Source organism: Asterias amurensis, chromosome 14 (assembly GCF_032118995.1).
Source record: "Asterias amurensis chromosome 14, ASM3211899v1".
Classification (NCBI taxonomy): domain Eukaryota; kingdom Metazoa; phylum Echinodermata; class Asteroidea; order Forcipulatida; family Asteriidae; genus Asterias; species Asterias amurensis.
Window position 1 is genome coordinate 3213659 of NC_092661.1, and position 144179 is coordinate 3357837.

The window sequence follows — 144179 nt, forward strand, 5'->3', positions numbered from 1 at the left end:
GGATCGAATGGCGGGTGGGCGGGCAAGGGGCAATGAATGAACCAATCCGGAGCACCATCTGCGAAACACTGTCCAATGAGTCGCCTGTCAGAAAGATTTCTAGGAAGTCTGGTAACAACATCGACCAGTGGTTGACGCACGGTCGCCGCCCAAACTTCCTCCAATCACATGACTTGTAAGTGCGAGTTTGGATCCGGGTTTTGCAGACTTGCAACCCGACGTCTGAAACCACACAAACGTATTGAATTCCACACAAACAACCGTGTTGGATTCCACAAGGATGCCATACCACTGGACCTTCTAATTTTCAATCCAAGATGGCGCAGGTTACGCTTTTAATAGTATAGATTACTTTTGCAAAAATCGGACCATGTTGTTAAGTCACAGAGGAAGTCTGAAATATTAATCAAATATAAATATTATTAAATGCATCTTCCCGCTATGTGATAACGATCTTTGCAACTTTGGCCAATGTTTATAGCTAACAAAGTTATTTGCTACACAAATTTGACTGGGACACCGGTCAAAACAGTGTAAACTTCAATTGAAGTGTGGCTGGTAACCCGATCTTCAGCAATTCATTTCCGTGCTCTGCGGATTGTTGTACTTACACCAGGCTGTACGAAGTTTGGCCCATCAGAACACTTTGGATTTCATGGTGAGCGGACCTCGTTGGCATAAGGAAGAACATTGTAGCTTTTATTCCAACTTCTGTCCAGCATTTACATCTAGATTTTTTTCACTGCGCACTGTTTTCATTCAGCGTGGAAAGATGTATCCCGTTGTTGTTGTGGTTGTTTTTGTTTTGTCTTATGGATGCAGAGCGTGTGTCATCAAGGGACATCCGGAGTATACCGTAGCCAAGGTAGGAGAGAATGCCACGCTGACGTGTAGTACTGACTTTACCGACTGTTCACATACTTTGCCTTACAGGTGCCAAATTCACTGGGAGCGTGAGACAAATAACGTATTTGAATCAATAACTCTCTGTACAACTGTGTATCGTGATAATAAAACTGTTTATTCAGTGTCTTCTGGTCCTGACTGGTCTTTGACTATTAGAGAAGTCCAGCCAAGTGATATGAGGCGATACCAATGCAGTATTTACTCAGAAGGGAAAAGTAACCCCATGGCTTATTCTTCCCCTGCAACCCTCATCATACCATCACTAATCAACATCCGTGTCCAGCCTCCTCCTCCTCCAATAACAAAGGGAGACAATGCTATATTTCACTGTAACATTCAGTCACAGCGTGGAGCTCTACCAAGCCTCAACGTGAAATGGATTGTGAATGGAACCGACGTCAGAACATTTCATGATCAATCAGTTTACCATTTGGATAACGACGGATACACCTTAACATTTCTCGAGATAAGTGTTAACTACACCGACGTGTATTGTATGGCATTCAGTGGAACTAACTTTGTAAAAAGCAGCTATTTCTATCTGATCATCATTCATCCTCAGAAGAAACCGAAACAAATCACTACTCAAGTACCTGAGACTAAAGAGTCTCTCACCGTCAACCCTACTGAGTTTCCCCCTGACACTGATAAGCCATCTGCTACTCAAATACCCGAGTCTGAAGAGTCTCTCACCGTCAACCCTACTGATTTCCCCCCCGACACTGATGAGCCTTCCGCTACTCAAGTACCTGAGATTGAAGAGTCTCTCACCGTCAACCCTGCTGAGTTTCCCCCCGACACTGATGAACCTTCCGCTACTCAAATACCTGAGACTGAAGAGTCTCGGCCCAACTCCGGCAGCACAAATTCCCACAACATGGTGCCTTCACACTCAACAACAGCAACAGAGAGAAACAGACCAAGTGTGACCGTAGAGGGAGCACATCAGTCCCCACCCATTCATCCTTCTACTAAGAATCCTGATCTTAAACTCCAAGACTCATCCTCGGTTGATAATAATACATTCATCGTAGTAGGAGGAGTTATCACTGCTGTCTTATTGATACTGGTCATCTCATTTCGTATCTATTGTATCGTCTTCAAAAGGCAATCCAAAGCGACACACAACACACGTTCTGCATCTACACCTCAAGATGATGGAGGAGAAAGTGATGCAGACGGGATATCAGAAACCCAACTGCACGGAGACACTCCGAGTTGTGATCAAGAAAATGAGCACACTACCTCTGCAGGCGAGACGTCAGTTGAGTCCCCGAGAGAAACAGTTACTGTAGAGGTGACACCGGACTTTAACCAGCAGGCAGACACAAAACATGATCAGGACAATGTAGACAAACCTCTGTCCACTGAAACTGGTGAATCGGTCAAGGATGGGGAGAAACGTAACGACAGAAAGATTCATCTTGAGTCCATGTATGCTGTAGTGGATAAAAGTGGCGCCAAAAGTAAGACACTTGGCGCCATTTCCACTGAGGATGCATCTCAGAAAAACTCAAGAGGTGGGAAGGATGGATCGAATCTGAAACTTGGAACAAACACAGCTCAGACCGTCAGAAGTAATTCCAAAGATGAAAGTCCGTCTGAGCGTCAAAAACCAACCGTCGCTGTTAAGGATTTGCCGGTACCGGGACGCGTCGCGTCTGAGCGTCAGAAACCAACCGTCACTGTGAAGGATTTGCCGGTACCAGGACGCGTCGTGTCCGGTCAGAAACCAACCGTCGCTGTAAAGGATTTGCCGGTACCAGGACGCGTCGCGTCTGAGCATCAGAAACCAACCGTCGCTGTGAAGGATTTGCCGGTACCAGGACGCGTTGCGTCCGGTCAGAAACCTCCTCGCGTCATTCCATACCATCTCTTCAAACACCGAGCCAGCACCATGACCCACCAAGCCCAGGCCGGGCCAGAGCAGACGGCAGACCGTGGTGAGGACGGTCTCGTCAAGGATGACCCAAGACAGAGGAATGTGGAAGGTCTGATCTACGCTGACTTGAATCTATCGCGAGGATCAGCAAGAATCATCAACACGGAGGAGGAGACGGTTTATGCTGACATTGGAAACAACAATTAGACTGTGAGTAGGATGAGGGGGGGGGGGTGGGGGTAAACGCACTTAAAAAGGATGATAAAGTGAAATGAAATCAGAGAAAGAAATGGTAGAAAAGCAGTTATCACACGTTCTTTTTTAGTCTCTCTCTAAAACAACATGAAGTTTACTTATTGTAATTTAAAGTCTACTATTTTACTGATGTTGTTTGTTGCCTTCGATGACAATGAATAGGCATAGGGGCCTACTCAAAACATGCTTTGTAAAGACTAGTCTTTGACAACTCAACACATGCTTTGTCTCCTAATTCTTCATTTGCGTGTACAAGATCCAACGCTATCAACCCCTGAGCTCCCTTTCCATGTAGTAAACTCTATAAAGATTTCTGACAGTAAGCCTCTATAATTATATAATATAGAGACTTGTGGACAAGTCGTTAAAATGTCTGTCGCGGTGATATCGAAACGGCTCTCTCGCATTATCTCGCGAGACTGCTGCCCTTAAAACTACTGCTCTTTATTAAAATAAATGAGAGCTTAGTCGTGAGCGCAGCCGTCTCGCGCAGAGCTAGCAGCCGTCTCGCAAGATAGTTGCGACATAGCCGTCTCACTATCACCTCGACAGGCATGTAACGACTTAACCACAAAATCTACTTATGTTGTTTATCATCGTTGCTCATTGGCCTTTTAGATGGGCGTGTTCTTTTCGGTTATAAAAAGGAAGTCAGAGTCGAACATTAGGAGGAACTAACACAGTTAAATTTTTACTCAGAAAACTCATTATAGAAATAAAATTGTATTATTTCATTAATTTACTCAAAAAAAAAATACTCAAGATGAGGAGGAACTAACACAGTTAAATATCTACTCAGGAAACTCATTTTAGAAATTAAATTTCATTAATTTTCTCATAAAAAGCACTCAAGATGAGCACTATAGCTAAAATTTTATATAACTGCTTTAAAAAATCTTTTTTTATTTTTATAAATTGCATTTGTATATATCAGATATCAAAGTTGTCTGCTTGAAGGCACTGTACACTAGTGGTAATTACTCAAAATAATTGTGAGCATAAAAACTTACTTAGTAACAAGCACTAGAGAGCTGTTGATAGTATAACACATTGTGAGAAACGGCTCCCTCTGAAGTAAAGTTGTTTTAGAGAAAGAAGCAGTCTTCATTAAAATATTTGAATTGAATTCGAGACCTCACCTGAGGTCTCGAATTCAAGCATCTGAAAGCACACAACATGTGCGACAGGAGTGTTTTTTCTTCCAATATTCTCTCGCAACTTCGACGACTTAGAGTTCAAATTTTTACAGGATTATTATTTTATGCATTATGTTGAGATACACCAAGTGAGAAGACTGGTATTTGACTATTACTAAAGGTGCAGCAAAGTTGTCTGCTTAAAGGAAGGTTACATAATTGGTAAGAAACAAAAATCGTGATGATCATAGATTTACATTAAAACTTACACAGTCTAATGATGATGATAGTAGAAAACACCCCTTGAAATATTTCCGTCTGAAATGTCATATTTGATGAGAAATATCTAGTTTCGCTCAGTCTAACTCGCTCAGTGAGCGTTTTATTCATTTTTGTTTTGGCATCGATGCAATGCAAAACTTGTAATCGGTTTTCACTATTGTCTCGTGACCCAGATGTCCGATCGATATCAGACTTCTACAGGTTTGTCAGTATATGTATATGATGGAATACATAAAGTGCTTACACCGCCAGCAACTGTGTTGTTAGCAAAAACAAATTCTGTAATCTTCCTTTAAAACACTCTATATCAATTGTGCCCCGGTGGTCATTGCTAGAGTATGCAATAACTTGTCATCAATTTGTAGCAATGATAACTGTGTGGAGTATTTGACGAACCAGATAAGCCAGTACATCACAGGATAGATTACTTTAAAACTCAATTTAAAAATGTAAGAATTGATATCCTTCTTGTCACTGTTTGACCTAAAAAGAGTCTTATTGTTTTGAGAAACCGTTTTTGACTGAGAAATGCGCAATAATTTTCCAGGAAAAAGAGCTACTTCTAACATTAATGTATAATACATTGCACTTTACCAAAACCACTCATACTGGCGAGTGCCTAATGGACGTTCATTCAAGTTACAGCGTACAGAAACTATTTATTCATAACCCATTTCTATAATTTATAGGGACAGGCCTTTAGTGTTGGTGTTTTAGTGCATAACATCTCAAACAAGGAGCAATTTCATATCGCAACATTTTGAGAGATATGTAATTACCCATAGTGTCCACTGCCTTTAAAGGAACACGTTGCCTTGAATCGGTCGAGTTGGTCTTTGGAAAGCTCTTGTATTCATTTGTTATTAAATCCATATGATTAGAAAGGTATTTTAAAAGTAGAATAAAATGATCCACACAAGTATCACTCGAAACTGCGTGGTTTTCCTTTTACCTCGTCGACAAACACGGTCGGCCATTTATGGGAGTCAATTTATTAATAATTGTATTAGTCCCATAAATGGCTGAACGTGTTAGTTCGCAAAGTAAAAGGAAAACCACGCAATTTCGAGGCCTATTAATTGTGTGGATCATTATATTCTACCTTCAAAACATCTTTCTAACCATATGTATATTCATAACAAACGGTTTCAAACGCTTTTTATAGACCAACTCGTCCGATCCAAGGCAACGTGTTCCTCTAAATATACGGTAATACAATGGGTCAAAATCAGAAACTTATACTGTCAAAACATCAATTGTCATAAGGAGCTCATCGCAAAAATTGTTACCAGTCAACCTACAAAACGCCACACGAACATTTTAATGGTATTCTGCTCATTTTTTAACGTGATAATTATCGGTAAACTGTGAAACTCTACGACGATAAGCCAGAGTGAGACAATGGCCGTCTTGAGTGGTTTGATTTTCCTCTTGCTTGAGATGTGTCTTGAGGTTTCAGCGTCTTATAGTGTGAGTGGTCTTTACCGAGGGGTGCCACCCGGTAGAGCACCACGCCCTACAAGGCCAGTCCTTCATGAATATCTCGAGCATCTCTGCCGTCAGATGTTCAGTTCGGTGTCTCAGTCATCATGGATGTTTCTCTTTCAACTACGATCACATCAGTCAAGTATGTCAGATGAACAACGCCAATGCTGAGCATGTCTGTGACAACCTTCAAGGAGTGCTGCATCATTCGTTTAACGACGCAACTGCCAAACCAGTAAGTTATCACTACAGGCATTTGCTTAATTCATTTGCACTAATTATTCGTATTTTGTCTACATTTTGTACAAAGCCAAAAACTGAGGGAATTGTTTATATTTTTTGTTGCATAAAATAATGTACAAAATGTCTTGAATTCTAGATTGCTCTACAGAACAGTCAAGTGTATGTCTGCGGAATTTGCACTCCCGACTCCAAAGACCGTTTGAGCCTAAATGTTCACAGGTTTGTTATTTTGTATATAAGTTGTGATACACGAAGTGTGTGCCTTTGGACAATACTGTTTACCGAAAGTATCCAATGGTTTTAAAGCCGTTGGACCCTTTCTGTAAACAGTGTTGTCCAAGGCCCACACTTTGTGTACCACAACTTCTATATCAAATAACAAAACCTGTGAAAATTTGGGCTCAATCGGTCATCGGAGTCGGGAGAAAACAACAGAAAAACCCACCCTTGTTTCCGCGCGTTTCGCCGTGTCATGACATGTGTTTAAAATAAATCCGTAATTCTCGTTAACGAGAATTTATATTGTTTTGCTGTTTTCTCAAAAAGTAAAGCATTTCATGGACTAATATTTCAAGAGAAGTCTTTCACCATTGCCTTCTGTAAACCCTGTAAGTTATTTGTAAACCTGTGAACCTTTATTTTTTTTTCTGAACCGAAAGGGTCCAATGGCTTTCAAAAAGAGGTAACTCTGTTTCAGCCCCAGAAGTAGGTGACGACAGTCTCTGGAACAATAGCTGATTGTAGTCTACAAAGTGTGTCTGGCGACTTGCATGACAACACATTATAATTATAAATAAATTAATAATAAAAGAAATGTGGGCCCTGGCCTTAATTATTTAAAGGTGATGAGAGAAACAGGTGTTGATTATTAACTATGGCAACGAATATTGCGTTAATTTTTAATCGCGCAAAACTTCTCGAGCTTGATACGTGAGAATAACTGAATTATTTTGTTAGTTTATCGGTTAACGGTGAAACTGTATGACAAAGCCGGAGTATAAAAATGGCCGTTCGCAGCAGTTGGATGTTTTTCTTGTTTGAGATGTTTCTTGAGGTTTCAGCGTCTTATAGTGTGAGTGGTCTTTACCGAGGGGTCTGGTACCAGCCGGTAGAGCACCACGCCCTACTAGGCCAGTCCTTCATGAATATCTCAGGTATCTCTGCCGTCAGATGTTCAGTTCGGTGTCTCAGCCATCATGGATGTTTTTCTTTCAACTACGATAACATCAATCAACTCTGTCAGATGAACAACGCCATCGGAGAGCAAACCTGCGACAACTTTCAAGGAATGCAGTATGTTTCGTATTACGACGCAACTGCAGAACCAAGGACTTGTCAGGTATTTGCTAATTTCATTTACACCTGTACTTATTTATCGTGTTTTTTATATTATACATCATATTTTTCTCCAAATTTTGACAATGACTGTAGAGGTATTTTTGAAATAATACAAATTACAATTGTGTTTGATATCCAGCTTGCTCTACAGAACAGTCATGTGTCAGACAATGGGAAATGCACTTCTTCGAATGCCAGTTTTGGTGAGTAAATTGTTACAGGAGGCATAATATTTTCTAATGCATTAAAGAAGTTTGTATTCTGTGGATTTTTTTTCTGTATTATTGCGGGTGTCGTGGCCCAGCGGGTCAGAGCATCTGGCTCAAGTTTTTAGGGTTAACCTGTGTGTCCTTGATCAAGACACTTTACAATAATGATTGCTTCTCTCCACCCAGGGGTAAAAATATGGGTACCTGTGAGGGCAGAGATGGATTATGTGAATGATTAGCTTAGAGCTTGGTAACTCGCAGCACTGGCTGTATACTCTCAAGGGAGCTGAGATGGTATAAGGAATGAAATAAGACCTAGTGACAAGGTTAAATGATGTGTAGCGCTTTGAGACGCCCTTCGGGTTGTGATAAAGAGTTATATAAAAATCGATTATTATAAGTATTATTATTGAAGGCATTATAGTCACTGTAGGATTTGAAACTTTGCATGGTGGAATTACGATATGAAAAGGCTTGCGCTAACACCATGTAACGACTATCTCTAATGAGTTTGGGGGGGGGGGTTCTGAAAAGAACCGTTGGTTTAACGCGACGTTTCGATCAGTATGCTCTGATCGTCATTCTCCAGAAGACGATCAGAGCATACTGATCGAAACGTCGAGTTAAACCAACGGTTCTTTTCAGAACCACCCCAACTCATTAGAGATAGTCGTAACATGGTGTTATCGCAAACCTTTCCTTATCATTATAGTCACAATATTTAATGTATCTTTCTGTTCCCGATCCAGAGAAGCTCGGTCTTGAAGATGGTTCAATCTCCGATGAGAGCCTCTCTGCATCAAGTAACTACAACGGACGTCGAAAGTCAACAGCGGCTGGTGGCCGTCTCAACAAGCTACCGCCTGATGATAATACCATAGGAGCATGGCATGCTGAGGTTGAGGATACCAACCCGTGGATACAGGTGGATTTAGGCAACCCGACCTACGTCACTGGGGTACTCATACAGGGGCGTAACGGTGGAAACGCCCAGTGGGTGACAAAGTACAAAGTGCAGTTCGAACCGCCCTCACCGGCAGGCCTTGTTGATGTGAATGACCAACTTGGCCAAACTCAGGTATGCTGATATAGCTTCCCTTGGTTTACAATTTTTTGAAATATAAAAATCTCTCATTACGAAAATAAAAATTTATTTACGTTATTTATCCACTTTTTAGATATTCAATGGCAACACCGATGGAGACAGCATCGTGGAGAGGCGCTTCTTCAAGCCCGTCTTGGCGGTCAAGATTCGCATCGTGCCCGTTGAGTGGTATGGTGCCATCGCGCTGCGTTTTGAACTGCTTGCCAGTGGCTGTAAATAAAGTTGCCTCAATTACATGCAGTAAAAGCCCAACGTTACTTTTGTAAAGCGAAATAATATAAAACAAATCTGACACATACAATAATAACCATTTTGTGATCTTGTGACGTCACCGTCTTTGCTTAGCAATTTAAATATCACCTTTTGTTACCCTCTTTTGCAAAGTAATACTTCGGCTATAATTTTATTAAAAAGAAAATTTATGTGGCTTTAATGACAGATTGATTTTATGACCATAAGATAAGAATGATATCAAATTCCTTTTAACTGATAGTCCAGTCAATCTATCAGAAATACTGGCTTGACCTGGAAAAAATTGCAACAGAATTGATTTCAACGGTTATGGGTTCCATAAACACCCAAATTTAAAGGAACACGTTGCCTTGGATCGGTCGAGTTGGTCTTTTAAAAGCGTTTGTAACCGTTTTTTATAAAATGCATATGGGTAGAAAGATGTTGTAAAAGTAGAATACAATGATCCACACAAACATGCCTCGAAATTGCGTGGTTTTCCTTTCACCTCGTCGACTAACACGTCGGCCATTTATGGGGGTCAAAATTTTGACCCCCATAAATGGCCGACCATGTTAGTTCGCACAGTAGAAGGAAAACCACGCAATTTCGAGGCAAACTTGTGTGGATCATTGTATTCTACTTTTAAAACATCTTTCCAACCATATGCATTTTATAAAAAACGGTTACAAACGCTTTTGTTTTGACCAACTCGTCCGATCCAAGGCAACGTGTTCCTTTAACATATCAAAAGTCCTCCAAAATCCAAGTGGCGGAAAGCCGTCAAATTTGCATAATTATGTTAATTTAGTTTCCACCATTAGCTGAAAATGAAAAAAAACAAGCATATCTTGACAACAAAGAGGGCTAGCATGCTCAAAATGGTGTCTATACCTATGTTTTCATGGTCAAGGAGTCAATGAAGAAAGGAATAACCTTTAAAAAGTGACGAAAAGTCTTCAAATTTGCATAATTGTGTTAATTAGTTTCCGCCTTTAGCTGAAAATGAAAAACCATGCATATCTTGACAACAAAGAGGGCTAGCATGCTCAAAATGGTGTCTATACCCATGTTTTCATGGTCAAGGAGTCAAGTGAAGAAATAAATAACCTTTCAAAAGTGTAGAAAAGCCTTCAAATTTGCATAATTATGTTAATTAGTTTCTGTCATTAGTGGCAAAACATGCATATCTCGGTAACAAAGAGGGCTAGCATGCTCAAAATGGTGTATATACCCGTGTTTTCATGGTCAAGGAGTCCAGTGAAGAAAGGAATAACCTGCAAAAGTGTCGAAAAGCCTTCAAATTTGCTAATTTTTATGTTAATGAATTTCCGTCATTAGCTGAAAGTGAAAAACATATTTTTAAAACAAAGAGGGAGGACTAGCATGTTCAAAATGGTGTTTATACCCGTGTATAGAAGTTCTTGAATCAGAGTTTGTTAAGACCAGTTTCTTGATCTCACTTAAGAGGAATGCAAGGGTCTTTTCACAAGCATGGATGATGTCCTCTTTCTTTGTTCTTTCAATCATGAAAGTATCAGCCACTTTTGACAATTCATTGGTACGGATCGTGGGGACTGGCCTACTTGGTTTCCAATGCCATACAGCCTTGGTGTCGTGTCACACCCCAAAGTACAAAAAGTAGCCTTGAGCACACAGAAGGGCCAAGCTCCTCCTTCCGGATGTTCCACATGCGATTTTTATTTTGTTTCGGCTTTGGCATGACGAATAAGGATCTGCCTTATAGTATATGCATGGTGAGAAGTAGCACTAACAGGTCGGTGTCATCCCAACAAGTACAGTGTCATTGGACAAGGGATGCTGCAATGGCTTTTTGGACATTTTGTAGAAGCACCCATATATCATCAAATACTTCCTGGAAGGGTGTCGTTCGTCGCATGGATCGCTGTTGGGCATGACTGTCAAAAGTGGCTGATACTTTCATGGTGGAAAGCCCAAAGGAAGATCATCCATGTTGATGAAAAGGCACTGCATTTCTCTACAGCGGGGATCAAAACACCGTTCTTAATAAACTGCGATTGAAGAACTTCAGTAGACTTTAACAGACTGACAGAGCTCGAAATATGTTGAGGCTAGCAATTTGGCACCTACTGAGGCATCTGCAAAGTTCCACAGTATGCGAAGTTACTACCAAATTCAAGAATGAGGGGGGGGGGGAACGATGACTTAAATCGACTGGATTGTGGTTGGGCACACGAGCTACTCATGATGTCCCACTGGAACAAAGCCAACAAGTTGGGAGATCTACCCACGATGAGTTGGTTTTAACTCTTAACATCATACCACTACCCAAATCGGGCCACCTCTCTACACCAGATAACTATACCGGGGATCATTCTGTCTTATCTTGTCATGAAGACATACAACTTTCTGATTCTGACTCATGGTTTCCGTCCAAAGAGAACCACAACTGGGCAGATCCTTGCCCTGAGGCAAATACTGGTCGGAGTCAGTGACAAGAACATGTCATGTGTCATATACCTTCATCGACTTCTAGAAAGCCAATGGCACTGTACACCGATGCAAGCTCATTGAGATCCTTCGAGCATGGAGTCCAGAAAAGTCAATCACTGCAAGCTACAACAATTTGTGGGCTAAGGTGGTCACCCCAGATGGTACCACATACCTCTTTGAAATCACGGCTGGAGCTCTACAGGGGGACACACTAGCATTATTCGTGTTCGTGCTCGTCATGGATTGCTTTGAGGTCTGATATCAAAAGCAGGGAGGAAGAGCTAGGCTCTACGCTTGCCGAGCGCCGGAGAAGGAGAGTGCCAGCTGTAGTGATTACAGGCCTTGACTATGCTGACGACATCTCTCCTCTCAGACACAGTGGATGAGGCACACAAACTGCTTGCAGCTGGTTAGCTCTAGTGCAGCCGAGTTGGCCTGCAGCTCAACTCGAAGAAGACAACGATATTGACGGTCTGCCCACTGAGTTGATAAATCAACTCTGTGGGCAGACCCTAGAGCTCCCCTAGAGGTCATTGAAGAGCTTAAATACCTTGGCGTCCTCATATGATCAACTGAGAGTGAGAAAGAGTGAGGAGAGCTTTGGCACGGAAGGCCCTTCCTGGCAAGAGCATCTGTGGAGAGCTGGTCTCAACGATATCATCAAGAGTCGCTGTTCGTTGCTACAGTTGAGTCTGTACTTCTGTATCGAGTCAAGACATGGACTCTGATAGCCAATCAAGAAAGAGCACTAGACGGCGTCTAAACAAGAATGGTATACACGGATGTCCTTTGATGTGCACTATATTTAAGAGGACCGTATGCCCAACTCCAAGCCCTACGATGCCCTACCAAGGGCATCGTCAATCATCTGTCAATCAAGGAACGAAGGATGAGGCTGACTGGCCACTCTGTCCGCCATCCAGAGCTAGCTGTGGGCACCCTTATTCTTTGTGAACCCATGGATGGAAACAACAGCAAGGGCAGGAGGAGACTAACATTCGTAAATCAGCTGACGAATGATTCAACACGATCATCAGAGTTTCCCGAGAATGCGTCGGCTGAAGACAACCTCTCGCTCAACTGAATTGGCAATGGTCAAACAGAACCTGTTGCCAGTGAAAACTGACTTGCCACCTGCACCTAATGAAAGATATGCATGTTTTTCCACCAATGGAAGAAACTAATTAACATAACTTTGCAAATTTGAAGGCTTTCCAACACTTTTGAAAGGATATTCATTTTTTCATTGAACTCCTCGACCATGAAAACATGGGTATAGACACCATTTTAAGCTCGTAGCCTTCTTTGTTTTAAAGATTTGCCTTTTTTTTTCATTTTCCGCTAATTAATAGCGGAAACTAATTAACATAATTTTGGAAATTTGAGAGCTTTCCAACACTTTTAAAAGGTTATTCCTTTCTTCATTGGACTTCTTGACCATGAAAACATGGGTGTAGAAACCATTTTGAGCATGCTAGCCTTCTTTGTTGTCAAGATATGCATGTTTTTTCATTTTCAGCTAATGGCGGAAACTAATTAACACAATTATGCAAATTTTAAGACTTTTCGGCACATTATGAAGGTTATTCCTTTCATCATTGGACTCCTTGACCATGAAAACATGGGTATAGACACCATTTTGAGCATGCTAGCCCTCTTTGTTGTCAAGATATGCATGGTTTTTCATTTTCAGCTAATGGCGGAAACTAATTAACACAATTATGCAAACTTGAAGACTTTTCGTCACTTTTTAAAGGTTATTCCTTTCTTCATTGGACTCCTTGACCATGAAAACATGGGTGTAGAAACCATTTTGAGCATGCTAGCCTTCTTTGTTGTCAAGATATGCATGTTTTTTCATTTTCAGCTAATGGCGGAAACTAATTAACATACTTATGCAAATTTGACGGCTTTCCGCCACTTGGATTTTGGAGGACTTTTGATATGTTAAACTTGGGTGTCTATAGACCCCATAACAGTTGAAATAAATTCTGTTGCAATTTTTCCAGGTCCAGCTGCAGTTTGACTGGACTATGAGGACTATGCCTAATGTTATAGTCCTAAGTCAGGAATATCTCTGTGAAATCGACCACATGTCTTTTCCATACGACACACAATAGTATGATCCTTTGCATACCTTGCCCATGTGGGTTGGCCCATCCTTCTTCCCAACATAAAATGATACATCGTTGATTAATATTAATATCTTTTCCAAAAAAAGGGCAGCTAAAGTCTATGTAGGTTGGCTCTTTTTACAGCCCTACGTTTAAAAACATAAATTGCTGACGATTCAAAATGACAGGTCTGAAGAGAATATTAAACACAGAAACGTAGGAACTTAGTGTTATCATTATTAATATTACTGGCTTTTTAAACACATTGTAAACTAATTTAGTGACTTCTTGTCTGATTGGTCAAAATAAATATGAGAATAAGAATAACTCAATACTGGTCTAGCCACGGACTACGCAGCCTGGCTGATCATCTGCCTTCAAGTTTTCAGCCTTTACATCGTAGAGCCTGCACTGACCAGAAGTCATGACGTAGTCGAAAGACAAGCAGCTTTTATCCATCTTACACCTCTTAAAGCATTGCATGATTGACTTTACTTCGGCCAACAGAGGGCGTGAATCGTCGACACATTCAACTTGTCCGTTGAACATCATTGTGGACATGCGAGGCATGGAGAACGATGGGTCTTCTACGACCGTAGCAGTTGTAGGCTCAGCAATGGCTGTCAGCAAAAAAATATATACTGTCATTAGTAACATATCACTGGCTGGCACAGTTTTGTTTTGAAGGTTTTAAAAATCTCAATTGTTGGTGTTTTTGCTTTTGTTTTGTGTTTGGTCTTTTTAAATAGTTTCATTGTGTATGTATATAATTTAAAGATTTTATTTTGTAATAGATGTTCAATTTGCATCGGGGATAAAGAATAATAATTTTGGTTTTTGCTCATACACCGATGTGTGTTAGCGCTGTATTTGTTTTTCTTTTTTTTTACTTGCAAAATGGTTAAACTCTGTATATGCATCCGCAATTCGGATTTCTGGTCGCAATGTTTGCATTTTTAATAAGCCAATAATAATAACAATAATAATACCCAGCTTAATAATATTTAGTGGCGTGTTAATGCAGAGCGGTTACGGCCATCGAGCTCAAGCTCTCGTGTTTCTGATCAGCAGACGGTAAGGGTTCATGATTCAACTGCCGCTCGTCGAACTAATTAATTTTGTCCTTGATCAAGATCGTTACTCTGAGGCAAGTAAATTTAGATGAAAACCGATCTCCTGTTTTAATACATTAATTTCTTTCTTCATTTTTAAACCTAAAAGCGTTATCGCTTAGAGGCAAATACATTTTTTTGGAACCGTTATTGTTTTAGTCCTATATAAAAAATGTAGATGTAAACATTAAAACCAACACCTGAAATAATTATTTTCAAAAGCCGGTCACAATTTTTTTTTTTTAGAGATAATATTGCCGAAAATCCGGAGTGGATTCCATGCAGAAAGAATACTTCCCACATAAAAAAAAAAAAATAGAAACAATTGTAGTTTCTTACTTGTTGTTTGAGGGCATTCGTCCATGCTGTACTCTTCAATCTTCACTTCACACAGTGTCAGTGAGCTGGCATACTCGTCGGTTTGAAACGTCTTATCATCGTCCACACTGACGTGCCGAGCAATCACGGGAGGGTCACATAAAAACTGTATGTGTGCCACAAGGATCGATGCTTGGTCTGATGTCATTGGTAACCCACACGCGGCGTTTTGAAAAATGTCGCTCTCTATGCCGGCCCTAACGATGGCGCCAAACAAACGATCGCCTGTAAAGTTGAACAGTTTTGAAATACTAAGTAAAACATGTAACAAATATTAATGAGTTATTACAATACATAAGAATTGACAACGTTAATTATGTCAAAGCATGGGCGTTCTTCGTTCGTTGTTTTAAGGGTATGATATAAACAGCGCTCTCGCCTGCCCAATCTGCATTACAAGGACCACGCCCATCTGAACATCTGCCATCACACTAAGGCTCGTGAATTTATGCCAGAAATGGTTAATTCTCGGGATTAGGTACATTTTTATGGCGGATATTCTTTTAGGGACCTCTTGCATGAGGACGGGACTTCCTTCAAATATTACAAGCAGACTGCGTTTACTTCAGTAAGCCATGTCCTTAAAAGAACACCTTTGAGAAAATAAAAATGTGAACTTACTACAGCACTCTCCTCTGTTGACAAGGGTGATACGACCGAGGCAGTGGTTGGTCACCAAGTCCACCTTCCACCAGGGATGAACAGTGACCTCTATAAGAGCAATAAATTATTGTGTACTTTGAATGTGAGACTTTGGAACGCTAGGTGGCAGCAGACTTACTAGGTATTACCTAGGTCTGCTGCCACCTAACGTATATTATACCTTTTCGCAAATACTGGAGCGCGCGCGTAAAGCTTGGGATTAGGTGCATTGTGGTGTAGCTGGTGATCAAATTTGATCCATACCTATCCCACAATGCACCCCATTCAACAGTCTGCGCGTGCGTAATGGTATTTGCGAAAATGTCTATTGAAGTGCGTTTTGGCGACCCCAACCAAAAACTGATTCGGTTGTTGGTCGTTGGTTCTGCTGTTCAGACTGAACGATAACCGAGTTGTGAGCTCGGTTACCGTATTGGTTTTGACGTCAGAAACAGTTTTTGGTTGGGGTCGCTAAAACGCACTCCATATCATACGTAGTTTTGAGCATGCGCAATTACCGAGAACAATGTATTTACCAGGGCACATGTTCATGGCGCTGCTTAATGGCCGATGTTGTGCTTACTGTGCGATTTCCATTTCATAGCGCTGCAAACCGTAATATTAAACACACACAATGGGAGACTTTGGGACGCTAGGTGGCAGCAGACTTACCAGGTAAATTTAAATTGTTATACGTAGTTCTGAGCGTGCGCTCATAGACCTTTTCGCAAATACTGGGGCGCGCGCGTAAAGCTTGGAATTAGGTGCATTGTGGTCTAGCTGATTACAAATTTGATTCATATATATCCCACAATGCACCTCATTCAACAGTTTGCGCTTGCGCATTGGTATTTGCGATAAGGTCTATGACCGAGAACAATGGATTTTACCTGGTAAGTCTGCTGCCACCAAGCATCCCAAAAGTCTCCCATTAAAGTTTTGCTAACCTTCCGGTGCTTACTCTTTGAAAAGTGTGCAAGATGACGCATATTTTTCGTGCTAACCTGTGAGTTCAAATGTTCACAGGCTTGTTATTTTACGCATAATGTTGAGACAAGTGAGACCAAGTCAGAAGACTGGTCTTTGACAAATTACAAAAGGTGTCCAGTGCCAAAACAAAACAACCCTGTTATGTTCCTTTATCCATTTAGCCACCGGACCGCCCAGCCGCCTATCGATATATTGTATGTGGTAGGAGGAAACCTTGCTAGCTTGTGTTTGTAGAAAAAAGGGAACATCAAAAGAATCCTCGATAGTCATTATTAAGCTAATGAAGCTAATCATGGTGAAATAATTTAGCTCTTACCCCAACAAAACGCTCATTAGTAAACACAAAGGAAACTGTATTTATTCATCATTCATGATAATATTGTCGAAAACTCACGCCTTCGCATTTAATCAGTATAATCATTGAGTCAGATAAAAGCCTTGAAAAGCTATTGTGTCCATTTTATCATTACAAACAATCAATTCGCCATAAAAATTACCGTAGCCGTTTAACGAGAGACATTTATTGTTCTCATGCGAACTTGTACTTTTATACAAATATCAAGGTTCAAATTGTGCATAAAAATTAAGCTGTGGCTATCTTTTAAAATTTGAACTACGATTCCAGTAATTAACTGCAAGAATCTTTAAGTATTAGTTTTCAGAAAACTCGGGCGGTGCAGGGACTAGAGGGTTAAAACCAATGAGCCACTGGACCGCCAGCCACCTAAAGCGGTACACTGTATTAAGCGGTAGGAGGAAACCTCGCTATAGCTTTTGTTTGTAGAATAAAAAGAAGCATCAAAATAAAACTAGATAGTCAATGGTAGGCCTACGCATTGGTGAATCCATCTACTTATTAATTTGTAGATCATTATTAATTTTCCCCTTCACAGTTGACTTGTCGAAGCTAATGATGATGAAACCCAACCAAACGCTTATTAGTAAACACAAAGGAAACTGATACATGGTAAGACAACTTCAACATAAACATATTTCAACATAAACATAGCGAGGGGCAATTTTCCAGCATTATCAAGGTGAAACAAAATCATATAATAATATTATTTCGTGTTTTTTTTTTGCATCTTTGTGAGTGACAACTTTTGTAACGGTTCTATAATGATTATTAGTAGTATTTGGAAGGGATTTCTCGTGGTGTGGTTCGTATTTGGGGATGTTGTTTGCTTAATTTCATTTTTTTATCCTGTTGCGCTTGGTGTTTTCATAGAGTGGTATTTTTTAACCAGAATTAATCAAAATCATCCAGCAAGTGCATCAATTAACCATCTAATGCAGGCCCATTAACTTTACGCGGGAGACTCTACAATCCGCCGACAGAGGGCGCGATTCCTATTTAAATACTTAGTCAGATACCCTAAACCAAATTCAACGCTGAACGTATAGATGAAGTCGAGCTTGATAAATCACGTGTGTCCCATTCAGAAACGCATGCGGTATCAGAATTTCTCAAAAACATGGACGGAGAGGAGTGACTTGCTTCTTCGAGAGAATTTTGCCCGCATTTGGCTCCATTTTACCGTTTCCTGAAAAAGAAACGGTAGTTATGAAGTGCAAGACATGTGTTCACAAAGTAAATGCAAAAAGTAAGTTTGGAATATATATATTTATTGTGGAAACCGGAGCTTGTAAAGTTGTGTGTGATAACCCCCTTGACTTGTGCGTTATTTATAAAAGGGGTAGGCGGGGTCCGGACGTGGTCAAGGAGGCGGTGGGGGAGGAGGCTGATGCATGATCGCAACACTCAGACTTTGAATATTAAATACATCAATGCAAATTCAGCTCAATGACTTTGACTCTGATGATGTAAATGACCTGTGACTGATAATTTGTAGTTGACAAAAAATATTTACTACTTTTTTTTTTTTTGATATAAAAATTACATTCCTTTCACAGATTTTCAACAAAATGTAACACTTGTGTAAAGTTGTTTTTATTAATATTATCAGTGATTTTTTTCTTCTTTGTATCACTCAGCGATGACCGCATATTATATATCACTACCAATAATAGCACAGACAGCATTTTTTGAATGAATGAAAAGTCACTTATTGTCTTCCTTCTCATTACAGCTGCATCACATGTTGTGGTCTATCATTCATACCTGCGTCTCAACTCTCACAAGAATGTTGAAGGTTGTCAGGAGGTCGTCGTTGCCAGAAAGACCTAGGACCACTGGTGAGTGAAACACTGGAGTTTTATCTTACATGTCTTAGGAATTGTCCAAATTGTTTAGGTTTATATCTTGATATTTACATACAGAAATGTTTGTTCATTATTGTTGTTTAGTTGCCCCTGCTGTAACCACCAAAACATTTTCTTTTTCTTTTTTCTTTCAGAGGTTTCAACATTTATATTACTCTGAATTTTTAAAATTGGTTTATGAAAAATAACATGCACAATAGATGAAACTCATTAGGTGATTTATTGCATAATGGTTTCTTTTGAAGAATATAACGCCCAAAATATTTAGCTTTACCATTTTGTTTTTCTTCAAGGAAGACACAAAAACGAATCAGTGTAAAGGGTTTGCCACCTGTAGGGGGACCTCAGGTCAATTATGAAATGGTTTGAAAGAAAAAGGCACAATTTCGTTTTGAATAAAAGGTGGTTTATCATTTTGTAAATTTTGAAGAAAAAAAAAGCAACCCAAAAGTTCTTTGTTGGTACTTTTTAATTTTATTTCAGAGGTTTTATATACCTTTGAAAACGGCAAAATTCAGTGATAAAGGTTCTATGCCAACTGTAGGGAAACCTCTGGCCATTTTTTTAACAGTGTTTAGTTGAAAAATGTATCACTTCATTTTAAAAGGCGATTTGTTTTAAAATTTGGTAGTTTTTGAAAATGACTCTCCCCCCCACCTCCCTCAAATATTTGGTTAGAAATAGTTTTGTTTTATTTCAGAGGTTATATATTCAACTCTTAAGAAGAGCAACATTCAGTGATAAATATGGGTTCGCCACCCGTGGGGAAACTTCTGGCCAATTTTTTTAACTGTGTTTTAGTACTACATTTTTAAAGGCGATTTTTTTTATGATTTGGTAATTTTTGAAAATTACCCTCTCCCCTCCCCAAATATTTGGTTAGAATTATTTGTCTTATTTCAGAGGGTTTATATTTAACTCTTGAGAAGAGCAACATTCAGTGATATGGGTTTGCCACCCGTAAGGAAACCCCTGGTCAATTTTTTAACTGTTTAGTATCACTTCCATTTTTACCCTCCCCTCCCCAAATATTTGGTTAGAAATAGTTTTGTTTTATTTCGGAGGTTTTATATTAAACTCTTAAAAAAGAGCAACATTCAGTGATAAATATGGGTTCGCCACCCGTAGGGAAACCTCTGGCCAATTTTTAAACTGTGTTTTAGTACTACTTCATTTTTAGAGGCAATTTTTTTTTTAAATTTGGTAATTTTTGAAAATTACCCCCTCCCCTCCCCAAATATTTGGTTAGAATTATTTGTCTTATTTCAGAGGGTTTATATTTAACTCTTAAGAAAAGCAACATTCAGTGGTATGGGTTCGCCATCCGTAGGGAAACCGCTGGCCAATTTTTTAACTGTGTTTAATTGAAAACTGTACCACTTCTTTTTAAAAGGCACTTTTTATTTTTTATTTGGTAACTTGAAATTTACCCTCCCCCCTTCCCCAAATATTTGGTTAGAAATAGTTTTGTTTCATTTCTGAGGTTTTATATTTAACTCTCAAGAAGAGCAAAATTCATTGATATGGGTTCGCCACCCGTAGGGAAACTTCTGGCCAATTTTTTAACTGTGTTTAGAACCACTTCATTTCTGAAAGGCGATTTTTAAATAATTAATTTATTTTTGAAAATAACCCTCTCCCCTCTCAAAATATTTGGTTAGAAACAGTATTATATCAGAGGTTTTGTATCTAAGCCTTAGAATAGCAATCTTCAGTGATAAGGGTTTGTCAAACCTCTGGCCAATTTTTTAACTGCTCTTTATTAATTGAAAAAATTGCCACTTCATATTAAATATTATAGTTTTTTATTTTACCTGTGAAAACAGAGAGCAAAAATCAGTGACAGTCTGTAAGAAAATCCCTGGCCAATTATTTTTAAATGTTTGGGCAAAAAAGCAAACATAATTTGTTGATGTGTCGAAATCTTTACCTTGGATGGATTCATCGCTACTGTGACAGGGTTTTGCTTCTTTCTGTTTTCTGAGCAAATAGAACCAAATAACCTATTTTGCTGAAACTTTCACTGTTTTTTCATCTTTCTAACCATTTGTGAAATCGACCCCAGGATGGTAAGGGTCAAAAGTTCATTTTTTATGTAAAAGTAATTTTTTTATTTACTTTTTTATATTTACAGGCATCAAGAGATTGAGTACTCCTGAAGAGAATCAATATCTTCGGATCTCTCTCAATTAGAGATCTCAAGACAAGAGCTCTCTGGAACAAGGAGATGAAATCACCACCAGCGACGGCGACGTCGGCAACGATGATGACCTGATGACACAGAGATGTCTTACTGATGAGGAGGCCGATTGTTTGACTGTGTTTGTCCATTGAAAAAAGCGCCACTTCATATAAGGTGATTTATTAGTTCTGAAAAACAAGCCCCCAACTATTTGGTTTTCTATTTAAACTTTGAAAACAGAAGAGCAAAAATTCAGTGACAAAGGGTTCGCCACCCGTAAGGAAACCCCTGGCCGATTTTTTACTTGTGTTTGATTAGAAATTGTGCCACTTCAAATTGAAAATTGACATTAACACTTTGAAAAATAACGTAAATCCCGCCAATATTTTGATATACAAATAGGTTCCTTTTGTTTTAGAGGTTTTATATTTTACCTGTGAAAACAGGAACAAAAATCAGTGACAAAGGGTTCGTGTCCATATGGAAACCCTTGGCCAATACTTTTTTTAATGTTTGGGAAAAAAAGCAAATTTGTTGATGTATAAAAATCGTTACCTCGGCTGGATTCATCGCTACTGTGACAGGGTTTGCTTCTTTCTGTTTTCTCAGCAAGTAGAACCAATTAACCTATTTTGCTGAAACTTTCACTGTTTTTTCATCTTTCTAACCATTGGCGAAATCGACCCCAGGATGGTTAGGGTCAAAGGTTCATTTTTTATGTAAAAGTAACCTTTTTATATATTTTTTTATATTTACAGGCATCAAGAGATTGAGTACTCCTGAAGAGAATCAACATCTTCGGATCAGTCTACACTTATAGATCTCAAGACAAGAGCTCATTGGAACAAGGAGATGAAATCACCACCGACAACGACTACAACGATGACGACCTGATGCCACAGAGATGTATTACTGATGAGGAGGCAAAATTTTCGACTGTGTCTATTCATTGAAAAAAGTGCCACTTCATATAAGGTGATTTATAAGTTTTGAAAACAAGCCCCCAACTATTTGGTTTTTTATTTAAACTCTGAAACAGAAGAGCAAAAATTCAGTGACAAAGGGTTCGCCACCCGTAAGGAAACCCCTGGCCGATTTTTTTACTTGTGTTTGATTGAAAATTGTGCAACTTCAAATTGAAAATTGACATTTAAACTTTGCAAAATGACGTAAACTCAGCCAAATATTTTGCTATACAAATAGGTTCCTTTTGTTTTAGAGGTTTTATATTTTACCTGTGAAAACAGGAACAAAAATCAGTGACAAAGGGTTCGTTTCCGTATGGAAACCCTTGGCCAACACTTTTTTAAATGTTTGGGAAAAAAAGCAAACATAATTTGTTGATGTGTCGAAATCTTCACCTAGGCTACTTTGACAGGGTTTGCTTCGTTCTGTTTTCTCAGCAAGTAGAATCAATTAACCTATTTTGCTGAAACTTTCACTGTTTTTTCATCTTTCTAACCATTGGCGAAATCGACCCCAGGATGGTTAGGGTCAAAGGTTCATTTTTTATGTAAAAGTAACCTTTTTAAATATTTTTTTATATTTACAGGCATCAAGAGATTGAGTACTCCTGAAGAGAATCAACATCTTCGGATCGGTCTACACTTATAGATCTCAAGGCAAGAGCTCATTGGAACAAGAATATGAAATCTCCACCGCCGACGACGACAACGATGACGACCTGATGCCACAGAGATGTCTTAATGATGAGGAGGCATAATTTTCGACTGTCTATTCATTGAAAAATGCGCCACTTCATATAAGGTGATTAATAAGTTTTGAAAAACAAGCCCCCAACTATTTGGTTTTTTATTTAAACTCTGAAACAGAAGAGCAAAAATTCAGTGACAAAGGGTTCGCCACCCGTAAGGAAACCCCTGGCCGATTTTTTTACTTGTGTTAGATTGAAAATTGTGCAACTTCAAATTGAAAATTGACATTTAAACTTTGTAAAATGACGTAAACCCCACCAAATATTTTGCTATACAAATAGGTTCCTTTTGTTTTAGAGGTTTTTATACTTTACCTGTGAAAACAAAGGAGCAAAAATCAGTGGCAAAGAGTTTGTGTCCGTATGGAAACCCTTGGCCAACACTTTTTTAAATGTTTGGGAAAAAAGGCAAACATAATTTGTTGATGTGTCGAAATCTTCACCTAGGCTACTTTGAAAGGTTTTGCTTCTTTCTCTTTTTTTTTAGCAAGTAGAATCAATTAACCTACTTTGCTGAAACTTTCACTGTTTTTTCATCTTTCTAACCATTGGCGAAATCGACCCCAGGATGGTTAGGGTCAAAGGTTCATTTTTTATGTAAAAGTAACCTTTTTAAATATTTTTTTATATTTACAGGCATCAAGAGATTGAGTACTCCTGAAGAGAATCAACATCTTCGGATCGGTCTACACTTAAAGATCTCAAGGCAAGAGCTCATTGGAACAAGAATATGAAATCACCACCGGCGACGACGACAACGATGACGACCTGATGCCACAGAGATGTCTTACTGATGAGGAGGCAAAATTTTCGACTGTGTCTATTCATTGAAAAATGCGCCACTTCATATAAGGTGATTAATAAGTTTTGAAAAACAAGCCCCCAACTATTTGGTTTTTTATTTAAACTCTGAAACAGAAGAGCAAAAATTCAGTGACAAAGGGTTCGCCACCCGTAAGGAAACCCCTGGCCGATTTTTTTACTTGTGTTAGATTGAAAATTGTGCAACTTCAAATTGAAAATTGACATTTAAACTTTGAAAAATGACCTAAACTCAGCCAAATATTTTGCTATACAAATAGGTTCCTTTTGTTTTAGAGGTTTTATACTTTACCTGTAAAAACAAAGGAGCAAAAATCAGTGACAAAGGGTTCGTGTCCGTATAGAAACCCTTGGCCAACACTTTTTTAAATGTTTGGGAAAAAAAGCAAACATAATTTGTTGATGTGTCAAAATCTTCACCTAGGCTACTTTGACAGGGTTTGCTTCTTTCTGTTTTCTCAGCAAGTAGAATCAATTAACCTATTTTGCTGAAACTTTCACTGTTTTTTCATCTTTCTAACCATTGGCGAAATCGACCCCAGGATGGTTAGGGTCAAAGGTTCATTTTTTATGTAAAAGTAACCTTTTTAAATATTTTTTTATATTTACAGGCATCAAGAGATTGAGTACTCCTGAAGAGAATCAACATCTTCGGATCGGTCTACACTTATAGATCTCAAGGCAAGAGCTCATTGGAACAAGAATATGAAATCACCACCGCCGACGACGACAACGATGACGACCTGATGCCACAGAGATGTCTTACTGATGAGGAGGCATAATTTTCGACTGTCTATTCATTGAAAAATGCGCCACTTCATATAAGGTGATTAATAAGTTTTGAAAAACAAGCCCCCAACTATTTGGTTTTTTATTTAAACTCTGAAACAGAAGAGCAAAAATTCAGTGACAAAGGGTTCGCCACCCGTAAGGAAACCCCTGGCCGATTTTTTTACTTGTGTTTGATTGAAAATTGTGCAACTTCAAATTGAAAATTGACATTTAAACTTTGAAATGTGACGTAAACCCCGCCAAATATTTTGCTGTACAAATAGGTTCCTTTTGTTTTAGAGGTTTTTATACTTTACCTGTGAAAACAAAGGAGCAAAAATCAGTGGCAAAGAGTTTGTGTCCGTATGGAAACCCTTGGCCAACACTTTTTTAAATGTTTGGGAAAAAAGGCAAACATAATTTGTTGATGTGTCGAAATCTTCACCTAGGCTACTTTGAAAGGTTTTGCTTCTTTCTCTTTTTTTTTAGCAAGTAGAATCAATTAACCTATTTTGCTGAAACTTTCACTGTTTTTTCATCTTTCTAACCATTGGCGAAATCGACCCCAGAATGGTTAGGGTCAAAGGTTCATTTTTTATGTAAAAGTAATTTTTGATTTTGTTTTGCTTTTTCTGATTTACAGGCATCAAGAGATTGAGTACTCCTGAAGAGAATCAACATCTTCGGTTTGGTCTACACTGAGAGGAACTCAAGGCAAGAGCTCATTGGAACAAGGAGATGAAATCACCACCGACAACGACGACCACCTGATGCCAGAGAGATGTCTTACTGATGAGGAGGCAGAGCATCCATCCCAGTATGGGTACTTAAATAAGATAAGGATCCTTTATCACTGACAGTGCCATCAGGATTGTCTCAAGCAACAAAATGAGGCTTGACAACAAAATTAAGTCTGGTTCCTTTTTGTTAAACTTTGAGCGGTTCGAGCAGGTTTTGATCGGTTCACGGGAACCAGACAAAATGGCCGAACTGTGGTAAAGGTGTTTTTAAACTGTCAGTGTTGCTTACATTAGTTTGCGATAACTCGTGCTTTATAGCTTGTTTCAAAAAATGAGTATCTGAAACTGAATTGTTTACCATCATCAATTGTTGTTTTGATCGATCCTCCCCTAACCCCTGGGGTGGGTTAATCGATTGAAAGAACGAACAAGAAACTGTTATGATCTGAAGCCTTATAGATCTGGATTATGGCATACTTAGTAACTTATGGGTCATGACAAGACTAAAACTCCCTTTCTCCTGAGAGTTGGTCATTGTACATATGTCATCCTCGATACTGTTACTATGGCACGCCTGATGCATTACGGAGGCAACATTGCCACTGGTCATTGCCTGGGTGCCCCTTGAAATGTTCTTGCAATTTTCTGCTAGGGGTTAGCTTCATAGCAAACTAAGAACCTATCAACATGTTCTCGAGCAGTGGCTTACTGTTGTACCACTAGTATGGTGCATGACTTTCATCCCTTTCTGCAAGGGGTTGTGTCACAGCAAACTTAGTAAAGTTTAAGTTAAGTGGCCTACTGTTGTACCACTACCATCACACATGACTTTCATCTCTTTCTGCTAGGGATTGGGTCACAGCAAACTTAGTAAAGTTTTAGTTTAGTGGCTTACTGTTGTACCACTACCATCACACATGACTTTCATCCCTTTCTGCTAGGGATTGGGTCACAGCAAACTTAGTAAAGTTTTACATTAGTGGCTTACTGTTGTACCACTACCATCACACATGACTTTCATCCCTTTCTGCTAGAGATTGGGTCTCAGCAAACTTAGTAAAGTTTTAGTTTAGTGGATTACTGTTGTACCACTACCATCACACATGACTTTCATCCCTTTCTGCCTGGGACTGGGTCACAGGAAACTTACTAAAGTTTTAGTTTCGTGGATTACTGTTGTACCTCTACCATTACACATGACTTTCATCCCTTTCTGCTAGGGATTGGGTCACAACAAACTTAGTAACATTTTACATTAGTGGCTTACTGTTGTACCACTACCATCACACATGACTTTCATCCCTTTCTGCTAGGGATTGGGTCACAGCAAACTTAGTAACATTTTACATTAGTGGCTTACTGTTGTACCACTACCATCACACATGACTTTCATCCCTTTCTGCTAGGGATTGGGTCACAGCAAACTTAGTAAAGTTTTAGTTTAGTGGCTTACTGTTGTACCACTACCATCACACATGACTTTCATTCCTTACATGAAGTATCAGGCCTGGATTTATTCATTATTGTGCATTTGACTGCATCTGTGATCCAACTTCACAAAAAGAAGACAAATCATTACGTGAAACATTTCGCTTATCATTCTTTTTGTTGGCCACACACGCAAAATAAATTACTGTCAAAGCTATTCTTAATTTTGGCTTTAAACTTATTTTGGAACAAAGAAATACGACAACGCGAAAAGATTTGTCCTTTTTGGTAATTTGGGTCACAAGTGCAAAATATTTGTGTATTTTACATAAATTTTCTTACTACTTTTTTGAGACATTCCCACGAAATGAGTTCATACAAAATGAGTACAGTTTTCATATAGAACGCTCGACTTTACTTCCCAAAATACAAAATTCTAAATTCTTATTTTTTGTTTTACTCTCTTTGCAAATTTTTTTCCCGCTACTACTTTTGAAACTTTGCTCACTTTAAAAACTCTTCTTTTCTAGATTTTTCCCAGAGTTGGAATATCCTAGCAAATTTTACAGAAATGTTTGTTTACAAAACTTTCTGTAAAATTTGCTTGTGACTCAAATTGTGGGAGTGTCTCTGGTTCTATATTGATACTTTTATGATTGTGAAGCCAAGTACAACTTGCACTCAATACAATTAATGCAAGCGGAACACATCCTAAAGTTGTATTCTTGGGACCAATCTTCATGACATACAAGTACGTCATGATTTTAACTAAATTTATTCCTTTTTGGCACGACATGTTTGGATAAGTGTGATGCACACCTGTCCAAACTCAAAATGAAATACGAGTACAGCATCAATTTAACCAAATTTATTCATTTTAGTCATGACATGTTTGGATGAGTGTGATGCACACCAAATTCAAAATTAAAAAGTTCAATATTTTTTACGAAGCAATCACAAACTTCTTTTGAAAATTTTGTTTTTCTTCTTTGCATTGCTGCGACAGTAATAGTTAACAGTTCTAAATTTTATTTAGGTTTTTTTTGCATCAGCTGATACAAAAAAAATTCTCATTTCAGAGATAACTTTATTTCAACTCAAGGATTGTAAGTGTTGTACTTGGCTGTTTTTATAATTTGAAAAATTATGTAGTAAATTAATTGGTTACCATTCATTAAATGCTGTAGAAAGCACCACTGAACTGTAGAAGCAGCAGAGTTGTGCAAACGTGTGTGCCGGTCGGTGTGGCTAACTACTATCTGGAAAGTGTGACGGCCTAATGATCCAAGAGTTAATGGTTGGGTAAGCATTTTATTGAGTGAAATCTTGTTAATGTGGCGCTGGTAGTCTGTCTTACCGGTGTCCTACCTTACATGATTGACAAACTATTTCAACTTTCTCGATCTCCGACAAAAAACAAAACCTAAGAAAGAAAGGATTTGGTTGCCTGTTGAAGTCTTTGGGGGCCTGTATCAAAAGTGTCAAGGACTGAGGACCATTGCACTTTTTTGCACATTTTTTACCTGATCATTTTGTTATCCTAAGTTGGTACCCGTCTCTCTATACTGTTCCTGTGTAAACGGGTCTACTTTTTGAGCAACTTCTCTACACTGGACATCCTCTTCTGATCTGAGGGAGCCTCTGAACTTGACGGATGACGGAGACTTCTACCCAGATGTTGGTGCGAGGGTCGGAGAAACGAGATTCTGAACATGGCTATTCACATTTCAATCAGGTACTCAGGCTTTTACATTGGTTTCACTTGTGTTAAGAAGTTTTGACTGTATCAAAAGGAGATATCAAAGATGACATTTGGATTGTGTAGGAAGTTAACAGGGTCCTTTATAGAAGAAACATCGTTGCTTAGATAGATGCGGTTAATTGTGACTGGTTCAATGCTCAGCCACAGTAGGTTGTATGTACACTCCTTCGTCAGTTAGAATAGTGTTTAGATTTTAGATTTAGTTAAAACCCCGCTTGAACTGGTTGACAACATTCAGTCTATGACGTTAACTATTGGTCTATTTCAGTGACCAATTAACTAGGTTGTTCATTGTAGGTTTTGAGTGGTCAGCTTTATGACAGATTCTACAGTAGGTATGTTAACGACAATCAGTTGAGGAAATGATTTACAAATGATGTTGACCAATAGACATTGCTTTTTCAACAAATACTGCCACTGTGGTGTGCATGATTTGTATACATTTTTCATAAACAGTAATTTAGCTGCAGGTGTAGGTGTTTTAAATCCTTCAGGGTAGTAATTATTGATAATTGTGAAAAGTTTTTACAACTGGTTAACCCTTTTCCAGCTGAACATGGTGACGACACTCAGGCGGTTTACAAACACTCACAAAATTTGTTCAGCCGCAATGTTTGAATCTTGTTTCTCTAGTTATTTAGGCTGTTAAAGTGACAAAGACACTTGGTCATTAAAATTTTGACAGGTTCTAAAAAGAGTTGGCAAGTTTAAGATATGTAACCTGTAGAGAACGTCTCAACATGTACAACAGCGTAGTGTACAATGGATCAAACTAGGTGCTTATTAGCAGATTAGCAGTATTAGTGTAGACTTATTCAGTTAAACCTCGGAACAAACATAGTAATTTGTCACATGGCTAGGTATTTATAGGAAGCATAAACACTAGTCCAGTATTAGTGTAGAATTATTTAACAAATAACTAAATTAGTTATTTCTCAATTTGCTTGTTAGATTGATTTTGTTATGAATATTATGCCAAAAAGACACAGCAGGAATAGGTTATCTAAATAAGCCATCACTTTGTTACTTTAGTCATGCACTGTTTGCAGAATCACAGGTGTCTTTCTACATGGAAAGTACACCAAGTTATCAGCGATCTTATCGTCACTGATAAAACCTTAATTTCCCGACATCGACGTCACACTCATTTTTATGCAAAAACATTGTAGTGTATAATTGTTACAAAATCATTAGTACGCAGTGGTTGGTTTGCAGATTTACATAAAGTTAAGCAGTAGGAGTAGTTGTTGATCCTAGATGTTCAATACTTTATTGGGACTTCATCAGCAATTTGTAGTTCCGTAGGATTTGAAACTTTGTTGTACTTAGTATCTTATCGTCACTGATAAAACCTTAATTTTCTGACATCGACGTCGGACTCATTTTTATGCAAAAACATTGTAGTTTATGATTAGTACTAAATCATTAGTATGCAGTGGTTGGTTTGCAGATTTACATGAAGTTAATTAGTAGTAGTTGTTGATCCTAGATGTTCAATACTTTATTGGGACCTCATCAGCAATTTGTAGTTCCGTAGGATTTGAAACTTTGTTGTACTTAGGATCTTATCGTCACTGATAAATCCTCAATTTGTTTAGGTTATTTTTTTATTTAGAGTTTTTTTTCTTAGTCTAGTTATCCTCCATAAACCCAATTTCATCTACAATATCTCCTGTAACGATACTCTGCAATGAAGATGCAAATCTGATGTTTGTGTTTAACCTAATTTTTGACTTTGAAATTTGACTTCATTTGAACATGTAATCACACACACTGTTAAAATGTTGCGATGTTTTAACAAATCCAAAACAAATTTTACTATGTCTAATGCAAGTGAAACCAATACATTCCTGAGTATGCTGTTCTGTTTTTTTGTGCTTGTCACAAAAATTCACAAAATTTGTAAGTTCAGCCGCCATGTTGGAATCTTGTTTCTCTGATCAGCGCATCATCATCTGGGTTGAAGTCTTCGTTATTCTGATGGTACAGGACTCAATCGGTGACGGAGTGGAAGTGTCCTTTTACACTTTAACCAAAATTCAAACTTGAAACTTTACTCCAAGAACTTAGCGACGTGTTTGCCCGAACAGGGGGAGACGTCCGATGGTACACTTGATACAGATTCATCAAACATTTTAACGGGCAACAGAATCCTTTCCAACTTTTGTTTTGGACTTTGAAAAAAAAATTCTTAAGTTTTGTTTTTGGCTTCAGACTTTTAAAAAACAATCTTTTTAGTTTGTCAATCATGTAAGGCAGGACATTGGTAAAACAGACTATCAATGAAACATTAACTTGATTTAACTTAATAAAATGCTTTCCTTCCATTAATACTTAGATCATTTAGTCGCTTCACTTTCTCGATAGTAGTTGGCCACACCGATTGGCACACACGTTTGCGCAACTCTGCTGCTTCTACAGTTCAGTGGTGCTTAAAAAAATCAAAAAAATCCCTAAAAAAACGCCTTTTTTATATAGACTAAGTCAGCCAAAAAAATTTCTCGTGCCGTTGTACGGTTCGAAATTAACTCCGTAAAAAGTTTGGCCCTACCCCCCCTATTATTAAAATATTGATCAACCAAGTGCACCCCCTATAGGGGTGCAGAAGAGACTGTATCCCAAAGCAATGTACACCAACAATATAATCAACTAGAAATTTGCACATGACTCTTATACAAGGCGTCAAATTCAAATTACCATTAGATTATATAGCTAGGTACATCAAAATGGAATACAGCCCCTTATTAAAGGTATCGTCTTATAGCTTGTTGTGACTTTATATAACAATAAAATGGAGTCCCATTGTGGACTTAGTCATTTTTTGACCAAAAAACTAGCCATTGTTTGTACTTAGTAATTTTTGAGCAGAAACTCATAGTCAATGTTTGTACTTAGTCAATGTTTGTACTTAGTCATTTTTTGACAAAAACACTTGGTAATTATTGACTTTCGGTGTTCTATTGTGGACTTAGTCATTTTTTCGACCAAAATACTAGCCATTGTTTGTACTTAGTAATTTTTTTTAGCAGAAACTCATAGTCAATGTTTGTACTTAGTCTTTTTTTGGACTTAGTCATTTTTTGACAAAAACACTCAAAAACTTTCCAAGATTGATATTATAAAGTCACAGAACAAGCTATAAGATGCGACCTTTACAGAAGATACAACATTGGTAGTTACGCTAAATAGCAATATTGTGAATTGAATTACATGTTTATTGCGGGAATTTATGCATTGCCTTCAATTTTGGTAAGCATGCAAGTAAACATTCATCTAAATGTCCACTTGAAGTAAAAACTGTATTGAGTTAAACAATAAATAAAGAAATGCGTTATGAAAACGCTGCAAGTTTGAGATAACGTTTTTTGTGTCAAAATTTGTGCACTCTATATGCAGTATATGAATACCAATGTTGTACTTTCTTTATAAGTAAGAAATGCAACCTGTGAACCATAAAGGAGTCAAATTTAATTAGATTTGTTTGAAAAGAAAAAAAAAACGCTTTGATTCTGTAAATATTCTGAGTTCTTGTAAGATGAAGAAAAAGCACAAAATTTTTTTTGGCAAGTTTGCAAAACACAAATAGTTAATTTATGAAACTAGTTTTTTTGTTAGCCATGTGGACTCCTTTTGGATAAAACAGGTTACATTTCTTCCTTGGTTGATCATTTATATTTCTTAGCTATGGTTTTTATTTGCCAGCTGATATTTCTTCGCGAATATTTTGGGGGTTTAAGTTCAATTTTGAAACTATACACATTTTCAATACTTTTTAATTACCACAAGTATGAATTGAAAGCTGTATTTGATTTTACAAATACAATTTTTGAATTGTGGCACTTGACAAGTGCATTAAAAAAAAAAACACATTTTGAAATAATTTCAATGAAGTTTTCAAAAAGTAATTGTACATCAACTGGCATATTTCCAACCATCAATTTAAGCAACTATCAAAATGAATAGTAAGGAAGCAATAGGAGTGCAAAAAGCACCCACAAAAACAAAATTTGTTTTAATTGAAACATTAAGGAAACATAACATACAGTATAGTCATAATCAAGTTCTTGAGGTTGGGGTGGGTGGGGGTAATGTCTAACAGTATGGATGCACTAAGTGAGTGTTATTGTTTTCTTTCTCTGGAAGACATTTAAAGTTTGTTCAAATAAATTTTTGAAAATTCAAATAAACAATCTAGTTTGGTTTGCTTATTATTTTCTGATGATTCCTAATATTTGGACAACTTGTAACTTTGATGCCTTCTTGGTGTTGATGAACTAATTAAAAATAAATTTTAGAAAATAATTAAGGTTTGGATACTTTTGGTAATTATCAAACAACAGTCTCCTCACTTGGTGTGCCTCAATAAATGCATAAATAACAAACCAATGGAAGGTTTGGCTCAAATGGTCATTAAAGTTTAAAACAAATTATGAAAGAAAACCCCATATTCCGTTTATAAAATTGTGTGCTCTCAGATGCATGAGAAAGGCTTCATGCCTGAAGCCTTTCTCAGAGTAAATGTTTTGGGGTGAAACTATTTTTACCACTTTCCCTAAAACTACATTTTACTTTAAAGGGTGTTTTTCCAACAATATTTTTGTAACATCAACATGACCAGTGCTCTAACGTTTTCATGGTAATTAATTTTTGGAGTAACTACCAAGTAACAGATAAACTGTACTGCTATTAAATAGAATGCGTTATTATAAAGCTAATTTTTTTTTCAAAATCCTTGGGGGCTGACCTTAATGAAAGTTTTTAATAGAAATTTAACTGATTCTTCGGAGGCCCCACAAAAAAAAAAGTCATAAATAATGTGGGTCTTAAGAGAAAAAAAGTATGAGAGAAATTTTGGCAAATGTGTTGGTATAAATTATTCTGGCCCTACAGCTAGTAATAGAATATGATTTACAGATTGCCTTACAGAATGGTTGAGGCTGTGTACCTCAGTGACTGCTGTTGTGGCTGGAAAGGCTTCTAAGATGCAGGGAGAGGCAGCATACACTTGATGAAAGGGAAACATCAGATTCCACGAACTCTGAAAAAGAACAAAATTATATTTTGAGTATAGATGTAAATTAGTGTTCATACAAATGAGGGGATATAGGAAGTAAAAGGCATTGGGAAAATTACTTCAGGGGCCTTTAAATTGTTCGGGGGCTTTTAATTTTTCTCCACATATACATGACATGTACATAGCCCAGGTTGGACTCCCCTGATGCAGGCAACGCAACAGAGTCCAGGGTATAAAGGTCTCGTACCATTGCGAAAATATTACACCTAACTCAGGAAGCTGAACTTTTACTAATTATGTTCCTTGTAGTCGGAACTCTAAGACATGATTATTTAAAATTGTTGAATTTTCTCATTTAGTGTTAATATTTTTGGCTCACACTATCAATTTGGTACATGACAATCACATCGCCAGTGCAGGACTCCGACATATTTTCAGAAATTATTTCATCCATGGATATTCCTCTTTTGCATCAACACATGAATCACTTACCTGATTATATGAACATCCGGCAGTTATCATGTGAAAGTTGTTGAATTTTGATGTCGGTTTGCGATGTAAAATGTTGCAGAAAATCTGCTTTTTCACCACACACGTGAAGCTTAACACACCATGCCCGCACTCAGAAAAGAAAATGGCCGCGGGGGAGCAAAGGGTAGTCTGGTCCCCTGACCAAAGATTCCTTGACGTCTCTTGTCGATAGAGCCTAGTCGAAGTTTTTTGGGTCTGGGAAACAGACAAAGTAAAGGGGTACACAAACCTCGTTCACAGGGGTGATCGATCGGCATCCTTTTATTGGCCGAAATTTGAAAGAATCATAGGGGGTGAGGCCAGCACTTTTCTCAACTTTTGCCTATTTTTGGGGGTAGGCTTTTCTGAAGCCTTTTTTATTGAACAGATGCCAAGAATAACAATATTTGAAGCAATAACTAGGAAGTTGTGATTTTTTTATTTTTACTTAAAAGTTGGGGCAAAACTTAAAAAAACTATAAAGGGTAAGGTCCAGCATTTTTATCAAGTATAGCCTTATGATTTATTTTTTTCAGAAGCGAAAAATTCATAAAGCTACTATAGCGTTGTGATTTTTTTCGAGCGCAAAGTTCACAAGGCCTTATGATTTTTTAAGAGCAAAAAGTTTACAAGGCCTTGTGATTTTTTAAGAGCAAAAAGTTTACAAGGCCTTGTGATTTTTATCGAGCGCAAAGTTCACAAGGCCTTGTGATTTTTTAAGAGCAAAAAGTTTACAAGGCCTTGTGATTTTTTTCGAGCGCAAAGTTCACAAGCCCTTGTGATTTTTTAAGAGCGTAAAGTTTACAAGGCTATAGCCTTGTGATTTTTTTCGAGCGCAAAGTTCAAAAGGCCTTATGATTTTTTAAGAGCAAAAAGTTTACAAGGCTATAGCCTTGTGATTTTTTTCGAGCGCAAAGTTCACAAGGCCTTATGAATTTAAGAGCAAAAAGTTCACAAGGCTATAGCCTTGTGATTTTTTTCGAGCGCAAAGTTCAAAAGGCCATATGATTTTTTAAGAGCAAAATGTTTACAAGGCTATAGCCTTATGATTTTTTTCGAGCGCAAAGTCCACAAGGCCTTATAATTTCTTAAGAGCGAAAAGTTTACAAGGCTATAGCCTTGTGATTTTTTTCGAGTGCAAAGTTCAAAAGGCCTTATGATTTTTTAAGAGCGAAAAGTTTACAAGGCTATAGCCTTGTGATTTTTTTCGAGCGCAAAGTTTACAAGGCCTTATTTTTTAAGAGCAAAAAGTTTACAAGGCTATAGCCTTGTGATTTATTTCGAGCGCAAAGTTCACAAGGCCTTATGATTTTTTAAGAGCGAAAAGTTTACAAGGCTATAGCTTTGTGATTTTTTTTTCGAGCGCAAAGTTCACAAGGCCTTATGATTTTTTAAGAGCAAAAAGTTTACAAGGCTTTATTTACCCCTTGTGATTTTTTTCGAGCGCAAAGTTCACAAGGCCTTATGATTTTTTAAGAGCAAAAAGTTTACAAGGCTATAGCCTTGTGATTTTTTTTTCGAGCGCAAAGTTCACAAGGTCTTATGATTTTTTAAGAGCAAAAAGTTTACAAGGCTATAGCCTTGTGTTTTTTTAAGAGCGCAAAGTTCACAAGACCTTATGATTTTTTAAGAGCAAAAAGTTTACAAGGCTATAGCCTTGTGATTTTTTTCGAGCGCAAAGTTTAAAAGGCCTTATGATTTTTTAAGAGCAAAAAGTTCACAAGGCCTTATGATTTTTTAAGAGCAAAAGGTTTACAAGGCTATAGCCTTGTGATTTTTTTCGAGCGCAAAGTTCAAAAGGCCTTATGATTTGTTAAGAGCAAAAGGTTTACAAGGCTATAGCCTTGTGATTTTTTTCGAGCGCAAAGTTCACAAGACCTTATGATTTTTTAAGAGCAAAAAGTTTACAAGGCTATAGCCTTGTGATTTTTTTCGAGCGCAAAGTTTAAAAGGCCTTATGATTTTTTAAGAGCAAAATGTTTACAAGGCTATAGCCTTGTGATTTTTTTTCGAGCGCAAAGTTCACAAGGCCTTATGATTTTTTAAGAGCAAAAGGTTTACAAGGCTATAGCCTTGTGATTTTTTTCGAGCGCAAAGTTCAAAAGGCCTTATGATTTTTTAAGAGCGAGAAGTTTACAAGGCTATAGCCTTGTGATTTTTTTCGAGCGCAAAGTTCACAAGGCCTTATGATTTTTTAAGAGCGAGAAGTTTACAAGGCTATAGCCTTGTGATTTTTTTCGAGCGCAAAGTTCACAAGGCCTTATGATTTTTTAAGAGCAAAAGGTTTACAAGGCTACAGCCTTGTGATTTTTTCGAGCGCAAAGTTCACAAGGCCTTATGATTTTTTAAGAGCAAATAATTTACAAGGCCTTATGATTTTTTTTCAAGCGCAAAGTTCACAAGGCCTTGTGATTTTTTTCGAGCGGAAATTTCACCTTGTGATTTTTTTGAGAGAGAAAAGTATAGCCCTGTGAACTTTTCGCTCACATGTGCATCATTACCGTCGAGTAGACTGTATCCATTCTAGTGTCATATATAAGACAAACAAAGCATGACAACCTCAAACTTTTGTAGTTTTTAAAGTATTTTATTTGCCAAATGCCACTTTTTATAATGGAACAAATTGATTATAATAACAAAATAAATCCAACGAAATTTTCTTATAGGGTGTCTTTGTTTAGCTTCCCTGGGTCGACCCTGGTCTGCCCCGATACATTTGAATAGCTTTGACGGGGCTCACCCGGGTCAGCCCCCAGTGCCCTGCTTCTGGAGTGGGTAACTTAGGGGTGACCTGAGGTGCATGCCGTCACCACGAGAGGGCGAGTGTGATCGTTCGAATAGCTCTTGTCATGGGCTCAACCCGGGTGAGCACCGCGGGGTAGACCCATGGAAGCTAAACCTATTGACCTATTGAGCTCGGTTGACCTGGGTCATCTGTCCATTGACCTCAGTGACCTCTGAAGCTCCTGCCAGGGAAATGACACATGTTGTTCCAACCACTTAGAGACTGTCAACAGCTGTTTCTCCTTGCACCCTTGGCCAACCAGCTGCAGTGCTATGGGCATGCTCTGTGGTGACAAGAAGGCGGGGACTGATATCGCTGGAATGCCTGCAAAAGGAATAATTTTGATTAAAGTTCATCTTGTTTTGCTATCGTTTAAAGGCAGTGGACACTATTGGTAATTACTCAAAATAATTATCAGCATAAAACCTCACATGGTAACAAGTAATGGGGAGAGGTTGACAATATGAAACATTGTGAGAACCGGCTCCCTCTGAAGTGACGTAGTTTTCGAGACAGAAGTAATTTTCAACGAATTTTATTTTGAGACCTCCAGTTTAGGATTTGAGGACTTGAAATCAAGCATCTTAAAGCACACAACTTCGTGTGACAAGGGTGTTTTTTATTCTATTAATATCTTGCAACTTCGACCACCAACTGCGCTCAAATTTCACAGGTTTATTTTATGCATATGTTTAGACACACCAAGTGAGAAGACTGGTCTTTGACAATTACCAATAGTGTCCACTGCCTTTAAAGGCACTGGACACTATCAGTAATTACTCAAAATAATTGTTAGCATAAAGACCTACTTGGTAGCGAGTAACGGAGAGCTGTTGCTTATATAAAACATTGTGAGAAACAGCTCCCTCTGAAGTGATGTAGTTTTCGAGTATTTTACCACTATTTTCCACAAGTTTTTACATCACAAATACGCAAAGATGATTCGCATCAGTTGAAATGTGCTTAACTCCTGCGAAAGATTCCATGTGAAAACAGCCTTGTGGCATCAAAATTTGTATCGCATTCCCAGGAAGTATACTGTGCTTAAAGGGGACTCACCTGCTAAATTGGCCGACATGAACATTACGTCTTCTACTTCCTGTTGCTGCCGATTGTCCCGGGCTACAAAGTCTTTATGCGTCCTAGCATCGTTGACTGAGGAAGGTGTTAGTAAGATGTCTACTCCACTATGAAACACTCTCTGGAAATCATTCGCGATCAGACGTCGGACTCTCTGAGCCTGAAGGAAGTACTTCTCATAATTGCTGTCCAGACAGAATAATAATAATATTAACATTTATAAAAATACAAACTTAAAGTCAGTGGACACTATTGGTAATTGTCAACGACTAGCCTTCACAGTTGGTGCATCTCAACATATACATAAAATAACAAACCTGTAAAAATTTGAGCCCAATCGGTCATCGAACTTGTGAGATAATAATGAAAGACAAAAACACCCTTGTTACAGAAAGTTGTGTGTGTTTAGATGGTTGATTTCGAGACTTCAAGTTCTAAACTTGAGGTCTCGAAATCAAATTCATGGAAAATTACTTCTTTCTCGAAATCTATGGCACTTCAAAGGAAGCCGTTTCTCACAGTGTTTTATACCATCAACCTCTCCCCATTGCTCGTAATCAAGAAAGGTGTTATGATAATAATTATTTTTAGTAATTACCAATAGCAGAATAGTGTCCACTGCCTTTAAAAAGCGCACTTTCTATTGACCAATTACTCAAGTACAGGAACACACAAATTATATTGCAATAAGACACAAAGGAAACATTGAATAATTTTTGGCTGAACAAAGACAAAGTATTGACCACTTTGTGAATTCAAATTTCTTACTTCACAAAATGGCTGACTGTGTTAGTTCGCAAAAAACAAGAAAAAAAACCAACATTTTCGAGGCACTATTTGTGCGGTATATTATATTCTACCTTGAAAACACCTTTCTAACCATATGCATTTTATAACAAACAGTTCCAAGCGCTTTTTATTGACCAACTCAACCGAACCAATGAAATGTGTCCTTTTAAATTTGATTTTAAGTTGCATCCCCTTAAGGTGATCCACTAGCTGCCACTTCCCAGGTTGTATCGTAATTTGGGTGTGATCCCTGGCTACACGGCAGTTAACGGTTGTATGGCTTCTGACTGGCACCCCCGAACAAAGATACTGACAAAATAGGGACCACGCCATTATAGGGCTAGATAGCTTAGTTGGTAGAGCGCCGGCACGTTAATCCGGAGGTCGTTGGTTCGAATCCCACTCTAGTTAATTCTTTGTTCAACCCCAAAAATCATTTGAGAATTTCAATAAAAATGTTCTCACGCTTTAAGCAGGAAGTAGTACCCGGCGAGAATCCGCCCTCTGACGACATCGTTGAAACCTTCGTGTCTAGTCGCTGCATACATTAACTCAGTTGAATCACTATGATCATGTCTATGACCTACGGGGACAATATAATGGGAAGGTACATTTGTAGATGTTTATAGGATTTAATAATAATAATAATAATAATAATGAACGGCACTTATATAGCGCTTCACACAACAGTCCCGAAGCGCTTTACAAAAATTAATGAGTAAACAGGTAAGTTTTCAGCAGATGTTTGAAAATGTTCTCGTTTGGAGCAGTTCTGATGTTGTGCGGTAAGTTGTTCCAGAGTGAGGGTGAAGAATATGAGAGCGAGCGGTGGCCATAAGACATCGTGCGAGTGATGTATGGGACTAGTTGAGAGGTAGAGCTGGAGCGGAGGGTACGATGAGGCACATATGGATGAAGGAGATCTTGAAGATAACGAGGTGCGGATTGGTGAAGAGATTTGGTTGTCAGCAGGAGAAGTTTGAATTCTATGCGTTAGGAGACGGGTAACCAATGAAGTGAGCGAAGTACTGGGGTGATATGTTGTTGAGGTGATTTGAGGCATTGCATGGTGAGGTATCTATATATATTTGGTTTGCAGAAAACCATGTGTGTATCTACTTGCCAGTTAGAGTTGTTCTTAGAGAACTGTCTTTCTTAATTCAACAACCACGGAGTAGATTGTTCGAATGATCGGGAGACTTCTCAGTTCTGAAAAGAAGTGTCCTGCTTATTAACTATTACCTGGGCGGATGGTATAGAAAACTGGCGGGACTACAACTTTAGCTTACAGGATCGTACAACTGCACTACCGCGGAGTCAGTTCTTGAATTGGTCACAACATTTCGACTAGCTTGCTCTAGTCATCGTCAGGAGACCATAGATGTGTGGAAACAACTCCCGACACTAATTGGCAAGAAAAACTTGCTCAGCTAGAAGTACAGCAGCTTTTGACCGTATAAAGCATGTTGTGAATCAATTCACCTTGAACAAACCCTAGACAGTTTTGCTTTTCTTATTAGTGGAGAGCACGCCATGGTCATGTGGGGGTGTTTAAACGAGTGTTATAAACACGGCTAGAAGTGTTCAAACATAGGCGAGTTTGCTTGGTGCTTGTTTAAGCACATTACAATAAATACACCAGCAATCAATGTACAACTACTTGAGTCAAATCATACATGTAAGATCGTGACAAGAACTGAAAAATTACAAAAAACGTTCAATACATTTCAAACATGTTTGCGCAAAAAAAAGAAAAAGTGTATATGAATGGGAATAAAAGAGTGGTGACTTAGCCTGGAAAGTTTGTTTAAAACCTTGCGGGGCCCAATTTCATGGCTCTGCTTACCAAATTTGGCACACTCACCAATCTCCACTGACCTGCAAACACCCAATTTCTGTGCTAGCTGTGTAAGCGTAGAATGCCTAGTAACCAGGAAAAACGCAAGCGCACGAGCCAAAATTCCCCGCTAACCCGTGAGATACGCAGGCCGTAAGCACAGAAGTCCCTTGCTTCCGCAAGCGCCGATTTTGTGCTTATGGTAAGCAGAGCCATGAAATTGGGCCCAGCCGTCGATTTCACAAAACTCTTTCTAACTTAAGACTAATCTTAGGACTTAGGACGAGTCCCAACCCTGCACTGTAGCATGCTGACCTTAAGATTAATCCTAAGTTAAGACGAGTTACTCGTCCTAACTCCAGATAAGACGAGTCCCAACTCTTTGTGAAATCGACGGCAGGTCCTTTATCTTTATCGCACCACCATGATCCTGCCAGTTTCAAACATTCAAGACCTCGAACCACTCTTGTATTCCCTAATTAAAAACTTAACAAAGGTTTACTCACCATACTCAATTCCATCATACAATGTATCTGGCCATGTTGGATGCCACTTCGAGAGGGCCTATCACTGAATAGCAAGCTGTTGAATACTGAACATTAGGCACAGAGACTTCAGACACCTTCCCTCCAGCCTTCTCAAATAGATCCACACCCCTGGACCAAGCTTGGAGAACGCAGTCATCAAGACCGGGGAAATGAAACTCCTGGAAAAAATAATAATGACAATAATAATAGTAAAGCCAGAGTAGATGTCAAATTTGCATCGGGGATAACATAAATTATCACACAAGCTCGAGTGGAATACAGAAACATACAGTGCTTTTGCGTCCCATATCCAACGAGGCCGCAGGCTTCATTGGTGATGGGGCAAAGACGAAGTACTCAAATGGTGCATTCGTTACACTTCCCTGGGTCTACCCCGCGATGCTCACTCGGGTGGGTCCCTGACAAGAGCTAAACAAACGATCACACTCTCGCCCTCTCGTGGTGACGGCATGCACCTCAGGTCACCCCCAAGTGACCCACTCCACAAGCAGGGCACTGGGGGAAGACCCGGGTGAGCCCCGTCAAAGCTATTCTAATGTACCGAGAAGACCGAGGTCGACCCAGGGAAGCTAAACGAACGCACCCAAAGTTTTAGAGTACATGTGTGCAAACCAAAGTTTTAGAGTACATGTATGCAAAATTTCAGCCTCTCAAAACACATGACCCAACTTTTAATCCTCTTATGTAATCAATGTTTAAACAGCCAATAAAGGATAATCTCAAATATACAGATACTACAGTTTTCTAACAGCTGCAGTCCATCCAGGAAACATAACAAATATAACGAGTCTCTTACCTCACGTTAAGGGAGCGTCTCAAAAGTCGGAACGGTAGGAACGTTCTTTTTTGGATCGCAAGAGTATCCCCGCCGCTTTTGTCCGTTCCACAGGACCGGTCTTTTGGAACGCTCCGCGTATACTTTGTCATGATGTTGCGATCCTGCGGGCATATGCCCGCAGGAACGTTCTTTTGCGCTAGGAACGTGCCCGACTTTTGAGACGCTCCCTAACCATGGTAAAAATGGGTTTTTCTCCAGAACACTACAAGCCAAATTTCTGAAAAACGTGGGGTCAAACAAGCCCGCGCGACAAAGGAATCGTGACGTCAGTGGCGGCTATTTTGTGTGGAAATGCAAAAGCTTGAGGGTCATTATACATGTAATTGATAAGCCATTTTTGACTTTCAGCTGACAAAGCCGAGTGGCCTGGTGCATTTTTGACTCGAGTTATTTATTACTAAATGCAAATTTTGAGAGTAAAATGGTTATTTACCAGTATCTGCGATGTCTATTTGGCCATAAAAAGGTAATAGTTAACAAATTGAGACCATCCTTTATTGGCTCTTTAATTTGCACCAGGGATAAAAAATACCAATGTTTGCTCTAGCTGCCTCTAGCTACCGGGCAATCTCGGTGGTCTAGTTAGTAAGACACTGCTCTAGGATTGCAAAGAATGTGGGTTTGAATCCAACCCGAGTAATAATGCCCGCGTGGTTTTTTTCACAGGACTTTGGCAAGTACTGATAGCTAACACACATCAGTGTATATGGGTACAAATCAAAATTCATAAATACATCAGACAGTTTCGTTATTCCTATTGGTGGAGAGCGCGTCACGTGGGTGTGTATAAACCTTTGTTTGTGATCAGTAAAGAGTGTTGAAACATGGGCGTGACACGCGAGCTTGAACCTACATGTATGCTTATAAGACAGTTTCTTCATTCCTATCGGTGGAGAGCATTGGCCGAGACAGTTATGCCACATCACGCGATACGCGCTACGTGCCTGCATTCCCTTATGAGGAGTTGTTTACCCAAGGGCCTTACCATTTCAAAGCTGGAAGGGTGTTGTGTTGAAAGAAATCATTGAACAATTCAAATTTTTGCATTTCTTTTACTTTTTGACGAAATAGTTTTGATGTTTTTTGACAATTGTATATGAATGGGAATCAATGTGTGGTGAAGTGGTTTTCAACACGTGGTTTAAACCTGCCGGGCCTGGTTCTTGATAATTTAGCTCGACTTTGTCTCGGTAAAATTATCAAGAACCAGGCCTCCTTGGGTTTAAACCACTAGTTGAAAACCTCTTCACCAATTGATTCCCTTATTAATACTAACCCTCTTGCTAAGATTTTGTTAAATAGAGAGACAGCTCAGTTGGTGAACACAGTTTTCTAGGGCTGAAGGATTTCTCAAAAATTAAATTACCTTAGGGATGCCGATGTGTAGTCCGTCCAGTGATATTTCTTCATCAAGTTCAAACGGCTCAAATGTGTCGGTGACTGTTGTCGAGTCTAGGGGATCATGGCCAGCAATAGCACCTGTTCAAACAGATTTAAAACAAAAGAGTTGAATGATCATCATTTTCCATTAAAGGTGGGGTCATGTTTTTGCCATGGTTTAAATTATAAAGAAAGACACATTGTGATTTGTGTTACAAAAATTACTCAACTCCTTAAATGGTAAAAGTACAAAAATATGTATTTTCATGTGATTGATTCCATACCTAATACTGTAGCCACATCATCAACAGACTTGCCAAATATTCCAGGTGCGTCCAGAGAATTGACTAGAGGGATTAGGCCATGCCTGGAGCAGAGTCAATAAGTAGGTTTAAAACCAAAGACTCCACTGTACGATGCTGGGTGGCGGACTGATCCCCCTGTATCAGAACCAAGAGCTCTGTGTGAAAGGAAAGAGAAAGTTTTTATGATTTTGGAAAAGCTTTTTGTGCTTCCATCAGTCAAGGATATAGTAGAAAAATAGCTGCCTTTTAGGAGCAAAACCTGTTAGAGGAGAGAAGGCTTTGTAATCATAATTAGTATAAAAATCACTATGGCAATACTGACAACCATAGAGTTATATATAAGAACTAGAGGGCGCACTGGCCTATATACGCGCAGGCAGCCATTTTCTAAGTTGACAAAACTGGCATCCCACAGCGTGTGTTTGTGCGGCCCTTTTGTAAGTTCAACAAAACAGCATCGCGTAGCGTTCAATAAACACAAACTCAAACGTGTGTTTCATATTCAATGCGCGTACATAATGGCGCGCGCGTGTCTCCTTGTGGTCCCGTCGCCTTTGTGCAAGAAGCATCACCCGTGCGCCCTCTAGTTCTTATATATAACTCTTCGACTGACAACCCATCTTTAAGATGAACCTTAGTGCTTTGTGAAATCAAGCCCAACACACTTATTCTGAAAGAGTAGGGGTTAACCTCCGTGTTTCTGGTTCACATATCAAGCACCTATGTTTACAGGTTTCCTCAGGCTTGCAAGCTACAGTGAAAGAGTAGGGGTTAACCCCAGTGTTTCTGGTTCACATATCAAGCACCTATGATAACAGGTTTCCTCAGGCTTCCATATCTGACTATGTCAGGTTATCCACTAAATGTTCCTGTACTCAAATATTGGTACCTCGTTCCTTTAACTAAAGTGCTCTGGTCTGCCGCTCTATTAACCTACCGCAACCACGCTGTAAAATGCTATGCAAACGCTGCAGAATATAAGTCTAGGTGGGAACGCACTGTAGAATTACTCAAAGGCCAGTCACAGTAAATTTCCACGTGACAGCTGAAGGAAAAGTCCAATGGGAACATGGCTTTAATGTACTGTGAGTCTAATACTTTGCTTGAGCTTTCCGCATCAAGAAAACGACACCAAACATCGAAAGAAGAAAAAGCAGATAAAAAAGAGTACCCTACCTTTTCTGATATCCCAAGTTCTCGCCGGCACCGTCTTGCTCAGCCTCTCCGCTAATCTCTTCTCATCCTCTTTCTTCTGTCTCCGTCTCGCTGACTCCGCCTCCTCCTTTATCCTCGCATCTTCCTCCTCCTCCTGATGGTCCTTATCGCCCTCCTCCTCAACTATCTCCCCCTTAGCTCTCTTACGCCGCTTCACTTTATCCAATCAGGCCTTCAGGGCCGCTTTGCATTTCGCTTTGAGCTGTTCACTCATGGTTCTCTGATCAAGTGTCTGAAAAAAGAATCGATCGCACAAACGATATACCAACTGTATTCTTGAAAAACATCTGTATCAATGTGCATTTGGAACTTTATAGCTTGATTAAAAAAAAAAAAGGCCAACTGGGTCAATTTCATAAAGGTTTAGGACTATTCCTAACTTAGGACTACATGTATAGTCCTAGAAGATATTACAAACTGACGAGTAACTCGTCCTAACTCGAGATAAGACAAGTCTCAACTCTTTGTGAAATCCACCCTTGGTCTTACGAACTTCATTAGAGCGTAGCTTGAGTTGTGGACATCCTATGACTAAAAATAAAACAGTTTTGAAACGAGCAGAGTGTCCTCTTGAAATTAACTCAGAAATGGATACTTTCATCACCGTGTGATGGGTTTTCCCCTGATTGCACCACATGATCGCATCACATTTATTCCATGAGGGGAGGCTTGTGTAAAACTCTCTGAGAGTTGTAGTTGTGAAAAGAACTGGGGTGCGTTCCACTCGTGCAAACGTTGCCAAGAGTTGCGCACGTTCACAAACAATTTCAAGTGGAACAAGTTGTGTGCTGCCACCGTTGGCGAACGTTGGCAACTTTAGGCGAACATACTTCTGAGGTGTTGGCGAGTGGTTTTAAAATGGCCGACAAGCATACAGTATTATTTCTTTGTCACAAACAAAATAACATTGTATTTTCGGTGATTTATAATGAAGATTTAAAGTAACAAAGTTAATTAGTTGAAGAAATGATGTAGAAAGGAGGACTACATACAGCAAAAACTAAGTTTAAAAAAATACTACGTACGGTGCGCGCCATCTTCATTTCAGGGCCCTGCCATATTGACATCGCGTAATGCGCACCAATCGTTCCAAAGATAAAAAACGTTTGTGCGAATAGTTGCGAGTCGTTTGCGCAAGTGTAACGCACCCCTGGTGGTTGACAAGTGTTGAGTTGATCACCATAGGTTCTTCTCAGATAGAAGAACCAACTCTTTACACAAAAAGAGATTTACACATGGTGCTACCGCAAAACTAACCTTGGTACTGGACACGATTGGTAATTGTCAAAGACCAGTCTTCTCACTTGATGTATCCCAATATATATGCATAAAATAACAAACCTGTAAACGTTTGGACTCAATTAGTCATCGAAGTTGCAAGAGAAGGGTCGTGGGTTCTGAGGTCTTGGTTGTGAGTTGTACTTTGGTATTTTGTTGCTGTAGGTTTTTGGTTGTCCAGGTGGGTTATGGGTTGTAATAAGGGTGTCGTGGCAAAGCGGATAAGAGCACCGAACTCAAGCTCTGATGCTTCTGTTCAGCAGAGTGTGGGTTCGAATCCCGGTCGTGACACTTGTGTCCCTGAGCAAGACACTTAACTAAAATTGCTTCTCTCCACCCAGGGGTAAATGGGTACCTGTGAGGGCAGAGATGGTTCATGAGATTGGTTTAGCCGAGTAGTGCATATTGTAGTTGCACCGGCATACTCCACCAGGGAGCTGAGATGATTTAAGGAATGAATTAAGGCCCAGTGACCATGGTAATAATGTGAAGCGCTTTGGGACACCCTCCAGGCTTGAGAAGCGATATATAAAACGGGTTATTATTATTATTATTATGTGGGTTGTGGGTTGAGGGCTGTGTGTTGTGATGCCTATCCTAAGACTGGGCCTCTGTCTTGATCACCAAGGATAAAGACAGGTCCCTGCCGCTAGACCCAGTGATTCCATTGGATACAATGATATTGGATAAACGTGCACCCATTACGCCCAAACAGTATACTACTGTCAAGTCCGCAATAGAATTTGACTGCGTAGCGCAAATTTTCACAGGTTTGTAATTGTATGCAAATGTTGGGATACACCAAGTGAGAACGCTGGTCTTTAATTGACACAAAAATCATGTTATCCCCAAGGATAAAGACAGGTCCCTGCCGCTAGACCCAGTGATTCCATTGGATACAAAAATGATATTGGATAAACTAGCACCCATTATGCCCAAACAGTACACTACTTTCAAGTCCGCAATAGAATTTGACTGAGTATCTCTATGTGAAATTAATGAGTACAAAAGTCAAAACACGCGCCAGTTTTTGATGCCGGCCTCTGGCGCTATTTGCGAGCCACGAAGCGTGGCCTCAGATGTTCAGGCTACGCTTAACCAAGCGCTAAACTACATGTACATGTACAAGGTACCGTACAAACCAGTAAGGTTGCAGAGAAAACATCTCCTCAACTGCTTTCCCATAATTTTCCTGTGATGTAACGTAGTTTTTGAGAAAGAGGTAATTTCCAACTCAAAAAATAAAAGGCTTCAGCTGAAGCCTTTTGTTATGCATCTGAAAGCACATAAAGTTGTGCAACAAGAGTGTTTTTTCTTTCATTATTTTCTTGTAACTTCGATGACCAACAGAGCCCAAATTTTCACAGGTTTGTTATTGTATGCAAATGTTGGGGTACACCAAGTGAGAATGCTGGTCTTTAATCGACACAAAAATCGGGGTTGTTCTAAAACCCCCCTCGACCCACGACCCACGACCCCCTCGACCATAGACTTTTGTGCGATCTTTTTTTCTGTACACCGAAATTGCCACAGTTCACAACCTCAGCCAATCACGCACACAACTTTGTATGCTGACATCGACTACCATGCCTCGCCAGATCACAACAACACAGCGTACGAAACACGTAGTATGCACGAAGCAAACTTCGCGTGATTGGCTGCCGAGATCGGGCCTGTAGCAATTACGATGTACAGATAAAAAACCGAGGCATTTCCACGTGTATCTCTTGGCCGATCCGAGATTATTATCCCAACTGGAAACCTGCGTTTATCGCCCCAGTACGATTACGACCAACTCATTACGTGATGATCAGGCGGACCCATTTCCGGCCGATGGCTCCCGTCCTGTGTACTATGGTACTACTAGTTGCTCTAAGCGGAGCTCAAGGTTGTAGACCCGACCGACCGAATGGCCACACGGACATGTTTGGGGTCCCAAATCGGTGTGCACTTGTCGTGCGGAAGCGGAGAGTAAATACTCCCAATTCTGTGTGGCTGATGCAGATAAATATAATCGCAGTCTCAGACTTGAAGTCAAGCCTAGTCGTGGAAGGAAGTTGCATCACGGATCACACACTGTGAATTCTAAATCGGGGACTTAATTCTTACTCGGCCGTAAAGCGTCATTTTATGAATTCGGAATTGGGACATTCTTCGAACACGGGGCAGACGTCGGAGGGTCGTGGGTCGTGGGTCGTGGGGGTTGCGGGGGACGAGGGGGTTTTAGAACAACCCCAAAAATCATGTTATCTTCTTACCTTGTCTCTAAGATGACTCAACATCTCCATCTGACTCTGTCTCTCTCCCTCATCCTTTGAGAAGTCAAAGTAGCCGACACCCATCTCTCTCACCTCTGAACAGAAACAAAACTGGCATTAAAGACTCTGGACACTTTTGGTATTTGTCAAAGAACAGTCTTCTCACTTGGTGTATCTCAACATATTCATGAAATAACAAACATGTTAAAATTTGAGCTCAATTGGTCATCGAAGTTGCGAGATAATAATGACAGAAAACACCCTTGTCATACAAAGTTGGGTGCTTTCAGATGCTTGATTTTGAGACCTCAAAATCGAATTATGAGGTCTCGAAATCAAATTCATGGAAAATCATTTTGTTTCTCGAAAACTACGTTACTTCAGAGGGAGCCGTTTCTCACAATGTTTTATATTATCAACAATTACAATAGTGTCCACTGCCTTTAACCACCTTTCAGTGATCACTTTGCAGAACAAGTTTGTATTTTTTAATTTGTTTTGTCATAATGAAACAATGACTTTTAACCCAGTAGAGAGATCGACTGAAGAAATGTACCTAGACTTATTTTTCTCGATTGAGAAAATGTGGCGTTTGTTTGACACTAGAGAGGTTTCGCAGAGTCGCGGATACAAATACGCATACAGATATCGAACAGTACGCGTTCGCGCCAAGTGAGCTGTGTAGTTTTGTTTTGCAAAATTCTAACGAATACCCTCAACTTGAGGCTCAAGAGGGCGCTATTAACCAAATGGCTGCACCCGTGGACAATAGCCATTTCTCTTTTTCTGAAGCATTGTGGTTAACAAATGTCCAACTACAGCCATGTATGATACCTCTAATAGACATGGTAAAAACCTTGTACATTAAAAAATAACAATTCGCTACAAAAACAAGAACAAAATATACTCGTTGTATGGCGACAGATTCGCGTTTTGAGCGACTATTCTAACTTGTGTACAACGGTTACACGTCACATGGACCTCAAAAAGTGATGACGTATTATGACGTATCCGTTCACATAAGAGTATCGGTGACTCTGCGAAACCTCTCTATTGTCTCAAAAATTGATTGAGCTTACCTATGGTAATATTTTTCAGAATTTGCAGAAACATTTTGTTTAAAATTATCTTGGGAAACCTAGGCAGTACAACAAATCACAGCAAATCTTGCTTGTTCCAAAATTACATTCCCCTTGGCACATGATCGCAACCCATTAAAGCCATTATACACTTTCGGAAAAGAAAACAAAATAAAAGTTCACAGATTTACAAATAACTTACAGGGCTTACAGAAGGTAGTGGTGAAAGACTTCTCTTGAAATATTATTCCATGAAATGCTTTACTTTTTGAGAAAACATTAAAACAATTATCAATTCTCGATAGCGAGAATTACGGATTTATTTTAAACACATGTCATGACACGGCGAAACGTGCGGAAACAAGGGTGGGTTTCCCCGCTATTTTCTCCCAACTCCGATGACCGATTGAGCCTTAATTTTTACAGGTTTTTATTTTATATATAAATTTACCGAAAGTGTCCAATGGCTTAAAACCACAAGAACGATCTACTATCTAGACTGAATCATCATGCTCAAGTAAGAAAGGAATCCTACATGAGTGAATACGGGAAGGCGCCCAATGGAGTGGTATTTGTAAAATTGGAATACATAAATTGCTACCGCTCCCAACCCTTGAGACTTAGCATACATGTAAATCCTTACTTGGTAAAGAGTAAAGGGTAGAGGTTGATAGTATAACACATTGTAGAGTGTCATGGCCGAGTGGTTAAGAGCATCGAATTCAAGTTCTGGTGCTAATTCACCGGAGTGTGGGTTCGAATCCCGGTCGTGACACTTGTGTCCTTGAGCAAGATACTTTACTATAATTGCTTCTCTTCACCCAGGGGTATAAATGGGTACCTGCGAGGGTAGAGGTTGATATTGTGAATGAAAAGCTTTCGGAGCGCCACGGCAGCTCGGGGCTGTATACTCCCTAATGGGAGCTGAGAAAGATTAAAGGGATGTTTATTGGCCCTATGACCAGGGGACTAATGTAAAGCGCATTGATACAGTTTATTGTGAAATGCGCTATATAAGAACTTGTTGTTATTATTGTGAGAAACAGCTTCCTCTGAAGTAACATAGTTTTCAAGAAAGAAGTAATTTTCCACGAAGTTGATTTCGAGACCTCAGATTTAGAATTTGAGGTCTCGAAATCAAGCATCTGAAAGCACACAACTTATGCGACAAAAGCGTTTTTTCTTTCAATATTATCTGGCAACTTCGACGACCTATTGAGCTAAAATTTACACAGGTTTGTTATTTTATGCATATGTTGAGATACACCATGTGAGAAGACTGGTCTTTGACAATTACCAACAGTGTCCAGTGTCTTTAAATTGAATAAAGAAAAAATACTGTCTGGTCTACTACATCGTACACCTTACCATCAAACTTGAGGTTCTGGTAGTGAAGAGGACCAGGACCTCGGCTCCTCATTTCTTCCTCCTCTGCCTTCCATTTCTTCCTCATCATCTCCCGATGCATGTCACTAGAGAAAAGATCTGGCAGTGACTCTTGCTTCATAGCTTTCTCTTTGTCGTCCTTCTCCCTAAGATATGCAAAACAAAAACAGGTATTAAAGTGAAGCTTATTATCTCATCCCCATCCGCCACCAGAGGGCAGTATTCTTCCCATCATGGCTGATTTAACAGTCTCCTCTTTCTCAATCTTTTAAGGCCACATGCCAACAAATATTATTACCACTAGAGAGAAAATCTGGAGGTGATTCTTGCTTCATAGCTTTCTATAAGTCTAGGTGGGAGTTTGAGCTCAATAGGTCGTCAAAGCTGCCAGATAAGAATGAAAGAAAAAATGCCTTTGTCGCATAAGTTGTGTGCTTTCAGATGCTTGATTTCGAGACCTCAAATTCTAAATCTGAGGTCTCGAAATCAAATTCGTGGAAAATTACTTCTTACTCGAAAACTACTCCACCTCAGAGGGAGCCGTTTCTCACAACGTTTTATACTATCAACCTCTCCCCATTACTCGTTACCAAGTAAGGTTTTATGCTAATAATTATTTTGAGTAATTACCAACAGTGTCCACTGCCTTTAACCTTAAAGGCAGTTTGATGTAGTTTTCGAGAAAGAAGCAATTTTCCACGAATTTGATTTTGAGACCTCAGATTTAGAATTTGACGTCTCAAAATCATGCATCTGAAAGCACACAACTTCGTGTGACCATGGTGCGACCATGGTGCGACAAGGGTTTATTTTCTTTCATTAATATCTCGCAACTTCAACGACCGATTGAGCTCAAATTTTCATAGGTTTATTTTATGCATAAATGTTTAGATACACCAAATGTGAAGACTAGTCTTTGACAATTACGGATAGTGTCCAGAGTCTTTAACACAGATGTGTGTTGGGCATTTTATACTTACTCACTGTTTATCAGAACTATCACAGGCAAATCACCCAGGTGGGATTTGAACCCATGACCTTTGCATTGCTAGAGCAGACACATGTATAACCCGGGCAAGTACTGAGTATACAGTGCTTTCATACACATCGGTGAAAGGGTAAACAAATTATATTATTTATCTCCGCTGCAAACTAACACCTGGAATATATTATAGTCAAAACAAACTTTTCTAAAAGTCACCTGGAAGTGGTATTTTTTCAAAATAAAGCTTGTGTTAACAATATCTGTGTTTTGATGAGTAGAATATGAATAAATAGTTAACTAAGGTTCCCAAAAAATTTGTTTTCTTTTTATTTACAAATTTAAGAGTTATAGGCCCGAACTGAGAGGGCGCTGTCTATGACGTCAATCGAGGCGCGACAGTTGAAGAGAAAATGTGTAGTCTGGCCCCGTACACTATGTCTGGGTACCTGATCGGTATGATGCATACGTACAGAACTATCATGACTATGGTCACGACCCCATGTCTGCACGCACTATGGCTGCTGTGCGGACGGCCCACTCGGATTACCCTGCACGGTGAATGGCATGCAGTGCTAACACAAGATCGCTTGGCGCTTGACGATTGGTGTAAGCTAAAAACATGCCCTCAAAGTTGAAACATTACCCGAATTGTTTTCTCGTCAGGCAAATGCTCCTTTAAGTTCATCACGTCTTTCAGGTACCTTCTTCGACGTCCCACAAGCTAGAAAAATTGTTGGGATGGTGTCATGTTTTAGAATACCTTTTCCCTTCATGTCAAATGTGTGGTGTATTGTATTGCGGATTCGAAGCACGATAGTTCGAAGTGTTCGCTGCACAGCGCTGAAAAAAGACAATTGACCGACCACTTTGCAAACTGACCCAATCTATAGTTGTTTTACTGCATCTAGCAGCAATACACCTGGTCGGCATTGCCGGAAAAATGCAAGAAAAAACTTTTTTTGAAATGCACAAAATCACGACTAGGACTTGCATGTACTTGCACATATGTTTGATGTTCAATCGAGGCAAAGTCTGCCTCGATTGATGTCACAAAAGGGGTAGGCGGAGTCACCCCCTAAACAACTTTATCTTTTTTTTTAACATATAAATCGTGACAAACAATTACTAAACAAAATATGTTATTGTTTATCAACATAAACTCTTATGTTTGGAGAAAACAAAATTATATTTCCAGGTGACTTTAAGTTTTAGCTGTTTTGAAACAGGAAACCCACTTCACAGTAAGCTTGGGCGATACCAATTTGGAAACGATTTTGATATCGGATCGATTTGGTTTTAATCGAAATATCGATATATCGGTAATACGCGATATCACTTAAGTATGGCAATATCGTGATGTATTTCCTTGCTGAGACATCTTGCACCCCATAGGTTTGGAGTAAAACCAGAAGTATAGGTCATTAGAACACCTCTCTTATACTATGACTGTCTCTTCTACAACTTTTACTCGGAGTTTGATGACTGATGATGTCAAATTTAACTAATCGCGATTATATCGAATATCGCGATATATTGTTGGCGATATATCGTGAATAAAATAAATCGATATCGCCCAAGCTTACTTCACTGTCCAGAAGGATGTAGGCATGGGTATCATCCACTAGGAGCCACCTACTCCTAGGGCTGAAACAGGGTTACCCCCTTCACAGTCCAAGGATGTAGGCATCATCCACTAGGAGCCACCTACTCCTGGGGCTGAAACAGGGTTACCCCCTTCACAGTCCCTAAGGATGTAAGCATGGGTATCATCCACTAGGAGCACCTACTCCTAGGGCTGAAACAGGGTTACCCCCTTCACAGTCCCTAAGGATGTAGGCATGGGTATCATCCACTAGGAGCCACCTACTCCTGTGGCTGTTACCCCCTTCACAGTCTGTAAGGATGTAGGCATGGGTATCATCCACTAAGAGCCACCTACTCCTAGGGCTGAAACAGGGTTACCCCCTTCTCAGCCCGTAAAGATGTAGGTATGGATATCATCCACTAGGAGCATGGCTGGTGGAGCAAAATGTACTACCTTCAAAACTTCTTAGGGAATGAACAATGCATCTTATATTATTTACCTTGATTTATCCAATGCATTTTCTTCTTCTGCTGTAAGAACTTTAACCTTCTCAGCTCGGGACTGAACTCCGGCATTCTTCTTGGTCCAGAAACTTGCTTTCTGTAAAAAAAATAAAAAGGAAAAAAGACCAATAACCACAAGAGTTTGATGGCTTAAAGGGTCTGGGTACTTTTTTGTAACACAAAACACGAAGTCCACAGATTTAGATTAAATTTACAATTTTACATACACCGTTTGAAGGTTATGATAGTAGAAAGATTTCCTTAAAATAATGATTTGCTGAGGTTCTGCAGTTTTAGAGAAATGAGTAAAACAATGCCACAAAAAAATAATTTTTGTCTCAGTTTTTCTGCCATAAAAAGTATTTTAATATTTTAATACTCTTTACAGCAAAATTGCATTTTTGTCATAACTGGTTAAAGGCAGTGGACACTATTGGTAATTACCAATAGTGTCCACTGCCTTTAATATGTTTTTACATGCTAAAATAATGTTTGTCTCACTGAGACGAAAATTATTTTTGTGACTCAGGTTTTACTCATATTATTTGCGATAAAAAAGTGTGATAAGTGCAATTGGTTCTTTAACATGCGTTACACAACACATGGGACCAACTGCTTTACGTCCCATCCGAAGGACGAAGCAATGGTGAAGTGTCTTGTTTAAAGGAACACGTTGCCTTGGATCGGTCGAGTTGGTCTTTGAAAAGCATTTGTAACCGTTTTTTATAAAATGCATATGGGTAGAAAGATGTTGTAAAAGTAGAATACAATGATCCACACAAACATGCCTCGAAATTGAGTGGTTTTCCTTTTACCTCGTCGACTAACACGTCGGCCATTTATGGGGGTCAAAATTTTGACTCCCATAAATGGCCAACCATGTTAGTTCGCACAGTAGAAGGAAAACCACACGTGTCACAGCTGGGGATTCGAACCCACACCCTGCTGATCAGAAAAAACAAAGTTTGAGTTCGGTGCTCTTTACCGCTTGGCCACGACACTTCCATGGGGGTGTCAAACATAAGTGAACATGGTGAATAACCACCTTTGCAGACAGAGCCTCAGTTCAGTTCATCCCAGGTCCAGCCTACCTTAGGAACAGGTTTAGCCTTGACTGTAGTAGAGTTCTGTTGAAGTCGTTCTTTCCTGAGTGCTTCGTGTTTCCAGGAATAACTCCGCCTTCAAACCAACAAGCTGCAAAAGAAGAAAGTGATCACATTGATTAAAGTCAAATTATTAACTCCTGACGATGACTAGAGCAAGGTAGTCGAAATGTTGAGACCAATTAAAGAACTCACTCCGCGGTAGCGCAGTTAATAGCGTTCCTGTAAGCTAAAGTAGTGCCAATTTCCTATCTTCCGCCCGGGTATAGTTAAAAAGCAGAGGACAGAGAAACGAGAAGTCTCCTGAACAATCCAATTTGGGTCACAGTGTTTTGTCTATCCTGGCTGGCTTAAGTTGGTTATGTTGTTTATTGGTTCCTTTGTTTTTTTCTGATTATGTTGTTTTGTCATATTTTTAGTTTTTTAATAATATGTCTGGAGATGTTCTTTGTTTTTTGTGTTGTTGTGTTGTTCTTCTTTGTTTTTTGTGTGTTGTTGTTGATTTGTTGTTGTTGTTGTGTTTTTGTTGTTTTGTTATTGTTGTTTCTTTAGGTTGTTGTTGTTTGGTTTGTTTTTGCTTTGTTGTTTCTTTGGATTGTTGTTATTGTTGTTGTTGTTGTCCCTGTTGCTGTTGTTGTCCCTGTTGCTGTTGTTGTCCCTCTTGTTGTTGTTGTCCCTATTGTTGTTGTCTCTGTTTTGTTTTTCTCCCCGTTGTCTTACTTGGTTGCCCAACCACCCCCTCTCTTCCCCACTCTTTTCTTCCAACTGCGTTTTGTATATAATAATTTCTTGTCAATATTTGTTTTATTTTAAAAATTTTGATTTATTCATGTTATTGTTTTTGCTATTTTTCCTGATTCTGTTTACTTGTTTTGTAGTATTATACTGTACTTTTGTGAACGTTATTGTCTTGTGGTCGAATAAATACTAATTATAATAATGATAATAATAATTCTACTCCGCGATAGTAGTATGTATACAGAAAGACAGTTCTCTAAGAACAAACTCTACCTGGCAAGTAGATACACACACATGGTGTTACAGCAAACCAAACATAAATTGATACCGCGGCTTGCCATGCAATACCTAGAATATATTCATTTCTGTTTTAGTGTGAACTTTTTTTTTTTTTTTTTTTGGGGGGGGGGGGGGTGTTTCAAAATAACTGGGGCAGCATCTCAGCATAAAAAGTTTGTTTTCCATTCAAAAATTATTTCACCTCTTGAAACTCAAAATGTTGAGCGATTGAGTCACTCTATCGTATTGGTAACTTTTTCGATGTTCCTTTTTTTTATATTCTTTATTAAAAACTTTAGGTTTTTTGTATCAATTTGATCAGTGAAAAACTTCATGATGGACATGATGGACCATGTTTTGAGTCTGTGTTCAGTAGAAAGGCTAGAAGAGTTGACTTGTAGGCCTAGACAATTGTATTGGGAAAAGTTTATGTATCACACCACCACTTTTTGCTTTTCATTCAATATGAAATAATATCAAGTTTTATTACCTCAATCAATGAGATATCCCTTTTTGTAAAATGAGTGAAAAGTGGCGGCAGGGATGCGGAAAGTTTACTCCTACCTACCTACATGTGGAACTATTTCGGTTTCATCCGGCTATCGACGGGAGACGATAGCCGGACGAAATCGAAATAGTTCTAGTAATTAGTATGGCGTACGGAAAATTATCCTTGTTCTTGTTGTTGTAGTTGTAATTGTATTGATTGATGACTTTAGTTTAGAAGAGAGTTCTAGTAATTAGTATGGAGTACGGAAAGTTATCCTTGTTGTTGTTGTTGTAGTTTGTAATTGTATTGATTGATGACTTTAGAAGAGAAATTCATTTAGGACGTTGGTAAAACGCGGAACGATTGCGGAACGACGGAATGGCGGAACGCTTTTATATACGATGTAACAGATTGTATTGCACGTATGTACATATGTACATACATACGTACGTGTATCCATGAAGCATGAAGGTAGAAATATGGAGGTAGCTAGATGGCAAGACGACTGTAGAATTTGCTGCATATATTCCAGTGTATAGAAAGTCTTTGGAATGATACTTTGTACTTACCAGTGCGTTCTTTCATTGGACAACTTGGCATTTCAAGATTATTTTTTAGAAAGGTTCTTCGTGCATGATGACATTATGCATTAACATGGAGCACTGCTGAAGTCCATGGCTGAACTACAACGAGTGTACAACTGTGTGTAATTTGTATGCATGACCCACACGCGCATACTGTGTATGTACATAGGCTTCATCCCCCTATTATGGCTGATGATGGTGCATTGCGCGAACGAAATATAAAGGGGGGGGGGGCATGATAAATGAGCAAAAACACCATCAAGGACGGGGTGCTCCACCAATTCCAATATACCAAAATATTCTTTAAGGACTCCTCTTTCATACTAGCTATCCAAAATAGTGGAGCACCCCGTCAATGAGGTCGAAAAAATTAGTTCTTTTGGCGGAACGTTTTTAAGCCACCATTAACACGTACAGTGCATTGCGCGAACTGAAACAAAAAAAGGGGGTACATCGACGGACAAAAACACCATCAAGGACGGGGTGCTCCACCAATTCCAATATACCAAAATATTCTTTAAGGACTCCTCTTTCATACTAGCTATCCAAAATAGTGGAGCACCCCGTCAATGAGGTCGAAAAATTGAGTTCTTTTGGCGGAACGTTTTAATGCCACCATTAACACGTACAGTGCATAGCGCGAACTGAAACAAAATAAGGGGGGTACATCGACGGGCAAAAACACCATCAAGGACGGGGTGCTCCACCAATTCCAATATACCAAAATACTCTTTGAGGACTCCTCTTTCATACTAGCTATCCAAAATAGTGGAGCACCCCGTCAATGAGGTCGAAAAAATTAGTTCTTTTGGCGGAACGTTTTTAATACACCATTAACACGTACAGTGCATAGCGCGAACTGAAACAAAATAAGGGGGGCACATGGATGAGCAAAAACACCATCAAGGACGGGGTGCTCCACCAATTCCAATATACCAAAATATTCTTTAAGGACTCCTCTTTCATACTAGCTATCCAAAATAGTGGAGCACCCCGTCAATGAGGTCGAAAAAATTAGTTCTTTTGGCGGAACGTTTTAATGCCACCATTAACCGTACAGTGCATAGCGCGAACTAAAAATAAGGGGGGTACATCGACGGGCAAAAACACCATCAAGGACGGGGTGCTCCACCAAGTCCAATATACCAAAATATTCTTTAAGGACTCCTCTTTCATACTAGCTATCCAAAATAGTGGAGCACCCCGTCAATGAGGTCGAAAAAATTAGTTCTTTTGGCGGAACGTTTTAATGCCACCATTAACACGTACAGTGCATAGCGCGAACTGAAACAAAATAAGGGGGGTACATCGACGGGCAAAAACACCATCAAGGACGGGGTGCTCCACCAATTCCAATATACCAAAATATTCTTTAAGGACTCCTCTTTCATACTAGCTATCCAAAATAGTGGAGCACCCCGTCAATGAGGTCGAAAAAATTAGTTCTTTTGGCGGACATTTTTAATGCCACCATTAACACGTACAGTGCATAGCGCGAACTGAAACAAAATAAGGGGGGTACATCGACGGGCAAAAACACCATCAAGGACGGGGTGCTCCACCAATTCCAATATACCAAAATATTCTTTGAGGACTCCTCTTTCATACTAGCTATCCAAAATAGTGGAGCACCCCGTCAATGAGGTCGAAAAAATTAGTTCTTTTGGCGGAACGTTTTTAATGCCACCATTAACACGTACAGTGCATAGCGCGAACTGAAACAAAATAAGGGGGGTACATGGATGAGCAAAAACACCATCAAGGACGGGGTGCTCCACCAATTCCAATATACCAAAATATTCTTTAAGGACTCCTCTTTCATACTAGCTATCCAAAATAGTGGAGCAACCCGTCAATGGGGTCGAAAGAAGTTTTTTCTGAACCCGTTAGTTGGGTAAAAATCACTCCCTGAGTTCGATCTATAAATCAAACTCTTTATCCGCAGTGCTATAGTATAGCCGTTGTTGCAACAAAGGAATGCTTACACCAGCGAGAAACATGTGCGTCTCCCGCATCCAGTAGGCGTTTTTTCTATTAAAATAAAAGTATAACATTGTATATAATTCTTTTCATGCCTTTCAATCTATAATTATTAAAAGATACACCATTGGCGAGCAACATTGGTGTAGCTAGCTTTCGTTGAGACCGCAGTGTTTAGTCGTTCAACACTCTTGCGTTGAGTTGGCTCTGTATTGCTGACGCCGGGTGGCAGTTAACACAATGTTTGGCACACTTTATGTAGATCCAAAGGTTTTTGTACTGACATAATCATTGGCTTTTGTTGTATACCACTATAGCATGACAGCAATAACAATCGTGTCTCAAGATAGGATTAACATACTTGTGTAAATGAGTACATGTCTGTCGCAGGTTTTTACCTAGGTTGTTGTAAACAAGTTTGCTATAAAATAAAACGCAATGGACAGCAATTAATTTTGAAACGCTTCTCTCAGTGATGGTTACTATTATTATAATATTTCAATATCACAACAGTTGGAATGAATTTAGGTACAAGGTTATCAAATATACACGTCAATGGGTTACTGTGAAAGAACAAGTGCAACAACTCACAAGAAGAGCAAAGTCACAAATCAGGTTTGTTCTGACTTTCTCCTTCAAAGAATAAAATCATACAGTACACTTTAAACCACTTATAAAGACACTGGACACTATTGGTTATTGTCAAAGACCAGTCTTCTCACTTGGTGTATCTCAGCATATCCATAAAATAATAAACCTGTGAAAATTTGAGCTCGATTGATCGTCGGAATTGCGAGATACTATGAAAGAGAAAAAACACCCTTGTCACACGAAGTTGTGTCCTTTCAGATGCTAACTTGATTTCGGGAGATTTTAAAAATTCTAAACTTGAGGTCCCGAAATCAAATTCGTGGAAAATTACTTCTTTCTCGAAAACTACTTCACTTCAGAGGGAGCCGTTTCTCCCAATGTTTGAAACTATCAACCTCTCCCCATTACTCGTTACCAAGTGAGGTTTCATGCTGATAATTATTTTGAGTAATTACTAATAGTGTCCACCCTTTAAATTTCAATAAACTGAAGTTGTACAGTACATTCAATTTAGCAAAATCAATAAAGGCAATAGTAAAATTCGTTCTAGCTACTTCAACAGTAATTACAACTCTGCAAAATGACACCTGGTCAACGGCAATTAACCACTGGAACAAAAAGTTCGTAGTGGAGCAACGGCCACGATAGTGTTTTTACAAGTGTTTTTTTTTTTTGCTCATCCATACCCCCTTATTTTGTTTAATTTCGCGCAATGCATTCCGTGCTAATAATGGTGGCTGAAAAACGTTCCACCAAAAAAACTTATTTTTTCAACCTCATTGACGGGGTGCTCCACTATTTTAGATAGCTAGTATGAGAAAGGAGTCCTCAAAGAATATTTTGGTATATTGGAATTGGTGGAGCACCCCGTCCTTGATGGTGTTTTTGCTCATCCATGTACCCCCCTTATTTTGTTTCAGTTCGCGCTATGCACTGTACGTGTTAATGGTGTATTAAAAACGTTCCGCCAAAAGAACTAATTTTTTCGACCTCATTGACGGGGTGCTCCACTATTTTGGATAGCTAGTATGAAAGAGGAGTCCTTAAAGAATATTTTGGTATATTGGAATTGGTGGAGCACCCCGTCCTTGATGGTGTTTTTGCCCGTCGATGTACCCCCCTTATTTTTAGTTCGCGCTATGCACTGTACGTGTTAATGGTGGCATTAAAAATGTCCGCCAAAAGAACTAATTTTTTCGACCTCATTGACGGGGTGCTCCACTATTTTGGATAGCTAGTATGAAAGAGGAGTCCTTAAAGAATATTTTGGTATATTGGAATTGGTGGAGCACCCCGTCCTTGATGGTGTTTTTGCCCGTCGATGTACCCCCCTTATTTTGTTTCAGTTCGCGCTATGCACTGTACGTGTTAATGGTGGCATTAAAACGTTCCGCCAAAAGAACTAATTTTTTCGACCTCATTGACGGGGTGCTCCACTATTTTGGATAGCTAGTATGAAAGAGGAGTCCTTAAAGAATATTTTGGTATATTGGACTTGGTGGAGCACCCCGTCCTTGATGGTGTTTTTGCCCGTCGATGTACCCCCCTTATTTTTAGTTCGCGCTATGCACTGTACGTGTTAATGGTGGCATTAAAACGTTCCGCCAAAAGAACTAATTTTTTCGACCTCATTGACGGGGTGCTCCACTATTTTGGATAGCTAGTATGAAAGAGGAGTCCTTAAAGAATATTTTGGTATATTGGAATTGGTGGAGCACCCCGTCCTTGATGGTGTTTTTGCTCATCCATGTGCCCCCCCTTATTTTGTTTCAGTTCGCGCTATGCACTGTACGTGTTAATGGTGTATTAAAAACGTTCCGCCAAAAGAACTAATTTTTTCGACCTCATTGACGGGGTGCTCCACTATTTTGGATAGCTAGTATGAAAGAGGAGTCCTCAAAGAATATTTTGGTATATTGGAATTGGTGGAGCACCCCGTCCTTGATGGTGTTTTTGCCCGTCGATGTACCCCCCTTATTTTGTTTCAGTTCGCGCTATGCACTGTACGTGTTAATGGTGGCATTAAAAATGTCCGCCAAAAGAACTAATTTTTTCGACCTCATTGACGAGGTGCTCCACTATTTTGGATAGCTAGTATGAAAGAGGAGTCCTTAAAGAATATTTTGGTATATTGGACTTGGTGGAGCACCCCGTCCTTGATGGTGTTTTTGCCCGTCGATGTACCCCCCTTATTTTTAGTTCGCGCTATGCACTGTACGTGTTAATGGTGGCATTAAAACGTTCCGCCAAAAGAACTAATTTTTTCGACCTCATTGACGGGGTGCTCCACTATTTTGGATAGCTAGTATGAAAGAGGAGTCCTTAAAGAATATTTTGGTATATTGGAATTGGTGGAGCACCCCGTCCTTGATGGTGTTTTTGCTCATCCATGTGCCCCCCTTATTTTGTTTCAGTTCGCGCTATGCACTGTACGTGTTAATGGTGTATTAAAAACGTTCCGCCAAAAGAACTAATTTTTTCGACCTCATTGACGGGGTGCTCCACTATTTTGGATAGCTAGTATGAAAGAGGAGTCCTTAAAGAATATTTTGGTATATTGGAATTGGTGGAGCACCCCGTCCTTGATGGTGTTTTTGCTCATCCATGTGCCCCCCTTATTTTGTTTCAGTTCGCGCTATGCACTGTACGTGTTAATGGTGTATTAAAAACGTTCCGCCAAAAGAACTAATTTTTTCGACCTCATTGACGGGGTGCTCCACTATTTTGGATAGCTAGTATGAAAGAGGAGTCCTTAAAGAATATTTTGGTATATTGGAATTGGTGGAGCACCCCGTCCTTGATGGTGTTTTTGCCCGTCGATGTACCCCCCTTATTTTGTTTCAGTTCGCGCTATGCACTGTACGTGTTAATGGTGGCATTAAAACGTTCCGCCAAAAGAACTAATTTTTTCGACCTCATTGACGGGGTGCTCCACTATTTTGGATAGCTAGTATGAAAGAGGAGTCCTTAAAGAATATTTTGGTATATTGGACTTGGTGGAGCACCCCGTCCTTGATGGTGTTTTTGCCCGTCGATGTACCCCCCTTATTTTTAGTTCGCGCTATGCACTGTACGTGTTAATGGTGGCATTAAAACGTTCCGCCAAAAGAACTAATTTTTTCGACCTCATTGACGGGGTGCTCCACTATTTTGGATAGCTAGTATGAAAGAGGAGTCCTTAAAGAATATTTTGGTATATTGGAATTGGTGGAGCACCCCGTCCTTGATGGTGTTTTTGCTCATCCATGTGCCCCCCTTATTTTGTTTCAGTTCGCGCTATGCACTGTACGTGTTAATGGTGTATTAAAAACGTTCCGCCAAAAGAACTAATTTTTTCGACCTCATTGACGGGGTGCTCCACTATTTTGGATAGCTAGTATGAAAGAGGAGTCCTTAAAGAATATTTTGGTATATTGGAATTGGTGGAGCACCCCGTCCTTGATGGTGTTTTTGCTCATCCATGTGCCCCCCTTATTTTGTTTCAGTTCGCGCTATGCACTGTACGTGTTAATGGTGTATTAAAAACGTTCCGCCAAAAGAACTAATTTTTTCGACCTCATTGACGGGGTGCTCCACTATTTTGGATAGCTAGTATGAAAGAGGAGTCCTCAAAGAATATTTTGGTATATTGGAATTGGTGGAGCACCCCGTCCTTGATGGTGTTTTTGCCCGTCGATGTACCCCCCCCTTATTTTGTTTCAGTTCGCGCTATGCACTGTACGTGTTAATGGTGGCATTAAAACGTTCCGCCAAAAGAACTCAATTTTTCGACCTCATTGACGGGGTGCTCCACTATTTTGGATAGCTAGTATGAAAGAGGAGTCCTTAAAGAATATTTTGGTATATTGGAATTGGTGGAGCACCCCGTCCTTGATGGTGTTTTTGTCCGTCGATGTACCCCCTTTTTTTGTTTCAGTTCGCGCAATGCACTGTACGTGTTAATGGTGGCTTAAAAACGTTCCGCCAAAAGAACTAATTTTTTCGACCTCATTGACGGGGTGCTCCACTATTTTGGATAGCTAGTATGAAAGAGGAGTCCTTAAAGAATATTTTGGTATATTGGAATTGGTGGAGCACCCCGTCCTTGATGGTGTTTTTGCTCATTTATCATGCCCCCCCCCCTTTATATTTCGTTCGCGCAATGCACCATCATCAGCCATAATAGGGGGATGAAGCCTATGTACATACACAGTATGCGCGTGTGGGTCATGCATACAAATTACACACAGTTGTACACTCGTTGTAGTTCAGCCATGGACTTCAGCAGTGCTCCATGTTAATGCATAATGTCATCATGCACGAAGAACCTTTCTAAAAAATAATCTTGAAATGCCAAGTTGTCCAATGAAAGAACGCACTGGTAAGTACAAAGTATCATTCCAAAGACTTTCTATACACTGGAATATATGCAGCAAATTCTACAGTCGTCTTGCCATCTAGCTACCTCCATATTTCTACCTCCATGCTTCATGGATACACGTACGTGTGTATGTACATATGTACATACGTGCAATACAATCTGTTACATCGTATATAAAAGCGTTCCGCCATTCCGTCGTTCCGCAATCGTTCCGCGTTTTACCAACGTCCATTAATTTATTTTGATCTGGTGGGTGGAACTTGGAAATGTTGATTGAAGTTGAGGAAAAATAAAGTAAACTCCCTCCATTCATACAAATTTCATTCATTAAAATTTAACAACAATCGATCGTGACAACATGGCAATGGCCAAAAGTCCTCTTACTTCGCCTAGTGACAATCAATCAATTCAACTTACTTAGTGTATCAAACTGTCAAATCGAAACGAAAGAGTTCTTACCGATGAAGCATTCACTTCTATTTTCTTGCCTGAATTCGTGTTTTCCACTGAGGTGTGATCTAGACAGGGGGCCATATCTGCAGATAAACCACAATTTCATATAATGTGGCTATTGCTGCAGTCACAGTTGTTGTTCAGACTTCATTCAGGGCAGTCAAATTCGGTTTAAGGGCGCCGCCATCTTTAAACCACGGTATTTCTGTTACCGACAATAGAGGGCGCTATACTCCAAGAGCCGTCACGACGCGTCGTGTATAATTAATTGAACATAAAATAATAACATTTTAAATAATCCTCAAAATGAGAATGGTCTCTCATGCATGCAGGATGACCAACATATCCTTTATAACTTGGAGGATCTTCAAATTATTTCAAGTATATTAGTCAACAATAAAGAAATAATTGGAAAGTAGAATCCCATGATATTTCTATAAGTTTTGCAAGAACAATTTTTTTTTTATTCTTCAAAATAGTGGCCAATAAGTCATAGTCTGACAGTTTTTAAAAACCACTTCTGCTATTAAAAATGTCCCAATTCTATGTTCTGGAATTTATACATGGTAACGCACTCAAAAAATTAATTGTCCTGGGTCACAATTGACCTAGGCCCAATTTCATAGAGCTGCTTTAAGCACAAAATTTTGCTTAAGCAAAAAAAACCTTGCTTAGTAAAATCAGATTACCGGCCAAGACTCCACTCAATTGTTATGCTGAGTGCACGACAGCTAATCACCAGTCACAAGCAATGTATATGGCATGACATTTTGGACAGTAACGTGTGTAAAATAAGGGAGCTATTTTCGTGCTTAAGCAATTTTTTTTGCTTAAGCAGCTCTATGAAACTGGCCCTTGGTTCCAGATCCCCTCTCCGTGACTTGGAATCATTACACAACATTAATATTTATTTTATTTATTAATTTTGATTACACATTACAACCAAATAATAAGCGCCAATTAACGAGTAATGGGGAAAGGTTGATAGTATAAATCACTGCGAAAACGGCTCCCTCTGAAGTGACGTAGTTTTCGAGAAAGAAGTAATTGTCCACGAACTTGATTTCGAGACCTCAGTGAGGACTCGAAACCAAACATCTGGAAGCACACAACTTGTGAAACAAGGGCGTTTTCTTGGACGGCCAATTGAGTTCAAATAATAATCACAGGTTTGTTGTTTGATTTATATGTTGAGATACATCAAGTGAGAAGACTGGTCTTTGACAATTGCCAATAGTGTCCACGCCTTATAAGCAATAATTAAGTTATGCCTCAGCAGCTCTATGAAATTTGACCCTGATGGCATTTGATTTGAGTTGACAGCCGATTATTATATAGCCCTCACCTTGAAGTAGCCTTTCTACAATAATCTCAAAAAAGCAATTATGGCGCGCAGTTATTGGGGTTAATTAAGCAATGGTGATTACGGTATTACATTAAAACGTAAAATCATAATTCTGAGGTTATTGGAAAACCATATAATTATATAACACAAGATCGTACAACTTGATTCTTTTGAAGACGAGCAGCGTATAGTATCGTAACGTCGTGACCAAACCGGCTCTTTTCAGAGATTAACACGTGGTTGTACCCGCCAGTTTACTATTTATTTATTAAAAAGTAAGTCTTGTGGAGTAAACTTGCATTAGAAAAAATTGTAATAAAAGGATGGTAGACACTAGAAACTACGAGCTGAGTCAACGGGAACTACAATGTACAAACATTTCAACAAAATGCTAGATATCCCAATGTTATTGTGTTCAATGGTTCATTATCCTTTTAAAAATAAGTATTACTGTCACTAATTTTAGTCATTTTGTCCTTCCTTGTATTGTGGTGATTTCTTTCGGCCCCCCCCCCGCTCAGAACCCTTGCCCCCCCCCCCTCTTGCCCCCCATATGAAATCAGAGATAAGTATATTCTTATACATAGGGCTTATATATAAATCGTTTAAGGCTGCATAAAATGCTGTCGTAAAAAGGAAAACTTTTATTCATATCAGTAGGCCCCATGTGGACTATAACATGAAAAATGCGTGGAAACGCGCGCGCGATCGTATTGGCGGTAAATGTTTGTTGTGGTTTTGCGGTTACAGAGAGTGCAGAGGATGTGACAAAGTTCTGTTAAATACGTGGTCTGAATGCAGACCAATACTAATAGCTCCGTAAACACAAAGTCAGATCATGGAGGAAGAAATTTCTACCTCCATGGTCAGATGCACTACAGAGAAATTTACAACAGCAAACAATGGCCAGCGAAAAAGGTTGCTTAGACCATTTCTTCTCCTTTGAAGCAAGCGGTGCAATTGAGAGGTAGGCCTACATAAATATCCGTTTCATAACTAAAATGTGATTATTAAACACCCACAATTTCGATCCTGTATTTTTTTTTTTGATGGCTTACACTTGTTACAATAAGGCCGAGTAAAAAAAAGAAACATGTTTAGTGTCTGGGTTTCTCAAAAAAAAGAAAGGAGGAGGGGCTTTTTATTTTTTATTTCAAGATGGCCGCCATGAATGTCAAATATCAACTGTTTTTTCTGCTGCTGAAATACACAAAACATTAATGAAACAGTTTGGTCAAGGCATCCAGACAAGACATTCAGATTTTTTTTTTTTTTGCTGAGATCATTTAAAATAACCCTGTTTCAAAACAAAAACAAAAAAAATTTGCATAAAAAAAAAAATTAAGAAAAAAAAGAGGTGTCCTGGAAAAAGGAAGCGGGCGGGGACGCTAAACATTTCTATTTTTCTATTTTTACTTGGCCTAATATTATTATGTTTTGGGTATTTACACACCCACAAAGCCTATTTGAGAATGCCGTGTACAACTCTAAGTTGGTACTTGGTGACCACAGTTGGTAATTTAATCCTTTTATACAGTCAAAAAGTTTTATCTTATACAAAATGACAAGTTCTCTGAGATGTTGTTGTTTTCGCAATCTTTTGTTACCTGCTGACTATGTAGACTGTTTTAGAACTGCATTGGTGTGTATCAACTATATATCAGTTAACACATTTAATAATAATCTTGCACTTCTTTGGCCCCCCAAAATTTAATCTTTGCCCCCACTTGCCCCACCAAATGAAAATGTCTAGTTACGCCACTGCAAATGACAACCAGCTTCATATAACCTCAACATGCAAATTACTTCAGAAAGTACAGCTTTGGTAAAAAAGTTTTTTTTTCCAACAGACTTTTCTGTGTTTTTCCCTTGTATTTTCTTTCACTTCCTTCCTTGTAATATTTTAAATAACCAGTGCATTTAATTAATTAATTAATAAACAAAACACTAAATAAGGAACTGATTTCATCTGAAATGTAGAGGACATGTAAAGGAAGTTATAAGACTTGGTTGGCAACGTCAATGGTCTATTGTTTGTTTTTGTTTTTCTAAACTTCCTTCTTTGTAGCTAAATCAAGAAACGCCCCAAAACACTGAACTGATGTAATAAACATGTTTTGTTTATTATAAATTATGGAGTAGAATATAATGATCCACACAAGTATCACTCGAAATTGCGTGGTTTTCCTTTTACCCCGTCGACCAACACGGTCGGCCATTTATGGGAGTCAAATTTTTGACTCCCATAAATGGCCGACCGTGTTAGTTCGCAAAGTAAAAGAAAAACCACGCAATTTCGGGGCAATTGTATGCGGATCATTGTATTCTACTTTTAAAACATCTTTCTACCATACGCATTTTATAACAAACGGTTACAAACCCTTTTCAAAGACCAACTCGGCCGATCCAAGGCAACGTGTTCCTTTAATTTCGAAGATACAGGATTTGCAGACCTTAAAACTAGCTATTGCTGGAAAGATTTATTACTACAAAAGTACAAAACCTCAGGCTCCGTCCTGTCGTCTGAAACCCTGAGCGCGTGTACGCAAAGCATGCGCAATAATTGTCAAAACAACCGCGGGCCCAAGCTAGCCCGAGCCGAATCAAAAGCCAAAGCCGTGGTTTTTGAAAGGGTCATAGACTACTTGAATATCAGATCTTGGTAGCTGGATGGTGATTTTCTTTAGGGCCAGTAGAAGCAGCTTGCCCGTGTAGTTGGGTTTCCATTTCCTCATACACATTTGCATCTTCATCTGGGGCTGTTTGAACTACACGGGTTGAATTAGGATTGGCTTTGGATCTTCTTTTGGTCACGATAATGTACAGGAGTGCCGCGAGGAAGAGCAACATGGCGACAGCCGCTAGTGGCCATCCTACTAAGATGACTGTAGAGTCCGTAGATCCTGAAGAAGAGTTGTTACTGTCAGGATCGGGATCTTGCTTCTTGGTCGGTGGAGGGGATGGGGTCTTGGGTGCAGATGGGGTAGGCTGTCGGTCCGGTCGATCTCTCGGTACGGGCTCGGTGCTGCTGATTGCAAGGTATCCGGTAGGTGGATGGGAAGTGGTCACTGCCATTTGAGATGTCGATACCTCATCTGTGGTTACTTCGTCCTGGTGAACAAGTAACACGCCACTGGTAGTATTTCCAGTAACTGACATGGCTCTTCTGAACACAATACATTTCACTGTAGTGCCGTTTTCTCTCATTGTCAACCCCAGTATTGTCATTGTTTTACTGTTATCACGAAACGCAATTGAATGATCTCCCATTGTTAATTCTCGCCAAGATCCATCGTGATTATTGTACGTTGATTTAATATACCAAATGTATGTTAGTCCGGAGTCAATGATTGGTCGCGTTTGGCAACGAAATCTTGCATTCTGACCCACGTTTCCCTCAATCTGAGACGGTGTGACAGTTGTGTCGATTGGACCAACAACCAGTCTAGCAACATTGGAAACTTCATCTTTTGCTTCAGGGTGTAATTTATAGACATAACAGCTATAATATCCCTCATCATTTGGTTGTAAATTGCGTATGCGAAAAGTCCATGTACAGCCATTTAACGTGATCGTGTATCTCTCTCTACCAATGGTATTGGGGTACACTGTAGTCCCATGAGATATTACTGTGATGGATTCTACTGTTTTCCCCCTTTTCCAATACATAAAATAAGAGCTCTTTGCTGAACACCATACATGTGCACTATTGAGCGTACAGCTTAAAGTCACTTCACTTCCTTTTAAGGCGAGTGTGTCAACTGGGTGAGTCTGGAACAGTGTGGCCTGACCCAACCCCCAGATCGACGTCATAAGAAGAATGAGCAGAAACATTGTAGCTGTTGATACGTGTAGAATGAGCGATGAAATAACAGCAAACTGCAGTCTTCACATTGATATGAAAAACCAGAGATCCTTACGACTCACTCGTCATCTTCAAACTAAACTTGGAAACAAGACAATCAGCTTCTAAATAAAGCTTTGGTAAAGAAAGTGTGTTTTCGACCAGACTTTTCTGTGTTTTCTCTTCATTTTCTATCACTTTCTTCCTTGTTGGTTTAAAGCAAGGCGCCTAAAAAACATGAAACCTGGAAATGATTTCACAAAAAAAATTTTTTATTTAGACTTTTTTACATTCTCGATAGTCTGCGTTTTCTTCGTTCATTGATTGAAGGTCAAAGGCAAAACGCCAAACAAATTAAATGTTGTATTATAATTATAATGATTTTTAAAAGCAAGAGACACAGTTAGGCTGAGCGTATACAAGATGCAGAAAAGATAAAATACTGCAGACTGTTTCTAATTGAGAATTATGGTTAAGATTATTTTCTTGGCACAACAACATAAAATATTTTTCTCTTTTTTTCTTCCTCTTCTGCATCAAAGTCAAAAGAATTCCCGCCTTGATTGGGTTAATATAAACATGTCTTTGGTTGTGTCAAGCAAGAAGTATTTTTTGATCGTTTGTTCCTTATGAGTTCTGTCAACTCCCCTGCCCTGGGAAAGTTCAGATTCCAATCTTATAATTACTGTTAGAACTGCACAGATTGTTTGTTCCTTATGAGTTTTGTAAACTCCCCTGCCCTAGGAAAGTTCAGATTCTACCCTATAATTACTGTTAGAACTGCACAGAATGTTTGTTCCTTATGAGTTTTGTAAACTCCCCTGCCCTGGGAAAGTTCAGAATCTACACTTATAATTACTGTTAGAACTGCACAGAATGTTTGTTCCTTATGAGTTTTGTAAACTCCCCTGCCCTAGGAAAGTTCAGATTCTACCCTATAATTACTGTTAGAACTGCACAGAATGTTTGTTCCTTATGAGTTTTGTAAACTCCCCTGCCCTGGGAAAGTTCAGAATCTACACTTATAATTACTGTTAGAACTGCACAGATTGTTTGTTCCATATGAGTTTTCTATACACCCCTGCCCTGGTGAAAGTTCAGATTCTACCCTTAGAATAACTGTTAGACCTTCACAGATTGTTTGTTCCTTATGAGTTTTGTAAACTCCCCTGCCCTGGGAAAGTTCAGATTTACTGTCATTATAACTGCACTGAACCCTTCAATTTGCAGTTTGTTTTTCTCAATTAGTTCTCCCCCCTTTTGTTTCCTAAAAGAATCAAAACACTTACATCGCCTGTTTTTATGTGTAGATCTTCTTACTTTATTAAAACTACACATATGGTTTCATACAAGACAGGTTTTTAAAGGCAGTGGACACTATTGGTAATTACTCAAAATAATTATTGGCATAAAACCTCTCTGGGTAACGAGTAATGTGGAGAGGTTGATAGTATAAAACATTGTGAGAAACGGCTTCCTCTCAAGTGATGTAGTTTTCGAGAAAGAAGTAATTTTCCAAGAATTTGATTTCGAGATCTCAAGTTTAGAATTTGAGATCTCGAAATCAACCATAAAAGCACACAACTTCGTGTGACACGGGTGTTTTTTCTTTCATCTCGCAACTCCGACGAACAATCGAGCTCAAATTTTCACGGGTTGTTGTTTTATGCATATGTTGAGATACACCAAGTGAAAAGACTGGTCTTTGACAATTACCAATAGTGTCCAGTGCCTTTAAGAAAACTCGTCTTTTAGTTTAATTGATAACTAATGCAGGCTTGTGTTATGTCTAGCACTGCGTCGACACATTTTTAACACAATGAAAGTCAAGATATTTTAAACGACCAACAACCGATGTGATTTACTGAAATAACTACTGCACTTCACTCTAAAACGTACCCGGATTCCAGTCGGGGGGGGGGGGGTAAGGTTGACCAGGTATCTGTGGTCAAACCCCATGGATTTTAACTTGGATTTGCGTCCTTTTGACCCATTCCGGGTAACTTGACACTGATTCCTGGTCTAACTGAAAGCGAAATGGGTCAGACCCCCACGTGACACGGAATCATGGTTTATCCTGACCCGGATGTTCTCAGACTGGATTCAAATAATATGATGGGAAAAGTTTTTAGCTGATTATTCTTTTGAGCTCTAATTTGCTTTCTCAAACGGCGTATATGAGTTGTTTTTATTTAATAGCTCATTGTCCGCTTAAAGGTATATCACATAGTCATTTGTCCTTGTGATGATTTCTTGAATAAATATTGAGTAATGCATGCAGGTGAAGAGATGACGTCATATCCACGTGGCCATCTTAAGATGTAGGCGTATCTCAGATGAATGTAAATAAGAAATACTATTGTTTATAAGAGAACGTGTTACTTTGCGGTTAAATGTTGCATGTCAGATTGGTCAACTATCAAACAAAACAAATTTTTTAATCCGGAAGCAAAAAGTTCTTACCCTAGAAAAGAACCTCAAAGGAAATATATTTGATTTCCAACGACGTCGAGGGATTTATACGATTTAAAAATCTTTTAAAGCACAGCTTTTCTAACAACAATCCCAGTAAATGTTTCATTCATTGACCATTAATCGGAAAAGTTTAACGTAAAGTGTCGGATCGGTTACCATTGAAAAAACAACAACATGAGTTTCTGTTTTGAAGCGCATCGCTTGTTCATTTTATTTCGGCGCCATTATCCTTGTATAAATGTCATTTAACTCTTGTTAAAAGTCAAAGATAAAGGATTTGCAGACCTTAAAACTAACCGTAGCGGAAAGGGTTAATTCGTATTTCGTATATACAAAAAGTACAAAAGATGGCGTCATTTTGACGAACACAGACTACTTGAATATCAGATCTTGGTAGCTGGATGGTGAGGTTTCTTTATGGCCAGTAGAAGCAGCTTGCCCGTGTAGTTGGGTTTCCATTTCCTCATACGTATTTGCATCTTCATCTGGAGCTGTATGAACTACACGGGTTGAATTAGGATTGGCTCTGGATCTTCTTTTGGTCACGATATTATACAGGAGTGACGCGATGAGGAGCAATATGGCGACAGCAGCTAGTGGCCACCCTACTAAGAGGACTGTAGAGTCCGTAGATCCTGAAGAAGGGTTCTTACTTTCAGGATTGGGATCTTGCTTCTTGGTCGGTAGAGGGGATGGGGTCTCGGGTGCAGATGGGGTAGGCTGTCGGTCCGGTCGATCTCTCGGTACGGGTTCAGCGCTGCTGGTTACAGGGAAGGTGGTTGGTGGATGGGAAGTGGTCATTGTCATTTGAGATGTCGACACCTCATCTGTGGTTACTTCGTCATGGTGAACAAGTAGCAAGCCACTAGTAGTATTTCCAGTAAATGACATGGCTCCGCTGAACACCATACATTTCACTTCAGTGCCGTTGTCTCTCATTGTCAAACTCTGCATTGTCATTGTCTTACTGTTATCATGAAACGCAGTTAAACGATCTTCCGCCGATAATTCATGCCAAGATCCATCGTGATTATTGTACGATCGAATATACCAAATGTATGTTAGTACGGAGTCTTTAGTTGGTCGCGTTTGGCAACGAAATTTTGCATTTTGACCCACGTTTCCCTCAATCTGAGACGGTGTGACAGTTGTGTCGATCGGACCAACTGTCAGTCTAGCTACATCAGAATGTTCGTGTTGTACTACAGGATGGAATTTGACGATATAACAGCTGTAAAATCCCCCGTCAATCGGTTGTAAATTGTGAATGTGAAAAGTCCATGTACAACCGGTTAACGTGACCGTGTACCTCTCTCTACCAAGGGTATTTGTGTACACCGCGTCCCTTTTAGATATCCGTGCAAGGGATTGTACTGTCGTTCCACGTTTCCAATACATATAATAGGTGTCCTTTCTATGACACCAAACATTCTGGAGCGTACAGCTTAAAGTTACATCACTTCCTTTCAAACCGAGGGTGTCAACTGGGTGGCTCTGGAAGTTTGTAGCCTGACCCGATCCCCAGATCGAAGTCATAACCAGAATGAGCAGAAACATTGTGACTGTTGATACGTGTATAATGAGCGATGAAATAACAGCAAACTGCAGTCTTCACATTGATATGAAAAACCAGAGATCCTTACGACTCACTCGTCAACTTCAAACTAAACTTGGAAATGACAAGCAGCTTCATATAACCTCAAACATGCAAATGACTTCAGAAAGTACAGCTTTGGTAAAAAAGTTTTTTTTTTTCAAAGACTTTTCTGTGTTTTCCCCTTTCATTTACTTTCACTTCCTTCCTTGTATTATTTTGAGTATCCAGTGCATTTAATTAGTAAATAAACCCTAAATAAGGAACTGATTTCATCTAAAATATGTAAAGGAAGATTAGACTTTTTGGCAACCTCATTGGTCTGTGGTTTGTTTTTTGTTTTTCTGACCTTCCTTCTTTGTAGCTAAGTCAAGAAACGCCCCAAAACACTGAACTGATGTAAACATCTGTGTTTCTTTATTAATCATGGAACGCTCTAAAAACGCAAAGACAATCTATTTAATGGTGCATTTGTGTTTTTGTTTTATTAATAGACACGTGCTATTCGAGCCTTTGAGCATTTGCTATTTATTCGTTAAAGGCAGTGGACACTATTGGTAAATTACTCAAAATAATTATTAGCATAAAACTGTACTTGGTGACTAGTGATGGGGAGAGGTTGATGGTACAAAACATTCTGAGAAACGGCTCCCTCTGAAGTGACATATAGTTTTCGAGAAAGAAGTAATTTCCCACGAATTTGATTTCGAGACCTCAGATTTAGAATTTGAGGTCTAAAAATCAAGCATCTGAACGCACACAACTTTGTGTGACAAGTGTTTGTTTTTCACTCAGGTTTGTTATTTTATGCATATGTTGAGATAGAGCAAGTGAGAAGACTGGTCTTTGACAACTACCAATAGTGTCCATTGTCTTTAAGAACAATTTCTAAGATTAATCCGAGGGCAAACTTTGATTTTGATTTTGAGACCTCGGATTTAGAATTTGAGGTCTCGAAATCAACCATCTAAAAGCACACAACTTCGTGTATAACAATGGTGGTTTTTTCTTTCATTATTATCTTACAACTTTGGCGACCAATAATGAGCTCAAATTTTTACAGGTTTGTTATTTTATGCATATGTTAAGATACACCAAGTGAGAAGACTGGTCTTTGACAATTACCAATAGTGTCCAGTGTCTTAATTCGATCGTTTTTTTTCTTACATTATTCTCTCACAAGTTCGAAGACCAAATGTGTCCAAATGTTCACAGGTTTGTTTATTATTTTATGCATATAATTATTGATATACAAGTGAGAAGACTGGTCTTTGACAATAAACCAAACGTGTCCAGTGCCATTAAACAAATATTTTATTTGCAACACGATTGAAATTGCGAAGATCTTCAAAGTCGCAATTCTTGATTACAGATTCCATTATAATCCCCGACAAAATGTTTCATTTATAAATCATTAAATCAGAAGAGTTAAATGTAAAATGGAGGTGCGGTAATCATTGAAGAAAAACAACACCAGTTTTAGTTTGAAGCTCATCGGTTATATTTTTTATATCAGCGCAATACTCCGGATAAATGTTGTTTTTTTAAACTCTTGTTTAAGGTCGAAGATATAGGATTTGCAGACCTTGAAACTAACTATTGCTGGAACGGTTTATTGCTATACAAAGGTACAAAAGATGGCGTCCATTTGACGCAGGCCCTTTTCGAAACCACGGCTTCGGCTTTGGATTCGGCTTCAGGCTCCGTGCCCTCGTCTGAAGCCCTGGCGCGTGCACGCAAAGCATGCGCAATTTTCAAAACAACCGCGGGGCCAAGCTAGCCCGAGCCGAATCAAAAGCCGAAGCCGTGGTTTTTTGAAAGGGTCATAGACTACTTGAATATCAGATCTTGGTAGCTGGATGGTGAGGTTTCTTTACGGCCAGTAGAAGCAGCTTGCCCGTGTAGTTGGGTTTCCATTTCCTCATACGTATTTGCATCTTCATCTGGAGCTGTTTGAACTACACGGGTTGAATTAGGATTGGCTTTGGATCTTCTTTTGGTCACGATATTGTACAGGAGTAATGCGAGGAGGAGCAAGGTGGAGACAGCAGCTAGAAACCATCCTACTAAGGTGACTGTAGAGTCCGTACATCCTGAAGAAGGGTTCTTACTGTCTGGATCGGGATCTTGCTTCTTGGTCGGTAGAGGGGATGGGGTCTCGGGTGCAGATGGTGTAGACTGTCGGTCCGGTCGATCTCTCGGTACGGGTTCGGTTTTGCTGATTGCAGGGAAGGTGGTAGGCGGAAGGGAATTGGTCATTGTCATTTGAGATGTCGTCATCTCAACCGTGGTTACTTTTATCTGGTGGACAAGTAACAAGCCACTGGTAGTATGTCCAGTTAATGACATGGCTCCGCTGAACACCATACATTTCACTTCAGTGCCGTTGTCCCTCATTGTCAAACTCTGCATTGTTATTGTTTTAATGTTATCACGAAACGCAGTTAAACGATCTTCCGCCGTTAATTCATGCCAAGAGCCATCTTGATTATTGTACGCTGGTTTGATATACCAAACGTAGTTCAGTTCGTACTCAATGATTGGTCGCGATTGGCAGCGAAAAGTTGCATTCTGACCCACTTCGTATCTACCGATCTGAGACGGTCTGACAGTAGTGTCTATCGGATCAACTACAGTCAGTCTAGCCGTATCGGAGAAATCACGTTCTTTGTTATATATAACGTAGACATAGCATGCATAATATCTGCTATCTCCCTGGTTCGCGTTGTGTATGCGTAATGTCCACTTACAGCCTTGTTGAGAGACTGTGTACCTCTCTCTGTCGGCTATGTCTGAACCCACCATAGTGCCGCTTGACACATACTCGATCTCATTTGTTGCCCTCATCATCTTACGCACCCAGTGAAAATCATAGTAGGACCCACTTTCAGAGCATTGTACATGTACATTATCGATAGTGCAACTCAATGTCACACTCTGTCCTGTCAAGGCGAGGGTGTCAACTGGTTGTTTGCTGAAATAAAACATCCCACGTGACCCAACAATCCAAGTCATAAAAAGAATAAGCAGAAACATTGTGGCCGTTGATACGTGTAGAATGAGCGATGAAATAACAGCAAACTGCAGTCTTCACATTTATATGAAAACCAGAGATCCTTACGACTCACTCGTCAACTTCAAACTAAACTTGCAAATGACAACCAGCTTCATATAACCTCAACATGCAAATGACTTCAGACAGACTTTTTTGTGTTTTTCCCTTGTATTTTCTTTCACTTCCTTCCTTGTAATATTATTTTGAGTAACCAGTGCATTTAATTAATTAATTAATAAACACCAAATAAGGAACTGATTTCATCTAAAATGTAAAGGACATGTAAAGGAAGTTATAAGACTTGGTTGGCAACGTCAATGGTCTATTGTTTGTTTTTGTTTTCCTAAACTTTGTAGCTAAATCAAGAAACGCCCCAAAACACTGAACTGATGAAATAAACATGTTTTTTTTCCAATAAATTATGGAACATTATAAAAACGCAAATACAATCTATATTATGGTGCATCTGGCTTCCCATACACCGATGTGTACTTTTCCGAGTCCTGTGAACATCACAGGCATATTACTCGGGTGGGATTCGAACCCACGACATTTGCAATGCTAGAGAAGTGTCATACCAACTATACAACCGAGATTACCCCGGTGGCTAGAGGCAGTTCCAATCCTATGCATAAAGGCAGTGGACACTATTGGTAATTACTCACAATAATTATTAGCATAAAACCTTACTTGGTAACGAGTAATGGGGAGAGGTTGGTAGTATAAAACATTGTGTGAAACGGCTCCCTCTAAAGTGGAGTAGTTTTCGAAAAAGAAGTAATTTTCCACGAATTTGATTTCGAGACCTCAAGTTTAGAACTTGGGGTCTCGAAATCAACCATCTAAACGCACACAACTTCGTGTGACAAGGGTGTTTTTTCTTTCATTTTTATCTCGCAACTTCGATGACCAATTGAGCTCAAATTGTCACAGGTTTGTTATTTTATGCATATGTTGACATACACCAAGTGAGAAGACTGGTCTTTGACAATTACCAATAGTGTCCACTGTCTTTAAGAAGAGGGTACCGCCACGATATAGGTTAAATTTGCATCGGGTATAAAGGAAATTAATATATTAATACCCTTTATCCTCGATGCAAATTTAAAATCTACTATTCGTGCCTTTTTTATTATTTATTATTAGACACGTGGGATTCGAGCCATGGTTGCTATGCCTTCGTTAAGGGAAAGCATCGTTTGGTTTTTGGAACAATTCGATCGTTTTAATTTGATCGTTGTTTTTCCTTAAATTATTCTCTCGCGAGTTCGACGATCAAATGTGTCAAAATTATCATAGGTTTGATGCATATTAAGTTGAACAAGTGAGAAGACTGGTCTCTGACAAAAACCAAACGTGTCCAGTGCCATTCAACAAACATTTTACTTGCAACACGATTGAAATTTCGATTTAAAGATCTTCAAAGTCACTTTCTTGATTACAGAATCCATTATGATCCCCGACAAAATGTTTCCTTCTTCATAAATCATTAATCAGAAGAGTTTATTGTGAAATGTAGGTGCGGTAATCATTGAAGAAAAACAACATCAGTTTTAGTTTGAAGCTCATCTGTTATATATTTTTATATCAGCGCAATACTCCGGATAAATGTTATTTTTCAAAACTCTTGTTTAAAGTCGACGATATAGGATTTGCAGACCTTAAAACTAACCATAGCTGGAACGATTTATTCCTACAAAAGTACAAAAGATTGCGTCCATTTGACGCAGGCCCTTTTTGAAACCACGGCTTCTGCTTTGGAATCGGCTTCAGGCTCCGTGCTCTCGTCTGAAACCCTGGCGCGTATGCGCAAAGCATGCGCACGTGTCAAAACAACCGCGGGGCCAAGCTAGCCTGAGACGAATCAAAAGCCGAAGCCGTGGTTTTTGAAAGGGTCATAGACTACTTGAATATCATATCTTGGTAGCTGGATGGTGAGGTTGCTTTATGGCCAGTAGAAGCAGCTTTCCCGTGTAGTTGGGTTTCCATTTCCTCATACAACAATAGGAAACACTTTGTCTTTATTGGATTTACAGTTGTTTGTAAAAAATATACGAAAAATATACTGTTTTGTCACAATTTTTTTTTTTTTTTTTTTACATTTTCACAGAAAAATATCACACTTTGAAGAAATGTTTTAATGATTCTTATTTTTGATCAATCAAAAACTCGGTGTAGCTCTCCAAGCACAAATTTTGCATTACTAAAACGTAACTTTGTCAAAAACTTCTACTTTTCCCTCAAAATTGAAACATGAAAATATGTAACTAAGGTCTGTGCTTCTCTATCTCAGTAAATTTTCCTAAGTTATAATTCAACAAAGCAACATTTATATTACATATTTACTGAAACTCATTCTTGGAGCTCCAAAATAAGCTTTGCGATAGATTAACCACATAACACTCTATTTTGTTGAAATAAGGAGAGACAAAATGGCAAAAGTATTAATAATGTTTCATAATGGCACTTTATTATCCACCAAAATTTCACTTGAACGATCTTTTGTATTTTTTAGATGCGAAGTACAAAATGTTTCAACAAAAATGAAGTGGGGTCATTTAGAATAAATGTTTTCATATGATTATGTACAAAGTAATAAAAATTAAAGAATTAACAATTCAAGGCACAGCGTCTACGTGGGGTGGCAAGTGGCACCCTTAACTCCTATGTACAAAGAGTAAAATGAATACAAAAAGGCAAACCATAAAGTCAGTTTGGCTATGAGGGGTGGCAATTGGCACCCTTCATGAAGAGTCTATACTCCTATGTACAGAGAGTAAAATGAATACAAAAAGGCATACCATAAAGTCATTTTGGCTATAAGGGGTGCCAATTGGCACCCTTCATGAAGAGTCTATACTCCTATGTACAGAGAGTAAAATCAATACAGGCATACCATAAAGTCAGTTTGGCTATGAGGGGTGCCAATTGGCACCCTTCATGAAGAGTCTATACTCCTATGTACAGAGAATAAAATGAATACAAAAAGGCATACAATAAAGTCACTTTGGCTATGAGGGGTGCCAATCGGCACCCTTCATGAAGAGTCTATACTCTTGTGTACAGAGAGTAAAATGAATACAAAAAGGCATACCATAGTCAGTTTGGCTATGAGGGGTGCCAATTGGCACCCTTCATGAAGAGTCTATACTCCTATGTACAGAGAGTAAAATGAATACAAAAAGGCAAACCATAAAGTTGCTTTGGCTATGAGGGGTGCCAATTGGCACCCTTCATGAAGAGTCTATACTCCTATGTACAGAGCATAACATTAATACAAAAAGGCACACAATAAAGTCAGTTTGGCTATGAGGGGTGGCAATTGGCACCCTTAACTCCTATGTACAAAGAGTAAAATGAATACAAAAAGGCAAACCATAAAGTCAGTTTGGCTACGAGGGGTGCCAATCGGCACCCTTCGTGAAGAGTCTATACTCCTATGTACAAAGAGTAAAATGAATACAAAAAGGCAAACCATAAAGTCATTTTGGCTATGAGGGGTGCCAATTGGCACCCTTCATGAAGAGTCTATACTCCTATGTACAGAGAGTAAAATTAATACAAAAAGGCATACCATAGTCAGTTTTGCTATGAGGGGTGCCAATTGGCACCCTTCATGAAGAGTCTATACTGCTATGTACAGAGAGTAAAATGAATACAAAAGGCATACCATAAAGTCAGTTTGGCCATGAGGGGATTGGCACCCTTCATGAAGAGTCTATACTGCTTTGTACAGAGAGTAAAATGAATACAAAAAGGCATACCATAAAGTCACTTTGGCCTAAAAGGGGTGCCAGTAGGCACCCCTCTTCTTTTAAGAGGGAAGAGTGGGGGGGGGGAGGTTATGGAAAATCCACAATAATGTTTGTACGGGCTTACTGACTAAGTGAAAAATTTACCCCGTCCCAACAAGGCATTCCTTTTTCAACTTTTCCCCAACAGGGGAATAGGGAATAATTAGCAGGAACCAATACATGAACAACAAAGGACTTAGTTATTGCTGTCTGATTGAAGGGTTTGGTTACTGTCTGATTCGTAATCATACTCATCTCTAGGCCCAGGTGCAGGACTGCTCTCATCGTTTTTCCTCCCAACAGCAGATGGCACAAGCTGGTTAAATCTTGCAGGCAAGTGAAACAGTTTTGCAGAGTCCTCTTCCACTGCTACACAGTACCGTGCCTCCTTCAAGGCTGCTATCAGTCCTGTACCTGTGGTTCATTTAGAATCAATAAAAAGGAGGATTACAATGAGGAGAACTAAGAAACCAGCTCCTATAGCTCCTCCTACTAAGATGACTGTAGAGTCCGTAGATCCTGAAGAAGGGTTGTTGCTGTCAGGATCGGGATCTTGCTTCTTGGTCGGTAGAGGGGATGGGGTCTGGGGTGCAGATGGGGTCTGGTCGATCTCTCGGTACGGGTTCAGTGCTGCTGATTGCAGGGTAGCTGGTAGGTGGATGGGAAGTGGTCAATGTCATTTGAGATGTCGACACCTCAAACGTGGTTACTTCGGCATGGTGAACAAGTAACAAGGTACTAGTAGTATTTCTAGTAAACGACATGGCTCCTCCGAACACCATACATTTCACTTCAGTGGCGTTGTCCCTCATTGTTATCACAAGCAATCAACTCCTGTTCCGTTAATTGTTGCCACGAGCCATCTTGATTATTGCAGCTGGTTTGATATACCCAATGTATTTCAGTTCGTACTCAATGATTGGTTGCGCTTGGCAACGAAATCTCGCACTCTGGCTCACGTTTCTCTCAATCTGAGACGGTGTGACAGTAGTGTCCTTCAGATCAACTGCAGTCAGTCTAGCTGTATCAGAGAGCTCAAAATCCCTGCTATATTTAATGTTGATTATAGCAATAACAAATTCTTCTATCTATCAGGTTCACGTCTTGTATGTACAAAGTCCACTTACAGCCTTGTCGTGAGACTGTGTAACTCTTACTGTCATAACCCTCCTTAGTGCCGATGGTCAAGTACAAGGTCCTGGTAATGTCCGGTGCTCTCTTCGTTTGAAGTGCACAGACAAAATCGTAATAATATTCCCAAGTTCCAGCACATGGTACATTCTGGATTGTGCAACCCAGTCTAATATTTTTTCCTCTTGGGACCCCCAAAATTCAGGGCATTTAATGCATGATACACACGGCACATGGTGAACTTTGGAGAAAAAAAATATTCATGGAAAAAAAAGCCCGGACTTATGAAAACCTTCAGTTATACTCTTGATTCATTCTTGAACCAAAAATGTTAGAAAGACGGAATTTTTACCTGAATCATCCTGGCATGTCCCTGAACACATTTTCAATGTTTTATGGCGGCTCCTAGATTTTTTGATACCGAAAATGACAAGTAGGCAGCTGTGCTCCGAAACGAACTCAACAAGCCTTCCTACGGGATTTTTGTGCACAGAGAAATTGTACAACGGGTAATTTCGATCCAAGTATCATGCTCAATCTTCAAAATTTTACCACCACAGGATTGCCATGTTCAAGGGCTTTCCTCTCGTACAAAACTTATTGCTCTGGCGATTTTTAAGGCGGGGCCAGATGCGACGGCGCGAGCAGGCACCCATTAGAAATTGACGTACACTGTGCGTGTATACAACGTATACAAAGACACGGCGCAGTCAGGGTTCCAACCAACAGTAAGGGGGTCATTCAAAAAGTAGGCCCGGACAATTAAAAACTTTCAGCAACGCTCTGGAATAACCCTGGAACAAAAAATGCTAGGGAGATGCAGTTTGTACCTTAGTCATCCTGGCATGTTCCTGCGTCCATTTTTTAAAGTTTTAGGGCGACTTGCACACTTCTTGATAGAAAAAAGCTCAAGACGGCGGGGTTGCTCAGAAACGGTTTCAACAACCTCCACTATAGGAATTTTGTGCACAGAGCTGTCGGAGAGAAAAACAAAATGTACAACGGGTAATTTCGATCCAAGTATCATGCTCAATCTTCAAAATTTTACCACAAAACTTAATGCTCTGACGATTTTTAAGGCGGGGCCAGATGCGACGGCGCGAGCAGGCACCCATTAGAAACACAAGTCAATGGGAAACTACACAACCATACACAAGTCAATGGGAAACTGCACAACCATACACAAGTCAATGGGAAACTACACAACCATACACAAGTCAATGGGAAACTACACAACCATACACAAGTCAATGGGAAACTACACAATTATACACAAGTCAACGGGAAACAACACAACCATACACAAGTCAAAAGGAAACTACACAACCATACACAAGTCAACGGGAAACTACACAACCATACACAAGTCAACGGGAAACTACACAACCATACACAAGTCAATGGGACACTTCACAACCATACACAAGTCAATGGGAAACTACACAACCATACACAAGTCAATGGGAAACTACACAACCATACACAATGCATTGGGAACCTACACAACCATACACAAGTCAATGGGAAACTACACAACCATACACAAGTCAACGGGAAACTACACAACCATACACAAGTCAAAGGGAAACTACACAACCATACACAAGTCAAAGGGACACTTCACAACCACACACAAGTCAATGGGAAACTACACAACCATACACAAGTCAATGGGAAACTACACAACCATACACAAGTCAATGGGAAACTACACAACCATACACAAGTCAATGAGAAACTACACAACCATACACAAGTCAATGGGAAACTACACAACCATACACAATGCAATGGGAACTACACAATTCAATTAAAAACCTGAATACATACATTCATAAAAAAGTAGGTTTGTATCATAAAATAGCTTAAAAAGAGAATTACAACTATAAACTAAAACAAAACAAATATTTGCCACAGCCACTCATCTCATAATTTCTACATGATTTTATTAATTTCAACTAAGTATGTATTTCCTGTTTGTATTCTTTCATTGGCCTGTTCCATTGGATACAAACAGATTGGTGTTCAAGATAGAAGGCCAAGTTGCAGAGCAGATGATTACATCCTTCCAACGCATCAACGTTCAGCTTTCATTAATGGCTCAAGACAATTTTGTGTGGTATTATCGTTTCTATTTGTGGAAAAAGGGAACAGTTAAAGAAGCTTGGTTGTTTTTAAAGCAGTTTCTGTAGTTATATCATTTACATGAACCTTTATATATTAAAATAATGTGCATTTTCTTCTAGATTATACAAGTTGGACATGGACAATGTTGTACTGCTATGTATTGTTGTAAAAACGAATTGTACAAATGCATACATTTTCTTCTCATGTTTAGATTGAAGTTCCATACTTTTATGATGTATGTATGTACTTTGAATTGTTGAAATAACCTTTGGTGGAAAAAATGCGTCTAGGGAGATTGGTACCACTTTCACTTTTTTTAAAATTTCTTTTAACAAATAAAACAACTCGTCATCAAAGATATGTCAGCAATATAGTATGGTTTTATAATCCTCGTTATAATCAAATTTCAACATTACAGAAATAATAGTTAAAACGGCTGCAACCACAACTTTGAAGAGGGATTGTTTCTTTGCATCATTTTAACCTTTTGTACAACGTATTTCCAACTGAAAATTAACAATGTTTTTTATAAACAGCAATGGAATAAACCGGTATTTGCCTATCATTAAAGAAATAAAGAAATTGACGTACACTGTGCGTGCATACATTGTATACAAAGACACGGCGCAGTCAGGGTTCCAACAACAATAAGGGGGTCATTCAAAAAATAGGCCCGGACAATTAAAAACTTTCAGCAACGCTTTGGAATAACTCTGGAACAAACAATGCTAATGAAATGCAGTTTATACCTTAGTCATGCTGGCATGTTCCTGCGTCCATTTTTTGAAGGTTTAGGGGGACTTGCACACTTCTTGATAGAAAATAGCTCAAGTAGGCGGGGTTGCTCAGAAACGATTTCAACAACCTCCACTATGGGAGTTTTGTGTACAGAGCTGTCGGAGAGAATAACAAAATGTACAACGGGTGATTTTGATCCCAGTATCATGCTCAATCTTCAAAATTTTACCACCACAGGATTGCCATGTTCAAGGGCTTTCCTCTCGTACAAAACTTAATGCTCTGAAGATTTTTAAGGCGGGGCCAGATGCGTCGGCGCGAGCAGGCACCCATTAGAAATTGACGTATACTGTGCGTGTATACAGCGTATACAAAGACACGGCGCAGTCAGGGTTCCAACCAACAATAAGGGGGTCATTCAAAAAATAAGCCGGACAATTAAAAACTTTCAGCTACGCTCTGGAATAACTCTGGAACAAAAAAGGCTAGGGAGATGCAGTTTGTACCTTAGTCATGCTGGGATGTTCCTGCGTCCATTCTTTAAAGGTTTAGGGCGAGTTGCACACTTCTTGATAGAAAAAAGGTCATTCAAGTAGGCGGGGTTGCTCAGAAACGATTTCAACAGCCTCCACTATGGGAGTTTTGTGCACAGAGCTGTCGGAGAGAAAAACAAAATGTACAACGGGTAATTTCGATCCCAGTATCATGCTCAATCTTCAAAATTTTACCACCACAGGATTGCCATGTTCAAGGGCTTTCCTCTCGTACAAAACTTAATGCTCTGACGATTTTTAAAGCGGGGCCAGATGCGACGGCGCGAGCAGGCACCCATTAGAAATTGACGTACACTGTGCGTGTATACAGCGTGTACAAAGACACGGCGCAGTCAGGGTTCCAACCAACAATAAGGGGGTCATTAAAAAAATAGGCCGGGCAATTAAAAACTTTCAGCTACGCTCTGGAATAACTCTGGAACAAAAAATGCTAGGGAGATGCAGTTTGTACCTTAGTCATGCTGACATGTTCCTACGTCCATTTTTTAAAGGTTTTCGGCGACTTGCACACTTCTTGACAGATAAAAGCTCAAGTAGGCGGGGATGCTCAGAAACGATTTCAACAGCCTCCACTATGGGAGTTTTGTGCACAGAGCTGTCAGAGAGAAAAACAAAATGTACAACGGGTAATTTCGATCCCAGTATCATGCTCAATCTGCAAAATTTTACCACCACATGATTGCCATGTTCAAGGGCTTTCCTCTCGTACAAAACTTTATGCTCTGACGATTTTTAAGGCGGGGCCAGATGCGACGGCGCGAGAAGGCACCCATTAGAAATTGACGTACACTGTGCGTGTATACAGCGTATACAAAGACACGGCGCAGTCAGGGTTCCAACCAACAATAAGGGGGTCATTAAAAAAATAGACTGGAACAATTAAAAACTTTCAGCTACGCTCTGGAATAACTCTGGAACAAAAAATGCTAGGGAGATGCAGTTTGTACCTTAGTCATGCTGGCATGTTCCTGCGTCCATTTTTTAAAGGTTTAGGGCGACTTGCACACTTCTTGATAGAAAAAAGCTCAAGTATAGGCTGGGTTGCTCAGAAACGATTTCAACAGCCTCCACTATGGGAGTTTTGTGCACAGAGCTGTCGGAGAGAAAAACAAAATGTACAACGGGTAATTTCGATCCCAGTATCATGGTAAATCTTCAAAATTTTACCACCACAGGATTGCCATGTTCAAGGGCTTTCCTCTCGTACAAAAGTTAATGCTCCGACGATTTTTAAGGCGGGGCCAGATGCGACGGCGCGAGCAGGCACCCATTAGAAATTGACGTACACTGTGCGTGTATACAGCGTATACAAAGACACGGCGCAGTCAGGGTTCCAACCAACAGTAAGGGGGTCATTCAAAAAATAGGCCGGACAATTAAAAACGTTCAGCTACGCTCTGAAATAACTCTGGAACAAAAAATGCTAGCGAGATGCAGTTTGTACCTTAGTCATGCTGGGATGTTCCTGCGTCCATTCTTTAAAGGTTTAGGGCGAGTTGCACACTTCTTGATAGAAAAAAGGTCATTCAAGTAGGCGGGGTTGCTCAGAAACGATTTCAACAGCCTCCACTATGGGAGTTTTGTGCACAGAGCTGTCGGAGAGAAAAACAAAATGTACAACGGGTAATTTCGATCCCAGTATCATGGTAAATCTTCAAAATTTTACCACCACAGGATTGCCATGTTCAAGGGCTTTCCTCTCGTACAAAAAGTAATGCTCTGACGATTTTGAAGGTGGGGCCAGATGCGACGGCGCGAGCAGGCAACCATTAGAAATTGACGTACACTGTGCGTGTATACAGCGTATACAAAGACACGGCGCAGTCAGGGTTCCAACCAACAGTAAGGGGGTCATTCAAAAAATAGGCCGGACAATTAAAAACGTTCAGCTACGCTCTGGAATAACTCTGGAACAAAAAATGCTAGGGAGATGCAGTTTGTACCTTAGTCATGCTGGCATGTTCCTGCGTCCATTTTTTAAAGGTTTAGGGCGACTTGCACACTTCTTGATAGAAAAAAGCTCAAGTATAGGCTGGGTTGCTCAGAAACGATTTCAACAGCCTCCACTATGGGAGTTTTGTGCACAGAGCTGTCGGAGAGAAAAACAAAATATACAACGGGTAATTTCGATCCCAGTATCATGCTCAATCTTCAAAATTTTACCACCACAGGATTGCCATGTTCAAGGGCTTTCCTTTCACCCAAAACTTAATGCTCTGACGATTTTTAAGGCGGGGCCAGATGCGACGGCGCGAGCAGGCACCCATTAGAAATTGACGTACACTGTGCGTGTATACAGCGTATACAAAGACACGGCGCAGTCAGGGTTCCAACTAACAATAAGGGGGGTCATTCGAAAAATAGGCCGGACAATTAAAAACGTTAAGCTACGCTCTGAAATAACTCCTGAACAAAAAATGCTAGGGAGATGCAGTTTGTACCTTAGTCATGCTGGGATGTTCCTGCGTCCATTTTTAAAGGTTTAGGGCGAGTTGCACACTTCTTGATAGAAAAAAGCTCAAGTAGGCGGGGTTGCTCAGAAACGATTTCAACAGCCTCCACTATGGGAGTTTTGCGCACAGAGTTGTCGGAGAGAAAAACAAAATGTACAACGGGTAATTTCGATCCCAGTATCATGCTCAATCTTCAAAAATTTACCACCACAGGATTGCCATGTTCAAGGGCTTTCCTTTCACCCAAAACTTAATGCTCTGACGATTTTTAAGGCGGGGCCAGATGCGACGGCGCGAGCAGGCACCCATTATAAATTGACGTACACTGTGCGTGTATACAGCGTATACAAAGACACGGCGCAGTAAGGGTTCCAACCAACAATAAGGGGGGTCATTCGAAAAATAGGCCGGACAATTAAAAACTTTTAGCTACGCTCTGGAATAACTCTGGAACAAAAAATTCTATGGAGATGCAGTTTGTGCCTTAGTCATGCTGGCATGGTCCTGCGTCCATTTTTTAAAGGTATAGGGCGACTTGCACACTTCTTGATAGAAAAAAGCTCAAGTAGGCGGGGTTGCTCAGAAACGATTTCAACAGCCTCCACTATGGGAGTTTTGTGCACAGAGCTGTCAGAGAGAAAAACAAAATGTACAACGGGTAATTTCGATTCCAGAATCATGCTCAATCTTCAAAATTTTACCACCACATGATTGCCATGTTCAAGGGCTTTCCTCTCGTACAAAACTTAACGCTCTGACGATTTTTAAGGCGGGGCCAGATGCGACGGCGCGAGCAGGCACCCATTATTAATTGACGTACACTGTGCGTGTATACAGCGTATACAAAGACACGGCGCAGTCAGGGTTCCAATCAACAATAAGGGGGGTCATTCAAAAAATAGGCGGGACAATTAAAAACTTTCAGCTACGCTCTGGAAAAACTCTGGAACAAAAAATGCTAGGGAGATGCAGTTTGTACCTTAGTCATGCTGGCATGTTCCTGCGTCCATTTTTTAAAGGTTTAGGGCGACTTGCACACTTCTTGATGGAAAAAAGCTCAAGTAGGCGGGGTTGCTCAGAAACGATTTCAACAGCCTCCACTATGGGAGTTTTGTGCACAGAGCTGTCGGACAGAAAAAACAAAATGTACAACGGGTAATTTCGATCCCAGTATCATGCTCAATCTTCAAAATTTTACCACCACAGGATTGCCATATTCAAGGGCTTTCCTTTCACCCAAAACTTAATGCTCTGACGATTTTTAAGGCGGGGCCAGATGCGACGGCGCGAGCAGGCACCCATTAGAAATTGACGTACACTGTGCGTGTATACAGCGTATACAAAGACACGGCGCAGTCAGGGTTCCAACCAACAGTAAGGGGGTCATTCAAAAAATAGGCCGGACAATTAAAAACGTTCAGCTACGCTCTGAAATAACTCTGGAACAAAAAATGCTAGGGAGATGCAGTTTGTACCTTAGTCATGCTGGGATGTTCCTGCGTCCATTTTTTAAAGGTTTAGGGCGAGTTGCACACTTCTTGATAGAAAAAAGCTCAAGTAGGCGGGGTTGCTCAGAAACGATTTCAACAGCCTCCACTATGGGAGTTTTGTGCACAGAGCTGTCGGAGAGAATAAAAAAATATACAACGGGTAATTTCGATCCCAGTATCATGCTCAATCTTCAAAATTTTTCCACCACAGGATTGCCATGTTCAAGGGCTTTCCTTTCACACAAAACTTAATGCTCTGACGATTTTTAAGGCGGGGCCAGATGTGACAGCGCGAGCAGGCACCCATTAGAAATTGACGTACACTGTGCGTGTATACAGCGTATACAAAGACACGGCGCAGTCAGGGTTCCAACCAACAGTAAGGGGGTCATTCAAAACATAGGCCGGACAATTAAAAACTTTCAGCTACGCTCTGAAATAACTCTGGAACAAAAAATGCTAGGGAGATGCAGTTTGTACCTTAGTCATGCTGGCATGTTCCTGCGTCCGTTTTTTAAAGGTTTAGGGCGACTTGCACATTTCTTGATAGAAAAAAGCTCAAGTATAGGCGGGATTGCTCAGAAACGATTTCAACAGCCTCCACTATAGGAGTTTTGTGCACAGAGCTGTCGGAGAGAAAAACAAAATGTACAACGGGTAATTTCGATCCCAGTATCATGCTCAATCTTCAAAATTTTACCACCACAGGATTGCCATGTTCAAGGGCTTTCCTCTCGTACAAAACTTAATGCTCTGACGATGTTTAAGGCGGGGCCAGATGCGACGGCGCGAGCAGGCACCCATTAGAAATTGACGTATACTGTGCGTGTATACAGCGTATACAAAGACACGGCGCAGTCAGGGTTCCAACCAACAATAAGGGGGTCATTCAAAAAATAGGCCGGACAATTAAAAACTTTCAGCTACGCTCTGGAATAACTCTGGAACAAAAAATGCTAGGGAGATGCAGTTTGTACCTTAGTCATGCTGGCATGTTTCTTCGTCCATTTTTTAAAGGTTTAGGGCGACTTGCACACTTCTTGATAGAAAAAAGCTCAAGTAGGCGGGGTTGCTCAGAAACGATTTCAACAGCCTCTACTATGGGAGTTTTGTGCACAGAGCTGTCGGAGAAAAAACAAAATGTACAACGGGTAATTTCGATCCCAGTATCATGCTCAATCTTCAAAATTTTACCACCACAGGATTGCCATGTTCAAGGGCTTTCCTCTCGTACAAAACTTAATGCTCTGACGATTTTGAAGGCGGGGCCAGATGCGACGGCGCGGGCAGGCACCCATTAGAAATTGACGTACACTGTGCGTGTATACAGCGTATACAAAGACACGGCGCAGTCAGGGTTCCAACCAACAATAAGGGGGTCATTCAAAAAATAGGCCGGACAATTAAAAACTTTCAGCTACGCTCTGGAATAACTCTGGAACAAAAAATGCTAGGGAGCTGCAGTTTGTACCTTAGTCATGCTGGCATGTTCCTGCGTCCGTTTTTTAAAGGTTTAGGGCGACTTGCACACTTCTTGATAGAAAAAAGCTCAAGTAGGCGGGGTTGCTCAGAAACGATTTCAACAGCCTACACTATGGGAGTTTTGTGCACAGAGCTGTCGGAGAAAAAAACAAAATGTACAACGGGTAATTTCGATCCCAGTATCATGCTCAATCTTCAAAATTTTACCACCACAGGATTGCCATGTTCAAGGGCTTTCCTCTCGTACAAAACTTAATGCTCTGACGATTTTTCAAGCGGGCCAGAAGCGACGGCGCGAGCAGGCACCCATTAGAAATTGACGTACACTGTGCGTGTACACAGCGTATACAAAGACACGGCGCAGTCAGGGTTCCAACCAACAATAAGGGGGTCATTCAAAAATTAGGCCGGACAATTAAAAACTTTCAGCTACGCTCTGGAATAACTTTGGAACAAAATTGCTAGGGAGATGCAGTTTGTACCTTAGTCATGCTGGCATGTTCCTTCGTCCATTTTTTAAAGGTTTAGGGCGACTTGCACACTTCTTGATAGAAAAAAGCTCAAGTAGGCGGGGTTGCTCAGAAACGATTTCAACAGCCTACACTATGGGAGTTTTGTGCACAGAGCTGTCGGAGAAAAAAACAAAATGTACAACGGGTAATTTCGATCCCAGTATCATGCTCAATCTTCAAAATTTTACCACCACAGGATTGCCATGTTCAAGGGCTTTCCTCTCGTACAAAACTTAATGCTCTGACGATTTTTAAAGCGGGGCCAGATGCGACGGCGCGAGCAGGCACCCATTAGAAATTGACGTATACTGTGCGTGTATACAGCGTATACAAAGACACAGCGCAGTCAGGGTTCCAACCAACAACAAGGGGGTCATTCAAAAATTAGGCCGGACAATTAAAAACTTTCAGCTACGCTCTGGAATAACTCTGGAACAAAAAATTCTAGGGAGATGCAGTTTGTACCTTAGTCATGCTGGCATGTTCCTTCGTCCATTTTTTAAAGGTTTAGGGCGACTTGCACACTTCTTGATAGAAAAAAGCTCAAGTAGGCGGGGTTGCTCAGAAACGATTTCAACAGCCTACACTATGGGAGTTTTGTGCACAGAGCTGTCGGAGAAAAAAACAAAATGTACAACGGGTAATTTCGATCCCAGTATCATGCTCAATCTTCAAAATTTTACCACCACAGGATTGCCATGTTCAAGGGCTTTCCTCTCGTACAGAACTTAATGCTCTGACGATTTTTAAGGCTGGGCCAGATGCGACGGCGCGAGCAGGCACCCTTTAGAAATTGACGTACACTGTGCGTGTACACAGCGTATACAAGGACACGGCGCAGTCAGGGTTCCAACCAACAATAAGGGGGTCATTCAAAAATTAGGCCGGACAATTAAAAACTTTCAGCTACGCTCTGGAATAACTCTGGAACAAAATTGCTAGGGAGATGCAGTTTGTACCTTAGTCATGCTGGCATGTTCCTTCGTCCATTTTTTAAAGGTTTAGGGCGACTTGCACACTTCTTGATAGAAAAAAAGCTCAAGTAGGCGGGGTTGCTCAGAAACGATTTCAACAGCCTACACTATGGGAGTTTTGTGCACAGAGCTGTCGGAGAAAAAAAACAAAATGTACAACGGGTAATTTCGATCCCAGTATCATGCTCAATCTTCAAAATTTTACCACCACAGGATTGCCATGTTCAAGGGCTTTCCTCTCGTACAAAACTTAATGCTCTGACGATTTTTAAAGCGGGGCCAGATGCGACGGCGCGAGCAGGCACCCATTAGAAATTGACGTATACTGTGCGTGTATACAGCGTATACAAAGACACAGCGCAGTCAGGGTTCCAACCAACAATAAGGGGGTCATTCAAAAATTAGGCCGGACAATTAAAAACTTTCAGCTACGCTCTGGAATAACTCTGGAACAAAAAATGCTAGGGAGATAAAGTTTGTACCTTAGTCATGCTGGCATGTACCTTCGTCCATTTTTTAAAGGTTGAGGGCGACTTGCACACTTCTTGATAGAAAAAAGCTCAAGTAGGCGGGGTTGCTCAGAAACGATTTCAACAGCCTACACTATGGGAGTTTTGTGCACAGAGCTGTCGGAGAAAAAAACAAAATGTACAACGGGTAATTTCGATCCCAGTATCATGCTCAATCTTCAAAATTTTACCACCACAGGATTGCCATGTTCAAGGGCTTTCCTCTCGTACAAAACTTAATGCTCTGACGATTTTGAAGGCGGGGCCAGAAGCGACGGCGCGGGCAGGCACCCATTAGAAATTGACGTACACTGTGCGTGTATACAGCGTATACAAAGACACGGCGCAGTCAGGGTTCCAACCAACAATAAGGGGGTCATTCAAAAAATAGGCCGGACAATTAAAAACTTTCAGCTACGCTCTGGAATAACTCTGGAACAAAAAATGCTAGGGAGATGCAGTTTGTACCTTAGTCATGCTGGCATGTTCCTGCGTCCGTTTTTTAAAGGTTTAGGGCGACTTGCACACTTCTTGATAGAAAAAAGCTCAAGTAGGCGGGGTTGCTCAGAAACGATTTCAACAGCCTACACTATGGGAGTTTTGTGCACAGAGCTGTCGGAGAAAAAAACAAAATGTACAACGGGTAATTTCGATCCCAGTATCATGCTCAATCTTCAAAATTTTACCACCACAGGATTGCCATGTTCAAGGGCTTTCCTCTCGTACAAAACTTAATGCTCTGACGATTTTTCAAGCGGGCCAGAAGCGACGGCGCGAGCAGGCACCCATTAGAAATTGACGTACACTGTGCGTGTACACAGCGTATACAAAGACACGGCGCAGTCAGGGTTCCAACCAACAATAAGGGGGTCATTCAAAAATTAGGCCGGACAATTAAAAACTTTCAGCTACGCTCTGGAATAACTCTGGAACAAAATTGCTAGGGAGATGCAGTTTGTACCTTAGTCATGCTGGCATGTTCCTTCGTCCATTTTTTAAAGGTTTAGGGCGACTTGCACACTTCTTGATAGAAAAAAAGCTCAAGTAGGCGGGGTTGCTCAGAAACGATTTCAACAGCCTACACTATGGGAGTTTTGTGCACAGAGCTGTCGGAGAAAAAAACAAAATGTACAACGGGTAATTTCGATCCCAGTATCATGCTCAATCTTCAAAATTTTACCACCACAGGATTGCCATGTTCAAGGGCTTTCCTCTCGTACAAAACTTAATGCTCTGACGATTTTTAAAGCGGGGCCAGATGCGACGGCGCGAGCAGGCACCCATTAGAAATTGACGTATACTGTGCGTGTATACAGCGTATACAAAGACACAGCGCAGTCAGGGTTCCAACCAACAATAAGGGGGTCATTCAAAAATTAGGCCGGACAATTAAAAACTTTCAGCTACGCTCTGGAATAACTCTGGAACAAAAAATGCTAGGGAGATGCAGTTTGTACCTTAGTCATGCTGGCATGTTCCTTCGTCCATTTTTTAAAGGTTTAGGGCGACTTGCACACTTCTTGATAGAAAAAAGCTCAAGTAGGCGGGGTTGCTCAGAAACGATTTCAACAGCCTCCACTATGGGAGTTTTGTGCACAGAGCTGTCGGAGAAAAAAACAAAATGTACAACGGGTAATTTCGATCCCAGTATCATGCTCAATCTTCAAAATTTTACCACCACAGGATTGCCATGTTCAAGGGCTTTCCTCTCGTACAAAACTTAATGCTCTGACGATTTTGAAGGCGGGGCCAGATGCGACGGCGCGGGCAGGCACCCATTAGAAATTGACGTACACTGTGCGTGTATACAGCGTATACAAAGACACGGCGCAGTCAGGGTTCCAACCAACAATAAGGGGGTCATTCAAAAAATAGGCCGGACAATTAAAAACTTTCAGCTACGCTCTGGAATAACTCTGGAACAAAAAATGCTAGGGAGATGCAGTTTGTACCTTAGTCATGCTGGCATGTTCCTGCGTCCGTTTTTTAAAGGTTGAGGGCGACTTGCACACTTCTTGATAGAAAAAAGCTCAAGTAGGCGGGGTTGCTCAGAAACGATTTCAACAGCCTACACTATGGGAGTTTTGTGCACAGAGCTGTCGGAGAAAAAAACAAAATGTACAACGGGTAATTTCGATCCCAGTATCATGCTCAATCTTCAAAATTTTACCACCACAGGATTGCCATGTTCAAGGGCTTTCCTCTCGTACAAAACTTAATGCTCTGACGATTTTTCAAGCGGGGCAGAAGCGACGGCGCGAGCAGGCACCCATTAGAAATTGACGTACACTGTGCGTGTACACAGCGTATACAAAGACACGGCGCAGTCAGGGTTCCAACCAACAATAAGGGGGTCATTCAAAAATTAGGCCGGACAATTAAAAACTTTCAGCTACGCTCTGGAATAACTCTGGAACAAAATTGCTAGGGAGATGCAGTTTGTACCTTAGTCATGCTGGCATGTTCCTTCGTCCATTTTTTAAAGGTTTAGGGCGACTTGCACACTTCTTGATAGAAAAAAAGCTCAAGTAGGCGGGGTTGCTCAGAAACGATTTCAACAGCCTACACTATGGGAGTTTTGTGCACAGAGCTGTCGGAGAAAAAAACAAAATGTACAACGGGTAATTTCGATCCCAGTATCATGCTAAATCTTCAAAGTTTTTCCACCACAGGATTGCCATGTTCAAGGGCTTTCCTCTCGTACAAAACTTAATGCTCTGACGATTTTTAAAGCGGGGCCAGATGCGACGGCGCGAGCAGGCACCCATTAGAAATTGACGTATACTGTGCGTGTATACAGCGTATACAAAGACACGGCGCAGTCAGGGTTCCAACCAACAATAAGGGGGTCATTCAAAAAATAGGCCGGACAATTAAAAACTTTCAGCTACGCTCTGGAATAACTCTGGAACAAAAAATGCTAGGGAGATGCAGTTTGTACCTTAGTCATGCTGGCATGTTCCTGCGTCCGTTTTTTAAAGGTTTAGGGCGACTTGCACACTTCTTGATAGAAAAAAGCTCAAGTAGGCGGGGTTGCTCAGAAACGATTTCAACAGCCTACACTATGGGAGTTTTGTGCACAGAGCTGTCGGAGAAAAAAACAAAATGTACAACGGGTAATTTCGATCCCAGTATCATGCTCAATCTTCAAAATTTTACCACCACAGGATTGCCATGTTCAAGGGCTTTCCTCTCGTACAAAACTTAATGCTCTGACGATTTTTCAAGCGGGCCAGAAGCGACGGCGCGAGCAGGCACCCATTAGAAATTGACGTACACTGTGCGTGTACACAGCGTATACAAAGACACGGCGCAGTCAGGGTTCCAACCAACAATAAGGGGGTCATTCAAAAATTAGGCCGGACAATTAAAAACTTTCAGCTACGCTCTGGAATAACTCTGGAACAAAATTGCTAGGGAGATGCAGTTTGTACCTTAGTCATGCTGGCATGTTCCTTCGTCCATTTTTTAAAGGTTTAGGGCGACTTGCACACTTCTTGATAGAAAAAAAGCTCAAGTAGGCGGGGTTGCTCAGAAACGATTTCAACAGCCTACACTATGGGAGTTTTGTGCACAGAGCTGTCGGAGAAAAAAACAAAATGTACAACGAGTAATTTCGATCCCAGTATCATGCTCAATCTTCAAAATTTTACCACCACAGGATTGCCATGTTCAAGGGCTTTCCTCTCGTACAAAACTTAATGCTCTGACGATTTTTAATGCGGGGCAGAAGCGACGGCGCGAGCAGGCACCCATTAGAAATTGACGTACACTGTGCGTGTACACAGCGTATACAAAGACACGGCGCAGTCAGGGTTCCAACCAACAATAAGGGGGTCATTCAAAAATTAGGCCGGACAATTAAAAACTTTCAGCTACGCTCTGGAATAACTCTGGAACAAAATTGCTAGGGAGATGCAGTTTGTACCTTAGTCATGCTGGCATGTTCCTTCGTCCATTTTTTAAAGGTTTAGGGCGACTTGCACACTTCTTGATAGAAAAAAAGCTCAAGTAGGCGGGGTTGCTCAGAAACGATTTCAACAGCCTACACTATGGGAGTTTTGTGCACAGAGCTGTCGGAGAAAAAAACAAAATGTACAACGGGTAATTTCGATCCCAGTATCATGCTAAATCTTCAAAGTTTTTCCACCACAGGATTGCCATGTTCAAGGGCTTTCCTCTCGTACAAAACTTAATGCTCTGACGATTTTTAAAGCGGGGCCAGATGCGACGGCGCGAGCAGGCACCCATTAGAAATTGACGTATACTGTGCGTGTATACAGCGTATACAAAGACACGGCGCAGTCAGGGTTCCAACCAACAATAAGGGGGTCATTCAAAAAATAGGCCGGACAATTAAAAACTTTCAGCTACGCTCTGGAATAACTCTGGAACAAAAAATGCTAGGGAGATGCAGTTTGTACCTTAGTCATGCTGGCATGTTCCTGCGTCCGTTTTTTAAAGGTTTAGGGCGACTTGCACACTTCTTGATAGAAAAAAGCTCAAGTAGGCGGGGTTGCTCAGAAACGATTTCAACAGCCTACACTATGGGAGTTTTGTGCACAGAGCTGTCGGAGAAAAAAACAAAATGTACAACGGGTAATTTCGATCCCAGTATCATGCTCAATCTTCAAAATTTTACCACCACAGGATTGCCATGTTCAAGGGCTTTCCTCTCGTACAAAACTTAATGCTCTGACGATTTTTCAAGCGGGCCAGAAGCGACGGCGCGAGCAGGCACCCATTAGAAATTGACGTACACTGTGCGTGTACACAGCGTATACAAAGACACGGCGCAGTCAGGGTTCCAACCAACAATAAGGGGGTCATTCAAAAATTAGGCCGGACAATTAAAAACTTTCAGCTACGCTCTGGAATAACTCTGGAACAAAATTGCTAGGGAGATGCAGTTTGTACCTTAGTCATGCTGGCATGTTCCTTCGTCCATTTTTTAAAGGTTTAGGGCGACTTGCACACTTCTTGATAGAAAAAAAGCTCAAGTAGGCGGGGTTGCTCAGAAACGATTTCAACAGCCTACACTATGGGAGTTTTGTGCACAGAGCTGTCGGAGAAAAAAACAAAATGTACAACGAGTAATTTCGATCCCAGTATCATGCTCAATCTTCAAAATTTTACCACCACAGGATTGCCATGTTCAAGGGCTTTCCTCTCGTACAAAACTTAATGCTCTGACGATTTTTAATGCGGGGCCAGATGCGACGGCGCGAGCAGGCACCCATTAGAAATTGACGTATACTGTGCGTGTATACAGCGTATACAAAGACACAGCGCAGTCAGGGTTCCAACCAACAATAAGGGGGTCATTCAAAAATTAGGCCGGACAATTAAAAACTTTCAGCTACGCTCTGGAATAACTCTGGAACAAAAAATGCTAGGGAGATGCAGTTTGTACCTTAGTCATGCTGGCATGTTCCTTCGTCCATTTTTTAAAGGTTTAGGGCGACTTGCACACTTTTTGATAGAAAAAAGCTCAAGTAGGCGGGGTTGCTCAGAAACGATTTCAACAGCCTCCACTATGGGAGTTTTGTGCACAGAGCTGTCGGAGAAAAAAACAAAATGTACAACGGGTAATTTCGATCCCAGTATCATGCTCAATCTTCAAAATTTTACCACCACAGGATTGCCATGTTCAAGGGCTTTCCTCTCGTACAAAACTTAATGCTCTGACGATTTTGAAGGCGGGGCCAGATGCGACGGCGCGGGCAGGCACCCATTAGAAATTGACGTACACTGTGCGTGTATACAGCGTATACAAAGACACGGCGCAGTCAGGGTTCCAACCAACAATAAGGGGGTCATTCAAAAAATAGGCCGGACAATTAAAAACTTTCAGCTACGCTCTGGAATAACTCTGGAACAAAAAATGCTAGGAAGATGCAGTTTGTACCTTAGTCATGCTGGCATGTTCCTGCGTCCATTTGTTAAAGGTTTAGGGCGACTTGCACACTTCTTGATAGAAAAAAAGCTCAAGTAGGCGGGGTTGCTCAGAAACGATTTCAACAGCCTACACTATGGGAGTTTTGTGCACAGAGCTGTCGGAGAAAAAAACAAAATGTACAACGGGTAATTTCGATCCCAGTATCATGCTAAATCTTCAAAGTTTTTCCACCACAGGATTGCCATGTTCAAGGGCTTTCCTCTCGTACAAAACTTAATGCTCTGACGATTTTTAAAGCGGGGCCAGATGCGACGGCGCGAGCAGGCACCCATTAGAAATTGACGTATACTGTGCGTGTATACAGCGTATACAAAGACACGGCGCAGTCAGGGTTCCAACCAACAATAAGGGGGTCATTCAAAAAATAGGCCGGACAATTAAAAACTTTCAGCTACGCTCTGGAATAACTCTGGAACAAAAAATGCTAGGGAGATGCAGTTTGTACCTTAGTCATGCTGGCATGTTCCTGCGTCCGTTTTTTAAAGGTTTAGGGCGACTTGCACACTTCTTGATAGAAAAAAGCTCAAGTAGGCGGGGTTGCTCAGAAACGATTTCAACAGCCTACACTATGGGAGTTTTGTGCACAGAGCTGTCGGAGAAAAAAACAAAATGTACAACGGGTAATTTCGATCCCAGTATCATGCTCAATCTTCAAAATTTTACCACCACAGGATTGCCATGTTCAAGGGCTTTCCTCTCGTACAAAACTTAATGCTCTGACGATTTTTCAAGCGGGCCAGAAGCGACGGCGCGAGCAGGCACCCATTAGAAATTGACGTACACTGTGCGTGTACACAGCGTATACAAAGACACGGCGCAGTCAGGGTTCCAACCAACAATAAGGGGGTCATTCAAAAATTAGGCCGGACAATTAAAAACTTTCAGCTACGCTCTGGAATAACTCTGGAACAAAATTGCTAGGGAGATGCAGTTTGTACCTTAGTCATGCTGGCATGTTCCTTCGTCCATTTTTTAAAGGTTTAGGGCGACTTGCACACTTCTTGATAGAAAAAAAGCTCAAGTAGGCGGGGTTGCTCAGAAACGATTTCAACAGCCTACACTATGGGAGTTTTGTGCACAGAGCTGTCGGAGAAAAAAACAAAATGTACAACGAGTAATTTCGATCCCAGTATCATGCTCAATCTTCAAAATTTTACCACCACAGGATTGCCATGTTCAAGGGCTTTCCTCTCGTACAAAACTTAATGCTCTGACGATTTTTAATGCGGGGCCAGATGCGACGGCGCGAGCAGGCACCCATTAGAAATTGACGTATACTGTGCGTGTATACAGCGTATACAAAGACACAGCGCAGTCAGGGTTCCAACCAACAATAAGGGGGTCATTCAAAAATTAGGCCGGACAATTAAAAACTTTCAGCTACGCTCTGGAATAACTCTGGAACAAAAAATGCTAGGGAGATGCAGTTTGTACCTTAGTCATGCTGGCATGTTCCTTCGTCCATTTTTTAAAGGTTTAGGGCGACTTGCACACTTTTTGATAGAAAAAAGCTCAAGTAGGCGGGGTTGCTCAGAAACGATTTCAACAGCCTCCACTATGGGAGTTTTGTGCACAGAGCTGTCGGAGAAAAAAACAAAATGTACAACGGGTAATTTCGATCCCAGTATCATGCTCAATCTTCAAAATTTTACCACCACAGGATTGCCATGTTCAAGGGCTTTCCTCTCGTACAAAACTTAATGCTCTGACGATTTTGAAGGCGGGGCCAGATGCGACGGCGCGGGCAGGCACCCATTAGAAATTGACGTACACTGTGCGTGTATACAGCGTATACAAAGACACGGCGCAGTCAGGGTTCCAACCAACAATAAGGGGGTCATTCAAAAAATAGGCCGGACAATTAAAAACTTTCAGCTACGCTCTGGAATAACTCTGGAACAAAAAATGCTAGGAAGATGCAGTTTGTACCTTAGTCATGCTGGCATGTTCCTGCGTCCATTTGTTAAAGGTTTAGGGCGACTTGCACACTTCTTGATAGAAAAAAAGCTCAAGTAGGCGGGGTTGCTCAGAAACGATTTCAACAGCCTCCACTATGGGAGTTTTGTGCACAGAGCTGTCGGAGAGAAAAACAAAATGTACAACGGGTAATTTCGATCCCAGTATCATGCTCAATCTTCAAAATTTTACCACCACAGGATTGCCATGTTCAAGGGCTTTCCTCTCGTACAGAACTTAATGCTCTGACGATTTTTAAGGCTGGGCCAGATGCGACGGCGCGAGCAGGCACCCTTTAGAAATTGACGTACACTGTGCGTGTACACAGCGTATACAAAGACACGGCGCAGTCAGGGTTCCAACCAACAATAAGGGGGTCATTCAAAAATTAGGCCGGACAATTAAAAACTTTCAGCTACGCTCTGGAATAACTCTGGAACAAAAATGCTAGGGAGATGCAGTTTGTACCTTAGTCATGCTGGCATGTTCCTTCGTCCATTTTTTAAAGGTTTAGGGCGACTTGCACACTTCTTGATAGAAAAAAAGCTCAAGTAGGCGGGGTTGCTCAGAAACGATTTCAACAGCCTACACTATGGGAGTTTTGTGCACAGAGCTGTCGGAGAAAAAAACAAAATGTACAACGGGTAATTTCGATCCCAGTATCATGCTCAATCTTCAAAATTTTACCACCACAGGATTGCCATGTTCAAGGGCTTTCCTCTCGTACAAAACTTAATGCTCTGACGATTTTGAAGGCGGGGCCAGATGCGACGGCGCGGGCAGGCACCCATTAGAAATTGACGTACACTGTGCGTGTATACAGCGTATACAAAGACACGGCGCAGTCAGGGTTCCAACCAACAATAAGGGGGTCATTCAAAAAATAGGCCGGACAATTAAAAACTTTCAGCTACGCTCTGGAATAACTCTGGAACAAAAAATGCTAGGAAGATGCAGTTTGTACCTTAGTCATGCTGGCATGTTCCTTCGTCCATTTGTTAAAGGTTTAGGGCGACTTGCACACTTCTTGATAGAAAAAAAGCTCAAGTAGGCGGGGTTGCTCAGAAACGATTTCAACAGCCTCCACTATGGGAGTTTTGTGCACAGAGCTGTCGGAGAGAAAAACAAAATGTACAACGGGTAATTTCGATCCCAGTATCATGCTCAATCTTCAAAATTTTACCACCACAGGATTGCCATGTTCAAGGGCTTTCCTCTCGTACAGAACTTAATGCTCTGACGATTTTTAAGGCTGGGCCAGATGCGACGGCGCGAGCAGGCACCCTTTAGAAATTGACGTACACTGTGCGTGTACACAGCGTATACAAAGACACGGCGCAGTCAGGGTTCCAACCAACAATAAGGGGGTCATTCAAAAATTAGGCCGGACAATTAAAAACTTTCAGCTACGCTCTGGAATAACTCTGGAACAAAAATGCTAGGGAGATGCAGTTTGTACCTTAGTCATGCTGGCATGTTCCTTCGTCCATTTTTTAAAGGTTTAGGGCGACTTGCACACTTCTTGATAGAAAAAAAGCTCAAGTAGGCGGGGTTGCTCAGAAACGATTTCAACAGCCTACACTATGGGAGTTTTGTGCACAGAGCTGTCGGAGAAAAAAACAAAATGTACAACGGGTAATTTCGATCCCAGTATCATGCTCAATCTTCAAAATTTTACCACCACAGGATTGCCATGTTCAAGGGCTTTCCTCTCGTACAAAACTTAATGCTCTGACGATTTTTAAAGCGGGGCCAGATGCGACGGCGCGAGCAGGCACCCATTAGAAATTGACGTATACTGTGCGTGTATACAGCGTATACAAAGACACGGCGCAATCAGGGTTCCAACCAACAATAAGGGGGTCATTCAAATATTAGGCCGGACAATTAAAAACTTTCAGCTACCCTCTGGAATAACTCTGGAACAAAAAATGCCAGGGAGATGCAGTTTGTACCTTAGTCATGCTGGCATGTTCCTGCGTCTGTTTTTTAAAGGTTTTGGGCGACTTGCACACTTCTTGATAGAACAAAGCTCAAGTAGGCGGGGTTGCTCAGAAACGATTTCAACAGCCTACACTATGGGAGTTTTGTGCACAGAGCTGTCGGAGAAAAAAACAAAATGTACAACGGGTAATTTCGATCCCAGTATCATGCTCAATCTTCAAAATTTTACCACCACAGGATTGCCATGTTCAAGGGCTTTCCTCTCGTACAAAACTTAATGCTCTGACGATTTTTCAAGCGGGCCAGAAGCGACGGCGCGAGCAGGCACCCATTAGAAATTGACGTACACTGTGCGTGTACACAGCGTATACAAAGACACGGCGCAGTCAGGGTTCCAACCAACAATAAGGGGGTCATTCAAAAATTAGGCCGGACAATTAAAAACTTTCAGCTACGCTCTGGAATAACTCTGGAACAAAATTGCTAGGGAGATGCAGTTTGTACCTTAGTCATGCTGGCATGTTCCTTCGTCCATTTTTTAAAGGTTTAGGGCGACTTGCACACTTCTTGATAGAAAAAAAGCTCAAGTAGGCGGGGTTGCTCAGAAACGATTTCAACAGCCTACACTATGGGAGTTTTGTGCACAGAGCTGTCGGAGAAAACAAACAAAATGTACAACGGGTAATTTCGATCCCAGTATCATGCTCAATCTTCAAAATTTTACCACCACAGGATTGCCATGTTCAAGGGCTTTCCTCTCGTACAAAACTTAATGCTCTGACGATTTTTAAAGCGGGGCCAGATGCGACGGCGCGAGCAGGCACCCATTAGAAATTGACGTATACTGTGCGTGTATACAGCGTATACAAAGACACAGCGCAGTCAGGGTTCCAACCAACAATAAGGGGGTCATTCAAAAATTAGGCCGGACAATTAAAAACTTTCAGCTACGCTCTGGAATAACTCTGGAACAAAAAATGCTAGGGAGATGCAGTTTGTACCTTAGTCATGCTGGCATGTTCCTTCGTCCATTTTTTAAAGGTTTAGGGCGACTTGCACACTTCTTGATAGAAAAAAGCTCAAGTAGGCGGGGTTGCTCAGAAACGATTTCAACAGCCTCCACTATGGGAGTTTTGTGCACAGAGCTGTCGGAGAAAAAAACAAAATGTACAACGGGTAATTTCGATCCCAGTATCATGCTCAATCTTCAAAATTTTACCACCACAGGATTGCCATGTTCAAGGGCTTTCCTCTCGTACAAAACTTAATGCTCTGACGATTTTGAAGGCGGGGCCAGATGCGACGGCGCGGGCAGGCACCCATTAGAAATTGACGTACACTGTGCGTGTATACAGCGTATACAAAGACACGGCGCAGTCAGGGTTCCAACCAACAATAAGGGGGTCATTCAAAAAATAGGCCGGACAATTAAAAACTTTCAGCTACGCTCTGGAATAACTCTGGAACAAAAAATGCTAGGGAGATGCAGTTTGTACCTTAGTCATGCTGGCATGTTCCTGCGTCCGTTTTTTAAAGGTTGAGGGCGACTTGCACACTTCTTGATAGATAAAAGCTCAAGTAGGCGGGGTTGCTCAGAAACGATTTCAACAGCCTACACTATGGGAGTTTTGTGCACAGAGCTGTCGGAGAAAAAAACAAAATGTACAACGGGTAATTTCGATCCCAGTATCATGCTCAATCTTCAAAATTTTACCACCACAGGATTGCCATGTTCAAGGGCTTTCCTCTCGTACAAAACTTAATGCTCTGACGATTTTTCAAGCGGGGCAGAAGCGACGGCGCGAGCAGGCACCCATTAGAAATTGACGTACACTGTGCGTGTACACAGCGTATACAAAGACACGGCGCAGTCAGGGTTCCAACCAACAATAAGGGGGTCATTCAAAAATTAGGCCGGACACTTAAAAACTTTCAGCTACGCTCTGGAATAACTCTGGAACAAAATTGCTAGGGAGATGCAGTTTGTACCTTAGTCATGCTGGCATGTTCCTTCGTCCATTTTTGAAAGGTTTAGGGCGACTTGCACACTTCTTGATAGAAAAAAAGCTCAAGTAGGCGGGGTTGCTCAGAAACGATTTCAACAGCCTACACTATGGGAGTTTTGTGCACAGAGCTGTCGGAGAAAAAAACCAAATGTACAACGGGTAATTTCGATCCCAGTATCATGCTCAATCTTCAAAGTTTTTCCACCACAGGATTGCCATGTTCAAGGGCTTTCCTCTCGTACAAAACTTAATGCTCTGACGATTTTTAAAGCGGGGCCAGATGCGACGGCGCGAGCAGGCACCCATTAGAAATTGACGTATACTGTGCGTGTATACAGCGTATACAAAGACACGGCGCAGTCAGGGTTCCAACCAACAATAAGGGGGTCATTCAAAAAATAGGCCGGACAATTAAAAACTTTCAGCTACGCTCTGTAATAACTCTGGAACAAAAAATGCTAGGGAGATGCAGTTTGTACCTTAGTCATGCTGGCATGTTCCTGCGTCCGTTTTTTAAAGGTTTAGGGCGACTTGCACACTTCTTGATAGAAAAAAGCTCAAGTAGGCGGGGTTGCTCAGAAACGATTTCAACAGCCTACACTATGGGAGTTTTGTGCACAGAGCTGTCGGAGAAAAAAACAAAATGTACAACGGGTAATTTCGATCCCAGTATCATGCTCAATCTTCAAAATTTTACCACCACAGGATTGCCATGTTCAAGGGCTTTCCTCTCGTACAAAACTTAATGCTCTGACGATTTTTCAAGCGGGCCAGAAGCGACGGCGCGAGCAGGCACCCATTAGAAATTGACGTACACTGTGCGTGTACACAGCGTATACAAAGACACGGCGCAGTCAGGGTTCCAACCAACAATAAGGGGGTCATTCAAAAATTAGGCCGGACAATTAAAAACTTTCAGCTACGCTCTGGAATAACTCTGGAACAAAATTGCTAGGGAGATGCAGTTTGTACCTTAGTCATGCTGGCATGTTCCTTCGTCCATTTTTTAAAGGTTTAGGGCGACTTGCACACTTCTTGATAGAAAAAAAGCTCAAGTAGGCGGGGTTGCTCAGAAACGATTTCAACAGCCTACACTATGGGAGTTTTGTGCACAGAGCTGTCGGAGAAAAAAACAAAATGTACAACGGGTAATTTCGATCCCAGTATCATGCTCAATCTTCAAAATTTTACCACCACAGGATTGCCATGTTCAAGGGCTTTCCTCTCGTACAAAACTTAATGCTCTGACGATTTTTCAAGCGGGCCAGAAGCGACGGCGCGAGCAGGCACCCATTAGAAATTGACGTACACTGTGCGTGTACACAGCGTATACAAAGACACGGCGCAGTCAGGGTTCCAACCAACAATAAGGGGGTCATTCAAAAATTAGGCCGGACAATTAAAAACTTTCAGCTACGCTCTGGAATAACTCTGGAACAAAATTGCTAGGGAGATGCAGTTTGTACCTTAGTCATGCTGGCATGTTCCTTCGTCCATTTTTTAAAGGTTTAGGGCGACTTGCACACTTCTTGATAGAAAAAAAGCTCAAGTAGGCGGGGTTGCTCAGAAACGATTTCAACAGCCTACACTATGGGAGTTTTGTGCACAGAGCTGTCGGAGAAAAAAACAAAATGTACAACGAGTAATTTCGATCCCAGTATCATGCTCAATCTTCAAAATTTTACCACCACAGGATTGCCATGTTCAAGGGCTTTCCTCTCGTACAAAACTTAATGCTCTGACGATTTTTAATGCGGGGCCAGATGCGACGGCGCGAGCAGGCACCCATTAGAAATTGACGTATACTGTGCGTGTATACAGCGTATACAAAGACACAGCGCAGTCAGGGTTCCAACCAACAATAAGGGGGTCATTCAAAAATTAGGCCGGACAATTAAAAACTTTCAGCTACGCTCTGGAATAACTCTGGAACAAAAAATGCTAGGGAGATGCAGTTTGTACCTTAGTCATGCTGGCATGTTCCTTCGTCCATTTTTTAAAGGTTTAGGGCGACTTGCACACTTCTTGATAGAAAAAAAGCTCAAGTAGGCGGGGTTGCTCAGAAACGATTTCAACAGCCTACACTATGGGAGTTTTGTGCACAGAGCTGTCGGAGAAAAAAACAAAATGTACAACGAGTAATTTCGATCCCAGTATCATGCTCAATCTTCAAAATTTTACCACCACAGGATTGCCATGTTCAAGGGCTTTCCTCTCGTACAAAACTTAATGCTCTGACGATTTTTAATGCGGGGCCAGATGCGACGGCGCGAGCAGGCACCCATTAGAAATTGACGTATACTGTGCGTGTATACAGCGTATACAAAGACACAGCGCAGTCAGGGTTCCAACCAACAATAAGGGGGTCATTCAAAAATTAGGCCGGACAATTAAAAACTTTCAGCTACGCTCTGGAATAACTCTGGAACAAAAAATGCTAGGGAGATGCAGTTTGTACCTTAGTCATGCTGGCATGTTCCTTCGTCCATTTTTTAAAGGTTTAGGGCGACTTGCACACTTCTTGATAGAAAAAAGCTCAAGTAGGCGGGGTTGCTCAGAAACGATTTCAACAGCCTCCACTATGGGAGTTTTGTGCACAGAGCTGTCGGAGAGAAAAACAAAATGTACAACGGGTAATTTCAATCCCAGTATCATGCTCAATCTTCAAAATTTTACCACCACAGGATTGCCATGTTCAAGGGCTTTCCTCTCGTACAGAACTTAATGCTCTGACGATTTTTAAGGCTGGGCCAGATGCGACGGCGCGAGCAGGCACCCTTTAGAAATTGACGTACACTGTGCGTGTACACAGCGTATACAAAGACACGGCGCAGTCAGGGTTCCAACCAACAATAAGGGGGTCATTCAAAAATTAGGCCGGACAATTAAAAACTTTCAGCTACGCTCTGGAATAACTCTGGAACAAAAATGCTAGGGAGATGCAGTTTGTACCTTAGTCATGCTGGCATGTTCCTTCGTCCATTTTTTAAAGGTTTAGGGCGACTTGCACACTTCTTGATAGAAAAAAAGCTCAAGTAGGCGGGGTTGCTCAGAAACGATTTCAACAGCCTACACTATGGGAGTTTTGTGCACAGAGCTGTCGGAGAAAAAAACAAAATGTACAACGGGTAATTTCGATCCCAGTATCATGCTCAATCTTCAAAATTTTACCACCACAGGATTGCCATGTTCAAGGGCTTTCCTCTCGTACAAAACTTAATGCTCTGACGATTTTTAAAGCGGGGCCAGATGCGACGGCGCGAGCAGGCACCCATTAGAAATTGACGTATACTGTGCGTGTATACAGCGTATACAAAGACACGGCGCAATCAGGGTTCCAACCAACAATAAGGGGGTCATTCAAATATTAGGCCGGACAATTAAAAACTTTCAGCTACGCTCTGGAATAACTCTGGAACAAAAAATGCCAGGGAGATGCAGTTTGTACCTTAGTCATGCTGGCATGTTCCTGCGTCTGTTTTTTAAAGGTTTTGGGCGACTTGCACACTTCTTGATAGAACAAAGCTCAAGTAGGCGGGGTTGCTCAGAAACGATTTCAACAGCCTCTACTATGGGAGTTTTGTGCATAGAGCTGTCGGAGAAAAAAACAAAATGTACAACGGGTAATTTCGATCCCAGTATCATGCTCAATCTTCAAAATTTTACCACCACAGGATTGCCATGTTCAAGGGCTTTCCTCTCGTACAAAAATTAATGCTCTGACGATTTTGAAGGTGGGGCCAGATGCGACGGCGCGAGCAGGCACCCATTAGAAATTGACGTACACTGTGCGTGTATATACAGCGTATACAAAGACACGGCGCAGTCAGGGTTCCAACCAACAATAAGGGGGTCATTCAAAAATTAGGCCGGACAATTAAAAACTTTCAGCTACGCTCTGGAATAACTCTGGAACAAAAAATGCTAGGGAGGTGCAGTTTGTACCTTAGTCATGCTGGCATGTTCCTGCGTCCGTTTTGTAAAGGTTTTGGGCGACTTGCACACTTCTTGATAGAACAAAGCTCAAGTAGGCGGGGTTGCTCAGAAACGATTTCAACAGCCTCTACTATGGGAGTTTTTTGCACAGAGCTGTCGGAGAAAAAAACAAAATGTACAACGGGTAATTTCGATCCCAGTATCATGCTCAATCTTCCAAATTTTACCACCACAGGATTGCCATGTTCAAGGGCTTTCCTCTCGTACAAAACTTAATGCTCTGACGATTTTTAAAGCGGGGCCAGATGCGACGGCGCGAGCAGGCACCCATTAGAAATTGACGTATACTGTGCGTGTATACAGCGTATACAAAGACACGGCGCAGTCAGGGTTCCAACCAACAATAAGGGGGTCATTCAAAAAATAGGCCGGACAATTAAAAACTTTCAGCTACGCTCTGGAATAACTCTGGAACAAAAAATGCTAGGAAGATGCAGTTTGTACCTTAGTGATGCTGGTATGTTCCTGCGTCCATTTGTTAAAGGTTTAGGGCGACTTGCACACTTCTTGATAGAAAAAAAGCTCAAGTAGGCGGGGTTGCTCAGAAACGATTTCAACAGCCTCCACTATGGGAGTTTTGTGCACAGAGCTGTCGGAGAGAAAAACAAAATGTACAACGGGTAATTTCGATCCCAGTATCATGCTCAATCTTCAAAATTTTACCACCACAGGATTGCCATGTTCAAGGGCTTTCCTCTCGTACAGAACTTAATGCTCTGACGATTTTTAAGGCTGGGCCAGATGCGACGGCGCGAGCAGGCACCGTTTAGAAATTGACGTACACTGTGCGTGTGTACAACGTATACAAAGACACGGCGCAGTCAGGGTTCCAACCAACAATAAGGGGGTCATTCAAAAAATAGGCCGGACAATTAAAAACTTTCAGCTACGCTCTGGAATAACTCTGGAACAAAAAATGCTAGGAAGATGCAGTTTGTACCTTAGTGATGCTGGTATGTTCCTGCGTCCATTTTTTAAAGGTTTAGGGCGACTTGCACATTTCTTGATAGAAAAAAGCTCAAGTATAGGCGGAATTGCTCAGAAACGATTTCAACAGCCTCCACTATAGGAGTTTTGTGCACAGAGCTGTCGGAGAGAAAAACAAAATGTACAACGGGTAATTTCGATCCCAGTATCATGCTCAATCTTCAAAATTTTACCACCAAAGGATTGCCATGTTCAAGGGCTTTCCTCTCGTACAAAACGTAATGCTCTGACGATTTTTCAAGCGGGCCAGAAGCGACGGCGCGAGCAGGCACCCATTAGAAATTGACGTACACTGTGCGTGTACACAGCGTATACAAAGACACGGCGCAGTCAGGGTTCCAACCAACAATAAGGGGGTCATTCAAAAATTAGGCCGGACAATTAAAAACTTTCAGCTACGCTCTGGAATAACTCTGGAACAAAAATGCTAGGGAGATGCAGTTTGTACCTTAGTCATTCTGGCATGTTCCTTCGTCCATTTTTTAAAGGTTTAGGGCGACTTGCACACTTCTTGATAGAAAAAAGCTCAAGTAGGCGGGGTTGCTCAGAAACGATTTCAACAGCCTACACTATGGGAGTTTTGTGCACAGAGCTGTCGGAGAAAAAAACAAAATGTACAACGGGTAATTTCGATCCCAGTATCATGCTCAATCTTCAAAATTTTACCACCACAGGATTGCCATGTTCAAGGGCTTTCCTCTCGTACAAAACTTAATGCTCTGACGATTTTGAAGGCGGGGCCAGATGCGACGGCGCGGGCAGGCACCCATTAGAAATTGACGTATACTGTGCGTGTATACAGCGTATACAAAGACACAGCGCAGTCAGGTTTCCAACCAACAATAAGGGGGTCATTCAAAAATTAGGCCGGACAATTAAAAACTTTCAGCTACGCTCTGGAATAACTCTGGAACAAAAAATGCCAGGGAGATGCAGTTTGTACCTTAGTCATGCTGGCATGTTCCTGCGTCCGTTTTTTAAAGGTTTTGGGCGACTTGCACACTTCTTGATAGAACAAAGCTCAAGTAGGCGGGGTTGCTCAGAAACGATTTCAACAGCCTCTACTATGGGAGTTTTGTGCACAGAGCTGTCGGAGAAAAAAACAAAATGTACAACGGCTAATTTCGATCCCAGTATCATGCTCAATCTTCAAAATTTTACCACCACAGTTTTGCCTAGTTCAAGGGCTTTCCTCTCGTACAAAAATTAATGCTCTGACGATTTTGAAGGTGGGGCCAGATGCGACGGCGCGAGCAGGCACCCATTAGAAATTGACGTACACTGTGCGTGTATACAGCGTATACAAAGACACGGCGCAGTCAGGGTTCCAACCAACAATAAGGGGGTCATTCAAAAAATAGGCCGGACAATTAAAAACTTTCAGCTACGCTCTGGAATAACTCTGGAACAAAAAATGCCAGGGAGATGCAGTTTGTACCTTAGTCATGCTGGCATGTTCCTGCGTCCGTTTTGTAAAGGTTTTGGGCGACATGCACACTTCTTGATAGAACAAAGCTCAAGTAGGCGGGGTTGCTCAGAAACGATTTCAACAGCCTCTACTATGGGAGTTTTGTGCACAGAGCTGTCGGAGAAAAAAACAAAATGTACAACGGGTAATTTCGATCCCAGTATCATGCTCAATCTTCCAAATTTTACCACCACAGGATTGCCATGTTCAAGGGCTTTCCTCTCGTACAAAACTTAATGCTCTGACGATTTTTAAAGCGGGGCCAGATGCGACGGCGCGAGCAGGCACCCATTAGAAATTGACGTATACTGTGCGTGTATACAGCGTATACAAAGACACGGCGCAGTCAGGGTTCCAACCAACAATAAGGGGGTCATTCAAAAAATAGGCCGGACAATTAAAAACTTTCAGCTACGCTCTGGAATAACTCTGGAACAAAAACTGCTAGGAAGATGCAGTTTGTACCTTAGTCATGCTGGTATGTTCCTGCGTCCATTTGTTAAAGGTTTAGGGCGACTTGCACACTTCTTGATAGAAAAAAAGCTCAAGTAGGCGGGGTTGCTCAGAAACGATTTCAACAGCCTCCACTATGGGAGTTTTGTGCACAGAGCTGTCGGAGAGAAAAACAAAATGTACAACGGGTAATTTCGATCCCAGTATCATGCTCAATCTTCAAAATTTTACCACCACAGGATTGCCATGTTCAAGGGCTTTCCTCTCGTACAGAACTTAATGCTCTGACGATTTTTAAGGCTGGGCCAGATGCGACGGCGCGAGCAGGCACCCTTTAGAAATTGACGTACACTGTGCGTGTGTACAACGTATACAAAGACACGGCGCAGTCAGGGTTCCAACCAACAATAAGGGGGTCATTCAAAAAATAGGCCGGACAATTAAAAACTTTCAGCTACGCTCTGGAATAACTCTGGAACAAAAAATGCTAGGAAGATGCAGTTTGTACCTTAGTCATGCTGGTATGTTCCTGCGTCCATTTTTTAAAGGTTTAGGGCGACTTGCACATTTCTTGATAGAAAAAAGCTCAAGTATAGGCGGGATTGCTCAGAAACGATTTCAACAGCCTCCACTATAGGAGTTTTGTGCACAGAGCTGTCGGAGAGAAAAACAAAATGTACAACGGGTAATTTCGATCCCAGTATCATGCTCAATCTTCAAAATTTTACCACCAAAGGATTGCCATGTTCAAGGGCTTTCCTCTCGTACAAAACTTAATGCTCTGACGATTTTTCAAGCGGGCCAGAAGCGACGGCGCGAGCAGGCACCCATTAGAAATTGACGTACACTGTGCGTGTACACAGCGTATACAAAGACACGGCGCAGTCAGGGTTCCAACCAACAATAAGGGGGTCATTCAAAAATTAGGCCGGACAATTAAAAACTTTCAGCTACGCTCTGGAATAACTCTGGAACAAAAATGCTAGGGAGATGCAGTTTGTACGTTAGTCATGCTGGCATGTTCCTTCGTCCATTTTTTAAAGGTTTAGGGCGACTTGCACACTTCTTGATAGAAAAAAGCTCAAGTAGGCGGGGTTGCTCAGAAACGATTTCAACAGCCTCCACTATGGGAGTTTTGTGCACAGAGCTGTCGGAGAGAAAAACAAAATGTACAACGGGTAATTTCGATCCCAGTATCATGCTCAATCTTCAAAATTTTACCACCACAGGATTGCCATGTTCAAGGGCTTTCCTCTCGTACAAAACTTAATGCTCTGACGATTTTGAAGGCGGGGCCAGATGCGACGGCGCGGGCAGGCACCCATTAGAAATTGAAGTACACTGTGCGTGTATACAGCGTATACAAAGACACGGCGCAGTCAGGGTTCCAACCAACAATAAGGGGGTCATTCAAAACATAGGCCGGACAATTAAAAACTTTCAGCTACTCTCTGGAATAACTCTGGAACAAAAGATGCTAGGGAGATGCAGTTTGTACCTTAGTCATGCTGGCATGTTCCTGCGTCCGTTTTTTAAAGGTTTTGGGCGACTTGCACACTTCTTGATAGAAAAAGCTCAAGTAGGCGGGGTTGCTCAGAAACGATTTCAACAGCCTCTACTATGGGAGTTTTGTGCACAGAGCTGTCGGAGAAAAAAACAAAATGTACAACGGGTAATTTCGATCCCAGTATCATGCTCAATCTTCAAAATTTTACCACCACAGGATTGCCATGTTCAAGGGCTTTCCTCTCGTACAAAACTTAATGCTCTGATGATTTTTTCAAGCGGGCCAGAAGCGACGGCGCGAGCAGGCACCCATTAGAAATTGACGTACACTGTGCGTGTACACAGCGTATACAAAGACACGGCGCAGTCAGGGTTCCAACCAACAATAAGGGGGGTCATTCAAAAATTAGGCCGGACAATTAAAAACTTTCAGCTACGCTCTGGAATAACTCTGGAACAAAAATGCTAGGGAGATGCAGTTTGTACCTTAGTCATGCTGGCATGTTCCTTCGTCCATTTTTTAAAGGTTTAGGGCGACTTGCACACTTCTTGATAGAAAAAAGCTCAAGTAGGCGGGGTTGCTCAGAAACGATTTCAACAGCCTACACTATGGGAGTTTTGTGCACAGAGCTGTCGGAGAAAAAAACAAAATGTACAACGGGTAATTTCGATCCCAGTATCATGCTCAATCTTCAAAATTTTACCACCACAGGATTGCCATGTTCAAGGGCTTTCCTCTCGTACAAAACTTAATGCTCTGACGATTTTTAAAGCGGGGCCAGATGCGACGGCGCGAGCAGTCACCCATTAGAAATTGACGTATACTGTGCGTGTATACAGCGTATACAAAGACACAGCGCAGTCAGGGTTCCAACCAACAATAAGGGGGTCATTCAAAAAATAGGCCGGACAATTAAAAACTTTCATCTACGCTCTGGAATTAATCTGGAACAAAAAATGCTAGGGAGATGCAGTTTGTACCTTAGTCATGCTGGCATATTCCTGCGTCCATTTTTTAAAGGTTTAGGGCAACTTGCACACTTCTTGATAGAAAAAAGGTCATGTATAGGCGGGGTTGCCCAGAAACGATTTCAACAGCCTCCACTATGGGAGTTTTGTGCACAGAGCTGTCGGAGAGAAAAACAAAATGTACAACGGGTAATTTCGATCCCAGTATCATGCTCAATCTTCAAAATCTTACCACCAAAGGATTGCCATGTTCAAGGGCTTTCCTCTCGTACAAAACTTAATGCTCTGATGATTTTTTCAAGCGGGCCAGAAGCGACGGCGCGAGCAGGCACCCATTAGAAATTGACGTACACTGTGCGTGTACACAGCGTATACAAAGACACGGCGCAGTCAGGGTTCCAACCAACAATAAGGGGGTCATTCAAAAAATAGGCCGGACAATTAAAAACTTTCATCTACGCTCTGGAATTACTCTGGAACAAAAAATGCTAGGGAGATGCAGTTTGTACCTTAGTCATGCTGGCATATTCCTGCGTCCATTTTTTAAAGGTTTAGGGCGACTTGCACACTTCTTGATAGAAAAAAGGTCATGTATAGGCGGGGTTGCTCAGAAACGATTTCAACAGCCTCCACTATGGGAGTTTTGTGCACAGAGCTGTCGGAGAGAAAAACAAAATGTACAACGGGTAATTTCGATCCCAGTATCATGCTCAATCTTCAAAATTTTACCACCACAGGATTGCCATGTTCAAGGGCTTTCCTCTCGTACAAAACTTAATGCTCTGACGATTTTGAAGGCGGGGCCAGATGCGACGGCGCGGGCAGGCACCCATTAGAAATTGAAGTACACTGTGCGTGTATACAGCGTATACAAAGACACGGCGCAGTCAGGGTTCCAACCAACAATAAGGGGGTCATTCAAAACATAGGCCGGACAATTAAAAACTTTCAGCTACTCTCTGGAATAACTCTGGAACAAAAAATGCTAGGGAGATGCAGTTTGTACCTTAGTCATGCTGGCATGTTCCTGCGTCCGTTTTTTAAAGGTTTTGGGCGACTTGCACACTTCTTGATAGAAAAAAGCTCAAGTAGGCGGGGTTGCTCAGAAACGATTTCAACAGCCTCTACTATGGGAGTTTTGTGCACAGAGCTGTCGGAGAAAAAAACAAAATGTACAACGGGTAATTTCGATCCCAGTATCATGCTCAATCTTCAAAATTTTACCACCACAGGATTGCCATGTTCAAGGGCTTTCCTCTCGTACAAAACTTAATGCTCTGATGATTTTTTCAAGCGGGCCAGAAGCGACGGCGCGAGCAGGCACCCATTAGAAATTGACGTACACTGTGCGTGTACACAGCGTATACAAAGACACGGCGCAGTCAGGGTTCCAACCAACAATAAGGGGGTCATTCAGAAATTAGGCCGGACAATTAAAAACTTTCAGCTACGCTCTGGAATAACTCTGGAACAAAAATGCTAGGGAGATGCAGTTTGTACCTTAGTCATGCTGGCATGTTCCTTCGTCCATTTTTTAAAGGTTTAGGGCGACTTGCACACTTCTTGATAGAAAAAAGCTCAAGTAGGCGGGGTTGCTCAGAAACGATTTCAACAGCCTACACTATGGGAGTTTTGTGCACAGAGCTGTCGGAGAAAAAAACAAAATGTACAACGGGTAATTTCGATCCCAGTATCATGCTCAATCTTCAAAATTTTACCACCACAGGATTGCCATGTTCAAGGGCTTTCCTCTCGTACAAAACTTAATGCTCTGACGATTTTTAAAGCGGGGCCAGATGCGACGGCGCGAGCAGGCACCCATTAGAAATTGACGTATACTGTGCGTGTATACAGCGTATACAAAGACACATCGCAGTCAGGGTTCCAACCAACAATAAGGGGGTCATTCAAAAAATAGGCCGGACAATTAAAAACTTTCATCTACGCTCTGGAATTACTCTGGAACAAAAAATGCTAGGGAGATGCAGTTTGTACCTTAGTCATGCTGGCATATTCCTGCGTCCATTTTTTAAAGGTTTAGGGCGACTTGCACACTTCTTGATAGAAAAAAGGTCATGTATAGGCGGGGTTGCCCAGAAACGATTTCAACAGCCTCCACTATGGGAGTTTTGTGCACAGAGCTGTCGGAGAGAAAAACAAAATGTACAACGGGTAATTTCGATCCCAGTATCATGCTCAATCTTCAAAATTTTACCACCACAGGATTGCCATGTTCAAAGGCTTTCCTCTCGTACAAAACTTAATGCTAAGACGATTTTGAAGGCGGGGCCAGATGCGACGGCGCGGGCAGGCACCCATTAGAAATTGCAGTACACTGTGCGTGTATACAGCGTATACAAAGACACGGCGCAGTCAGGGTTCCAACCAACAATAAGGGGGTCATTCAAAACATAGGCCGGACAATTAAAAACTTTCAGCTACTCTCTGGAATAACTCTGGAACAAAAAATGCTAGGGAGATGCAGTTTGTACCTTAGTCATGCTGGCATGTTCCTGCGTCCGTTTTTTAAAGGTTTTGGGCGACTTGCACACTTCTTGATAGAAAAAAGCTCAAGTAGGCGGGGTTGCTCAGAAACGATTTCAACAGCCTCTACTATGGGAGTTTTGTGCACAGAGCTGTCGGAGAAAAAAACAAAATGTACAACGGATAATTTCGATCCCAGTATCATGCTCAATCTTCAAAATTTTACCACCACAGGATTGCCATGTTCAAGGGCTTTCCTCTCGTACAAAACTTAATGCTCTGACGATTTTGAAGGCGGGGCCAGATGCGACGGCGCGGGCAGGCACCCATTAGAAATTGAAGTACACTGTGCGTGTATACAGCGTATACAAAGACACGGCGCAGTCAGGGTTCCAACCAACAATAAGGGGGTCATTCAAAACTTAGGCCGGACAATTAAAAACTTTCAGCTACTCTCTGGAATAACTCTGGAACAAAAAATGCTAGGGAGATGCAGTTTGTACCTTAGTCATGCTGGCATGTTCCTGCGTCCGTTTTTTAAAGGTTTAGGGCGACTTGCTCATTTCTTGATAGAAAAAAGCTCAAGTATAGGCGGGATTGCTCAGAAACGATTTCAACAGCCTCCACTATAGGAGTTTTGTGCACAGAGCTGTCGGAGAGAAAAACAAAATGTACAACGGGTAATTTCGATCCCAGTATCATGCTCAATCTTCAAAATCTTACCACCAAAGGATTGCCATGTTCAAGGGCTTTCCTCTCGTACAAAACTTAATGCTCTGATGACTTTTTCAAGCGGGCCAGAAGCGACGGCGCGAGCAGGCACCCATTAGAAATTGACGTACACTGTGCGTGTACACAGCGTATACAAAGACACGGCGCAGTCAGGGTTCCAACCAACAATAAGGGGGTCATTCAAAAAATAGGCCGGACAATTAAAAACTTTCATCTACGCTCTGGAATTACTCTGGAACAAAAAATGCTAGGGAGATGCAGTTTGTACCTTAGTCATGCTGGCATATTCCTGCGTCCATTTTTTAAAGGTTTAGGGCGACTTGCACACTTCTTGATAGAAAAAAGGTCATGTATAGGCGGGGTTGCTCAGAAACGATTTCAACAGCCTCCACTATGGGAGTTTTGTGCACAGAGCTGTCGGAGAGAAAAACAAAATGTACAACGGGTAATTTCGATCCCAGTATCATGCTCAATCTTCAAAATTTTACCACCACAGGATTGCCATGTTCAAGGGCTTTCCTCTCGTACAAAACTTAATGCTCTGACGATTTTGAAGGCGGGGCCAGATGCGACGGCGCGGGCAGGCACCCATTAGAAATTGAAGTACACTGTGCGTGTATACAGCGTATACAAAGACACGGCGCAGTCAGGGTTCCAACCAACAATAAGGGGGTCATTCAAAACATAGGCCGGACAATTAAAAACTTTCAGCTACTCTCTGGAATAACTCTGGAACAAAAAATGCTAGGGAGATGCAGTTTGTACCTTAGTCATGCTGGCATGTTCCTGCGTCCGTTTTTTAAAGGTTTTGGGCGACTTGCACACTTCTTGATAGAAAAAAGCTCAAGTAGGCGGGGTTGCTCAGAAACGATTTCAACAGCCTCTACTATGGGAGTTTTGTGCACAGAGCTGTCGGAGAAAAAAACAAACTGTACAACGGGTAATTTCGATCCCAGTATCATGCTCAATCTTCAAAATTTTACCACCACAGGATTGCCATGATCAAGGGCTTTCCTCTCGTACAAAACTTAATGCTCTGATGATTTTTTCAAGCGGGCCAGAAGCGACGGCGCGAGCAGGCACCCATTAGAAATTGACGTACACTGTGCGTGTACACAGCGTATACAAAGACACGGCGCAGTCAGGGTTCCAACCAACAATAAGGGGGTCATTCAAAAAATAGGCCGGACAATTAAAAACTTTCAGCTACGCTCTGGAATAACTCTGGAACAAAAAAATGCTAGGGAGATGCAGTTTGTACCTTAGTCATGCTGGCATGTTCCTGCGTCCGTTTTTTAAAGGTTTAGGGCGACTTGCACACTTCTTGATAGAAAAAAGCTCAAGTAGGCGGGGTTGCTCAGAAACGATTTCAACAGCCTCCACTATGGGAGTTTTGTGCACAGAGCTGTCGGAGAGAAAAACAAAATGTACAACGGGTAATTTCGATCCCAGTATCATGCTCAATCTTTAAAATTTTACCACCACAGGATTGCCATGTTCAAGGGCTTTCCTCTTGTACAAAACTTAATGCTCTGACGATGTTTAAGGCGGGGTCAGATGCGACGGCGCGAGCAGGCACCCATGTGAAATTGACGTACACTGTGCATGTATACAGCGTATACAAAGACACGGCGCAGTCAGGGTTCCAACCAACAATAAGGGGGTCATTCAAAAAATAGGCCGGACAATTAAAAACTTTCAGCTACGCTCTGGAATAACTCTGGAACAAAAAATGCTAGGGAGATGCAGTTTGTACCTTAGTCATGCTGGCATGTTCCTGCGTCCGTTTTTTAAAGGTTTAGGGCGACTTGCACACTTCTTGATAGAAAAAAGCTCAAGTAGGCGGGGTTGCTCAGAAACGATTTCAACAGCCTCCACTATGGGAGTTTTGTGCACAGAGCTGTCGGAGAAAAAAACAAAATGTACAACGGGTAATTTCGATCCCAGTATCATGCTCAATCTTCAAAATTTTACCACCACAGGATTGCCATGTTCAAGGGCTTTCCTCTCGTACAAAACTTAATGCTCTGACGATGTTTAAGGCGGGGCCAGATGCGACAGCGCGAGCAGGCACCCATTAGAAATTGACGTACACTGTACATGTACACAGCGTATACAAAGACACGGCGCAGTCAGGGTTCCAACCAACAATAAGGGGGTCATTCAAAAAATAGGCCGGACAATTAAAAACTTTCAGCTACGCTCTGGAATAACTCTGGAACAAAAAAATGCTAGGGAGATGCAGTTTGTACCTTAGTCATGCTGGCATGTTCCTGCGTCCGTTTTTTAAAGGTTTAGGGCGACTTGCACACTTCTTGATAGAAAAAAGCTCAAGTAGGCGGGGTTGCTCAGAAACGATTTCAACAGCCTCCACTATGGGAGTTTTGTGCACAGAGCTGTCGGAGAGAAAAACAAAATGTACAACGGGTAATTTCGATCCCAGTATCATGCTCAATCTTCAAAATTTTACCACCACAGGATTGCCATGTTCAAGGGCTTTCCTCTTGTACAAAACTTAATGCTCTGACGATGTTTAAGGCGGGGTCAGATGCGACGGCGCGAGCAGGCACCCATGTGAAATTGACGTACACTGTGCATGTATACAGCGTATACAAAGACACGGCGCAGTCAGGGTTCCAACCAACAATAAGGGGGTCATTCAAAAAATAGGCCGGACAATTAAAAACTTTCAGCTACGCTCTGGAATAACTCTGGAACAAAAAATGCTAGGGAGATGCAGTTTGTACCTTAGTCATGCTGGCATGTTCCTGTGTCCGTTTTTTAAAGGTTTAGGGCGACTTGCACACTTCTTGATAGAAAAAAGCTCAAGTAGGCGGGGTTGCTCAGAAACGATTTCAACAGCCTCCACTATGGGAGTTTTGTGCACAGAGCTGTCGGAGAGAAAAACAAAATGTACAACGGGTAATTTCGATCCCAGTATCATGCTCAATCTTCAAAATTTTACCACCACAGAATTGCCATGTTCAAGGGCGTTCCTCTCGTACAAATCTTAATGCTCTGACGATGTTGAAGGCCGGGCCAGATGTGACGGCGCGAGCAGGCACCCATTAGAAATTGACGTACTCTGTGCGTGTATACAGCGTATACAAAGACACGGCGCAGTCAGGGTTCCAACCAACAATAAGGGGGTCATTCAAAAAATAGGCCGGACAATTAAAAACTTTCAGCTACGCTCTGGAGTAACTCTGGAACAAAAAATGCTAGGGAGATGCAGTTTGTACCTTAGTCATGCTGGCATGTTCCTGCATCCGTTTTTTAAAGGTTTAGGGCGACTTGCACACTTCTTGATAGAAAAAAGCTCAAGTAGGCGGGGTTATTCAGAAACGATTTCAACAGCCTCCACTATGGGAGTTTTGTGCACAGAGCTGTCGGAGAGAAAAACAAAATGTACAACGGGTAATTTCGATCCCAGTATCATGCTCAATCTTTAAAATTTTACCACCACAGGATTGCCATGTTCAAGGGCTTTCCCCTCGTACAAATCTTAATGCTCTGACGATTTTGAAGGCGGGGCCAGATGCGACGGCGCGGGCAGGCACCCATTAGAAATTGAAGTACACTGTGCGTGTATACAGCGTATACAAAGACACGGCGCAGTCAGGGTTCCAACCAACAATAAGGGGGTCATTCAAAACATAGGCCGGACAATTAAAAACTTTCAGCTACTCTCTGGAATAACTCTGGAACAAAAAATGCTAGGGAGATGCAGTTTGTACCTTAGTCATGCTGGCATGTTCCTTCGTCCATTTTTTAAAGGTTTAGGGCGACTTGCACACTTCTTGATAGAAAAAAGCTCAAGTAGGCGGGGTTGCTCAGAAACGATTTCAACAGCCTCTACTATGGGAGTTTTGTGCACAGAGCTGTCGGAGAGAAAAACAAAATGTACAACGGGTAATTTCGATCCCAGTATCATGCTCAATATTCAGAATTTTACCACCACAAGATTGCCATGTTCAAGGGCTTTCCTCTCGTACAAAATTTAATGCTCTGACGATTTTTATGGCGGGTCCACATGCGACGGCGCGAGCAGGCACCCATTAGAAATTGACGTACACTAAGCGTGTGTACAACGTATACAAAGACACGGCGCAGTCAGGGTTCCAACCAACAATAAGGGGGTCATTCAAAAAATAGGCCGGACAATTAAAAACTTTCATCTACGCTCTGGAATAACTCTGGAACAAAAAATGCTAGGGAGATGCAGTTTGTACCTTAGTCATGCTGGCATGTTCCTGCGTCCGTTTTTTTTAAAGGTTTAGGGCGACTTGCACACTTCTTGATAGAAAAAAGCTCAAGTAGGCGGGGTTGCTCAGAAACGATTTCAACAGCCTCCACTATGGGAGTTTTGTGCACAGAGCTGTCGGAGAGAAAAACAAAATGTACAACGGGTAATTTTGATCCCAGTATCATGCTCAATCTTCAAAATTTTACCACCACAGGATTGCCATGTTCAAGGGCTTTCCTCTCGTACAAAACTTAATGTGTTGACGATTTTTAGGCGGGGCCAGATGCGACGGCGCGAGCAGGCACCCATTAGAAATTGACGTACACTGTGCGTGTATACAGCGTATACAAAGACACGCCGCAGTCAGGGTTCCAACCAACAATAAGGGGGTCTATCAAAAAATAGGCCGGACAATTAAAAACTTTCATCTATGCTCTGGAATAACTCTGGAACAAAAAATGCTAGGGAAATGCAGTTTGTAACTTAGTCATGCTGGCATGTTCCTGCGTCCATTTTTTAAAGGTTTAGGGCGACTTGCACACTTCTTGATAGAAAAAAGCTCAAGTAGGCGGGGTTGCTCAGAAACGATTTCAACAGCCTCCACTATGGGAGTTTTGTGCACAGAGCTGTCGGAGAGAAAAACAAAATGTACAACGGGTAATTTCGATCCCAGTATCATGCTCAATCTTCAAAATTTTACCACCACAGGATTGCCATGTTCAAGGGCTTTCCTCTCGTACAAAATTTAATGCTCTGACGATTTTTATGGCGGGTCCACATGCGACGGCGCGAGCAGGCACCCATTAGAAATTGACGTACACTAAGCGTGTGTACAACGTATACAAAGACACGGCGCAGTCAGGGTTCCAACCAACAATAAGGGGGTCATTCAAAAAATAGGCCGGACAATTAAAAACTTTCATCTACGCTCTGGAATAACTCTGGAACAAAAAATGCTAGGGAGATGCAGTTTGTACCTTAGTCATGCTGGCATGTTCCTGCGTCCGTTTTTTTAAAGGTTTAGGGCGACTTGCACACTTCTTGATAGAAAAAAGCTCAAGTAGGCGGGGTTGCTCAGAAACGATTTCAACAGCCTCCACTATGGGAGTTTTGTGCACAGAGCTGTCGGAGAGAAAAACAAAATGTACAACGGGTAATTTTGATCCCGGTATCATGCTCAATCTTCAAAATTTTACCACCACAGGATTGCCATGTTCAAGGGCTTTCCTCTCGTACAAAACTTAATGTGTTGACGATTTTTAGGCGGGGCCAGATGCGACGGCGCGAGCAGGCACCCATTAGAAATTGACGTACACTGTGCGTGTATACAGCGTATACAAAGACACGCCGCAGTCAGGGTTCCAACCAACAATAAGGGGGTCATTCAAAAAATAGGCCGGACAATTAAAAACTTTCAGCTACGCTCTGGAATAACTCTGGAACAAAAAAATGCTAGGGAGATGCAGTTTGTACCTTAGTCATGCTGGCATGTTCCTGCGTCCATTTTTTAAAGGTTTAGGGCGACTTGCACACTTCTTGATAGAAAAAAGCTCAAGTAGGCGGGGTTGCTCAGAAACGATTTCAACAGCCTCCACTATGGGAGTTTTGTGCACAGAGCTGTCGGAGAGAAAAACAAAATGTACAACGGGTAATTTTGATCCCGGTATCATGCTCAATCTTCAAAATTTTACCACCACAGGATTGCCATGTTCAAGGGCTTTCCTCTCGTACAAAACTTAATGTGTTGACGATTTTTAGGCGGGGCCAGATGCGACGGCGCGAGCAGGCACCCATTAGAAATTGACGTACACTGTGCGTGTATACAGCGTATACAAAGACACGCCGCAGTCAGGGTTCCAACCAACAATAAGGGGGTCATTCAAAAAATAGGCCGGACAATTAAAAACTTTCAGCTACGCTCTGGAATAACTCTGGAACAAAAAAATGCTAGGGAGATGCAGTTTGTACCTTAGTCATGCTGGCATGTTCCTGCGTCCATTTTTTAAAGGTTTAGGGCGACTTGCATACTTCTTGATAGAAAAAAGCTCAAGTAGGCGGGGTTGCTCAGAAACGATTTCAACAGCCTCCACTATGGGAGTTTTGTGCACAGAGCTGTCGGAGAGAAAAACAAAATGTACAACGGGTAATTTCGATCCCAGTATCATGCTCAATCTTCAAAATTTTACCACCACAGGATTGCCATGTTCAAGGGCTTTCCTCTCGTACAAAACTTAATGCTCTGACGATGTTGAAGGCGGGGCCAGATGCGACGGCGCGAGCAGGCACCCATGTGAAATTGACGTACACTGTGCATGTATACAGCGTATACAAAGACACGGCGCAGTCAGGGTTCCAACCAACAATAAGGGGGTCATTCAAAAAATAGGCCGGACAATTAAAAACTTTCAGCTACGCTCTGGAATAACTCTGGAACAAAAAATGCTAGGGAGATGCAGTTTGTACCTTAGTCATGCTGGCATGTTCCTGCGTCCATTTTTTAAAGGTTTAGGGTGACTTGCACACTTCTTGATAGAAAAAAGCTCAAGTAGGCGGGGTTGCTCAGAAACGATTTCAACAGCCTCCACTATGGGAGTTTTGTGCAAAGTGCTGTCCGGGAGAAAAACAAAAAGTACAACGGGTAATTTCGATCCCAGTTTCATGCTCAATCTTCAAAATTTTACCACCACAGGATTGCCATGTTCAAGGGCTTTCCTCTCGTACAAAACTTAATGCTCTGACGATGTTTAAGGCGGGGCCAGATGCGACAGCGCGAGCAGGCACCCATTAGAAATTGACGTACACTGTACATGTACACAGCGTATACAAAGACACGGCGCAGTCAGGGTTCCAACCAACAATAAGGGGGTCATTCAAAAAATAGGCCGGACAATTAAAAACTTTCAGCTACGCTCTGGAATAACTCTGGAACAAAAAAATGCTAGGGAGATGCAGTTTGTACCTTAGTCATGCTGGCATGTTCCTGCGTCCATTTTTTAAAGGTTTAGGGCGACTTGCACACTTCTTGATAGAAAAAAGCTCAAGTAGGCGGGGTTGCTCAGAAACGATTTCAACAGCCTCCACTATGGGAGTTTTGTGCACAGAGCTGTCGGAGAGAAAAACAAAATGTACAACGGGTAATTTCGATCCCAGTATCATGCTCAATCTTCAAAATTTTACCACCACAGGATTGCCATGTTCAAGGGCTTTCCTCTTGTACAAAACTTAATGCTCTGACGATGTTTAAGGCGGGGTCAGATGCGACGGCGCGAGCAGGCACCCATGTGAAATTGACGTACACTGTGCATGTATACAGCGTATACAAAGACACGGCGCAGTCAGGGTTCCAACCAACAATAAGGGGGTCATTCAAAAAATAGGCCGGACAATTAAAAACTTTCAGCTACGCTCTGGAATAACTCTGGAACAAAAAATGCTAGGGAGATGCAGTTTGTACCTTAGTCATGCTGGCATGTTCCTGCGTACGTTTTTTAAAGGTTTAGGGCGACTTGCACACTTCTTGATAGAAAAAAGCTCAAGTAGGCGGGGTTGCTCAGAAACGATTTCAACAGCCTCCACTATGGGAGTTTTGTGCACAGAGCTGTCGGAGAGAAAAACAAAATGTACAACGGGTAATTTCGATCCCAGTATCATGCTCAATCTTCAAAATTTTACCACCACAGAATTGCCATGTTCAAGGGCGTTCCTCTCGTACAAAACTTAATGCTCTGACGATGTTGAAGGCCGGGCCAGATGCGACGGCGCGAGCAGGCACCCATTAGAAATTGACGTACTCTGTGCGTGTATACAGCGTATACAAAGACACGGCGCAGTCAGGGTTCCAACCAACAATAAGGGGGGTCATTCAAAAAATAGGCCGGACAATTAAAAACTTTCAGCTACGCTCTGGAATAACTCTGGAACAAAAAATGCTAGGGAGATGCAGTTTGTACCTTAGTCATGCTGGCATGTTCCTGCATCCGTTTTTTAAAGGTTTAGGGCGACTTGCACACTTCTTGATAGAAAAAAGCTCAAGTAGGCGGGGTTATTCAGAAACGATTTCAACAGCCTCCACTATGGGAGTTTTGTGCACAGAGCTGTCGGAGAGAAAAACAAAATGTACAACGGGTAATTTCGATCCCAGTATCATGCTCAATCTTTAAAATTTTACCACCACAGGATTGCCATGTTCAAGGGCTTTCCTCTCGTACAAAACTTAATGCTCTGACGATTTTTAAGGCGGGGCCAGATGCGACGGCGCGAGCAGGCACCCATTAGAAATATAAGTCAATGGGAAACTACACGACCATACACAAGTCAATGGGAAACTACACAACCATACACAAGTCAATGGGAAACTACACAACCATACACAATGCAATGGGAAACTACACAACCATACACAAGTCAATGGGAAACTACACAACCATACACAAGTCAATGGTAACTACACAACTTTACACAAGTCAACGGGAAACTACACAACTATACACAAGTCAAAGGGAAATTACACAACCATACACAAGTCAATGGGACACTTCACAACCATACACAAGTCAATGGGAAACTACACAACCATACACAAGTCAATGGGACACTTCACAACCATACACAAGTCAATGGAAAACTACACAACCATACACAAGTCAATGGGAAACTACACAACCATACACAATGCAATGGGAAACTACACAACCATACACAAGTCAATGGGAAACTACACAACCATACACAAGTCAATGGGACACTTCACAACCATACGCAAGTTAATGGGAAACTACACAACCATACAAAATGCAACGGGAAACTACACAACCATACACAAGTCAATGGGAAACTACACAACCATCCACAAGTCAACGGGAAACTACACCACCATACACAAGTCAATGGGAATCTACACAACCATACACATGTCAATGGGAAACTACACAATCATACACAAGTCAATGGGAAACTACACAACCATACACAAGTCAATGGGAAACTACACAACCATACACAAGTCAATGGGACACTTCACTACCATACACAAGTCAATGGGAAACTACACAACCATACACATGTCAATGGGAAACTACACAACCATACACAATTCAATGGGAAACTACACAACCATACACAAGTCAATGGGAAACTACACAACCATACACAATGCAATGGGAAACTACACAACCATACACAAGTCAATGGGAAACTACACAACCATACACAAGTCAATGGGACACTTCACAACCATACGCAAGTCAATGGGAAACTACACAATTCAATTAAAAACCTGAATACATACATTCATAAAAAAGTAGGTTTGTATCATAAAATAGCCTAAAAAGAGAATTACAACTATAAACTAAAACAAAACAAATATTTGCCACATCCACTCATCTCATAATTTCTACATGATTTTATTAATTTCAACTAAGTATGTATTTCCTTTTTGTATTCTTTCATTGGCCTGTTCCATTGGATACAAACAGATGGGTGTTCAAGATAGAAGGCCAAGTTGCAGAGCAGATGATTTCATCCTTCCAACGCATCAAAGTTCAGCTTTCATTAATGGCTCGAGACAAATTTGTGTGGTATTACCGTTTCTATTTGTGGAAAAAGGGAACAGTTAAAGAAGCTTGGTTGTTTTTAAAGCAGTTTCTGTAGTTATATCATTTACATGAACCTTTATATATTAAAATAATGTGCATTTTCTTCTAGATTATACAAGTTGGACATGGACAATGTTGTACTGCTATGTATTGTTGTAAAAACGAATTGTACAAATGCATACAATTTCTTCTCATGTTTAGATTAGAGTTCCATACTTTTATGATGTATGTATGTACTTTGAATTGTTGAAATAACCTTTGGTGGAAAAAAATGCGTAGAGGGAGATTGGTACCACTTTCACTTTTTTAAAACTTCTTTTAACAAATAAAACAACTCGTCATCAAAGATATGTCAGCAATATAGTATGGTTTTATAATCCTCGTTATAATCAAATTTCAACATTACAGAAATAATAGTTAAAATGGCTGCAACCACAATTTTGAAGAGGAATTGTTTCTTTGCATCATTTTAACTTTTTGTACAACGTATTTCCAACTGCAAATTAACAATGTTTTTTATAAACAACAATGGAATAATACGGTATTTGCCTATCATTAAAAAAATACAGAAATTGACGTACACTGTGCGTGTATACAGCGTTTACAAAGACACGGCGCAGTCAGGGTTCCAACCAACAATAAGGGGGTCATTCAAAAAATAGGCCGGACAATTAAATACTTTCTGGAATAACTCTGGAACCAACAATGCTAGGGAGATGCAGTTTGTACCTTAGTCATCCTGGCATGTTCCTGCGTCCATTTTTTAAGGTTTAGGGCGACTTGCCCACTTCTTGTTAGAAAAAAGCTCAAGTCGGCGGGGTTGCTCAGAAACGATTTCGACAGCCTCCACTATGGGAGTTTTGTGCACAGAGATGTCGGAGAGAAAAACAAAATATACAACGGGTAATTTCAATCCCAGTATCATGCTCAATCTTCAAAATTTTACCACCACAGGATTGCCATGTTTAAGGGCTTTCCTCTCGTATAAAAGTTAATGCTTTGACGATTTTTAAGGCGGGGCGAGATGCGACGGCGCGAGCAGGCACCCTTTAGAAATTGACGTACACTGTGCGTGTATACAGCGTATACAAAGACACGGCGCAGTCAAGGTTCCAACCAACAATAAGGGGGTCATTCAAAAAACAGGCCGGACAATTAAAAACTTTAAGCTACGCTCTGGAATAGCTCTGGAACAAAAAATGTTAGGGTAATGCAGTTTGTACCTTAGTCATGCTGGCATGTTCCTGCATCCATTTTTTAAAGGTTTAGGGCGACTTGCACACTTCTTGATAGAAAAAAGCTCAAGTAGGCGGGGTTGCTCAGAAACGATTTCAACAGCCTCCACTTTGGGAGTTTTGTGCACAGAGCTGTCGGAGAGAAAAACAAAATGTACAACGGTTAATTTCGATCCAAGTATCATGCTCAATTTTTCAACATTTTACCACCACAGGATTGCCATGTTCAAGGGCTTTCCTCTCGTACAAAACTTAATGTGCTGACGATTTTTAAGGCGGGGCAAGATGCGACGGCGCGAGCAGGCACCCGTTAGAAATTGACGTACACTGTGCGTGTATACAGCGTATACAAAGACACAGCGCAGTCAGGGTTCCAACCATTAATAAGGGGGTCTTGCAAAAAATATGCCGGACAATTAAAAACTTTCAGCTATGCTCTGGAATAACTCTGGAATAAAAAATGCTAGGGAAATGCAGTTTGTACCTTAGTCATGCTGGCATGTTCCTGCGTCCATTTGTTAAAGGTTTAGGGCGACTTGCACACTTGTTGATAGAAAAAAGCTCAAGTAGGCGGGGTTGCTCAGAAACGATTTCAACAGCCTCCACTATGGGAGTTTTGTGCACAGAGCTGTCGGAGAGAAAACAAAATGTACAACGGGTAATTTCGATCCCAGTATCATGCTCAATCTTCAAAATTTTACCACCACAGGATTGCCATGTTCAAGGGCTTTCCTCTCGTACAAAACTTAATGCTCTGACGATTTTTAAGGCGGGGCCAGATGCGACGGCGCGAGCAGACACCCATTAGATTTTGACGTACACTGTGCGTGTATACAGCGTATAGAAAGACACCGCGCAGTCAGGGTTCCAACCAACAATAAGGGGGTCATTCAAAAGATAGGCCGGACAATTAAAAACTTTCAGCTACGCTCTGGAATAACTCTGGAACAAAAAATGCTAGGGAGATGCAGTTTGTACCTTAGTCATGCTGGCATGTTCCTGCGTCCATTTGTTAAAGGTTTAAGGCGACTTGCACACTTCTTAATAGAAAAAAGCTCAAGTAGGCAGGGTTGCTCAGAAACGATTAGAACAGCCTCCACTATGGGAGTTTTGTGCAAAGAGCTGTCCGGGAGAAAAACAAAATGTACAACGGGTAATTTCGATCCCAGTATCATGCTCAATCTTCAAAATTTTACCACCACAGGTTTGCCATGTTCAAGGGCTTTCCTCTCGTACAAACTTAATGCTCTGACGATTTTTAAGGCGGGGCCAGATGCGACGGCGCGAGCAGGCACCCATTAGAAATATAAGTCGATGGGAAACTACACCACCATACACAAGTCAATGGGAAACTACACAACCATACACAAGTCAATGGGAAACTACACAACCATACACAATGCAATGGGAAACTACACAACCATACACAAGTCAATGGGAAACTACACAACCATACACAAGTCAACGGGAAACTACACAACCATACACAAGTCAACGGGAAACTACACAACCATACACAAGTCAAAGGGAAACTACACAACCATACACAAGTCAACGGGAAACTACACAACCATACACAAGTCAAAGGGAAATTACACAACCATACACAAGTCAATGGGACACTTCACAACCATACACAACTCAATGGGAAACTACACAACCATACACAAGTCAATGGGAAACTACACAACCATACACAATGCAATGGGAAACTACACAACCATACACAAGTCAATGGGAAACTACACAACCATACACAAGTCAATGGGACACTTCACAACCACACGCAAGTCAATGGGAAACTACACAACCATACACAATGCAATGGGAAACTACACTACCATACACAATGCAATGTGAAACTACACAACCATACAAAAATCAATAGGAAACTACACAATCATACACAAGTCATTGGGAAACTACACAACCATACACAAGTCAACGGGAAACTACACAACCATACACAAGTCAATGGGAAACTACACAACCATACACAAGTCAATGGGAAACTACACAATCATACACATGTCAATGGGAAACTACACAATCATACACAAGTCAATGGGAAACTACACAACCATCCACAAGTCAACGGGAAACTACACAACCATACACAAGTCAATGGGAAACTACACAACCATACACATGTCAATGGGTAACTACACAACCATACACAAGTCAATGGGAAACTACACAACCATACACAAGTCAATGGGAAACTACACAACCATACACAATGCCATGGGAACTACACAATTCAATTAAAAACCTGAAGACATACATTCATAAAAAAGTAGGTTTGTATCACAAAATAGCTTAAAAAGAGAATTACAACTATAAACTAAAACAAAACAAATATTTGCCACAGCCACTCATCTCATAATTTCTACATGATTTTATTAATTTCAACTAAGCATGTATTTCCTTTTTGTATTCTTTCATTGGCCTGTTCCATTGGATACAAACAGATGGGTGTTCAAGATAGAAGGCCAAGTTGCAGAGCAGATGATTTCATCCTTCCAACGCATCAAAGTTCAGCTTTAATAAATGGCTCGAGACAAATTTGTGTGGTATTACCGTTTCTATTTGTGGAAAAAGGGAACAGTTAAAGAAGCTTGGTTGTTTTTAAAGCAGTTTCTGTAGTTATATCATTTACATGAACCTTTATATATTAAAATAATGTGCAGTTTCTTCTAGATTATACAAGTTGGACATGGACAATGTTGTACTGCTATGTATTGTTGTAAAAACGAATTGTACAAATGCATACATTTTCTTCTCATGTTTAGATTAGAGTTCCATACTTTTATGATGTATGTATGTACTTTGAATTGTTGAAATAACCTTTGGTGGAAAAAAATGCGTCGATGGAGATTGGTACCACTTTCACTTTTTTAAGCTTCTTTCAACAAATAAAACAACTCGTCATCAAAGATATGTCAGCAATATAGTATGGTTTTATAATCCTCGTTATAATCAAATTTCAACATTACAGAAATAATAGTTAAAATGGCTGCAACCACAATTTTGAAGAGGAATTGTTTCTTTGCATCATTTTAACCTTTGTACAACGTATTTCCAACTGCAAATTAACAATGTTTTTTATAAACAACAATGGAATAATACGGTATTTGCCTATCATTAAAAAAATACAGAAATTGACGTACACTGTGCGTGTATACAACGTATACAAAGACACGGCGCAGTCAGGGTTCCAACCAACAATAAGGGGGTCATTCAAAAAATAGGCCGGACAATTAAAAACTTTCAGCTACGCTCTGGAATAGCTCTGGAAAAAAAATGCTAGGGAGATGCAGTTTGTACCTTAGTCATACTGGCATGTTCCTGCGTCCATTTTTTAAAGGTTTAGGGCGACTTGCACACTTCTTGATAGAAAAAAACTCAAGTAGGCGGGGTTGCACAGAAACGATTTCAACAGTCTCCACTATGGGAGTTTTGTGCACAGAGCGGTCGGAGAGAAAAACAAAATGTACAACGGGTAATTTTGATCCCAGTATCATGCTCAATCTTCAAAGTTTTACCACCACTGGATAGCCATGTTCAAGGGCTTTCCTCTCGTACAAAACTTAAAGGAACACGTTGCCTTGGATCGGACGAGTTGGTCAAAACAAAAGAGTTTGTAACCGTTTTTTTATAAAATGCATATGGTTGGAAAGATTTTTTAAAAGTAGAATACAATGATCCACACAAGTTTGCCTCGAAATTGCGTGGTTTTCCTTCTACTGTGCGAACTAACATGGTCGGCCATTTATGGGAGTCAAAATTTTGACCCCCATAAATGGCCGACGTGTTAGTCGACGAGGTAAAAGGAAAACCACGCAATTTCGAGGCATGTTTGTGTGGATCATTGTATTCTACTTTTACAACATCTTTCTACCCATATGAATTTTATTAAAAACGGTTACAAACGCTTTTCAAAGACCAACTCGACCGATCCAAGGCAACGTGTTCCTTTAATGCTCTGACGATTTTTAAAGCGGTGCCAGATGCGACGGCGCGAGCAGGCACCCATTAGAAATTGACGAACACTGTGCGTGTATAAAGCGTATACAAAGACACGGCGCAGTCAGGGTTCCAACCAACAATAAGGGGGTCATTCAAAAAATAGGCCGGACAATTAAAAACTTTCAGCTACGCTCTGGAATAACTCTGGAACAAAAAATGCTAGGGAGATGCAGTTTGTACCTTAGTCATGCTGGCATGTTCCTGCGTCCATTTGTTAAAGGTTGAGGGCGACTTGCACACTTCTTGATAGAAAAAAACTCAAGTAGGCGGGGTTGTTCAGAAACGATTTCAACAGCCTCCACTATGGGAGTTTTGTGCACAGCGCTGTCCGGGAGAAAAACAAAATGTACAACGGGTAATTTCGATCCCAGTATCATGCTCAATCTTCAAAATGTTACCACCACAGGATTGCCATGTTCAAGGGCTTTCCTCTCGTACAAAACTTAATGCTCTGACGATTTATCAGACGGGGCCAGATGCGACGGCGCGAGCAGGCACCCATTAAAAATTGACGTACACTGTGCGTGTATAAAGCGTATACAAAGACACGGCGCAGTCAGGGTTCCAACCAACAATAAGGTGGTCATTCAAAAATAGGCCGGACAATTAAAAACTTTCAGCTACGCTCTGGAATAACTCTGGAACAAAAAATGCTAGGGAGATGCAGTTTGTACCTTAGTCATGCTGGCATGTTCCTGCGTCCATTTTTTAAAGGTTCAGGGCGACTTGCACACTTCTTGATAGAAAAAAAACTCAAGTAGGCGGGGTTGTTCAGAAACGATTTCAACAGCCTCCACTATGGGAGTATTTTTATGCACAGCGCTGTCCGGGAGAAAAACAAAATGTACAACGGGTAATTTCGATCCAAGTATCATGCTCAATTTTTCAAAATTTTACCACCACAGGATTGCCATGTTCAAGGGCTTTCCTCTCGTACAAAACTTAATGTGCTGACGATTTTTAAGGCGGGGCAAGATGCGACGGCGCGAGCAGGCACCCGTTAGAAATTGACGTACACTGTGCGTGTATACAGCGTATACAAAGACACAGCGCAGTCAGGGTTCCAACCATTAATAAGGGGGTCTTGCAAAAAATATGCCGGACAATTAAAAACTTTCAGCTATGCTCTGGAATAACTCTGGAATAAAAAATGCTAGGGAAATGCAGTTTGTACCTTAGTCATGCTGGCATGTTCCTGCGTCCATTTGTTAAAGGTTTAGGGCGACTTGCACACTTGTTGATAGAAAAAAGCTCAAGTAGGCGGGGTTGCTCAGAAACGATTTCAACAGCCTCCACTATGGGAGTTTTGTGCACAGAGCTGTCGGAGAGAAAACAAAATGTACAACGGGTAATTTCGATCCCAGTATCATGCTCAATCTTCAAAATTTTACCACCACAGGATTGCCATGTTCAAGGGCTTTCCTCTCGTACAAAACTTAATGCTCTGACGATTTTTAAGGCGGGGCCAGATGCGACGGCGCGAGCAGACACCCATTAGATTTTGACGTACACTGTGCGTGTATACAGCGTATAGAAAGACACCGCGCAGTCAGGGTTCCAACCAACAATAAGGGGGTCATTCAAAAGATAGGCCGGACAATTAAAAACTTTCAGCTACGCTCTGGAATAACTCTGGAACAAAAAATGCTAGGGAGATGCAGTTTGTACCTTAGTCATGCTGGCATGTTCCTGCGTCCATTTGTTAAAGGTTTAAGGCGACTTGCACACTTCTTAATAGAAAAAAGCTCAAGTAGGCAGGGTTGCTCAGAAACGATTAGAACAGCCTCCACTATGGTAGTTTTGTGCAAAGAGCTGTCCGGGAGAAAAACAAAATGTACAACGGGTAATTTCGATCCCAGTATCATGCTCAATCTTCAAAATTTTACCACCACAGGTTTGCCATGTTCAAGGGCTTTCCTCTCGTACAAACTTAATGCTCTGACGATTTTTAAGGCGGGGCCAGATGCGACGGCGCGAGCAGGCACCCATTAGAAATATAAGTCAATGGGAAACTACACCACCATACACAAGTCAATGGGAAACTACACAACCATACACAAGTCAATGGGAAACTACACAACCATACACAATGCAATGGGAAACTACACAACCATACACAAGTCAATGGGAAACTACACAACCATACACAAGTCAACGGGAAACTACACAACCATACACAAGTCAACGGGAAACTACACAACCATACACAAGTCAAAGGGAAACTACACAACCATACACAAGTCAACGGGAAACTACACAACCATACACAAGTCAAAGGGAAATTACACAACCATACACAAGTCAATGGGACACTTCACAACCATACACAAGTCAATGGGAAACTACACAACCATACACAAGTCAATGGGACACTTCACAACCATACACAACTCAATGGGAAACTACACAACCATACACAAGTCAATGGGACACTTCACAACCATACACAACTCAATGGGAAACTACACAACCATACACAAGTCAATGGGAAACTACACAACCATACACAATGCAATGGGAAACTACACAACCATACACAAGTCAATGGGAAACTACACAACCATACACAAGTCAATGGGACACTTCACAACCACACGCAAGTCAATGGGAAACTACACAACCATACACAATGCAATGGGAAACTACACAACCATACACAATGCAATGGGAAACTACACAACCATACAAAAATCAATAGGAAACTACACAATCATACACAAGTCATTGGGAAACTACACAACCATACACAAGTCAACGGGAAACTACACAACCATACACAAGTCAATGGGAAACTACACAACCATACACAAGTCAATGGGAAACTACACAACCATACACAAGTCAATGGGAAACTACACAACCATACACAATGCCATGGGAACTACACAATTCAATTAAAAACCTGAAGACATACATTCATAAAAAAGTAGGTTTGTATCACAAAATAGCTTAAAAAGAGAATTACAACTATAAACTAAAACAAAACAAATATTTGCCACAGCCACTCATCTCATAATTTCTACATGATTTTATTAATTTCAACTAAGCATGTATTTCCTTTTTGTATTCTTTCATTGGCCTGTTCCATTGGATACAAACAGATGGGTGTTCAAGATAGAAGGCCAAGTTGCAGAGCAGATGATTTCATCCTTCCAACGCATCAAAGTTCAGCTTTAATAAATGGCTCGAGACAAATTTGTGTGGTATTACCGTTTCTACTTGTGGAAAAAGGGAACAGTTAAAGAAGCTTGGTTGTTTTTAAAGCAGTTTCTGTAGTTATATCATTTACATGAACCTTTATATATTAAAATAATGTGCAGTTTCTTCTAGATTATACAAGTTGGACATGGACAATGTTGTACTGCTATGTATTGTTGTAAAAACGAATTGTACAAATGCATACATTTTCTTCTCATGTTTAGATTAGAGTTCCATACTTTTATGATGTATGTATGTACTTTGAATTGTTGAAATAACCTTTGGTGGAAAAAAATGCGTCGATGGAGATTGGTACCACTTTCACTTTTTTAAGCTTCTTTCAACAAATAAAACAACTCGTCATCAAAGATATGTCAGCAATATAGTATGGTTTTATAATCCTCGTTATAATCAAATTTCAACATTACAGAAATAATAGTTAAAATGGCTGCAACCACAATTTTGAAGAGGAATTGTTTCTTTGCATCATTTTAACCTTTGTACAACGTATTTCCAACTGCAAATTAACAATGTTTTTTATAAACAACAATGGAATAATACGGTATTTGCCTATCATTAAAAAAATACAGAAATTGACGTACACTGTGCGTGTATACAACGTATACAAAGACACGGCGCAGTCAGGGTTCCAACCAACAATAAGGGGGTCATTCAAAAAATAGGCCGGACAATTAAAAACTTTCAGCTACGCTCTGGAATAGCTCTGGAAAAAAATGCTAGGGAGATGCAGTTTGTACCTTAGTCATACTGGCATGTTCCTGCGTCCATTTTTTAAAGGTTTAGGGCGACTTGCACACTTCTTGATAGAAAAAAACTCAAGTAGGCGGGGTTGCACAGAAACGATTTCAACAGTCTCCACTATGGGAGTTTTGTGCACAGAGCGGTCGGAGAGAAAAACAAAATGTACAACGGGTAATTTTGATCCCAGTATCATGCTCAATCTTCAAAGTTTTACCACCACTGGATAGCCATGTTCAAGGGCTTTCCTCTCGTACAAAACTTAAAGGAACACGTTGCCTTGGATCGGACGAGTTGGTCAAAACAAAAGAGTTTGTAACCGTTTTTTTATAAAATGCATATGGTTGGAAAGATTTTTTAAAAGTAGAATACAATGATCCACACAAGTTTGCCTCGAAATTGCGTGGTTTTCCTTCTACTGTGCGAACTAACATGGTCGGCCATTTATGGGAGTCAAAATTTTGACCCCCATAAATGGCCGACGTGTTAGTCGACGAGGTAAAAGGAAAACCACGCAATTTCGAGGCATGTTTGTGTGGATCATTGTATTCTACTTTTACAACATCTTTCTACCCATATGAATTTTATTAAAAACGGTTACAAACGCTTTTCAAAGACCAACTCGACCGATCCAAGGCAACGTGTTCCTTTAATGCTCTGACGATTTTTAAAGCGGTGCCAGATGCGACGGCGCGAGCAGGCACCCATTAGAAATTGACGAACACTGTGCGTGTATAAAGCGTATACAAAGACACGGCGCAGTCAGGGTTCCAACCAACAATAAGGGGGTCATTCAAAAAATAGGCCGGACAATTAAAAACTTTCAGCTACGCTCTGGAATAACTCTGGAACAAAAAATGCTAGGGAGATGCAGTTTGTACCTTAGTCATGCTGGCATGTTCCTGCGTCCATTTGTTAAAGGTTGAGGGCGACTTGCACACTTCTTGATAGAAAAAAACTCAAGTAGGCGGGGTTGTTCAGAAACGATTTCAACAGCCTCCACTATGGGAGTTTTGTGCACAGCGCTGTCCGGGAGAAAAACAAAATGTACAACGGGTAATTTCGATCCCAGTATCATGCTCAATCTTCAAAATGTTACCACCACAGGATTGCCATGTTCAAGGGCTTTCCTCTCGTACAAAACTTAATGCTCTGACGATTTATCAGACGGGGCCAGATGCGACGGCGCGAGCAGGCACCCATTAAAAATTGACGTACACTGTGCGTGTATAAAGCGTATACAAAGACACGGCGCAGTCAGGGTTCCAACCAACAATAAGGTGGTCATTCAAAAATAGGCCGGACAATTAAAAACTTTCAGCTACGCTCTGGAATAACTCTGGAACAAAAAATGCTAGGGAGATGCAGTTTGTACCTTAGTCATGCTGGCATGTTCCTGCGTCCATTTTTTAAAGGTTCAGGGCGACTTGCACACTTCTTGATAGAAAAAAAACTCAAGTAGGCGGGGTTGTTCAGAAACGATTTCAACAGCCTCCACTATGGGAGTATTTTTATGCACAGCGCTGTCCGGGAGAAAAACAAAATGTACAACGGGTAATTTCTATCCCTGCCAGTATCATCCTCAATCTTCAAAATGTTACCACCACAGGATTGCCATGTTCAAGGGCTTTCCTCTCGTACAAAACTTAATGCTCTGACGATTTATAAGGCGGGGCCAGATGCGACGGCGCGAGCAGGCACCCGTTAGAAATTGACGTACACTGTGCGTGTATACAGCGTATACAAAAACACGGCGCAGTCAGGGTTCCAACCAACAATAAGGGGGTCATTCAAAAAATAGGCCGGACAATTAAAAACTTTCAGCTACGCTCTGGAATAACTCTGGAACAAAAAATGCTAGGGAGATGCAGTTTGTATCTAGTCATGCTGGCATGTTCCTGCGTCCATTTTTTAAAGGTTTAGGGCGACTTGCACACTTCTTGATAGAAAAAAACTCAAGTAGGCGGGGTTGTTCAGAAACGATTTCAACAGCCTCCACTATGGGAGTTTTGTGCACAGCGCTGTCCGGGAGAAAAACAAAATGTACAACGGGTAATTTCGATCCCAGTATCATGCTCAATCTTCAAAATGTTACCACCACAGGATTGCCATGTTCAAGGGCTTTCCTCTCGTACAAAACTTAATGCTCTGACGATTGTTAAGGCGGGGCCAGATGCGACGGCGCGAGCAGGCACCCATTAGAAATTGACGTACACTGTGCGTGTATACAGCGTATACAAAGACACGGCGCAGTCAGGGTTCCAACCAACAATAAGGGGGTCATTCAAAAAATAGGCCGGACAATTAAAAACTTTCAGCTACGCTCATGAATAACTCTGGAACAAGAAATGCTAGGGAGATGCAGTTTGTACCTTAGTCATGCTGGCATGTTCTTGCGTCCATTTTTTAAAGGTTCAGGGCGACTTGCACACTTCTTGATAGAAAAAAGCTCAAGTAGGCGGGGTTGCTCAGAAACGATTTCAACAGCCTCATCTATGGGAGTTTTGTGCACAGAGATGTCGAAGAGAAAAACAAAATGTACAACGGGTAATTTGATCCCAGTATCATGCTCAATCTTCAAAATTTTACCACCACATGATTGCCATGTTCAAGAGCTTTCCTCTCGTACAAAACTTAATGCTCTGACGATTTATCAGACGGGGCCAGATGCGACGGCGCGAGCAGGCTCCCATTAGAAATTGACGTACACTGTGCGTGTATACAGCGTATACAAAGACACGGCGCAGTCAGGGTTCCAACCAACAATAAGGGGGTCATTCAAAAAATAGGCCGGACAATTAAAAACTTTCAGCTACGCTCATGAATAACTCTGGAACAAAAAATGCTAGGGAGATGCAGTTTGTACCTTAGTCATGCTGGCATGTTCTTGCGTCAATTTTTAAAAGGTTGAGGGCGACTTGCACACTTCTTGATAGAAAAAAGCTCAAGTAGGCGGGGTTGCTCAGAAACGATTTCAACAGCCTCCACTATGGGAGTTTTGTGCACAGAGATGTCGAAGAGAAAAACAAAATGTACAACGGGTAATTTGATCCCAGTATCATGCTCAATCTTCAAAATTTTACCACCACATGATTGCCATGTTCAAGAGCTTTCCTCTCGTACAAAACTTAATGCTCTGACGATTTATCAGACGGGGCCAGATGCGACGGCGCGAGCAGGCACCCATTAGAAATTGACGTACACTGTGCGTGTATACAGCGTATACAAAGACACGGCGCAGTCAGGGTTCCAACCAACAATAAGGGGGTCATTCAAAAAATAGGCCGGACAATTAAAAACTTTCAGCTACGCTCATGAATAACTCTGGAACAAGAAATGCTAGGGAGATGCAGTTTGTACCTTAGTCATGCTGGCATGTTCTTGCGTCCATTTTTTAAAGGTTCAGGGCGACTTGCACACTTCTTGATAGAAAAAAGCTCAAGTAGGCGGGGTTGCTCAGAAACGATTTCAACAGCCTCATCTATGGGAGTTTTGTGCACAGAGATGTCGAAGAGAAAAACAAAATGTACAACGGGTAATTTGATCCCAGTATCATGCTCAATCTTCAAAATTTTACCACCACATGATTGCCATGTTCAAGAGCTTTCCTCTCGTACAAAACTTAATGCTCTGACGATTTATCAGACGGGGCCAGATGCGACGGCGCGAGCAGGCTCCCATTAGAAATTGACGTACACTGTGCGTGTATACAGCGTATACAAAGACACGGCGCAGTCAGGGTTCCAACCAACAATAAGGGGGTCATTCAAAAAATAGGCCGGACAATTAAAAACTTTCAGCTACGCTCATGAATAACTCTGGAACAAAAAATGCTAGGGAGATGCAGTTTGTACCTTAGTCATGCTGGCATGTTCTTGCGTCCATTTTTAAAAGGTTGAGGGCGACTTGCACACTTCTTGATAGAAAAAAGCTCAAGTAGGCGGGGTTGCTCAGAAACGATTTCAACAGCCTCCACTATGGGAGTTTTGTGCACAGAGATGTCGAAGAGAAAAACAAAATGTACAACGGGTAATTTGATCCCAGTATCATGCTCAATCTTCAAAATTTTACCACCACATGATTGCCATGTTCAAGAGCTTTCCTCTCGTACAAAACTTAATGCTCTGACGATTTATCAGACGGGGCCAGATGCGACGGCGCGAGCAGGCTCCCATTAGAAATTGACGTACACTGTGCGTGTATACAGCGTATACAAAGACACGGCGCAGTCAGGGTTCCAACCAACAATAAGGGGGTCATTCAAAAAATAGGCCGGACAATTAAAAACTTTCAGCTACGCTCTGGAATAACTCTGGAACAAAAAATGCTACGGAGACGCAGTTTGTACCTTAGTCATGCTGGCACGTTCCTGCGTCCATTTGTTAAAGGTTGAGGGCGACTTGCACACTTCTTGATAGAAAATAGCTCAAGTAGGCGGGGTTGCTCAGAAACGATTTCAACAGCCTCCACTATGGGAGTTTTGTGCACAGAGCTGTCCGGGAGAAAAACAAAATGTACAACGGGTAATTTCGATCCCAGTATCATGCTCAATCTTCAAAATGTTACCACCACAGGACGGCCATGTTCAAGGGCTTTCCTCTCGTACAAAACTTAATGCTCTGACGATTTATCAGACGGGGCCAGATGCGACGGCGCGAGCAGGCTCCCATTAGAAATTGACGTACACTGTGCGTGTAAAGAGCGTATACAAAGACACGGCGCAGTCAGGGTTCCAACCAACAATAAGGGGGTCATTCAAAAAATAGGCCGGACAATTAAAAACTTTCAGCTACGCTCATGAATAACTCTGGAACAAGAATCGCTAGGGAGATGCAGTTTGTACCTTAGTCATGCTGGCATGTTCTTGCGTCCATTTTTTAAAGATTCAGGGCGACTTGCACACTTCTTGATAGAAAAAAGCTCAAGTAGGCGGGGTTGCTCAGAAACGATTTCAACAGCCTCCACTATGGGAGTTTTGTGCACAGAGATGTCGAAAAGAAAAACAAAATGTACAACGGGTAATTTCGATCCCAGTATCATGCTCAATCTTCAAAATGTTACCACCACAGGACGGCCATGTTCAAGGGCTTTCCTCTCGTACAAAACTTAATGCTCTGACGATTTTGAAGGCGAGGCCAGATGCGACGGTGCGAGCAGGCACCCATTAAAAATTGACGTACACTGTGCGTGTATACAGCGTATACAAAGACACGGCGCAGTCAGGGTTCCAACCAACAATAAGGTGGTCATTCAAAAATAGGCCGGACAATTAAAAACTTTCAGCTACGCTCTGGAATAACTCTGGAACAAAAAATGCTAGGGAGATGCAGTTTGTACCTTAGTCATGCTGGCATGTTCCTGCGTCCATTTTTTAAAGGTTCAGGGCGACTTGCACACTTCTTGATAGAAAAAAAACTCAAGTAGGCGGGGTTGTTCAGAAACGATTTCAACAGCCTCCACTATGGGAGTATTTTTATGCACAGCGCTGTCCGGGAGAAAAACAAAATGTACAACGGGTAATTTCTATCCCAGTATCATGCTCAATCTTCAAAATGTTACCACCACAGGATTGCCATGTTCAAGGGCTTTCCTCTCGTACAAAACTTAAGTCTCTAACGATTGTTAAGGCGGGGCCAGATGCGACGGCGCGAGCAGGCACCCATTAGAAATTGACGTACACTGTGCGTGTATACAGCGTATACAAAGACACGGCGCAGTCAGGGTTCCAACCAACAATAAGGGGGTCATTCAAAAAATAGGCCGGACAATTAAAAACTTTCAGCTACGCTCATGAATAACTCTGGAACAAGAAATGCTAGGGAGATGCAGTTTGTACCTTAGTCATGCTGGCATGTTCTTGCGTCCATTTTTTAAAAGTTGAGGGCGACTTGCACACTTCTTGATAGAAAAAAGCTCAAGTAGGCGGGGTTGCTCAGAAACGATTTCAACAGCCTCCACTATGGGAGTTTTGTGCACAGAGCTGTCAGAGAGAAAAACAAAATGTACAACGGGTAATTTCGATCCCAGTATCATGCTCAATCTTCAAAATGTTACCACCACAGGATTGCCATGTTCAAGGGCTTTCCTCTCGTACAAAACTTACTTAATGCTCTGACGATTGTTAAGGCGGGGCCAGATGCGACGGCGCGAGCAGGACCCCTTTAGAGATTGACGTACACTGTGCGTGTATACAGCGTATACAAAGACACGGCGCAGTCAGGGTTCCAACCAACAATAAGGGGGTCATTCAAAAAATAGGCCGGACAATTAAAAACTTTCAGCTACGCTCTGGAATAACTCTGGAACAAAAAATGCTACGGAGACGCAGTTTGTACCTTAGTCATGCTGGCATGTTCCTGCGTCCATTTTTTTAAAGTTTAGGGCGACTTGCACACTTCTTGATAAAAAATAGCTCAAGTAGGATGGGTTGCTCAGAAACGATTTCAACAGCCTCCACTATGGGAGTTTTGTGCACAGAGCTGTCCGGGAGAAAAACAAAATGTACAACGGGTAATTTCGATCCCAGTATCATGCTCAATCTTCAAAATGTTACCACCACATGATTGCCATGTTCAAGGGCTTTCCTCTCGTACAAAACTTAATGCTCTGACGATTTTTAAGGCGAGGCCAGATGCGACGGCGCGAGCAGGCACCCATTAAAAATTGACGTACACTGTGCGTGTATACAGCGTATACAAAGACACGGCGCAGTCAGGGTTCCAACCAACAATAAGGGGGTCATTCAAAAATAGGCCGGACAATTAAAAATTAAAAACTTTCAGCTACGCTCTGGAATAACTCTGGAACAAAAAATGCTAGGGAGATGCAGTTTGTACCTTAGTCATGCTGGCATGTTCCTGCGTCCATTTTTTAAAGGTTGAGGGCGACTTGCACACTTCTTGATAGAAAAAAGCTCAAGTAGGCGGGGTTGCTCAGAAACGATTTCAACAGCCTCCACTAAGGGAGTTTTGTGCACAGAACTGACGAAGAGAAAAACGAAATGTACAACGGGTAATTTGATCCCAGTATCATGCTCAATCTTCAAAATTTTACCACCACATGATTGCCATGTTCAAGGGCTTTCCTCTCGTACAAAATTTAATGCTCTGACGATTTTGAAGGCGGGGCCAGATGCGACGGCGCGAGCAGGCACCCATTAGAAATTGACGTACACTGTGCGTGTGTACAGCGTATACAAAGACACGGCGCAGTCAGGGTTCCAACCAACAATAAGGGGGTCATTCAACAAATAGGCCGGACAATTAAAAACTTTCAGCTACGCTCTGGAATAACTCTGGAACAAAAAATGCTAGGGAGATGCAGTTTGTACCTTAGTCATGCTGGCATGTTCCTGCGTCCATTTGTTAAAGGTTGAGGGCGACTTGCACACTTCTTGATAGAAAAGAACTCAAGTAGGCAGGGTTGTTCAGAAACGATTTCAACAGCCTCCACTATGGGAGTTTTGTGCACAGCGCTGTCCGGGAGAAAAACAAAATGTACAACGGGTAATTTCGATCCCAGTATCATGCTCAATCTTCAAAATGTTACCACCAAAGGATTGCCATGTTCAAGGGCATTCCTCTCGTACATAACTTAAGTCTCTGACGATTGTTAAGGCGGGGCCAGATGCGACGGCGCGAGCAGGCACCCATTAGAAATTGACGTACACTGTGCGTGTATACAGCGTATACAAAGACACGGCGCAGTCAGGGTTCCAACCAACAATACAGGGGGTCATTCAAAAAATAGGCCGGACAATTAAAAACTTTCAGCTACGCTCTGGAATAACTCTGGAACAAACAATGCTAGGGAGATGCAGTTTGTACCTTAGTCATGCTGGCATGTTCCTGCGTCCATTTTTTAAAGGTTTAGGGCGACTTGCACACTTCTTGATAGAAAATAGCTCAAGTAGGCGGGGTTGCTCAGAAACGATTTCAACAGCCTCCACTATGGGAGTTTTGTGCACAGAGCTGTCCGGGAGAAAAACAAAATATACAACGGGTAATTTCGATCCCAGTATCATGCTCAATCTTCAAAATGTTACCACCACATGATTGCCATGTTCAAGGGCTTTCCTCTCGTACAAAACTTAATGCTCTGACGATTTATCAGACGGGGCCAGATGCGACGGCGCGAGCAGGCTCCCATTAGAAATTGACGTACACTGTGCGTGTATACAGCGTATACAAAGACACGGCGCAGT

At 41.0% G+C, this 144179-nt stretch overlaps 3 protein-coding genes and 1 pseudogene across 3 annotated transcripts; 1 reads left to right on the plus strand and 3 right to left on the minus strand.

The window, feature by feature from the left end:
* The first annotated feature begins 5862 nt into the window (after positions 1 to 5862).
* Positions 5863 to 9061, plus strand: LOC139947355 (neuropilin-1-like). The gene is made up of 5 exons (XM_071945253.1): positions 5863 to 6088; positions 7251 to 7528; positions 7667 to 7730; positions 8486 to 8814; positions 8915 to 9061. The coding sequence occupies exons 1-5, from the start codon at positions 5863 to 5865 to the stop codon at positions 9059 to 9061; spliced, it is 1044 nt and encodes a 347-aa protein (XP_071801354.1).
* Positions 9062 to 14000: 4939 nt separating this feature from the next.
* Positions 14001 to 21337, minus strand: LOC139947356 (uncharacterized). The gene is made up of 4 exons (XM_071945254.1): positions 21160 to 21337; positions 15773 to 15862; positions 15113 to 15376; positions 14001 to 14281 (listed from the first exon to the last, which is right to left on the minus strand). The coding sequence occupies exons 1-4, from the start codon at positions 21335 to 21337 to the stop codon at positions 14001 to 14003; spliced, it is 813 nt and encodes a 270-aa protein (XP_071801355.1).
* A 15211-nt stretch (positions 21338 to 36548) lies between these two features.
* Positions 36549 to 45963, minus strand: LOC139947357 (glutamyl-tRNA(Gln) amidotransferase subunit A, mitochondrial-like; annotated as a pseudogene).
* A 324-nt stretch (positions 45964 to 46287) lies between these two features.
* LOC139946767 (coiled-coil domain-containing protein 174-like) lies at positions 46288 to 64560 on the minus strand. The gene is made up of 6 exons (XM_071944449.1): positions 64385 to 64560; positions 54892 to 54994; positions 53797 to 53897; positions 50710 to 50873; positions 48263 to 48357; positions 46288 to 46359 (listed from the first exon to the last, which is right to left on the minus strand). The coding sequence occupies exons 4-6, from the start codon at positions 50846 to 50848 to the stop codon at positions 46318 to 46320; spliced, it is 276 nt and encodes a 91-aa protein (XP_071800550.1). The 5' UTR covers positions 50849 to 50873; positions 53797 to 53897; positions 54892 to 54994; positions 64385 to 64560; the 3' UTR covers positions 46288 to 46317.
* Positions 64561 to 144179: the final 79619 nt, after the last annotated feature.

Excerpts from the sequence above, each read along its gene's own strand:
- LOC139947355 (XM_071945253.1), top strand. The coding sequence starts at position 5,863 with ATGGCCGTCTTGAGTGGTTTGATTTTCCTCTTGCTTGAGATGTGTCTT. Across the intron at positions 7,529-7,666 it reads CAGAACCAAGGACTTGTCAG|CTTGCTCTACAGAACAGTCA; the intron begins GTATTTGCTAAT and ends TTTGATATCCAG. Across the intron at positions 8,815-8,914 it reads ACCAACTTGGCCAAACTCAG|ATATTCAATGGCAACACCGA; the intron begins GTATGCTGATAT and ends TCCACTTTTTAG.
- LOC139947356 (XM_071945254.1), bottom strand. The coding sequence starts at position 21,337 with ATGGACAAACACAGTCAAACAATCGGCCTCCTCATCAGTAAGACATCT. Across the intron at positions 15,863-21,159 it reads GATATTGATTCTCTTCAGGA|AGGTCACTGTTCATCCCTGG; the intron begins GTACTCAATCTC and ends TTGCTCTTATAG. Across the intron at positions 14,282-15,112 it reads CGAATGCCCTCAAACAACAA|CCATTGCTGAGCCTACAACT; the intron begins GTAAGAAACTAC and ends TTTTGCTGACAG.
- LOC139946767 (XM_071944449.1), bottom strand. The coding sequence starts at position 50,848 with ATGAAGCAAGAGTCACTGCCAGATCTTTTCTCTAGTGACATGCATCGG. Across the intron at positions 48,358-50,709 it reads CCAGAACCTCAAGTTTGATG|AGGTGAGAGAGATGGGTGTC; the intron begins GTAAGGTGTACG and ends GTTTCTGTTCAG. Across the intron at positions 46,360-48,262 it reads TGAGTCATCTTAGAGACAAG|GTACCCATTTACCCCTGGGT; the intron begins GTAAGAAGATAA and ends CTGCCCTCACAG.